Source organism: Metarhizium acridum, assembly GCF_019434415.1.
Source record: "Metarhizium acridum strain ARSEF 324 chromosome Unknown scaffold_356, whole genome shotgun sequence".
Classification (NCBI taxonomy): domain Eukaryota; kingdom Fungi; phylum Ascomycota; class Sordariomycetes; order Hypocreales; family Clavicipitaceae; genus Metarhizium; species Metarhizium acridum.
Genome location: NW_027094030.1, coordinates 625853 through 768198, shown reverse-complemented (window position 1 = coordinate 768198; position 142346 = coordinate 625853). Strand labels below are relative to the sequence as shown.

The window sequence follows — 142346 nt, the reverse complement described above, 5'->3', positions numbered from 1 at the left end:
AAACTATACTACATGTAGTTTTTTAGTGTAGTTTTTAGTGTAGTATATTTTTTATAGTTTTAATATAGTTTAACTATACTATAATTACATTTATAGTGTAATATATAATTATAGAGAGAAATTTTAATTATAAATATAACGTTAATTATAAGACTTATAAGGTTATAATTATTATACTTAAATAAAGCTAATTTAACTCTTTATAATACACTAGTTTTTATACGTATAGCTTATAAATTAAGCGAGTTATAATAGGTGAAATCTTAGCTAAAAATTAAGATTTACTTTTTTAAAATAAGAGATTAAAAGCTTAATATCTCGCTTAATATTTACATTTGAAGGTTAATTTTTAGAGATTTAAAATCACGTGATTCTTAGCTTTATTTTAATATATAATATACTTATATAAGATTTTTTTTAATAAAACTTTTTCGATAATAAAATTTAAAAATAAAAAAGTTAAGTAAGAAATATAAAATCTATTATAATATAAGAAATAATCTATATAAAAAGAAAGTATAAAATATTATTTTATATAAAAAATTTTAAGGTATACAAATATATTATTTATAACTTTAATATATTTCTTATAACTTTAATATTTAATATTTTATATTTAAGTTATAAGGTAATACTATAAATATTATTATTTTATAAGATATTTATATGTAAATAATAGAAATTTTTAAATTTATTATATTTAAAATATTTTACTTATAATAATAATATAGAATAATACTTACTTACTTAATATAAATTCCCTTATAATTCCCTTTTATTTTATTTTTATTTTATTTTTATTACTTTTTTAATCCCTATTTTTAGCTTATTTAAGCTAACTAATCCCTACTTACTAATACTAATATTAGTAAGTAAATTTAGCTCTATTTTAGCTTATTAATTATATTAGCTAATAATAGCTTATAAATTAATTAATATTATATATTACATTAATTTTTAAAATGTAATGTAATGTAATAAAATTACACTATACTATACTATACTAAAATTCACTAAAAACTATAAAACTATACTACTTTTAATACTCTGCTAGAACTAGAGCTCTTACAAATATAGTAAATACAAGTGTATTATGTATTGTATTTTGTATTGTATTGTATTTTCGTGTATTATATTTAAATACATTACATTACATTACTAAAATACCTATAAATGTATTATAAGTAAAAAAGACCCTTATTTTTTTAACTTAGGATTATAAGGCTAATTATAAGGGTTATAAGGAAAAATTTTATATTATTAAAAAGAGCTAAATTAGCTCTTTAAATTCTTTCACTTTTTACTATTATAAGTTATTATATTAAAAAGTTATAAGCAATTGAAAATTCGCCTCGCTTTACTTACTTTTTATTTTAAGACATAACTTTAAGGCTTAATATCTCGCTTTCAATCCACATTTTAAGGTTAATTTTTAAAGATTTCAAATCACGTGATTTCAAGCTTTATTTTAATATATAATATGCTTATATAAGCATTTATTTATATTATTAGATATTTTATAGCCTTATAATACATTTATAGGTATTCTTATCTTGTAATGTATTGTAATATATTACAATACAATACATTATAATACAGTATAGTAAAAAATACAAAAAATACAATACATTTAGAGGTCTGGCTGGAACGACGAAGGATTCCATTAACGACCTAAATAAGGGTCTACGCAACGCAAATATGCCGACAGGTTCTGTAACATTAGTAGTGGGCTACTACGAGACCTTGGTACCGTGTAAAAAATCTAGTATAATGCCGGCACTAAAAAAGCCTATAGCACGATGCTATAATTTTACACGGTAAAGGTATAGTGCTAGCTGGGTGCTAGTAATATACTAGCACGGTACTATAAGGTGTTATAAGGTGCTAAAAGCTGCTATATACACTAAAAAAAATGCACTTTATATTATATATTACTAATTTACATAATATTAATTAATAGCTTTTTATAGAGCTTTTTTTCATATAATATAAAAAGGGATTTATAGGGATTAAATTTATAACCTTATAAAGTATGAATTATACTAGTATTACATATAACTACTACGATAATTACAATTAACTAACTAAGGTACTTGTAATATATTATATAAAAGGTACTAGCCCTAAATTTCGGGCACCTTCTGGCACCTTCTAGCACCTTTTAGCACCGTGCTAGCACCAGCTTTTAGCACCTTTTAGCACCTTAGCACCCCCCCAGCACCTTTATTACGGTGCCAGCACGGTGCCCGCACCGCTACAGGTCCCTATAGAGCCCCACCACTAATAGAATTAGCATTAAACCTCTACCCCCCTCTCCACTGAGGGGTGCGCCTAAGTTGCTAAATTTCATCCTGTCAATTAACGAGCTGTAGCGCAATGAGCACACTAGTAGTGGGCCACTACGAGACCTTGGTACCGTGTAAAAAATCTAGTATAGTGCCGGCACCAAAAAAGCCTATAGTACGGTGCTATAATTTTACACGGTAGAGGTATGGTGCCGGCTGGGTGCTAGTAATATGCTAGCACGGTATTATAAGGTATTATAAGGTGCTAAAAGCCGCTATATATACTAAAAAAAAATGCACCTTATACTATATATTACTAATTTACATGATATTAATTAATAGCTTTTTATAGAGCTTTTTTTTACATGATATAAAAAGGGATTTACGGGGATTAAATTTATAACCTTATAGAGTATTAATTACGCTAGCATTACATATAACTACTACGGTAATTACGATTAACTAACTAAGGTGCTTGTAATATATTATATGAAAGGTACCGGCCCTAAATTTCGGGCACCTTCTAGCACCTTTTAGCACCTTTTAGCACCTTAGCACCCCCCCGGCACCTTTGTTACGGTGCCGGCACGGTGCCCGCACCGCTACAGGTCCCTATAGAGCCCCACCACTGACCTAAAATAGAGTTGCTGTGGGTAATGTGTGCCAGCAATCAGCAATCACTGCACACTTGTTACCAGCAGTCAGCTAATTGTAGCCGCCAAATGTTAATGACCCCTGAAAGAGAGTTACTAGTCGTTAGTAATCGCTCCACACTTGTTACCAGCACCTAGCTTACTATTGCCGCCAAAGCTGCTGGTAACCGCTGAAATGAAGTTTCTGGTAGGCGGAGTGCACCAGTAACTGCTGCCCGCTTGTTACCAGCGTCCACTAGCTACTAGTACCCTGCCCTCCTGGGTTACTGGCACCTTCAGGCGACCCATTCAGTGATGGTTGGGTACCAGCAGCAGAGGCTCCAAAGTTACTGGCAATGGCGAGTCCACCACACGCTGGTCAGGAGTTGGTGGTAACTCCAGGGTTTTAGTTGCTGGCACCAACGACAGGTTTTGTGGTGCCTGCGGCGCCGTCGGCGGCGCTAGGTACTGGTAACGCGACCACTGTGCAATTTTGATCAACTGCGTGTTGACGCCTGGTTGTTGGTACCTTCCACCGTCGTAAGATACCAGACCATCAATAGTCAAATGGCCAGCAGCAACCTCCCCAGGAGATTTGAGCTTAGAAGCTTATCGTCTACCCACGTGTCCTCTTTGGTCGGGCGACCATGCCAGTGTATAAGGCGTTGGCGATTTCCAGCTCTTAATCGGCTTCCCAAAACATCTACACCGGCGTCAAAACCTTGCCAGCTTGCCTCAAATTCACTGAGCATTCTTTTGTCTATAATGTGTTTTCTTGGCTCCCAGGTCATAGTGGCGTCAGACCATTTTACTAGGAAAGTGTGCCGCCTCCACCGAGCTGTTGCAACTGTATGTATTGTCCCGTTATGTGGGATGAAAAGTACAAGTTACACCGGTACACATTATAGGCGGTACGAGCCCTAATATACACCCCACCTATTAATCTAGTTAAAGTAATTATAATTAATTATGGAAATTAAACACCCCTTTTTAATGTAATTATAAAGGCTTATTTACTAAGATCTAGTATATATATTTTATTACTCTTATTAAAACCTTATAAAAAAAAGAGTAATAATTAATAACTATTAACGTAACGTTCTTTACTAGTATTATTCTTTTAAGTAATAGTTTTCTTCTTCTTTCTTTCTTTTACTTTAAGCTAATAAACTTAGCTTACTTCTTTAACTTTAATTATAATAGCGTTTTTATTCTTAAATTTATTAGGTTTTTCTTTTTAAAAGTTTAATTAACCTTTATTATATCTTCTTATATAAGCTCTTATATCTTATAGTATTAAATTTAAATATACTTAGTTTATTTATAAAATTTAGTGTTATTAGAGATTATTATAACCAGAGCTCTTACAAATATAGTAAATATAAGTGTATTGTATATTGTATTTTATATTGTATTATATTTTCGTGTATTATATTTAAATACAATATATTACATTCTTAAAATACCTATAAATGTATTATTAGGGAAAAACGCTAGCAAATTTTTTACTTGTATATATAAGGCTAATTATAAGGCTTATAAGAAATATTTTTATATAATTAAATAGAGCTATTTTAGTCCTTTGAAATGCATTAATTTATATTATTATAAGTTATATAATAAGAGAGTTATTTATATTCTTATTATTTAAAATATATTATTAAAAATTTAAAATATAAAGTTTAAACTTTAAATATATAAATTTTATAAAATTAAATACTTTAAAGCTATTAACGCGTTAATTAATTATATTACTTAATTATTATTATTTTTAAGTCCTTTTTTCTTGATTTATATAGTATTAAACTTAAATTTTTAAGCTTTATTATTTAATATCTTAATAATTATTAAAAATATAATAGTAAATAATATATTATTATAAACCTTAAAATTATATAATACTATTTTTTATATAATTAATTCTTAATAATATATTTAAAAATATACTATAAAAAGACTTAAGAGTAAATGTTAAATTTAAAAGAATATAAATGCAAGTAACTTTTTAAATATATAACTTATAATATTAATATAAATATCTTTATAAAGCTAAAGTTCTTATTATTATTATAAACTTTAAAAAAAATATTAAAAGCTTTATTTTATACTAATATAAAGCTATTATACATTATAAATATTACTATCTTCCTTTTCTTCCCTATTTTTAGTACTATTTACAAATTTAACTTTTTAAATAGCCTTATTACTACTAGAAAAAGCTAAATTTTCATTTAATTAAGATTTTTTTAAATTTCAGCTAAAATAAGAGAATAAATTATAATATTTCTTTATTTTAACTTATTTTTCCTTATTTTTAGCCTAGTTATTTAATAATAAAGTTTTTTAAATATTAGAATACATTAAAGAGGTTCTTCGCTTATTAATTACGTTACCTTCTTAGTTAAAATTCCCTTTTATAGCTTCTAAAGTAGCTAAAATAGCTAAATATTTTCGTGCTATTATTAAAAGAATTAGAAAAGCTTTAATAGAATTAGCCTACCAAATAAATATATCTTTCTATTAAGAGTTAGTATTTTTTTTAACATAATTAAGCTTATAAAGTTAGGGTTATTATAATAAAAGTTAGAAATACCTTATTATCTTTTAAATTAAGCTTATAATAACTAGAAATCTCGTTTTTTTTAGTTTCTTTAATAGCTTTATTTTTTTGCTTAGAAAATAAGTTATTAAAAAAATTAGGCTTTAATTTAAGCCTAGAATCTTTATAAGATATTACTTAGCTAGTTATTTTAAATCGATTATTACTCGATTATTTAAATTAAAACTAGAAGAAGAATCTTCTTCTATTTCTATATTTAAAATAAGCTTATTTTTAGGGTCTTTTATATATAATTTATATGTTCTAAGATATAATTAATTATAATATATTAAAAAAAAAAGTTATTTTTATACTTACTCTTAATATTCTATTTTTAAATTATTTAATAATAAATGTAAAGTAATTAAAATTATATTAAATCGGGTTTTAACCGTTTTAATATTAAATCTAAGGTCTAATATAATAGTAAATAAATAAGGCTTTTAAAAACTATAATTATTATTAATATCTTTTAAAAAATAGTAATTTAGTTTCTTTAAACCTATATTTAAAGCTAAAATAAAAGCTTTAGCTAACGAATTATAAGCGTTTTTCTATAAATAAGTTAAAATAGTTATTATAATTTATTTTAATATAAAAAGCTTAATATAAAAAGTTTAAAAATATAAAAACTTACGTTTTTAAGCTAACTTTCTTAATCTTTTAATATATTTTTAAGAAGAAAGTATATTTTAAAGATATAAAAAGATACTAAGCTTATAGTATTATAAGCCTAGCTTTATAATTTCTTTATAGGGTTATTAAAAACCTTTAAAATACTTAATAAAGTCTTTAAATTAAGCTATTCTTACGTTATTAAATTAGTATCTTTAAAAGCTACTATATTTGTAACGTTTTATAATAATATAATAGCTTTTTTAAGTATAATAGTTGTATTTATTATTCTAAAAGTTAAATTCTATCTTATTACATTTATTAAGTTAAGTAAAAATAGTTAGTAATAATTATTAATAGTTTTAAATAGATTTTTAAGGTTTTAATAGAAATAAAAGTAGTTTTAAATAGATTTTTAAGGTTTTAATAGAAATAAAAGCTATTAAATATATTATATAATTTACCTAATAGTATTTTTATAATATTATTATTTTTAGCTATAAAGCTCTTAGATTTAGCTTCTTTAAAAGCTTTAATTTATTAAGAAAAAAGTTATTAGTTATTTTTAAGAAGAAACTTTATTTTTTTCACTTTTCTAATAATTTTCATATAATAATTAGCTTAGAATATATATAAATATAATAGAAAAAACTTAAAATACCTAAAAGTAGATTAGAAAATTATTTTTATTTTTTAATAATAATTAATTAAATTCTTCTATTAAAAAGTATAAAAGCTCGCTATTTTTATATTTTTTAATATTTTTAAATGTTATTAATTTAGTAATAAACGTAAATATAATATCTTTAATAATAATATTTAAAATATAAGCTATATAATAAATATTAAAAGGTTTTAGGTTTTTTTCCGTATAAAAGTTTAAAAAAGAGGTAAGAAAAGTGTTATTATTAGAGCTATTATCTCTAATAAAACTATAATTTAAAATAAGTTAATAAGGTATTATAAAATAACCTTATAATTAATTTACCTTAATATTTTTTCTGGTTTTATATTATATTCTAATAATAATTAATTAAAATAAAAATTAATAGAACTTCTAGTGTAAGTACTAGGTAAATATTTAAATCCTAAATATAATTAGTTTAAAAAGTTAAATAATAATATAATATTATGTAATAAAAATAAGAAAAAATAATAAAAATAATTAACTAACTAATTAAATAATATTTTAAATTAAATTTAAAGTTTAGCTAATTAGCTATAACTTTTAAATAAGATTTAGAATTAATAGAAGTCTATATATTAAGTTAAATAAGTATATAGCTTAATTTATTAACTTAATTTTAAATTATATTAATTATATTCTTCTTTATCTTTAGATATAAAATATTTATATAAGAAAGTATATTCTAATAGTGAAAAAAGCTAGTATCTTGACTAAAATAAGTTAATATTAATATTATAATAAAATATATAATATAATATTTTAAACTTACTTATTATAATAGCTTATTAACTTTTTAAAGCTTTTACTAGTAATAGTAGTAAAAGATAGGTTATTTTGAAGCATAAACTTAATAGCTAGTATAAGAGTAATATCCTTAGAAAATTCACTAATAATAGTATTATTTCTAGGTCTTTTATTACCTCTTTTACTACTAGATATACTAGATTAAGCTAGTATTTCGGATAATAAAGGTGATTTCGTATAAATAGGCACTATATATTAATAAATTAGTAATTAATATCTTTAAAGTATTATAATATAATATTAATATTATATTAATATGTTAAAAGAATAGTTTAAAGATAATAAGTTAATAACTTACACGTTAATTTAGAATTTTCTTTGTTTTTTAAGGTTATAATAAAAGAATGTTTTTTTTTATAATGTGTAATACTATTAAAAGACTAAAAACGCTTTACTTTACTATAAAAAGTAAATAAATAGTCTTATTAAGTGTAAAAATAATAAATTAATCTTTCTTTATTAAAATTAATCTTTAATAATTAAAAATTAAAGAGATTATATTAAAAGATATATGATTTTAAATTAAATTAATAGCTCTTATTATTTTTAGGGTTATTTTAATCTTAATTTAGCGTTAAAAGACTTATAGTAGAGTTATTATTCGTAGATAAATTGGGTTTAAAATTAAAGGGATTTTTAGCTATTTTTAATGATAAATAAGATAGGGTTTTAAGGTAAAAAAAATAGTTACTATATACCCTAAAAATAGGGTTATTTAATGAAAAAAAAAGTTTTATTAAAAGTAAGATATTAATTAAGTTATAAGTGTTAAAGTGTTAGTATAAAAAAAGAGAATTTTAAACTTTAAAGAGGGATAATATAGTTAATATATAGAGTTTAAATATAATGAAAGATGTTATAAAAACCTTAAATTTCAGGCATTTTTTTAATGCTTAACTTACCCTTAAAACGTGTATATTTATATAAAAACCGGTGAAAAATTTACAAGATAAAATACAACTATTATAAAATAGTAGAATGTACTAGTATAATTATAATGTATAAAGGGCTTTCTATTATGTTACGTTAAGGCGTTTCTTCACCTAAAATATACATATATATACTATAAGAAGTATTTACATTTTTAAACTTTAAGTTAATATAACTTTTATAATATTAGACTTATAAAGATACACTTAGTATATAAAGATAAAGCTTTTTAAGAGCTATTAATTAGTTTTATTTTTATTTATTTTAGTCTATTATTAGTAGAGATATTTTAGTTTATATAATATAGCGTTTTTATTAAAGTAGGGTTACGTGGGGTAACTTAAATACTCTACTTTCTTTACACTACTAAATACCATATATAATATCTTTATGATTATTAATTTAAAATAAATAAAAATATTTTTTTTAAATAGCTAAGATTAGAAGCTTTTAAATAATATTAGTTTTATAATAAAATTCGTTTTTTTCATAGAGTTATAATAGATTAAATATATAGTATAATAAAAGTTATAGAATTTATTTTTAATATATATATATATATATATATTATAATATATATAAGTATATATAGATATTTTATAATTATAAAATATATGAATAAATATAAAAAAAGCTACAGAATTTTATAATATATAATTTATATATAATTTATATTATATTAATAAAAACATTTAAAATATAAAATATAATAAATAATTTAAATTAGTAATAAATAAAGAAAAAATAAAAGAAATATACATTATTAAGAATATATTATTATAAAATTATCTTATATTATATATATATTTTTATTTATTATTTAATAATATTTTTAAAATAATTAATATATATTATATAATTTTTAGTTTTTTATATATAATATAAGTAAATAAATTATTTAAAAAGTATTTACTTAATTCATATAATATAACGTCTTTATAAAGCTTAAAAAAAACCTTATTCTTTAATTTATTTTATATAAAAAGTTATATAATATTTTATATTTATTTCATTTTTAAAGTGAAATATTTTATTAATACGTAGACTTTTAAGTATAATTTTCATATTATTATAGTAAGAAAAAAATCTATTATTATTATATATTTTTTAAAATTTATTATTAAATATTCTAATAATACATTTATAGGTATTTTATTTATATATTATATTATATTATATTATAATATAATATAATACAATATAGTATAGTAAAAAATACAAAAAATACAATACATTTAGAGGTCTGATTATAACGCTATTATTATTAGTAAATAGTTATAATAGTATTTATTCTTCGTATATCTTCTTTATTAGACCTTTTAAATATATAGCTTTTAGTTCTATATTAAAGAGCTTAATATACTTAAATTTAGTACTTAACGTAGCTATTACACTTTATTTTTTACTCTTTTAACTAATAATAGCATTAACTAATAAAAAGATATAATAGTTTATAAATCTTAAGTTACTCTTATCTTATACTTACTTAACGTTAAAGTAGCTTATAATCTATTAATTATTATTATTATTAAATTATAATAGTAAATTAAGTGTATATTTAATATAATATAATACTTACTTTACTATAAATAAGTGTTTTATTAATAGGTTTATTATAAATCTATTAAGCTTTACTATTAAATAGGTTAAATTAACGCGAGTGTTAATTATCGCGAATATTAGCGTTTTAAGAATATATTAAAATAATTACTTATTATTTTTATTATATTTCTTACTCTCTTTATAGGGTGTTAATACTTTAAAAACGTTTATAAGCGTGTATTAAGGCTTTACGTTATTTATCTTTAATCGCTTAAGTAATCTTTTTAAGTATAATTATTATAATAATAAGAGGGTTCTCTTCTTATAATCTCTTATTATAATTATACCTAAAAAGAATATTATTATACCTAGGTTAATTATCTTAAACCTATTTAATAACTTACCCTTTACTTTTATAATAGCTTTCTTATTTAAATTAAAGAATAATAGGTTATTCACGTAAATATTAATACTAATATTATTCTTAATAAATATAGCCTTATTATATTTAAACTATTTAAACCTATAAAAGATTAATTTAATAAAGAGTATCTTAAACTACACTTTAAAAGCTTATTTTAAGCTATATAATATCTTCTTAAACTACTAGATCTTACTAGATTTCTTAAAACTATTTAAAAGTTTAACGTAAATTATTTTATTTATGTAATTATATAAGAAAGCTATCTTTACGTTTATTTATTTAATCTTTTAGTTTAAGAGTATAATTAAAGCGAATAATAAGTAGTAAGTTTTTTATTAAACTATTAAGATAAAGGTTTTATTATAATTAATACTATACTCCTATTTAAAGCCTTAAATTACGTATTAGGCCTTATAGCGTTTAATCTTACTAGTTAAACCTAGCTTAGCTTTAAATACTTACTTATTAATTAATACGTGTATATTATTTATTTTATTTACCTTATTATAGGTTTTATTTTCTTTTAAGGTATTAACTTTATTTATAATAATTATCTTTTATTTTAGCTAATTAATTAACCGTAAAGCCTTTATATAAGTCTTAGGCTTTTTATTCTTTATTACTTTATTTAGTATTATAAGATATATTATTAAAAGGGGTATAATATTCTTTAATACTAAGAGAAGTCTTTAAAGTTTATTTATAAAGGCGAACTCTTATAATAAAGTTTTTAGGTAAAGCGTTTAACTTAATACTTTTCGTTTTTATATTAATAGATTTATCGTATAATATACTATTAGGTTTTTTAGGGGCTTCTTAGTCGGTTTATTAGCGTAAATAGCTAGCTAGATTCTCTTTTAAACTTCTTACACTTGATAATTAGGTTAATTCCCCTTTTAAGTTCCCTTTTTAAACTAATTAATAAGAGCTTTTATAATTAACTTTACCTTAAAATTAATTAAAGAGACTTATTATAATTATTTAATTAAAAGAATCTCTTTTATATAAAGTAATATAAGTAAGTTTATACTTTATTAAGGGAGTTTAAATTTAATCTTTAAGTTAATTTACGTTTACTTATTAAAGGTAACCTTTTTAGCTTATTTAATTAGTCTAGTAATTAGATTTTATAGTTAATAAATATTATTAGCTTTATATTCTATAAGAAAGTATAAATATATTTAATTATTAAGCTTCTTTAAGAACTTAACCTTTAATATTAGCTTATACGCTTTATAACCTAGTTATTAAGGGTGTAATATATATAGTTTAATACTAGTTTAAGCTTTATAGAGTATTATACTACTTATTACATTATATAATAATCTTTTTTAGGTATAAATAACCGCTTATAATATCTTCCCTTAAAGCTTTTTAAGTAGTTTATTATTATAAAATATAGCTTTAACTTAATTTTATATTATTTAATAAGCTTACTTTATAAGGTTTTAATTTAATTAATATAATAAGGTTTACTTAAATATAATTCTCTTATACTTAAAGAAGTTTAAAAGAATTATATTCTTAAATTTACTACTATTATTTAACTTATACTATTAGATTATTTTATACGTTTATACTTTTATTATTATTACGTTTACTTAAATATATATAATAGCTTATAACTTCTCTTATAATAGGTAAACCTATAGCTTTTTAGTAAGGTTATTAATAATTAATAGGTAATAGGCTTCTCCTATTTAGAGCTCTTACGAATATAGTAAATACAAGTGTATTATATATTATATTTTATATTATATTATATTTTCGTGTATTATATTTAAATACAATACATTACATTCTTAAAATACCTATAAATGTATTATTAGGGAAAAACGCTAGTAAATTTTTTACTTATATATATAAGGCTAATTATAAGGCTTATAAGAAATATTTTTAAATAATGAAATAGAGTTATTTTAGTCCTTTAAAATGCATTAATTTATATTATTATAAGTTATATAATAAGAGAGGTATTTATATTTTTATTATTTAAAATATATTATTAAAAATTTAAAATATAAAGTTTAAACTTTAAATATATAAATTTTATAAAATTAAATACTTTAAAGCTATTAACGCGTTAATTAATTATATTACTTAATTATTATTATTCTTAAGTCCTTTTTTCTTAATTTATATAGTATTAAACTTAAATTTTTAAGCTTTATTATTTAATATCTTAATAATTATTAGAAATATAAAAGTAAATAATATATTATTATAAACCTTAAAATTATATTAATATAATAATATTTTTTATATAATTAATTCTTAATAATATATTTAAAAATATACTATAAAAAGACTTAAGAGTAAATATTAAATTTAAAAAATATAAATGTAAGTAACTTTTTAAATATATAACTTATAATATTAATATAAATATCTTTATAAAGTTAAAGTTCTTCTTATTATTATAAAATTTAAAAGAAATATTAAAAGCTTTATTTTATACTAATATAAAGCTACTATATTTATAAATATTACTATCTTTCTCTTCTTCCCTATTTTTAGTACTATTTATAAATTTAACTTTAAAAATAGCTTTATTACTACTAGAAAAAGCTGAATATTTTATTTAAGTTAAATTTTTCTAAATCTAAGCTAAAATAAGAGAATAAATTATAATATTTCTTTATTTTAACTTATTTTTCCTTATTTTTAGCCTAGTTTTTTAATAATAAAATTTTTTAAATATTAAAATATATTAAAGAGGTTCTTCGCTTATTAATTACGTTATCTTCCTAGTTAAAATTCCCTTTTATAGCTTCTAAAGTAGCTAAAATAGCTAAATATTTTCGTGCTATTATTAAAAGAATTAGAAAAGCTTTAATAGAATTAACCTACTAAATAAATATATTTTCCTATTAAAAGTTAGTATTTATTTTTATATAATTAAGCTTATAAATGTTAAAAATACCTTATTATCTTTTAATTTAAGCTTATAATAACTAGAAATCTCATTTTTTTTAGTTTCTTTAATAGCTTTATTTTTTTACTTAGAAAATAAGTTATTAAATAAACTAGGCTTTAATTTAAGCCTAGAATCTTTATAAGATATTAATTTCTTAGCTAGTTATTTTAAATTAATTATTACTCGATTATTTAAATTAAAACTAAAAGAAGAATCTTCTTCTATTTTTATATTTAAAATAAGCTTATTTTTAAGGTCTTTTATATATAATTTATATATTCTAAGATATAATTAGTTATAAAATATTAAAAAAAGGTTATTTTTAATAATTATTTATACTTACTCTTAATATTCCTTTTTTAAATTATTTAATAATAAATGTAAAGTAATTAAATTTATATTAAATTAAGTTTTAACCGTTTTAATATTGAATCTAGGGTCTAATATAATAGCAAATAAATAAGGCTTTTAAAAACTATTATTACTATTAATATCTTTTAGAAAATAATAATTTAATTTCTTTAAACCTATATTTAAAGCTAAAATAAAAGCTTTAGCTAACGAATTATAAGCATTTTTCTATAAATAAGTTAAAATAATTATTATAATTTATTTTAATATAAAAAGCTTAATATAAAAAGTTTAAAAATATAAAAACTTACGTTTTTAAGCTAACTTTCTTAATCTTTTAATATATTTTTAAGAAGAAAATATATTTTAAAGATATAAAAAGATACTAAGCTTATAGTATTATAAGCCTAGCTTTATAATTTCTTTATAGGCTTATTAAATACCTTTAAAATACTTAATAAAGTCTTTAAATTAAGCTATTCTTACGTTATTAAATTAGTATCTTTAAAAGCTACTATATTTATAATATTTTATAATAATATAATAGCTTTTTTAAGTATAATAGTTATATTTATTATTCTTAAAGTTAAGTTCTATCCTATTACGTTTACTAAGTTAAGTAAAAATAGTTAGTAATAATTATTAATAGTTTTAAATAGATTTTTAAGGTTCTAATAGAAATAAAAGTAGTTTTAAATAGATTTTTAAGGTTTTAATAGAAATAAAAGCTATTAAATATATTATATAACTTACCTAATGGTATTTTTATAATATTATTATTTTTAGCTATAAAGCCCTTAAATTTAGCTTCTTTTAAAGCTTTAATCTATTAAGAATAAAGTTATTAGTTATTTTTAAGAAGAATTATTACTTTTTTAACTTTTCTAATAATTCCTATATAATAATTAGCTTAAAATATATATAAATATAAAACAAAAATACTTAAAATACCTGAAAGTAAATTAGAAAATTGTTTTTATTTTTTAGAAGATAATTAGTTAAATTCTTTTATTAAAAAGTATAAAAGCTTGCTATTTTTATATTTCTTAATATTTTCGGATGTTATTAATTTGGTAATAAACGTAGATATAATATCTTTAGTAATAATATATAGAATATAAGCTATATAACGAATATTAAAAGGTTTTAGGTTTTTTTCCGTATAAAAGTTTAAAAAAGAGGTAAGAAAAGTGTTATTATTAGAGCTATTATCTCTAGTAAAACTATAATTTAAAATAAGTTAATAAAATATCATAAAATATCATAAAATAACCTTATAATTAACTTACCTTAATATTTTTTCTGGTTTTATATTATATTCTAATAATAATTAATTAAAATAAAGATTAATAGAACTTCTAGTGTAAGTATTAGGTAAATATTTAAATCCTAAATATAATTAGTTTAAAAAGTTAAATAATAATATAATATATAATAAAAATAATAAACTAACTAATTAAATAGTATTCTAAATTAAATTCAAAGTTTAGCTAATTAGCTATAACTCCTAAATAAGATTTAAAATTAATAGAAGTCTAAATATTAAGTTAAATAAATATATAACCTAATTTATTAACTTAATTTTAAATTATATTAATTATATTCTTCTTTATTTTTAAATATAAAATATTTATATGAGAAAGTATATTTTAATAGTGAAAAAAGCCCGTATCTTAACTAAATTAAGTTAATATTATTAAATATATAATATTATATTATTAAATATATAATATAATATTATAAACTTACTTATTATAATAGCTTATTAGCTTTTTAAAGCTTTTACTAGTAATAGTAGTAAAAGATAGGTTATTTTAAAGCATAAACTTAATAGCTAGCATAAGAGCAGTATCCTTAGAAAATTCACTAATAATAGTATTATTTTTAGGTCTTTTATTGCCTCTTTTACTGCTAGATATACTAGATTAAGCTGATATTTCGGATAATAAAGGTGATTCCGTAATAATAGGCACTATATATTAATAAATTAGTAATTAATATCTTTAAAGTATTATAATATTATATTAATATGTTAAAAGAATAGTTTAAAGATAATAACTTACACGTTAATTTAGAATTTTCTTCGTTTTTTAAGGTTATAATAGAAGAATAGTTTTTTTTATAGTGTGTAATACTATTAAAAGACTGAAAACGCTTTGCTTTACTATAAAAAGTAAATAAACAGTCTTATTAAGTGCAAAAACAATAAATTAATCTTTCTTTATTAAAATTAATCTCTAATAATCGAAAATAAAAGAGATTATATTAAAAGATATATAATTTTAAACTAAATTAATAGCTCTTATTATTTCTAGGGTTATTTTAATATTAATTTAGCGTTAAAAGACTCGTAATAGAGTTATTATTCGTAAATAAATCGGGTTTAAAATTAAAGGGATTTTCAGCTATTTTTAATAATAAATAAGATAGGGTTTTAAGGTAAGAAAAATAATTATTATATACCCTAAAAATAGGGTTATTTAGTGAAAAAAAAAGTTTTATTAAAAGTAAGATATTAGTTGAGTTATAAGTGTTAAAGTGTTAGTATAGAAAAAGAGAATTCTAAACTTTAAAGAGGGATAATATAATTAATATATAGAGTTTAGATATAATAAAAGATGTTATGAAAACCTTAAATTTCAGGCATTTTTTTAATGCTTAACTTACCCCTAAAACGTGTATATTCGTATAGAAACCGGTGAAAAATTTATAAGATAAAATACAACTATTATAAAATAGTAGAATATACTAGTGTAATTATAATATATAAAGGGCTTTCTATTATGTTACGTTAAGGCGTTTCTTCACCTAAAATATACATATATATACTATAAGAAGTATTTACATTTTTAAACTTTAAGTTAATATAACTTTCGTAATATTAGACTTATAAAGATACACCTAATATATAAAGATAAAGCTTTTTAAGAGCTATTAATTAGTTTTATTTTTATTTATTTTAGTCTATTATTAGTAGAGATATTCTAGTTTATATAATGTAGCGTTTTTACTAAAGCAGGGTTACGTAGGGTAACTTAAATACTCTACTTTCTTTACACCACTAAATACCGTATATAATATCTCTATAATTTTTAATTAAAAATAAATAAAAATATTATTTTTTAAATAGCTAAGATTATAAGCTTTTAAATAATATTAATTTTATAATAAAATTCGTTTTTTTCATAGAGTTATAATAGATTAAATATATAGTATAATAAAAGTTATAGAATTTATTTTTAATATATATATATATATATATATATTATAATATATATAAGTATATATAAATATTTTATAATTATAAAATATATGAATAAATATAAAAAAAGCTAAAGAATTTTATAATATATAATTTATACATAATTTATATTATATTAATAAAAATATTTAAAATATAAAATATAATAAATAATTTAAATTCATAATAAATAAAGGAAAAATGAAAAAAATATATATTATTAAGGATATATTATTATAAAATTATCTTATATTATATATATATTTTTATTTATTTTTTAATAATATTTTTAAAATAATTAATATATATTATATAATTTTTAGTTTTTTATATATAATATAAGTAAAAAAAATTTATTTAAAAAATATTTACTTAATTTATATAATATACCGTCTTTATAAAGCTTAAAAAAAACCTTATTCTTTAATTTATTTTATATAAAAAGTTATATAATATTTTATATTTATTTCATTTTTAAAGTGAAATATTTTATTAATACGTAGACTTTTAAGTATAATTTTTATATTATTATAATGAGAAAAAAATCTATTATTATTATACATTTTTTAAAATTTATGATTCAATATTCTAATAATACATTTATAGGTATTTTATTTATGTATTATATTATATTATATTACAATACAATATAATATAATATAGTATAGTAAAAAATACAAAAAATACAATACATTTAAAGGTCTGCTCTTACTTACGATATACTTAAACTTTACCGAGATATTTATATACGTATTTGTTAGTTTAAATAACTAGCGAATTAAGCTAATCTTCGTATAATAAGAGAAGCTTATTAGTAGAATTCCCACTTAAGAAACTTTCTTTAGCGGTTCTCTAAAGTATTCTAGTTAATCTATTAAATACTTACAGGTATATTTCTACTCGAACTAGAAGGGAGGCCGAGATAGGGAGGCCTTAGGATATCTTAATTGTACCGAATCTTAGAGTCTTAGACGTTACGTTAAGATTAATTTACTTTAGTTCTACTCTATTATACTCTTAGTTGCTACGAATTAACTTATTACTTTCGTTTATCTTATAATTAACCCTAAGTTAAATGCTATTTATATGAAATAATCTCTGGATCTTAAGTTACCGCTAAAAACTAGTTAGTCTTACACCTAAATATTTCACTCCTATACAGCACTAGTTTGTAACAGAGCTAAAACGCTAGGGTAATCTTTTAGTAATAAAGATCCTAGATCTTAAGATGTGTTATTTTATTATCCTAAACTATTCTGTAATAGTATTTACCTATTCCTAAGACGCTTATATCTGTTAAAGTTATTATACCTATTAGAGTATTAAAAGTAGTATAGTTTTATAGTTTTTAGAGAATTTTAATGTAGTATAATATAGTGTAGTTTTACTACACTATATTACATTTTAAAAATTAATATAATATATAATATTAATTAATTTATAGGCTATTATTAGCTAATATAATTATTAAGCTAAAGTAGAGCTAAATTTACTTATTAATATTAGTATTAGTAAGTAGGGATTAGCTAGCTTAAATAAGCTAAAAATAGGGATTAAAAAACTAATAAAAATATAAAAATAAGAGAAAGTATAAGGGAAATTTAAGGGATTTATATTAAATAAGTAGGTATTATTTTATATTATAATTATAATTATAATTTACTTAATTTAATAAAGGAAAAGAATCCTATTATTTATATATAAATATTTTATAAAAAAAGAGATTTAACTTATTACCCTATAACTTAAATATAAAAATATTAAATATAAATTTATATAAAATATAAATTTAAATAACTCTTTATATAATTAACTTTAAATATTACTTTTTAAACTTTTATAAAGCTAAAATTTCACTCTTTTATATAAAATAAAAAATAATAATAAAAAAACCCTTTTAATATTAAATTAAGTATTAGAATTATAAATATTTTCCTTCTCTTCTTCTTCTTTTATATTCTTACTAATATTTATATAATTAAACTTAGAAATATTCTTATTTTTATTAGAATTAGTTAAAACTTTATTTTAATATTCTTCTTTCTCTTCTTCTTCTTTTTCTTTTAAATTTCTACTAGAATATAAAAATAAATTATAATATCTCTTATTTTCCACCCTTTTATTCTTATTTTTAACCTAGTTTTTTAATAATAAAATAATTCAAATATTTTTATATAATAAAGTAGTTCTTCGCTTAGTAATAATATTAGTTCCCTAGTTAAAATTCCCTTTTATAGCTTTTAAAGTAGCTAGAATAGCTAAATATTTTTAAGCTATTATAAAAAGAATTAGGAAAGATTTAGTGGAATTAGCCTATTAAATAAATATATCTTACTATTAAAAGTTAGCTTATAATTATAAATGTATAAATAATATTATAAAGATAAAAAATACCGTATCTTCTTTAAAATTAAGCTTTAAATAACTAGAAATCTCATTTTTTTTAGTTTTTTTAATAGCTTTAGTTTTTTACTTTAAAAATAAGTTATTAAATAAGCTAGGCTTTTTTTAAAGCTTAATATTATTATAAGAAGCTAAATTAGCTAGTTATTATTAACTAACTTTAATTCGAGTATTATTTGTATTTTTAGTTAATTTTTTAGAATTAAAAGAAATTTCTTTTAATTTTATATAAGAAATTACTTTATTTTTAGGGTCTTTTATATATTTATAATAGGTTCTATTACATAATTAATTATTAAGAAATTTAAAATTTATATTATATATAATAAATTATAACTTACTCTTTATATTCGGCTTTTAAGTCTTTTAATAGTTAATTAATAGTATTAGAATTAATATTTAATTGATTTTTAATTCATTATAAACTAAGCCTAAGGTCTAATATAATAGCAAATAAATAAGGCTTTTAAAAATTATAATTACTATTAATATTCTTAAGAAAATAGTAATTTAATTTATATAAGCCTTTTTTTAAAGCTAAAATAAAGACCTTAGCTAATAGATTATAAGTATTTAACTATAAAATAATTAGTAATTTAAAATAAAATTATAAAATTATAAAACTTACATTTTTAAGCTAACTTTTTTAATCTTTTAATATATCTTAAAGTAAAGTATAAATTCTTATTAGAAAAAAACATACTAAACTTATAGTATTATAAGATTAGCTTTGTAATTGTGTTATAGGTAAAGCATTAACAAAAAAACTACACTACATGTAGTTTTTTAGTGTAGTTTCTAGTGTAATATAGTTTTTATAGTTTTAATATAATTTAACTATACTATAATTATATTTATAGTATAATGTGTAATTATAAAGGGAAATTTTAATTATAAATATAACGTGAATTATAAGACTTATAAGGTTATGATTATTATACTTAAATAAAGCTAATTTAGCTCTTTATAATACATTAGTTTTTATACGTATAGCTTATAAATTAAGCGAGTTATAATAGGTGAAATCTTAGCTAAGAATTAAGATTTACTTTTTTAAAATAAGAGATTAAAAGCTTAATATCTCGTTGAATATTTATATTTTAAGGTTAATTTTTAAGGATTTAAAATTACGTGATTTTTAGCTTTATTTTAATATATAATATACTTATATAAGCTTTTTTTTAGTAAAACCTTTTTTATAATAAAATTTAAAAATAAAAAAGTTAAGTAAGAAATACAAAATCTATTATAATATAAGAAATAATATATATAAAAAGAAAGTATAAAGGATTATTTTATATGAAAAATTTTAAGGTATTTAAATATATTATTTATAACTTTAATATATTTCTTATAACTTTAATATTTAATATTTTATATTTAAGTTATAAGGTAGTATTATAAATATTATTATTTTATAAGATATTTATATATAAATAATAGAAATTTTTAAATTTATTATATTTAAAATATTTTACTTATAATAATTATATGAAATAATACTTACTTACTTAATATAATTCCCTTATAATTCCCTTTTATTTTATTTTTATTTTATTTTTATTAGTTTTTTAATCCCTATTTTTAGCTTATTTAAGCTAGCTAATCTCTACTTATTAATACTAATATTCATAAATAAATTTAGCTTTATTTTAGCTTACTAATTATATTAGCTAATAATAGCTTATAAATTAATTAATACTATATATTACACTAATTTTTAAAATGTAATGTGTAGTAGTATTTATGCTTACAACTCGAAGGAAGTTAAATAGTGCATTTAATCGTAGCCACGTTATTAGTATAAGAGGAAAGGTACACGTATAAGTCTTTAATTTAATAAGTTTCGCCTTTATAATTAGTTTTATAAGGTCTTTTATTAATGTTTTATTAAGTCTTTTAATCGGCCTTATATAAGCTTATACTATATAGCTAAATCGTTTAAGTTATTTAAGTACTTATTTACACTTATAATAAGCTATAGCCTATAATACGTGTAATTAGAATTATTAGTATTTTAAAAGCATTTAATTACTTTATTTAAATTAATTTACTACTTATTTAAGGACCTTATTATTCTTAAGAAATAAGTTACAAGAATTAAAAAGTAATTAAATTATAATACCACGTATAAAGTTATAAGTGTATATATATACTACGTTTAAGCTAATAAAAATAATGGTTTTACTTAAGCGATATTTTTATTAAGAAAGAATTATTTAATCTCTTATAAAAGGTACTTTTTAGCTACTATAAGAATAAATTTAAATAGGTATAAAGGCCTAATAATATTTACGTTTAGGAGAATATAAAAGGATTATAATTATAATAAAATAAATTAAAACTAAGAAAGAAATTATAAGTAAATTATAAAGATAATTTAAACCATTTAATTAATTAAAGAGAGATTATAATAAGACAAAGATTATTATAATTAAGCTAAAAATAAAGAGTTATCTTAAAGGTCTTTAATTAAAATAAGAATATACTTACCCTTTAAATATTAGTAGACTTATAGTTAAAAAGGGGACTTCTATTAGAATAGCTTAAACTAGTTAAAAAAGAACTAAAAAGGGAAAGAATTAATTAATTAATTAAAAGAACATAATATTTCTTATAATATCCCTAGTAATTATAATCTTATAGCTAGTTATAAGAAATAGCGCTATAATATTTACTATCTTAGCTTATAAAATTATCTTTATAACGAAATTATCTTTAAAAGAGATATAAAAGGTTATTCTTAAGTTAAGTAAACTAATATAAATATCTCTTAAATATAATTAATTAAATAGTTAAAAAGAATTTAAAAGAAAAGATTTTATTAATTTATTTATTATTAATTAATAAGAAGTTATTAAGAAGAACTTATATTCTTATTAATAATACTCTCTTTAAGAATTTAACTTAAAGAAAGAAGAGCTTATAGCTAAAAAGCTAAATATTTTAAGATTAATTAATTTTATTATAACCTATAGTAAAAACTTATTTAAAGTTATAAGCTAATAAAATTCTACCTTATTTACTAATATAAGCTTTAACTTTAAGGGATTCGTTAAAATTCTTAGAAAAGCCTTAAGTAAATAGGGAATTCTATTTACGTTTTAAAAAGCCTTTAAAGTTAAACCCTTTAATAGGGAAAATATCTTTAACTTCTTAAAGAAATTTAAGAAGAAGATAATTACCTTAATTATTTTAAAGAAAAAGTAAATAAAGATATTAGAATATAATATTACTTCTCTTAAAAGAACGCGCGTTAAAACCCTTATAATTACTAGTAATTAAAATAAAGCTAAGAAGAAACTTCTCTTATAATATAATATAATTAACTAGAATTAAATAAAGATTATAATAAATAAGCTAGAAAGTCTTAATACCTAGTATTTAAGGGAGATTTTTAAGACTCTTTATTAGCTATATCTCTATTAAAGCTTATAAAGTAAAGCTAAACCTTTTACGTGGATAAAATTTATCTCTTAATTAAATACCTTATATAAAGCTTTACTTAACTATTTAATTATAAGCTTTATAAATAAGAAAGAGTATTTATAAAGTAAAATTATCTTAAAGAAGTATATTATACTTTAAAGTAAATTAAATAAGCACGTATAAGCTAAGCTTAAACTTATAAATTATAACTTAATTATATTAAAATTAAGGTACTTACTTTAAGATTAAAAGTATATCTTAAAGATTATTTATAAACTAATAAGAGGTATTTTTAAGAGTAACTTAAATAATTATAAGAAGTAAAGCTTATATTAAAATAAATCTATAATTAAAGGAGTAAATAAAAACTAAAAAGAGAGTAAAGAACCTAGCTTTATTATTAATTCTTCTTTTAATTAAATAAATAAAATTATAAAGTAGCTTAAAGAGATAAAAATCGCGTTAATTAAGTAAACTAAAAGGTAAATTAACCTAAAAGAATAACTTAAGTAACGTTAAAAGAACTTACCTTAAGAAAGTAAGAAGCTTAGCTAAAATAATTAAAAACTAATCTAGTTTAATTATATTTAATTTAAGAATAAAGAATTAAATAATAATAGCGTTAATAATTACTTTAAAACTAATTATACTCGTATAAAAGAACGTTAAGAGATTTAATACTATTACTATAATAATATAAGATATTTCCCTAAGAATACCCTTACTTAAAGCATAATTAAATGCTTAGCTTTACCTAACGTAAACGCGCGTATTCTTATAATTAATATTAAAGTATAGAAATATATTATACTACTATAACTCTTATTTTAGTTTCTTACTATTAAAAGCTACGTAAAAAGGCTTATTATACTTTAAGTTAAACTATTTTTAAATATATACATTTATATATACTTAAATTAAGTAAAATGCTTTAAAGATACTCTATTAAAGAAATAAAATACGCTATAAGAAGAGATTAAAATACTATAAAAGAAGTTAAAGTAAATTAATATATTTAAGTAAGCGCTAAAAAAGAGTAATTCTTATAATTTACCTTTAATTAAACTATTATTTATTATAATAATTATAATATTTAAAATATATATAATAAAAAGCGCTTAAACTTATAATTTTAAATTTAAAGTTAACCTTTTAATAAACGTAAATGCGTGTAAGTAAGCGAGGCTTAAAGATAACTTAAATAATACTAAGAATAAGAATAAGAAAAGTAAAGTTATAGCTTAAAATAATAAAGCTAAGCTAAAAACGGTTAAACTTATTAAAGATAAGGCTAATAGGTAAGCGTAAATAACGTAATTAAAGGGAAACCGTTTAATTAAAAGAATTATAATATAATTATATAAAGAAACGCTCTTTAAAAAGATTAACGTTTTATTAAGGGACTTATATTAGTTACTTTTAAGCCTTATAACTTTAATAAGAAATAAAATTAATAATCGCGTTAATAGTATTAATAACGTTAAGTAATATAATGGAAAATTAATAACCCTTTTAAAGAAACCTATTAAATTCGCGAATAAAAATACTTTAAGATTAAATTAAGTAATTCTAATATTTAATATAGTATTAATTATAAAGAATTACATTAAAAACGGTTAAAACGTAATAAGAACCTTAAATAAAGAAAATAATATACCTTTAATAGGTGTAAACGTGAAACTTTAAGCGCTAATTATAAAAAGGCTTTAAGATATACTTAGATTAATTAATCGTTAAATTAACTTTTAAGTAAACTTAATTCTATAACCTAAAGGGATTTCTAAGTATACGTAAAAATTACTATACCTATAAGTGTAACTTAGTTATAAGAGAGTACCTCTTATATATACCTTAATAAATAGTAGCTTATAGAGAAATATTATTAGTATAGAGTTTACCCTTTAAGTAAGTTTAAAGATATATACGCTTATAAAGAATATATTTATAACCTTATTTTCTAGAGAAATTATATATATATATATAGGGAGGTAAAAACTTGCCTTTACCTTAAAAATATATAAACTTTAATTTATTTATATATTACGTTAAATATTATTTATATTCTATTAATTTTAGGTATATTATTTATAAGACTCGCTTAAGTATTATTTAATTATAGTAAAGGGAGTAAAGAGTTACTTATTTAATGTAAATTTAATACTATACGTATTATATCTTAAGTAATAGAATTAATTATATAAGAAGTACTAGATATAGCTAATAAAATATAATTAAAGACTTACTTACTTATAATAGAAACACTAAAATTTTTTAAACTATTTAATTCTAGCAATTTAAAGGTATTAAGAAGGTAAGAAGATATACAAGTAAAAAACCGTTATTTACCTAGTATTAGAGTATTAAATAAGGTTAAACGTAATTAAACATTATAAATATTACGCTAAATATAAGAAATATATAACGAGACGTTAGCTTTATTTAATTTAAGTAAGTTAAACACGTTAAGATAAGTGCTAAATAGTAATTAAACAGCTATAATATAGGCTAAAATAAACCTAATAGTAGCTAAATACACTAAAGATAAGCTAACTTACTTAGCCCTTAATAGTTAGAATAGACCTAAGATATATAAAAAAGGGTTTATATTAATTAATTTATAAGCGAATAATACTATTACGTAAATTTTAAATAATAAGGTAAATTAATTCTTATATTTAAAACTTTATAAAAGTAAGGTTAAACTATTAAACGTATTTTACGGTTTTATACACGTAAATATACGAGTTAACTATGATAATTATAAACTTAATATTATTAAAATCTTAATTAATAACTTAATTAAAAAGATTAAAAAGGTAAAAATTTATAATAAAAGAAATAATATAATAATATTAAAGAAGATATTAAAGAAAAGAGAAGAGAGAGCTATTTACGCGTCTTTAACCTTTAATAAAAAATTTAATACTCGTAATAAATTTTATAAGCTATTAAGAGAAGAATTTAAAGAAGAGTTTATTTTCTTATTTATTAAGAAAGAGAAGAAAATACTAGCCTTAATAGTTAAGAAAGTATACTAAAAATAAAGTAAGTAAATAAAGGTAATAGTAAAGAAGCTTTAAAAAACGTAAGTAATTAATCTTTAAGTAAATATTATATATAAGAGAAAAGCTAATAAAGTGTAATTAAGAGATAATATTCTATTAAATAAGTTAACCTTAAAAGGTAATTTTAACTAAAAAACTAAGAAATAAGAATAAGTTAAAGATTAAGTTAAAAAAGATAATAAGTACTTAAAATATATTATAAGAAGGTTCTTTAAATAGTTAAGAGAATTTAAAGTAAGTTAAGAGATATTTAATTAAGTGCTTAAAGAGGTTAAGAACTTCTTATAGTTAAAGAAAGCTTATATTTTTAAGATTATTCTTAAAAACTATAAACTAGCTCTTACGTAAAACTTATTCTATTATAATAAAGTAAATTCTATTATTATACTTCTTTAAGTTATTAAGGTAATTAAATATAAAGTATAAAGGGTAAGATTAATTTTTATATTACTAAAACTTTAAGCTAAATTAGTTAAATTATTAAAGAAAAAGATAAAGTATAAGCATTTAAAAGAAAGCTATAAGTTATATTAAAACCCTTACTTTTTAATAAGAAAAAAGAATAAAGAAGTGCGTTTTATTCTCTTAGTAATTAACTATAATAAGGTTATAATATAAGATACTTATATTTTATTAAAAGTAAATAAATTTAGTAAAAGATTTAATATATATAAGATTCTCTTTATTATAAACTTACTTTTAAGCTATAATTAAGTAACTCTTATAAAAGTAAGTAAGAATATAACTATAATTTTTACGTTAATAGGTTTATTATAATTATATATACTATTATAAGAAGCTATAAACTTAATAGCTTAATTTCTAAGAATTATAGGAAGAATTCTATATAACCTTATATTAGATATATACGCCTCTTTTATAAATAATATGGTAGTTAAAGAACCTATTATTACCTATAATAATAAAAAGATACTATTAAAAGTAAGAAAATTTATGTTAAAATATTTAATTAACATTAATAAAGTACTTATAAACTTTAAGCTAATAGATTATATTATATTAATATTAAAATTAAAGTTCTATTATTAAATAGTTATTATAATAGAATTTATTTATAAAACGTATAAATAAAAGCCTATTAAAGCGAGAATACTTAAGATTTTAAAATAAAAAACGTGTAAAAATTAAAATAATATAAGATTCTTTTAGGGGTTAATAAACTATTATAAGGTATAAATTAAGGAATACGCTTAAATAATAAGCTTAATTATTAAATTATTAAGAAAGAATATAAAATAAAAATAAGGTAAAGCTTAATAAATAATAATAAAAACCCTAAAAATATAATAATAAAAGCCCTTATTTTTATAACACTTAATCTCTTAAAGAATTATAAAGAGATTATATTAATAATTAATACTAGTAATATAAGATAAGAATACGCTTTATTATAAATTATTAAAGGGAAACGTTATTTAATAAGGTATAAAAGTAAAATGTAAATAGAATTTAAAAAGAAGTATAATATTATAAAATAAGAGTATAAAGCTATTATTTATACTTTAAGAAGGCTTAAAATACATTTATATAATATTTACTTTATTTTAAAGATTAACTTTTAAGTTTTAGTCTATTAAATTAATAGAGTAATTAATAATATATTAAGCTTACTAATTATTAAATAAATTAGCTATATTTTATTATTTAATTTTACAGCTAAATATATTCTTAGAGCTACTAATAGAATTACAAATAGACTCTTAAGAAAAGAGCCTAGCCTATTAAATTAAATAAATTAAAAAGTTAAAGAAAATATAAAGGATTTTATTAACCTTTATTTAAACGTATTAACGTTTAAGTTAAAGGAGTATAAAAATTACTTATTAAAGTACCTTTAAATTATAAAATTTCTTTTAACCTTAAAAAGATTAATTAATCTTAAGAATAATAAATATAAAAAGCTAAAAATAAAAGCTAAGTAATTCTTTATAGAAAATAGTTAGCTTTAAAAGAGATTAATTAGAATAATAAAGGGACTAATATTAGTAATTAATAAAGTAAACTATTAACGATTAATAATTAAGAAAATCCATGAAACTATAGGTTATAAGAGCGCTAAGGTAATTTATTAAGTAGTTAAGTAATAGTATTAATAGTAAATAATATAGAATATAGTTAAAGAAATAATAGTATATTATAAGACTTACTAGTAATTCGTACTATAATAGCTATAAGAGATATTAATACTAGTAGCCTTTAAGAACCCTATAAGTAAAATATATATTAATACCTAATATTTACTATTAAATTATAGTTTTAGCTACTTACTTAAAGTTAAGTGTAATCTTATAAGCTAGGTTAAAGTAAAACCTATTTATAAAGTAAACGTATTAATAGTAAGAAAGTTCTTAAATAAAATACTTATTAGATTTAAAGTTTATAAGTATATTATTTATAATAATAGCCTAAAAATATAAGATAATTTAAGGGAAGCTCTTAAGAATATTAAGGCTTATAGAATTTAAATATTTAAATATAACTTAAAAGCTAACGTAATTATAAAAGCTAGGTATTAGTCTTTAGCTTTAATTATATTTAAGATAAGAGAATTAGCTGGGAAATAGCACTAATATTTAATAAGAGTATTATTAATAAATAGGATAATTATTTAAGTATTTTATAGGAAATTTACGTTTTATTTTATTTATAAATAAAAGCTTATATTACCTTTAAAAGTTAACTTTCTTACCTAAAAGCTAATTAAATAAAATAAAATAAAATTAAAATAAAATCTCTTTAAAGTAAGAGTATACTTATTATAATAAAAAGCGAAAGATATTATAAAAGCTAAGAAATAAGTGTATAAGTTTAAAAGAAAACTAATTAAATAAATTAACTACTTATAAGCTAGGTTAATTAAGAAAGATAAAGATTAATTAAATTTAAACAACCTTATACTTATTTATAACGTTTAAAGGAGTATTAATATATTTATAATTAAAAAGCTTATTATAAGATAAAATAGCCTATTTAAAATTATTAATCGCGTTATTATATTTAAAGCTTATTAAATTAAAACGTTATATAAGATTATATTAAGTAAAATAATCTTAGGTAACTATTTAAAGAAGTTTACGCCTAATAAAAACGGTTAATAGTTCTTTATAATAAATAATTAGCTATTAAAAGAATAAAAAGAGATAAACTTAAACGCTATAAAGAGTAATAAAGAGATTAAAAGACTTTACTTAAGCTAATTTACCTATAATATAAGTAATTAAATAATTAAGATTAAAGATAAAGTTAACCTAGCTAAGAATTAAGCTAAAAAGCTTAAAGATAAGAAGGTAAAAGTTACGCTTTTACTTAAATAATACTTATAATAGTACCTTAAAATTAAATTACCTCTTATTATAGCTAAGAAAAGAGATAAGTTTATCTTAATAAATATATTAATTAATTAAAGCTAAGAACGCTTATTTTAAAGATAAAACTATTATTTTCACTTATTTTATTTTAAGAAAAAAGCTATAATTAAAGTAAGAGATAAAAGTTAAAAGAAAAAAGATTAGTAAATATATTAATAATATTTAAGTACCCTTAAAAAGTAAGGAAACGTTAATTAAAGGAGAAATAAACGCTTAAAATAAGAGATAAGAGATAATACTTATATTAAATATAAGTAAGCTAATAAAAGGACTATTAAAATAGCTTAAAAACCTAAGAACTTACCTTTATTTTAACTTATATAAATTAATATTAAAAATTATAAAAGCTTAATAAGAAATATATAACTTTACTTTAAAAACTATATAATTATTATATAAGACTTATATAAGTATAACTTTAATATAAGCGGTTTTAATTCTTTATAATTAAATAAGGCTTAAAAGTATTAGGTTTTAGCTTAAAAATAAAAGCTATTTTATTATTATTTATAATTAATAGTATTAATTATTAATAGACTTAATCGTTTAATAATTAACCCTAATTATAAGTACTTAAAGCTAAAATAATTAAGAGTATAAAGAGATTAAATAATCTAGTATATTATAAGAATAATTATAGGCTAAGAAGGTAACTATTAAATTAATCTACTATATTAACTATAAAGAGCGAAGCGAATAAGCCTTATTACCTTAAGATAAAACTCCTTATTAAGAAGCTTAATATTACCTAAACCTTTTATAAATTATAACTAATAAGAGATACTATAAAGTAAATTAAGTAAGCTAAGAGAAGTAAAAGATATTAATATTAAGAAAAGATAATATAAGCATTTAAAAGAGAGATAAAAGTTAATAAAATAAGATATAAATTAATTAATTATATAAAGTAAAGCTAAAGTACTAGTAAAATATAACTTATTTTACTTATATCTTAAATTTAGCGTTCTTCTTTATCTTCTTATTAAGTTTCTTAATTATCTTATAAGTAATAGCTTTAATAAGTCTTATTATTATAAGAATAAGGGTAATTAATTATAATACGTAAAGCGTTCTTTAAAGTAATATAAGGTAAAATATTTAAATTAATATATACCTTAATAATTAAAGATAAGTAATTCTTTTTAAGAAAAAGCTTAAATAAAAAACTATAATTAAAATTATAAGGCTTATAAGCTAAATATAAATATTATTTATAGAAAGTAATATAAGAGCTATTTTAAATATAATTATTATAAGACTTATATAAATATATTCTAAAGAATATATAATTATAAAAAGAAGTTATAACGTATTCTTTAAATATAATAATAGTCTTCTTAAAGAAGTTAAAGTAATTAAAGTATGAAATATAATTTAATCTCTTATATAATAAAATAAGTAAAGTATAAACGCGCTTAAGGTAATTAATTATAATTAAGAGAAATTAATCATTTAAATAAGCTATTTTAATAGAAATAAGAACCGCATTATAAGGCTAATAGTAGAGTATTTTTTAGTATAAAAGATTATTATCTTTAAGCTTACTAAGAATAAACTAATAGAAATAATTAAAGGGCCTTATTTTACCTTAATAGCTAGCTTTATGTAAGGGAGTACCCTTTAAAGGCTTTATACGAATAGTTATCTTAGTATATATAAGAGCGTTATTTTATTTAAGGTTATATTTACTATAGATCTAAAAGTAAAAGGCGTATTTAAGTTAAAGAAGGTTAATATACGCTTAAAAGAAACCCTAATTAAATAAAAAGAAGTAAAGTACCTAGTAAATAATAAGAGAATTAGCTTAAAGCTTATTATTATAAGCTTATTAAATTTTAATAATAATAAAGAATATAAATTTATCTTTAAAGATTATCTTTAAGATAATTAAGATAACGTTTAAAAGGTTCTTATAAATATAATAAACTTAATTACTTATAATTAAATAATTAAGAGATAAAAAAGAGAGATATTAAAAGAAGAGAGTTATAAAAAAGAAAAACTAATAGCTAAGTAAAATTAGGTAAAAAACTATATAGTAATTTATTATAAAGTTTAAACGAAGCACTTAAGGCTATAACCTTATATACTATAAGTATAAAAAAGTACTCTTTATACCTCTTAAGAATTTAATCTTCTTACCTTTTATATATATTAATATCTTTTCTTCTCTTTAATATAATATAGCCTTTATATCTTCTCTTTTTAAAGCTTTATAACCCTTAATATTATTATTATTAAAAGTATTATAAAGCTTTCTTACTTATTATTTTATATAATATTAGGTTTAAGCTATTAAAGATTAAATATTTTAGCTTACTTACCCTTTAAATCCCGCTTATAAGATATAAGAAACCTTATAAGAAGATATTTAGGTATTAATTAAATTAAGTATTTAAGCTTTTTAAGCGTTCTTAATTAAGAAAGGTATCTTTAAGGAAATTAAACTTATAAAGCATTTAATTATAGCTACTTAAATGTAAGTATAAGCTAACGTTACTAAACTAGAAAAGAATTAAGTATACCTATTTTTAAAGATTAAGAACGTAATTATTATTATATATAAAAGAACGTACTTTATATATACTAGTAAGTTTTATATAAAAAGAAAGAAACCGCTTATTAAGTAAAATCTTATTAACCTTTACCTCTTTTAACTACTATTATATTAACCCTAAAAGTAATAGAATTATAAGCGTAAAGTTTATAAGAACTTAAAAATCCTTAATAAGTATTATAAAGAACTATTACTTATATTTATAATAATATTTAAGAAGTTATAGAATAATTACTTAATAGAAATTTATAAATTTATAGCTAAAAGTTATACTAAGAAAGGGTTAAACTATTAGCTAAATTAGTTTAAACTAATAATAATAGGTTATATTATAAGAAGAGAAATTAAAAAGGTTTTTAACGTTATATTACACTTATTTATTATATAAGCTAGGTAACTTATTAAGTAAGAATTATATAAATTAATTAATAATAAGGTTAAAAGACTTAATAATATCTTAATAAATATTATATATAGTATCTAATATAATTTATAAGATATTTATATATACTAAAAGAAAATACAATTCTTTATAAAGTTCGTATACTTTCTAGGCTATTAAATATACTCTATATTTAATTATAAGCGTAAGATATTATACGTATTTAACTCTCTTATAAGAGGTAAAAATTAACGTTTTAAGTAGTTTATTAAGGGATAATAATAAGTACTTTAATTACTAAATTACCCCTATAAGTTTAAGTATATTCTAATATTATATATACCTTAAATAAAAAACTAGAAATATAATTACACGTGCTTAATATTCTTAATTAATTACTTTAAAGAACTTATAAGCTATTACTTAAGTAAGATAATAGGATAATAAGCTAAATTAAAGAATATTTATACCTAAGAAATAATAATACTTAAAGAGAAAACCTTAGCTAAAAGTAATTATAAATTATATTTAAGAGATTAATTATATTTATTAAAGAAAAGCCGCGTTATAAATAATAAAAGAGTAAATAAGGTCTTATAAATTTTATGAGATATAGCTGTAAATAAGCTTAAAGTATACCTTAAAGTAATAAGAGAGAAAGATAATAACCTTAAATTCTTAGGTTAAAGTCTTTATAAAAGTAAAGGTAAATTATACGCGCTTATAATAAAGAAGAATACTATTATATTAATTAAAGGCTTTATTCTAAGAAACACTTATATTAGCTAATAAAAATACAATTATTTAAGGTTAATTAAATAAACTAGAATTAATAAGAATATAATTATATTTAGAATATAATATTATATAAAAAGAACGTAACCTAGAATTCTAAGAGAACACCTAATTACTTATAATAACCTATAGTAATTAGTTATTAGGCGTGAGATTAATATAATTATTAAATACTTTAAGGTTATAAGAGATTAAATAAATAAGAAAGTTATTAACCTTATAAAAGTTTTAAGAAAGGTTAAGAAGAATATTATTATACTAAACCTAAAAAAGATACCTTAATAGTAAAGTTTTAATAACTTTAATTAAGAGAGTAATAATAAAGAGAATAACATTTAAGATTTTATAACTTTAAAGCCTTTAAGATTAATATTAAGGAAATAAACGAATTAACTTTTATTATCTAATACTAGTTTATCTCTTTTTTTACTATTAATCTATAAAAGCTTTATTAAAGAAGAGAAAACAATAATATTAAATTAGCTTTTAACTATTAAATAACTCTTTAATTACTTAGAAGACCTTAAAGAAACTAAGAAAGCTAAGAAAGAAGTAAAAATTAATATTATATTATTAGCTATAAAAAATAAATACTTTAATTATAAAGAAAATATTTAAGAGGTAATTTTAAATATAATAACCTTTAATTAAAGTAAGGCTCTTATAGATTAAGTAAGATATTATTATCTCTCTTTAACTTAAAAGACTACGTGTAATATAATAGACCTTTTATAAGGGTACGTATAAGAATAATTAGTGTATAATAGATTACCTATAGGTATAAGCTTTATAAACTTAATTTTAAAAGAACTAATATAAAAAGAGTTCTAGTATAATATTATTAAACGCTATTAATTATTCTAAAAGGTAACCGTTAAATTTATAGAACGCTACTTTATAAGAGCTTTTAAGAGACTAAAACGTTTTAACGTTATAGAGAAAAAAGAAAAGGAGATTAAGCTAATAACGTTAAAGACTTTAAAGCTAAGTAAAGAAATAAGGGAGCTAGAACTATAATTAAATAATTAGTTTATAGGTTAAAGAATTATATAATAGATTTACTTAATTATTATTACTTATTATTAACTTATAAAAGCGGTAAGCTTTACTCGTTTAAGAAGGATTTATATAGTAGTATTTATGCTTATAAGTTAAAGAAAGTTAAATAGTATATTTAATTATAGCTATATTATTAGTATAAGAGAATAAGTACATGTATAAGTTTTTAATTTAATAAGTTTCGCCTTTATAATTAGTTTTATAATGTCTTTTACTAATATTTTTTTAAGTCTTTTAATTAGCCTTATATAAGCCTATACTACGTAGCCAGACCTCTAAATGTATTGTATTTTTTGTAGTTTTTACTATACTATATTGTATTGTATTGTATTGTAATATATTACAATACATTACAGGATACGAATACCTATAAATGTATTATAAGGCTATAAAATATCTAATATTATAAATAAATGCTTATATAAGCATATTATATATTAAAATAAAGCTAAAAATTACTTGATTTTAGATCTTTAAAAACTAACCTTCAAATGTGGATATTAAGCGAGATATTAAGCTTTAAAGTTATGTCTTAAAATAAAAAGTAAGTAAAGCGGGGCGAATTTTCAATTGCTTATAACTTTTTAAGATAATAACTTATAGTAGGAAAAAGTGGGGCATTTTAAAGAGCTAGTTTAGCTCTTTTTAATGATATAAAATTTTCCTTTATAACCCTTATAATTAGCCTTATAATCTTTAGTTTAAGAAAACAGGGGTTTTTTTTACTTATAATACATTTATAGGTATTTTAGTTATGTAATGTAATGTATTTAAATACAATACATGAAAATACAATACAATACAAAATACAATATACAATACACTTGTATTTACTATATTTGTAAGAGCTTTGTACGTAGCTAAATCGTTTAAGTTATTTAAGTACTCGTTTACACTTATAATAAGCTATAGCTTATAATACGTGTAATTAGAATTACTAGTATTTTAAAAGCATTTAATTACTCTATTTAAATTAATTTATTGCTTATTTAAGGACCTTATTATCCTTAAGAAGTGAGTTATAGGAATTAGAAAGTAACTAGATCGCGATACCGCGTATAGAGTTATAGGTGTGTGTGTGTATCGCGTTTAAGCTAATAAAGTAATATAGTATAGTAAAATTACACTATAATACACTACACTAAAATTCACTAGAAACTATAAAACTACACTACTTTTAATGCTCTGGTTATAGGCTAATTAAAAATCTCTAAAATACTTGTTAAAGTATTTAAATTAGCCTATTCTTACGTAGTTAAGCTAGTATCTTTAAAAGCTACTAAATTCGTTTTTTTTTGTAATATTTTAATAGGTTCTACTAATAAAATAGCTGTGTAAAGTATTTTATAGGTTGAATTCCATCTTATTGCGTTTGCTAATATAAGTAAAGTTAATTATTAATACTTATTATAACTTATTAATATTAATAATAATATTTATAAGCTTTAAAAGCTTTAAATAATATTTATAAGCTTTTAAAGCTTTAAATAATATTTATAATATAGAATTAATAACTTACTTAATAGTATTTTTATAAGATTACTATTTTTAGTAACAAATCCTTTATCTTTAGCTTCTTTTAAAGCTTTTAACTATTATAAATAAAGTTATTAGTTAATTTTAATAAGAATAGCTATTCTTTTAACTTTTCTAATAATTCCTATTTTATAATTAGCTTAAATTATATATAATAACTTAAAATAAGTAATATAAGTTATAATAAATACCTGAAATTAAATTATTAAATTTTATTCTTTTTTTAGCAGATAAATCGTTAAATTCTTCGGTAAAATAATGTAAGAATTCGCTATTTATATAATCTTTAATATTTTTAATATTTATTATTTTATTAATAAATATAAATATTATATCTTTAGCTATTATATTTAAAATATAGGCTATATATTAAATATTTAAAGGCTTTTTATACCTTTTAAAATATAAGTTTAAAAAAGAAGATAAAAAGGTATTATTATTAGAACTATTATCTTTAGTAAAGCTATAATTAAAAAGTTAGTAAATTAATATTATTTTATATATAATTATAAACTACTAACCTTATAATTTCTTTAGGGTTTATATTATATTTAGTTAATAATTCATTGAAAATTAAATTAATTAAATAGCTGGTATAACTAGTAGGTAAATATTTAAATCCTTAACATATAATTAGCTTTTAAATTATAATAATAATAATATAAATATAAGAATACTTACCAATTAAATAATATTCTAAGTTAAATTAGAGGTTTAACTAATTAGTTATAACCCTTAAATATAATTTAGAATTAATAGAAGTTTAAATATTAAGTTAAATAAATATAAAACCTATTTTATTAAGTTAATTTTAAATTTTATTTATTATATTCTTTTTTATATTAGAATGTAATATTTTCATGTAAGATATAAGGCCTTTATAATAAAAAAAGCTAATATTATAACTAAAATAACTTAATATTAGTATGATATATAATAATATAAGTTATATTATATATATTAATATAATAATATAAACTTACTTATAATAATAACTTAAAAGCTTTTTAAAGCTTTTAGTAGTTATAATAGTAAAAGATAGGTTATTTTAAAGCATAAATTTAAGAGCTAATATAAGAGTAATATCGTTAGAAAATCTATTACTACTACTAGTAATAGTATTATTTTTAGGTCTTTTATTACTTCTTAAAAAGCTAGAAAAGCTAGACTCAATTAAAAAGTCGGAAATTAAAGGTGATTCTATAATAACAGGGACTATTTATAAGTATATTAGTAAATTATAAGTTTATAATATTATAAATATATAAATTAATAATATAATAAGATATAAAATAATAAAAGAAGTAACTTACTAGTTATTTTATCGTTTTCTTCGGCTTTTAATACTATAATAGTAGAATGTTTTTTTCTATAATATATTAAACTATTAAAGGATTAAAAACAGCTAGTTAAGCAGGTAAAAGTAAAGTTACAGCTTAGCTAGCTGTAAAAAAAGGTGATTTCTCGTGGTTTTTTTAAATTAACTACTAAAACCTTATAAGAAAAAAGGTTATGTTAAATAATATATAGTTTTATGCGAAATTAATAGCTTTTATTATTTATATAGTCTTTTTTAGTTAAAGTTTACTAAGAAAAGCTTAAATTATTTGTAATAATAAGAGGTGTAATTCTAAGAGGATTTTAATCTATTATAAAGGTAAGTTTTAAATAATAAAAAGTTTTTATAAGATGGCTTAAATTTAAGGCTATTTAATAATAAAACAAGTTTAAATAAAAGTTAAGTATTCGTAAAGTTATAAGGGTAAGAAGATTAATGTAAAAAAAGAAAGGTTTTAAACTTTAAAGTAAGAGAATATAATTAATAAATAAAATAAATTTATAATATAAACGGTTTTAAAAACCTTAAAATTTAAGCATTTTTTTAATGCTTAACTTACCTCTTAAACATATATATTCGTGTAGGAAATAATAGAATAGTTTTACGAGAAAATGTAATTATAGTAAAATAGTTAAAAAAGCTAGTATACTTATAATATATTAAAGGCGTTATATTATATAATAATGTGCTATTTTATCACTTAAAACATGTATATATAGCTTATAGGAAATCTTTATATCTTAAAACTTTAACTAAATATAACTTCTAGAATACTAGACTTATAATTATATAACTAGTATTAAATTAAAGGGCTTTTTAAGGGCTATTAATTAATTATAAGCTTATAAATTTTAGTTAAGTATTCGTAGAGATATTAGGAAATAGAAATTATAGCGTTTTTTATTAAAGTAAGGTAAAATGCTATAACGTTTTACCCTAGTTAACTTACCCTATTAAATACCGCGGCTATTATCTTTATAACTAATAGGTGAAATTAAGTGGGGTTAATATTTTTAAATAGCTAAGATTATAAGCTTTAAAATAATACTACTCTTATTTTTAAACTTCTTTTTTTTATAAAGTTATAATAGTTTTAATATATAGAATTAAAAAAACTTAAGAATAAAGTTTTTAATATTTATGTTAATCTTTATATATATAAAATTAATTATATTAAATATATATCTAAGCTTATAAAATACTTTATGATATATGAATTAATAATATATATAATTTTACTTTAATATAAATAATATATATTAATTAAATTAAAAAACATATATAATTATATATAAAATAATTTATATAAATTTTATTAAATATATATCTAATAAAGTTATACGTTTTATATTAATAAGCTATTAAGATAACTTATATAAAATATAAAAATACTTATTACTTATTTTTATAGATTTATTTTAATTAAATAAAATATAAATAAAAACTAAAAATATTTTAAAATATTATTTACATATAATTAAAGTAAAAAAAAAATATTTTAAATTTTTATATTAATTACATATATTATATATATATAAATAACATTTAAAAAGCATTTATTTCTTATTAAATACTTAAAATAAATTAAGTTAATATCGTTATTTTTAGAATTCTTTAAACTTTAATATTTTACTTATTAATTAACTTATAAAGGATATTCTTATAGCATTATAATAAGCTAAAACTATAGTATTTTTTAGTTATTTCTATAAGCTTATAAGTCTACTTTTAAAGCTCTTATAATTATATATTACACTATAAATGTAATTATAGTATAGTTAAACTACATTAAAACTATAAAAACTACACTACATTAAAAACTACACTAAAAAACTACATGTAGTATAGTTTTTTTATTAATACTCTAATACCTATAAACTTAAAAGCATTAATAAAAAAACTATACTATATATAGTTTTTTAGTGTAGTTTGTAGTGTAGTGTAGTTTTTATAGTTTTAATGTAGTTTAATTACACTATAACTACATTTATAGTATAATATATAATTATAAAGGGAAATTTTAATTATAAATATAACGTTAATTATAAGACCTATAAGGTTATAATTATTATACTTAAATAAAGCTAATTTAGTTCTTTATAATGCATTAGTTTTTATATATATAGCTTATAAATTAAGCGAGTTATAATAGGTGAAATCTTAGCTAAAAATTAAGATTTACTTTTAAAAAATAAGAGATTAAAAGCTTAATATCTCGCTAAATATTTACATTTTAAGGTTAATTTTTAAAGATTTAAAATCACGTGATTTTTAGCTTTATTTTAATATATAATATACTTATATTAGCTTTTTTTTAATAAAACTTTTTTTATAATAAAATTTAAAAATAAAAAAGTTAAGTAAGAAATATAAAATTTATTATAATATAGGAAATAATATATATAAAAAGAAAGTATAAAATATTATTTTATATGAAAAATTTTAAGGTATTTAAATATATTATTTATAACTTCAATATATTTCTTATAACTTTAATATTTAATATTTTATATTTAAGTTATAGGGTAATATTATAAATATTATTATTTTATAAGATATTTATATGTAAATAATAGAAATTTTGAAATTTATTATACTTAAAATATTTTACTTATAATAATAATATAAAATAATACTTGCTTACTTAATATAATTCCCTTATAATTCCCTTATAATTCCCTTTTATTTTATTTTTATTAGTTTTTTAATCCCTGTTTTTAGCTTATCTAAGCTAGCTAATCCCTACTTATTAATACTAATATTAATAAGTAAATTTAGCTCTATTTTAGCTTATTAATTATATTAGCTAATAATAGCTTATAAATTAATTAATACTATATATTACACTAATTTTTAAAATGTAATATAGTGTAGTAAAACTACACTATACTATACTACACTAAAATTCACTAAAAACTACAAAACTACACTACTTCTAATACTCTAATAAACTCTTACTAAGTAAGCTTAAAAGGCTTAAAGCTTATAGAATAAAGCCTTCTTATCTTAGTATCTTAGCTTAAGGTATATTACCGCTAATTTATTAAGTCCTTTAAGGTGTTTAAATATTAAGTGGTCTCTTACTTAATAAGAAGAGTAAAATTTATTAAGCCTTTAGCTTATAAGCGTACACTTATTCTTAAAGTAAATAAAGTATTAGTTTATATTATAGCTTTAAGAAAACTTATTAGTTTATACTTTTACCTTAAACTTTACACGCTAGATTTTACGCTCTCTTTTAAGAAGTATTATTATATTTATAGTATAAATATAATGTTTTAGTTTTATTTTATCGTTTAAGTTACCTATATTAGCATATATAAGATTAATTAATAGTTAATACTGTTTTAAGTTATAAGAAGATTAAGGATTCTATACGTTAGGTTTAAGGTTAAGAAATAAATTAGTTTCGTTCTTAAGTTATAAATTTATTTTTATTATACTAATATTATTAAAAAAGTCTTTTGTGTTATTATCTTAGCTATCTTTCGTAAATATACTCTTATTAATCGTACCTTATTTTCCACGGTATAATATATTTAATAGAGTTTAATTTCACGTACTTTTACGTCTCTTATACTTCTAGACTTATAATAAACTTCTTAGCTTAAATTATCTTAAAGTTTAATAAGTTTTATTAGGGTAAAGTTAGTTTTAATATTCTTAACGTTTAAATAAGTAGTATTTATTAGAGCTTATAGATTTATATAATAGCTTATATAACCGGCTGCTTTTAATAAAGCCTTATTTAAAGAACGCCTAAGAAAAGCCGTAATAATATTACATTAAATCCGCTAGTTTATATATACCTAGTAAGTAGTTACATTTATATAGTATATAACTTATTAAAGTTATGCTTATATTATAACCGCTAAATAGAGTTAGTAAGCGAAATAGATAATAATTCTGTCTCTTCGTTAATACTAAAGTAGTGGTTATTAATAGCTTTTTTATTTAGCTTTTTATACGTAAAGACTCTTAAACGCGTTACTGTATATACCTATAAGAGAATTAGAAGTATTAGCTGTATTCTTTACCATTCGTTTAGAAAGATAAATGTATTATAAACCTAGTAATGATACTATACTAAATAAATATTATTAATATCTATTATAGGCTTTTTATTAATTAAAGTGTTAAGCTTATATTAAATTATAAGATAACTATTAATATACTATTTTACGCGTAAGTATACATTTTATAACGGTATTTAGCTGTTAAAGTGGTAGTGCTCTTACATCGTTAATCTCTTTATTTATCTAGGCGTTAAAGTTTATACTAATAGATTTTCGGTAAACTTAAAAAAGAATTCTTTTATATGTATTAACTATACTTCTTTTACGTATTTTACGATATGAATCTAGCATTTACTTTAAAAATGTTATAATATCTTCTTCAAAGGCATTTTTAAGGTAGTTAATATTACTAATAGACAAGTAGTTATAATGTCTAAGAGAATTAGATATCGCATCGTAATGCCACATTCTGCTATTAACCTTATCCACTTTATCTTCACACCATGCATGTTAACTTTGGTTGTATTGGCATAACGCTTTTAAACAACGCTATATCTGGCAAGTCGCGTCCGCTTTAATCGATAGTATTCAGGGGGGTGTTGAGCGCGCGAGGATTTGTTTTTTATGGCTATAGTTGCAATGCTCTGTCAAGATGGAGAAGAATGCCCAATAGCTCATGGGAACAGCAGGCAAAGTGGTTGCCTTCTGGTCATATACTATTCAGCGCAAGCGCCGGGCTTATGGGTCCCGGGCGGAGTGGCGCTGACATGATGGGGTGGGGCCGGCTTAATTAAGCCCGGCGACTTCGCAAATTGTCCTCCAAAAGCGGCACCCCCATCCTCCAAAACCTGACACCACGACCTCCATAAATGGAGGCATATTTGCGGTGAACCTGTACTTTTGTCGTAAAGTAAGTACTTGTAATATTAAATTACTATACGAGTGATGAAGTAGACATAATTTTATCTCATAGTAGTAATCTTTTTATAAAAATACTCGCTTCTATTTAGCACTTATTACTGGACAACTAAATTAATTGATTACTATTCTCAAAGAGAACTAAGTATATTAGTAGTAATATACATCAATGACCTGAGCTTTTGGCGACAAGACTCATCAGCCTCTCGGCGATATCGACTGCGAAATCGTCATCGTTAATCTCGCGAGCATCTTCAACTACCCGAATACCGCTGCCTTTTAATCCAAACTTTAACGTCTCAAATAGAACGCTATCGGCACGGGAGTCTGCAAACGGTCCTGGTGGAATTGAAATGCTGCTCACAGCACCCATTGGACGCTAAACTTCCACCATGGAGACATCCTTGGCGAATTGGCGGAGTTCACTCACAATAAACATGGTCACATCAGCACATTCGGTGTCTGAGGTTCGCATGAGAGTAACGGCGGGGTTGTTTGTACAGTTTCCGGTGTTTGTAACATGGTGAAACCGTCTCGAGTGGCCCAAAGTTCACCATATCCGCAGCGCCAACGGATATAATGTTGGGTACGCCCCTTTTCAATGCGGCTTCCAAGCGATTGGGGTCGGCGCGCATGTTCCCACCAGCAAGAAGATCGCATATCTCTGTCGTGGTGAGGTCCAGAATAGCATCGAGCCTGCCTTCTTCCACTAGCCGTTCCATCGATTTCCCTCCATGTCTAGTGGCGTGGAAAACATATATCTCCACGTCATAGTGACTCTCTAGATGACGCCTGACATTATCCACGCATGAGGTCGTGACTCCAAACATTGTTATGCCAATTCTAGTTCTCCCCCTTCCGGTCGTCATCGTTCGTGGGTTTTCTCGTGCCAGTCTCCGTTCGTAGGAAAAGGCCATGCCAGCAATCGCGCCTGCTGCGTTCGAGAGAATCTCACATAGCAACTGATTTGTGCCGGCAATATCGACAACAGAGTACATGAGAGACATGTCTGTTTCCCCGACCACTGGGCCGGTACCACCCGATGCAACGGTACTGACAATGAGTTTGGAAAGGCCAAGAGGGACTGCGTCTCTCATTATGGCGGAGACAATGCTCGTACCTCCGGAACCGCCGGCTCCGATGATTGCGTGTATTTTGTCTATATGTAACAGGTCGCAAATGTATTTAGACACGCAGGGAATCACCTCATCAATTGCTTCGGCCCGGGGCCCGGGCAGAACATGACTGCCAGCTTCAGAATATTATTCCAGCAGTTGGGAACGTGATGTGCTGATGGCACAATCTGTCACATGCTCTCTACCACAGTCAACGAGTGTAATATGTGTTGGGGAAGGGAGACATTGAGATATGCTGGCGATGCCCTCACGAAGATACATGAACTCGTCCTCCTTAGTATCCAGCGTTCCAATTATGACAATGTGAGGCATTTTGAAATGAAATTGAGAAAGAGGTAGATGCGGGGGTGGTGTATGTTGTGGCCATGATTGCCGAAGCCACCAAAATGGGCTTGGTCACCACGCCTTACCGGTTCAATGCCGACGACGCCATCGCCATGACCCAGACGGGAGCGGATACTCTCGTCGCGTACATGGAATTAACGACCTCAGGAAAGATTGGGGCGAGAACAGCAAAGACTCTCGAGGCATGCGTTGACGAGATTCAAGAGATACGGGACGCGGCGGTTGCAATCAGAGAGGACGTCATCGTCTTGTGCCATGGTGGTCCCATCGCCAGGCCGAGGATGCGCAGTACATTCTCAAAAGCGTAAAGAGCCTTCATGGTCTCTATGGTGCTAGTTCCATCGAAAGGCTGCCGGTCGAGGTAGCTATACAGCGGGTTACTCAGAAATTCAAGGGGGTCAACTTATAATTGGTCAAATAGTAGACGAGCAGGCCGTTTTTGCAGAAGCGCGAGGAGGAAAGTTGAATAGATGTAATAAATCTAGGTGCCGCTCGCGAAACGTTTTACTATTTTGCTTTCAGGCCTTAGTTTGCTACTTCTAACCCTAAGTAAAATTATGATAGTACTCCTATCCTACTTCTTCAATACTAGACTACCTTCTATGCTTTAGTGCGTAAAGTCTGCTTAGTACTACTATCGCGAGTGGCAGATGCTCTCAAGACATCTTGGGAGACGAGGCCACACCAGTTGAATACACATACATACACATACACATACTTACTATAATTCATCTTGCTAGAATATACCAAGTAATTAGATATCGTTGCTAATTATGCGATGAGGCTTATGTCGCCTCCCATCAATTCTCCGGCCGTATGGCAGAGTTGGAGTGTGACCCGATGAATAGGCACCGGATTGATTAGACTCTGAGGCTCCAGAAGAAAGAGTCGTGAGGGTCCCATAAGACACGGCCCTCGCAAATCAAATACCAATGGAAAGAGACAATGGTGTTTCAATGGGCGGGTAAAGCTCGGCCTTGAAGTTTGTCTGCGGCAATTCTCACGCAGAATGGTCTTCAACAAGAAACGGCTCATGTCGCATTGTAGCCTAGCGGAGTGGAGGGCAATGGAGGGAAGATGACAATACACACACCTGCACAACCTTTGCATCTAGCTGACTGACCTATCCCAGATACCACTGGTGATTTCTCGTTGGCCCCTAAGACGGGACTAAGAGCCGTGTTCCTGATCAAAAATCATCCCCTCGGCGGATGGATACATGAGGAACATGAGTTAGCAAAGGGTCGCAACACCATAACCTCCTCGCTCGTATCATGATTACAAAAGTTGAGGATGAGGAGCGCTTAGACCCATTTCCAGCTAGAATGAACCAGACCCCACCATTTCTGTCGTGTTGGGTCGTAATTCAAGAAACCTTGGGAGTACATCTTGCCACGCCTTTGTCTTTTTGTTCCTAGCTAAGCAGATGTGTATTTCTAATAACAAGAATGCCAACCTGTAAACTCTCAGTCCACGATACACTTTATCACTACGCACTAATATCTTGAATGGATTGAGATCGCCACGAGTAAACACGGGCACACCCCAGTCACTATCCTGATGAGAGACCATGTTTCTAATCCCTTTCCAATTTTGATTGTCTTGGCGGTCTGGGTGATGGTCCGGTTGCAACCCTTCGCGGAGCCAACAGTGAAACTCCCAACTTGATGCACAAGGTCCAAGCCTGGGGTTTGTTTGGGGAATCCTAGAATCGCGCAATGTCCCGCCTGTACAGCTCTGGTTTCATGCCCGGGGGGGTTGAGAGCGCGAAGCTCTTTGATAGTTCGTCCAAGCTGCGTGAGGACGTTGCCAGGCTCCTCATCGGATAGTCTGCAAAGCGCCGCTGCGAGGGATTCGCCACGCATTTGTTGCACCCAGAAAGCTGGTATCATCCGGACGACCTGTATAGCCATGTCCAAAGGAAAATGTGTGGTTAATTAGCAAGGATCATAGTACAATGATAACCCCGGCAGAGAATACCAGAATCACGGAAAGATATCACCTGGAGCTAGACCGCTAGGAGGCAGAGTAAATACATATATGCTACAAGTAAACTCAACAGACATAATTCGATACAAGACAGATACTCGATACAAATATGAATCTTTCGTGTACGTTCTCTTCTCTGCACACTGCGTCAAGCACGTCCATTGACATGCTATTTTTCCAACTTGGTCTGCAGCGGAGATAAAGTGCTTCATTGACAAGCGGCTCGACGATCATCCAGCGTCTTGAATTTGGCGATGACGTGTCGGTGTTGTTTCTCTGACGCCTCTGAATAATACATCTGATTGAAGTCTTCAATCAGATTCTGATAATTTTGCACGTTTTTACTTTGAGAATTTCGCGCAGTCGTCTTCCAATCTACCGACTGCCAAGTTTTACGTGCTATGGATATCGGGCTGACGCCTAGATTCTTCCTTATCATCTGGATGCCGTGGGGTCCCAGTTGCCTGCGCGCTTCGGGTGCTAAGAATTTGCCGGCATCACCCGCTCTTGCTGTCCGGATTTGGCTCAAGGTATCGTAAGATCGTTAAACACATCTTTGTTGTTGATCTTATCTGATTGGGTTATTTTGATTCTTCCATTGTCAGCCGTTATCCCCAATTTCAGGACCGTTTCTGGATATTTCGCACTGCCATCCTCGAGGATATTTTGTCTGAAGTAGTCTTTCACCTTACTAAGAGATGACTGTGGGCGCGACATGTAGGATATGTGACAATCGACGGTTCCTTGAGTGACAAGCTTCCCGTTCTTTCAAACAACCCAGGCGTGGGGTACGTGCTGCTGGATCCATGCTTTACGAGTTCTGCGAACTTGCATCTGCCTCCATTCGCACCACGGCATGCCTGCCAATTATTTTTCTGCATAAGCTCTGACTTTTGTCCCAGCCACAGACCTGAAACCAACTGTTTGACCCGCATTTGGCTTCAGTGAGTCGACCTCGTAGGCTTGGAAAGCTCCCACTGTTTCCGGGCATCCCGCATATCCCCCGGCAAGGGCAGAGGCAGCAAGATAGCCAATAAGTATGAATAAAGTAGTTTGCATTGTTAAAATTGAGTTAAATTATATCCGATTGGGGGCTCTTAACTAAAGTAGAAGCAACGCAAAGACGGCATTTAGTTGCGAATCTTGTTAAAAGTCTGCGGACCAATATTACCAGGTCTTCCATCTACGCGGCCATTTTTTTCGTTCCATAACGCACTTACCAAAGCAAACCAGTCTGCTCCTTGCATTCGAGAACCTACCATCCAACCCTGTCCGATTACCACCCGTGACCTAACAAGCTTGATAGAGTAGGGTCCCCTTGTTCTATCAGCGATCCAAGCATTCTACGAGAGTTATTGTTAATAGATTATAAAGGTGTTAGCGAGGGGTAAAGAATATGAACTTCTGTATTTCTCCTCTTGGGAAATCAGGTACCTACTCCCCCAACATCTTTGCAACTCATACTGTATTGGTTGTTTGACCCCCCTGTGAAGTCACGGGTGGTTAATCAAACAGGGGCCGGAGTGTACATCGGAATGTGAAAATGCAACATTGAAACTATTGTGGGCTGAAACCACTTCTTTTCCGGTCAAATAATACTTCAATGTACGCTGGGCGGATTGGGGAGAGGGGCCGGACGCCAAGCATGCGGCCCAAGGGCTCAAATGTCTGGTTCTCTTTCTGACGGTACTTTTAGTTATAAGTCCCCAGACAAGAGTCCATCACCCAGTTCTTAAGCCGGTTGCTGGATCTATTGCCCTAGCTGTGCACCAGCACAAAAGAGGTTGCGCATTCAGGATACCAAGAACGAGGAACCGGTCTCCTTTCTCTTGCAATGACAACTTTAGACCTAGTTCTGGCTTCACGGCTATCTTCCCCTTACTTCTCAGGTTATTATCTCTCTCTCTCTCTTTTTCGACTCGCACGCTTTGACCGGCATTTTGCGTGAGCCAGTAAGGTCATTATATGGCTAGCAATACTCGTCCTCATTCTATCATTTTCCCGGCCAGTCTTGGGCAATGGGCATGCTCAGCCAGACGGTCCAACAGGGCTCTTAGAGCGGAGTGGCGAGAGTGTAGAGCTGTGCAAATGGCTTGAGGCCAATCAGCGACTGGAACCTGCGCTCAAGGCGTGCCCTGGCGTGCCCTTTGATGTGCTCAGATGCATTGAATGACAACACTGGCGCTGGATGGCTCTTGTCGTCTGATCCATCCCGACTCAAATGATGCAATGAGACGAAGCTACTTGACTTTTTCGTTAAAACCCGGGGTGTCGGGGATCATTGAGACGCAAAAATCGGCATCCGAACTTGCACTGCTGACTATGGCATAGACAAGTCTGCAGATCGGGGCGCAGGGATTTGTCCAAAACCGAACCATGTAATTGTTCAATCCACCGTTTCGTTGTCTCATTCTACACTCGGACAGAGCGCTAAAGTAAATAATTTAATTAACAAAGCTTCTATTATTTAAAATAATACAAGTTCTTACTACTTTAAGTTGTATTTATTTTTGAAACAAGTTAATATCATAGATCCGAGCTTAAAGCTCAGGTTTATATCATTAACCGGCGGGCTCATACCGGACCCGTGACAGATACGTTTTAGATAAAAGGGGATTTACTCTAGGAGAGCAGAGGGTAGATCTGCCCTTTTCCTTATTTGTTCTTGAATTTACTATTACTTTTAGTGACGCTTACGCGCAGGCGCACAATTCTTGGCGAGGAGGAGGACCAGCCAACCATGATGGAATGGATACATTATTCGTGGGAGCCGGCCCTAAGCGACGGGCCGAACGTTCCACGACTCTCCGTCTTACCCCAGCCTCGCTTCGTCCCGTGCCGGACTAGGCCAAATCTGGGCATCACGGCGTTCAAGTACAATGTACCCCAGCTCTCGGCCAAGCAACAACCGCCTCGAAGTTGCCCATGTGGAGGCGACTGAGGGGCCGCTTATGGCCTACAGAGCATCTACATCCCGGTTGGCTCTTATGACAGCGGTGCAGCCCAGCTCGAGACCAGAAAACAGCGTCTATTATTGGACGTGACTAACGACATTGAAAGTTGGTACGTATTCTGTACGGAGTACTCCGTACCACAACCCGACTTCTTTGTGTCCCGCCCCAGCCCAAAGCCTACTGATTGCGCCTTGCCGACAGTTCAGCTCGTTCGATATGCTCCTGCCATTGCCACTGCTGCTGTCGGAACAAGGCTCAAGTCTCGTGCATTGCCTTGCCGGAAATACGACCTCGTAGTGTACCATCCTGCGGTGGGATCTACATGACCTGAACCGACTTAAGTTTCAATGACGGCTCACTGCGATGCTGATGTGTTTCTTCATCAGATGGTCGCCGGCCGTAACATTGAAGAGTGTGCCGTCTCTGCATGGCCGTTCCTCCCACTTGATGCTCGTCCGTCCTGCAAAAAAGCACCTCTTCTTTTCCACTTTGCATCCCTCTTCCACCGAGATGACACTCCAGCGCAGAGGCCCCGGACAAACACTCGAGAAAAGAACAGCCTAACACGCAGCTCAGAACCCCCCCTTCGTCCAACAGAGGTAGGAGACGAACATGGCTCACTACCGCGATAGCCTCGTCGCCTGCACCGTCATCCTCCTCGTCTTCAACAGCGTTGCCGTGGCGGCCCGGTTGTACTCGCGGCTGCGCATCACGGAATCGTTTGGCGCCGACGACGTGATGCTGTGTTTGACTTATGTGAGGATTCGTGACGCCCCAGTTTGACCAAGCTAGTGCAAAGGACCTTTGCTCGGGCGGCTACATTCCCTCCGACATGACGGTCGTACTGATATCCGGCCTCTTGATTTAGTTGGGCTACATTGTCCTGTGCGGCCTCAGCTTCACGGCCTTGCACTACGGCTATGCGGCCGAGGACGACAAGCCGTACTCGACGCTGCAACCGTACTATAGTCCCGACAAGGCAAAGCAGGTTCGCAGCTCTCCACCATGGCAGACGTGCCGTTGCAAGCCTGCCCTCTGTCGCACCCAGACCTAGTCCGTTGACTGTCTACAGTTCTACTTCGCCAACCAGCTCGTCATCTACATCGACTCCGGTCTGATCAAGCTCGCTGTGGCGCTCGTGCTAATGCGCATCGCCACCACGAGGGCCGTACGATGGCTCCTCATCGGGTCCATGGGTGTCGTGGTCGTTTGGACCACCGTCATGACCATCTACTCGTCCCATCTCTGTGCCAAGGCCGGCACGAGCAACTACGCCGGGTCCAAGACGTGCAACATTGTTGGGTATTTCCGCACAACTACAAACATTGTCATTGATTATTTCTACGCGCTGCTGCCGGTGTATATCCTCTGGAATGTCAAGATGCGGTTGGTTTTGAAGCTGAGCGTCGTGTTTCTGCTGGGGCTGGGCATTTTGTGAGTCGCATGCCGCCGTGTACCCCTACCGGGTTGGCGTGTATAGCAGAGCCAACTCTCTTCGCTCGAGGCTGTTGAAAGTCGCCCACCAACTAACATGCCGTCCCTGCTCAAGTGCCAGCGCTTCCACCATTGTCAAGCTCGTCATCATCATCCGCCTCAACCACGCCGTGGGCGACGAGGCCCAGCACCTGCATTACCAGCTCCTCCTCTGGGCCGACGCCGAGCTGGGGCTGGCCATCTTGGCCGCCTCGCTGGCCGCCGTGCGCCCGCTGCTGGCCAGGCTTCACGTCCCCGGCCTGAACAAACACAGCGCGGACCGGTCGTCGTCGGCCCGCAAACCGGTCAGCAGCAGCGAGGCGATGGGCCCGTACAGGGAGATTCACGACGCGAATCCAGTAGTGAAGGGCGGAACGAATGCGAGCAAGAGCTGTGTCCAGCACCAAGTGGTGACTGACATTGAGAGTCACGAGATGGGGCCCTTGGAGCCGGGCAGCATGAGAGTAGGGGCTGAGCAATGACGGGTTCGTGGGCAGGGCTCCGATGAGCGTCACCGCGTTCGAAGCACCGACGTTGGTCAATACAGTTGATCCATGGTCGTCGCACGCGCATCAATGACAGTGGACACCAGACCTCTGCTTGGTTGTACTGTGCTGATGTAGATTTAGTGTATTCAAAGTAGAGCCTTGCCAGCCGGTGACAGTCTCATCCGACTACGTGGCTGCATCTTGCTGCAATACAAGCAAGCCGTCGGTTCCTTATGCCGACCGCAAGACCGTGTAACAAAAGCGTCGCTGATCTTTGGTCAGCAGAGGAACACAAATTAAATTCTATCGTGGATAAGATCAAGGAGAAAGAAAGAGTTGCATCTCAGAGAGACTATAACATGGATGATGCTATACTGCGCACGTCACGTCGCACAAACACATGCGACTTCATGTACGACGCGGCACGACTCATGTCAACCTCTCCACCTCCAACGCCGCCAAAATAAAAGCCGATTCCCCCAGCAAACTGTTCGGCAAGATCGGCCGCGTGGTGTAATACTCAAACGAGGCAGTCGAGTTCAAGCTACATACAGAAACCGTCTTATCAAACCCAATGGTGCCGTTGCCTGTATCCGTAATAAACCGGCGCAAAGTATACTCGTACGCCTTTAGCGCAGCCTTTTTATAGTCGGGCTGGTGTGATGCGGAAAGAAGCCCAATGCGTAGCGCTTTAAGCAAGGAGAATATAAAGAGGGCCGTGCTCGAGCTCTCGAGATAGTTTCCCTTTTTACCAGGCAGCGTAACGATTTGCCACCACGCGCCGGTCTCGGGGTCAGCGTGCTGGACGAGAGAATGGGATAGCTGGAGGGTAATGTCTTTGGTTAAGTTGCACAGCGGGACGAGTTGGGCACGTTGGACGGTCTGGCAGGATAGTTTATCCCAGGTTTGGACGAGAGAGGCGAGGAACCAGCCTAGGGAGCGCCCCCAGACGTATGGGCTTGCACCGGTGATCGCGTCTGCCCAGACGGCACGGCGGGAGTAGTCGTAGCCGTGGAATAAGAGTGACGTGTTTTTTTGGGTGCAGTGGTCGCGGAGTAGGTTCATTTGGAGAAGCATGTCTGTATGGTTCCTATGCGGGAGGGCAGACATGAATGGTAAGAGGGAGAACATGCCGTCTAGGTAGCTCCATTCTGGGTAGACGTAGTACCATAGCCCTCCATCGGGGTTTCTGGCCTGTAGTGCCAGGGAGGCATGAATTGCCTGGTAGGCTTTTTGGGATCGCGCAGTAATGGGAGAGATTTTTGATGTGAGTGCGGTGTGGATGGCTGTTGCGAGAGAGAATCGATCAAGTGGTTTCGTGGCAGCGATGGTGGCATTGGTTAGATTTGCCGAGGCAGTGTCTAGAACCAAGGAGAGGTAGTGGTTATAGTGGCATTTGGTATTTGGGTACAGAGTAATAATGTCCTCGATTGCCTGGGCGAGGATGCCACTCTCAAGAGTGCTGCTCGCTGCGCCCGAGTCGACGACGCCTTGTTTACGGGCGACGATGCTGTCGAGCATGAGGGTTGACATGCGTCGTTGCGACGCAGCGGCGGTTATGGCGAGGAGCCATGCTGTGCGAAGGAGATGCATTGGGATTCGAAATTGGGTTATGCGAGGGTTGGCTGAGGCTGGTGTGACTGTGCGAATCTACAATCTTTTTATATTGACATGAGAAGACGGAGTCAAAGGGCCAATATGCGTGGGGGTCAACTGGTATGGAGGAAACATACGGAGTAAATCAATGATGGTAAAGGGCTCTGGGGCTGAGCACTGCGCTGGGATCAATTATGGGCTCTGCACATGCTGTAGACACGTCTACAGTGGTGTCAAGTACATTCAATGTTGAACCAGCACAGACCCAGCCATCAATACCAGACTTGACTTGACTGCATGCTGTCAAGTGTCAACTGGTCAGTGCTCCCAGGTGCCATGTTAGTGCGTGCTGGTGCTAGTTGGCAGCCATTGTAGTGGAGCAGCCCAGCAGCCCAGGCCGACAGAGACTCAGCCCGTCTGGTCGACTCAACTCTCAAGTGCTCATCTGGTGGCCTCCTCGAGTGCCGGGCCCCTGATGCACCACCACGGCCGCCAGAGCGTCAAACCGCCAAATCAAACCAACGCCTCCCTATTCTTACCAGGCATATGAGACGTTGACCCGATATACCAAGAGGGTGTTTTCCGGTGCAACACCCGCTGGTACACGGCGTTTGTCGCGTCGCTCCAACGCGCAGCAGCCTCTGCCGTCGGCTCCGTCGTGTCCACGACCTCTTGTCACGGGTCAATCATCTCGTAATAGTCCATCTCCAAGCTCGGTCGCTTAGTTACAATCCAGTGAGGCTGTTCAGCGGCGCTGTCAAGTCTCTCTTGACGGGGTCGGTGATTCGGGCGCGGACCTTGTTTGCCCAAAAAAATGATAGAGCTCGGCGTTGGCAACCTTGTCGCCCGCAAAGTCCGGGAAGTTGCTGTTGGAAATGACAAACCTGCCCCTTGTCCAGAGGCGTTCGCAATGCGCTCGTCTCTCTGCTGGGCTGGGGTCCTCGAAGTTGTAGGGAACCCCTGTTTGGCTGTTTGTTATATTTGCCCTTTTCAAATAGCGCTTGGTGCGTGTTCTTCTTCTCCTCGCCCTCGTCGTCGGAGAAATCCCTCTTGCGCATCGGCACGGCCACACTTGGATTGCGTACGAATACCGTTAGCTGGCGTGCAGTCTTGCTTGGCTAGGTCCAGGAGCATCTGAAGCCCCGAAGCGCCTTGGCCGATGAATGCCACCTTTTTGCCCCTGACGCCGAATTCCTTGGGCCAGTTGGCGGGATGGATGCCAACTTGAGGCCCTTGGCCTGATTGGTTCCGGGGAATTCGGGAACATACACCTTGTTTGAAGTTCTCGTTGCCAAGGTTACATGACGCGCGGTTGCTTTGTGGCCTGCGTTGGTCATGAGAGTCTATTGATTTGAGCTGCCGTCATACTTGGCTTCAAGCACTTTGGCGTTGAAAATTGCGTCTCTGTGCAATTTTAGTCCCTCTACCAGGTGCTGAAAGGAGCTTTTGAGCTGCTCATGTCTGGAGTGCTTTTGTCAAAAACCGAACGAATTCCACACCTGCAGTACTCCGTAGGTCGAGTTGGTAAAAGGGAGTTTCCGAGTCCACGCGAGCGCCGGGGTAGCTGTTGAAGTGCCACACTCCTCCGAAATCACTTCCGACCTCGAATAGTTTAACTGAGCATCCTTCGCTTCGTGCTTTATGGAGCGCGTAGCACCCCCCGAATCCAGCACCAACCACGATTACGTCGCTCTCCGCGATCTGTTGTGCAGCCTGCGCATTGGGACCGACGGACCGTTGACAGGATGCTTCTCCATGACCAGAGACTTGGGATTCGACAAATGAACATCTTTGGAATAGAGGCTAGTAATGATTCAGCTTCTATTAGTTGTTGTGGCAACGTTGTTAGAATGAAGACTAATCAATACCGTTGCCGTAAAGATGCGAATAGAATTGACACTTGATATAGCAATCAACTGGGAATGAAACGCTAGAAAGACTAATACGAGAATATATCTTATTCTCGATGGATTTTATATTTGTCTCAATGCGGACACTCCCCGATTAGGATAACGGACTTTCATATTCGACGTAACCGCCGGCACGGCCCGGCAAAAGCCTGAAGCAAGCACAAGTCTCTTTGTTGCTTCCGGATTCATTCAAGTCCCAACACAGTCCTGTCAAGACACTGGGGTGAGTGGGTAATAAATCATATGACCTGAAGCCGCGGCTTCCACGGTGTTTCTCAAAGTTTATAAATGACTTTGCATCGGTATTTGAAAGGTAAATTGCATAGGGACAAAATAAATCTCAGTTTTAGCTTTCCATTCCGAGTGTTGCAGTAAAAGTGCCACTGAGACCCTATTAGACTTGTACAATGGGCCTTCGAATGGATAAAGAATTCGCTGCTACACTTACACCACTCGTGCCAACTCTCGAGACTTTGCCAACGGTTCGTGTGCACGATATCCAGGCGAGGCGAGAGCTTCTTGCAAGCTTCAAGGGCGAGACAGACATACAACCAGGCGTTTCCCAACCCATCCACCATGTAAGAACACCAAACGGCTACTCGCTGCTAATCTGGCACTTATCCGCCCAAAAAAAATAAAAATAAAAATAATAAAAATAAAAATTGAACAAAGCTCGACAAAGAAAACCTGGCATATGTTGGAAAGTTTCTAGCCGCAAATGTGGACAAAATTCCATATCTACCCGGGATTTCCTCATGGCTTTGAGGGTCTAGCACCGGGCCATTCAGTTGAGAGAGATAAAAGAGAAGCGTGTCCAGCATCTTAGAAAGCTTTGAGAAGCGTCAAAACAGGTGGACTGTACATATTGGTAGAATCATGGAGCTGGGCTGTATTCTGAAACGTCCCAGCTGGAGGACTTTCATTGATCTACTCATCAATTCTTTGCACCTTGCGCATGCCGTAATCGCTGATCCTTGGCTAGCTTATAGAAGATCCATGCCCCCCAGAGCTGGGCCGCAGAAAATAAAAAGTGCAGAAAGGGCGTAACAATCTTGAGCGATAAGCTCCATTTGTCCCAAAGGCTTCCAAATAGCCACATGACAACAACGGTCTCGACTGTAGTTTCAACAAGCTCCAGCGTCATGGTAGTATAAAATAGTCGAGAGAGCAGTACATGCTTCGAGTTGTGAGTGCGGTAAATGATCATGGCGATGTGAGGCCAGAGTTCAGCCAAAACATCAAAAGCGCCTGTGTTTGCGTTAATGGGCCTTGTCGGCAGCGAAACCAAGGGAGACGATGACGAAAGAATCATACCCCAGATGAAGCAGAGAATGAACTCGTACACGGCATCGCTTTGGTGATCAAAGTCGATGCTCATGGCAATGGCCGACTGCGCAATAATGATTGCGCCAACATGGTGAGCGAAACTGATGGGCGAGATATTATCGCGGTAAAAGAGCTCGAAAATATACATGACGGTAAAGATTTGCGACGAGACAATCAACACGTCTCCAAGAGTCGTCGATGATCCTGGAGAGAAAGGCGTGTGCGGTGTTCCGTAGCCGACGAGGATAGCAAGCAGTGGGTAGGCCGTCACCATGACGAGCAAGATCTTGGATCCGGCAGCTACGTGATGGTTCACGAAGCTCCGTCGTTGAGCATCAGTAAGGTTCTTCAGGACTCGAGGCGAGTAGAGCTTGGGAATTATGACGAGGTCGAGGAGGTAGATGCGGATGGCGGCGAGAATGCAGGCAGCAATCGTCAGGATGAGGCCCGAGTAGGGCGCAATCTGTGAAACGAGCTGGTTGACCAGCTGTGCGAGATGCGGACCATGACTACCGGAGTGCTGATGCATTTTAGGGAGGAGCGTGTTAGGAAATGCAGCCGGTATCGAGATGACGACGACATGAGAGAAAAAAAGGCAGACATGGGGATACTGGGAATGGAGAGAGGCCCCTGGCGCGTGTGCCTTGTACCCCAAGCTGATCTGCGTGACGATATTCGGATGTGACATGCCGAAGCCCCATTTTTTGTGCCTGTACCCCTTTTTCTCGAGACTAGGGTCGTCAAGCGGGGATGCAAGCTATTGGAGGCAGAAGAAATTTGGCATGCGGAGTACTCCGTAGATGGTGATGAAAGGGTTTGGGTGACGACTGGTGATGGCTTCAATGTTAGGAAACAATTGTCCGATGTCTCTGTGGTGTTCGCTTCCTTTCCACGAGTCGACGTGCCAAGACAGCCAAGCTTTTTGTTCCTGACCAACGGCCGCGATCACCAGTACTGCCCCATAATAAGTGGAGCGAATCGTCCCTTAGCAGTTACCCAAAGAGGCTGAGTGTGGCGCAAGCGGCTGGTAACTTCGAATTCGTACGGAGTACTCCGTAGTAGGTCAACATTACGCCGCAGCTTGAGACTTGAGAGTTATCACATGATAGCAGGCACCGTATCGAGTAGCTAGCTGGTAAAACTGAATGCTCATACAAGCCAGGCACTACATTAAGTAAGGCCCAATGAATTCACACCATGTGTCTGGCCCACCCAAACCAGAAAACGGTTATATACCGCGTCATTTGATTCATATTTCATAGTATATCCATAACTTGCCAGTCTAGGTCACCTTTATCTCAGGATATTACGCTTGTCAATTATCTAGACATACTTTTAGAACCACTCGACCATCTCGGCCGGCTTGTCAGCAAAATAATTCTAACCATCGAACCGCCTAGTCGTGTCTTCGATCCAAATCAACTTCTTGCCCTTACTACCAAGGTGTTACACGGAAATGGCTGGTTACACAAGGGCTACGGTCACGAGACCTAGGGCAAAGTCCCTCACCGACTTCTTGTATTTATAGACACCTTTGGTCCCTCAAGGCCTTGAGGAAAACCAAGGACCTTTGATACCAAAGACTGTTATTAGATGAATTGAGCTATTAGCTCCAAGCCCTCCTTGAGCCCTTGTCACACAAGGGCATTAAAAATCTCCTGGCTATCTTTCGTATCGATTAGAGCGTTCTTGCGAACCTGCACAAAGAGAGTCGGGACGGAAACATTCTTGGCCAGCGGGACAAGGCTCAGCTCTTTCAAGCGGAAGCCAGTCAGTTCGTGGATTCGCTTATCAAAAGCCTGGACGGTTGTGGCAACATCAAGGTTGGCGTTGATGGCGCCCTTCTCCACGAAGGCGTGTCCAGAGACTGCTTGCAGCAGGATCAGAGCCTGGATGTCCGTAAAGTACTTGGGGAAATGCGCCATGGCATGGATGGTGGAGTTGCTGCCCATGCACCGGCTCAAAAGACCATTGCTGTTGTCTCTAGTCTCCGGATGCGAGCGAGCGTACTGAAAAGAGCCAACGACATCGCGAGCCTCGTAACATCCGAGCGCGCCACAGACGGCGCCGGAGCCCTGATCGCTAATGCTGTGGTTGCGAAGGTCATAACAAATAATGTGAAAACCAGCATCGTGGAGAGCCTTGTAGTCCGGCAAGAAGTTTACTTGGGAGTCCCCAAGCCCCCCGTAACCCTCTAAATGGCCCGGATATCCGTAGCGGTTGCACGTCATGGGGTGGTTGGCAATGATGAGCTTCTTGGAGTTGGCGGCGGGGATGAACCAGCCCTGCAGGATAGTGCCGTCGAGCCAAGGGAGGAAGATGTCCTTGTATCCATGCCCGTACTCGCTTGGTCGGCGAAGGATAGGGGAACGCTGACCATTTTTGAACAGCTGGGCGTAGGTTTCAACGAGCTGGCTCACGGCTTCTGGAATTGGGTTGGCGCTGACGGTTGGCAGCGCAGCCCAGGCTACAGCGGCCACAAGGAGATTGCCGTCACATGGTATGACAAGGATATAATAAAGAGTGTAGGAATGCGGGAGCGAATGCTTAACGAGAGGATTGCTGCTGTTCAAGAGCCCGTAGCAACCAGTCAAGCGGACGATGTCGGGAATTAAATGCAACTTCGAGTCTAACTGCCATCTATAAAAGGACCCCTATACTTGGCATAAAAGAATATTGTTACGAAACCATCCATTTCCTTGTCTTTCTGCATGGGAACAGGCCGAGCTGTGCTAATATAATCTTGACTCCCCCCTTTTCCTTTTTTTCTCCTTTTTTTTTTTCACGTGCCTTGTACCAGAAAATGCACTGTAATCTGTCCAGAGTCATTCAACGTACATCAACTCATAGTATACCAGACGTATTGCAGAATCGCCTCGTAGTTTGCGGTCCATGCAGCTCCATATTATGTTTCTACCCATTGTCGCGACTCATGCCCGAGAATTCAGTAATGGCGCGCGGCCTTGAAGCAGTTTTCTCACATATTGTCAGGCCAAATAGTAATGGCTGCCGAAAATCCATTTTTCTTATTCGAAACACCAACAACTGCATGGGGCCGGACCGCAATTCATCGTGCCAAGCATTGCCTCTGTATTGCTATTATTCATCGAGAACCAGCGAAGCGGGAAAGCAAGCTCTGTAAAGTACAATTATCGTACACAGATTGATAATTCAATCCAGAACCATCTAATGGCGCAATGACGTACTACGTGGCCGATATGCAAATGCTTCGAGTAAGCCAAATAAGAATTAATCTAGCTGCAAACGCCATGATAAGCCAAGTCTGTAGGCCGGGTCTGTTAGGACTGTGCTAGAGATGAATTCATGCTAGTAGCAAATGTCTTGTTCGGATACAAAGCTCAAGACTAGACCGGAACCACGGAGTCATGCTAGATTCGTCAGTCAGTCTCAGTGTGTCAACGGAATATAAGGGGATATAATTGCTGTTCAATTAGAGCGCGTTCTTTTAATGACACACAGTCTTGCGAATGGGCCTAGCATGTCAACTACTTGTCTATTTTAAAGTTGGGGCTGTCCAGCAGCACACGCGCCTTTGAGCCCTACTCTCCGAGAACATTACTGAGTTGGGCCGAAGTCTCACCGTACCCCTATAATTAGGCAGTCCTTACAACGGCATTCTTGACTATTAGCCAGGTGCTAGCGGCGCAGAAATATAGGGCTTATAGCATCTCGCAATGTGCTCTGTTCAAAGCGGGCCAGCCATACATGCCAGTCATGTGCAACTATCGCCAACTGGCAGTCTTGAAGGGTGGATAACGCTGACTTCTGGTTAGGGTTGGGCAATCTCAACCGGCTCGTCATAATCAAGGAGCCTGATAACCCCCTCGGTACGATGGGCGAATTCCTCGGAATGCTCCCACTGACTCTTCAACCAGCCCTTGAAAGCTGCTGGTCGTGAACGATGCGGTTGGGGGACCCAAGAGAGAAACTCGTTTGGACATGGGCCCCAAAAGTGATACCGCGGGCTAATAGGGCGTGTCGTTTCTTGCCTTTTATATCGGCAGTTGGGTCGGCCGAAGACGACGGAATGATTGAAGTCAATCAATAGAACTCGAGGACTTTCGACATCCGCGGTCGTTGATTCCAAAAGAATGTTTCTAGGGGCAAAGTCGTTATGCCGCACACCATGAAACGCGATCTTGCATTCAGCTTCCATGGCCCTAGCGAGCACGGAAAGGCGTTGCTCAGGAGAAAAGCAATTGAGCTGGTGGCTCTCAATTAAAGCATGCATGCTGACGCCTTGAATCCATTCCATCAGAATCATCCGGACAGATCGCACATCCTGAGAAGGTTGAAGAGCCATATCAAACGTCCAAGACCCGTAATATTTAGGCACGAGGAGGCCATCAACTGCGGCTTCGCTTAGACACTCGTACGCAGCAGCTTCGCGGCTAGTATATTGAGTATTAAAAAGGGGTGACCTTAACGATGGATTATTCACTTGCTGCATTTTTTGATAGTTTGCAACTGAAGTAAACCTAATATTGTAATGTTAACATACATCCCGGACTGTTTTACCCGGACGTTACTACCGTCTCGGACACCAACTCGGATACCAACACTATCCTCGGTCTCATCGATTCAGATGGATCATGCAGTTCCCTCACAGTGAAGCATCGGGCGGTATTAGTACAAGTGTTGTGCTTATTTTGTCAGGGAATTGCTACCAAGGTTCTTACAGAACCCTATCGGTCATAGAATTGGGAAAAGTTCCCCTGGATTTAAGTATACTAGTCCGCAAATGATGTACCATTGCAGGAAGTCCTAGATTTTCGCGGCCCTATAAATCAAGTTAGAAAAGTTAGAAATATAATTACAAATAGTACTTCCATCATTAGGTTCGAGCCTTTGTTCCCGTCACAAGGTAGCAGTCACCTTGGCCGGATGATATGAGAAATATGAATTGATACAAGTCCTTAATAAAGTCACAACGGAGGGCATTATCATCCCCCAATAAAAGGGGCGCTTGGCTTTCACACGATGTTGTTATTCGTACTATCTGATCCCGCGCTCTTTTCGCTACGCAGTTCAATCCCTTCATGAAGGCTGCATTACTGTAACTGTAACTGCTGCAGACTTACTATCCGATTCATACCAGTCCACATTGGGGGCCAAAAATGGCAAACACAACTGGATATTTCGGCAGACGAGTCGGGGAATGGACAAACAGAAGCCGACAGGACCGCATTCTCGAGAACTCACCATTGTCTACGTAAGAATGACGCAACGGTAAGCCGTTGGTAGGCAGGTAAGCAGGTTGGTGAGATAACTCACATACAAACCCAGTGATGCGCCCGTATTGGGCGCCTGTTCTGAGTACGAGTTCACCTCTGCCCATCAACTTGGATCGCATCTGTACACACCACATAAGCCGCATGGTCGCCTTGCAGACCAAATTCTTTCACAGCGGATGGGTGATTGGATTGGACTGCCAAATCACGCCGCCTTCGTCACATCGACGGCGACGGCGATGGCCGAGGAGTCTGTCTATAAATCAGTTTTCCGGTTTCCCAGACCTGCAGCCACAAGTCCTCTCTAATCCGAGACAATCCAGCTCTAGACCCTGTGCTAATGTACGAAGTACCTACCTGGTAGTTAACCATCAAGGTGCCGGCCGTCCCTATCAACCCGAGAGCGTATGGAGTATGAAGTACTCGAACGTTGACGCCTTGGTCGCTCTGTCCTATGGGTGGATAATTGGCCTGATGCAGTTAAAGACAAGGAGATATAACCGGGCACCTGGGGTTACGAGCTTGCCACAAGCGCCAGGCCTGACCTGCACGTCATTACTGCTCTCTTGGTATCTGCTTAGCTTACATACATATACTCTGGGCCGTATGCTGCTGACCAAACTTGGTGATAACTGTCCAACATTCCCTTTCCGCTACTTGGCTTGCGTAGAGTCAACAACGCGCAATCACGGAAACTCCCCAAGTTGACGTCTCCAAAGGTCGGAATGGCCAATTGCCGGGAACCCATTCGTTTCGAATTGGGAGTTGTGCGCACGCTTGCTACCCTCCAGACTGTCTCAGATAACCCTTTGCCGTTCACCACGGCCTCCCCGCATGCTGCATTGTAAGCAAAATGGCACAAACCCCGAGGTGTGGCACACCTTGGCCCCCTACGGCTGTGATCTCTCCAAACATTTTCTAGGGTTGACGTACGGGAGTACCTAGCCATCAATAAACTCGTTGAATTCCAGGGCGGTGGTCCCGTGGGACGAAGAGCCTCACGAAGGCCCATATTGTTTTGTCGCTTGTCTAGACGGATGGGATCTCCTCAGTCTCCTTCGGCCAGCGTGCTGCTGAGACCTGGGTCCTAGTGAACTACTTCGAGGCTTCCTGTTCCTTCTCTTTCCCCCGTAGTATGATCATATCCCGGGAGCACCAATCTTTACAGCCGATTACCAATGTCTTGCCCAGAGAAGCCCAAAATAAATCTCCGTACTACGTCACCCTGACAGTTGTCAGGGAGTCGTCGACCAAATACACAGTCGTCGTCCTCGGCACCGTCTCAGACAAGCCGCCCAGAGTTCTCCCTACTGCAACACTGACACCGACACCGACACCGCAGACCCCTACGAGCAACGGCGATGACGACAGCAGCTACAATGACTCCTCCCGGACCGCTCTCATCATCGTCGGCGTGCTTCTTGGCCTCTTGATCCTGGGCTTATTGTGGTGTTGCTGCTACGGTCCCAGCTGCACCAGCGAGAAGGAAGTGGTCGGAGGGGGCTGCTACGAGACACGTAGCAGACGTAGACAAGAACGAGGCGGAAGAGATGGCAGGGATGGAAGAGATGGTCGCGATGGTCGCGATGGACGTGATGGACGAGACGGACGAAACGGACGAGATGGCCGAGACGGAAGAGATGGGAGAGATGGGAGAGATGGGAGAGACGGGCATCATGATCGAGACGACCTGCCTACCCCGCCGATTTCGCCGGATGTGCCTTACGATGCCGGTATGGTAATGGCTGATGATCGAGCAGAAGCAAGCCGGCGCGGGTCTCGTCTCGGCCACGGTCGTCAATGGTAACTCCTGATTACAAGTAACACAATCTCCGATGCGGATCTGGTTACGGTGGCTCGCATATAGGTACTGTGTATTCATGCTACGATTGGCGTCCATCTCCGTACAATTGCATGTGTGGCGCCATTAACCTATGTCGAACGTCGAACCATTATACCTCCATGTCCCTCTCTAGATCCTTAATTGTCTTTGCCCAAACCCTCCGTAGCTTACTGGGAATCTGAGTCTTCGCTGTCCTTTGGTGACGAGGACGAGGAGGAGGAGTCCTCCTCGCCCTCTTCCACCGTCACCACCGCTGGAGACTTCCGGCCCGGTTCGCGGACTAAATAATGCTTCTGGTCTATTGACCCTTCAGCGACCTCCGGCGGTGTCTTCGATCCTTTACCGGAGCGGATTTTCGTTGTCACGTCTTCATGACCCTGGCTTTTGTCTGATGTACTCCTTGCTTTCGAGCTCCCATCTTTGCGTTTCTCCCGCTTGGAGCCTTTCTTTTGTTTCGACCCGCTACTTCCATCGTCGGGGCTTCTTTTCCCGTCTTTACGCCCTGCTCGCTTCGTTCGACCGCCGGCCTTGCTGCTCCGCTTGGTATCTTGGCCCACAACGCGCGAACTGTCGGCCGTGCCTGAGCCTTGGAACGTGCTGTTACTTAATAAATTGGGACTAGATCCGGCGCGGGGTCGTTGCGGAGGTCTCTCATCTTCCCTCGGACTACATGGTAGAAAAGCCAACGGTTGGCTTTCTTGCGCAACCCATGAGGAGTATCGTCGAAAGCTCTGCGGATAGTCGGTCCAGGACGGGGTTCCATAGGGACCCAGCGGCGTGCTCTGCATAAAATTGGACCTTCGGACATTCTCACCATCGTAGACATCATAGACTATGACTGTAGGCTTGGAAATGTTGACAGTGGCATTGTTGTCAGTGACGTGTCGATCTAGCCCGGGATAAAGACAAAGAAGCGCACCCTCGCTGTCTTCCTTGCCGGAGAGGAGTAGCCACTGCGTGAGATTCATCAGGTCCCAATGCGAGACGTCGTCTGGAAGACTGCCGCGAACGAGGTTTCTCGGGTATACCATCTCAAACCTATCCTTGGAGCATCTCAGGTCGCGATGCAAGTCGGCCGCCAGTTTCACCAGCTCTTTCAGACTCTGATAGTGCGTCGATCTTGTCGAGAAGGGCCGCAACGGCCACACCTCGAGCTGACTCCGCATCTCGTTCGATATCAACTCCATCTGCGCGGCCCTACCCTTTTTAAATATGGCGGTTTTTGCCAGTGCTGTCATGGTCTGCGACATCCATCTCTGGGCCCTCTCTGGCAAATATTTCGTCAAGTCAGCATGCACCATGTGTGCGAATTGCAGGACCACTAACCCTTGTCCATCGTCTTGATCACCTCTAAAAACATTTGCTCGGAACGTTCGTCGATGCCGATTGGAAACGATCTGCGCAAGATGTATTTCTGGAGACCCGACCAAACGCCCAGGAAGAGGACGACATGTAGGGCTGTGGGATGAAGCCCGAGCCAGTGAGCCCATACAATGTCGTCGGGAGTAAATGCAGTGCTCGCGTCATCAGTTTCCGCTGTCTTTCCATTTACAGAGAGGAGGTACATTAGTTTTCTCATTCCGGGACGATCGTAACCGCCGTCCACGGCCTGCCGCACCACATCCTGATGACCGTTCCTCAATAGATCGTGGCGAACCTTGTTAACCCAGGTTCTAATGGCTTGTTGTAGCCCCTGGAATCTGCGCCTGGCTTGACTGTCCGTGATCTCATCTTTTTCTCTTTGTCCTTGGAGAATCATCAGTTTACTCACAAGACGGTTATACCTTTCCTCTAGTTCATCGACCCCATCAGCTCCTTGCTGTTGAGGCCAAAAGTCCGCTCCTTCCTCGTCGTTCATCTTTGAGCGTGATCCCTCCGCATGTAGTTGGGGATCCGAGGAACCGTTAAAGGAGAGGCTATAATGCTTTTTGTTAATGCTTCAAGATTCATTCATAAATATTTTCTGACTGTGAGAAGATATCGGCCCAACACTGGTCAGGTTCCTTGGGTGATTTCCTGGCAAAGCGTGAGAGCCCAATGCAGGCTTGAAGTCGTTGTCACGCAGCCGGGGAACGGCCGGTACAATAGGAGGAGGGAAAGCCACAAAAGCCCCCTAGCCAGTTGTAGCAAAGCCCTCGCTCCCTATGCAAGAAGCCTAAACCGGTATTATCCCCGAGGTGGTGTGGGCATGGGTGTGTGTGACCTCGACATGACCTTGGTCGTCTCCATGCTACGAGGCAGCAGAGGGTTGGCTATGTGACACAGCTGCAGTCATGCGGAGACTCAGCACTCCCATTTCTAATTCGTTGCCTCGTCTGTCTGAGGTCCCCCATGCTGACGGGCACTCATATTGAAAATCTTTTGCGAAGTAGGCCGTAGCACGAAGTAGTCATCATACAGGCGCTGACGCCGGCCGTAGCTAGGCAGACACCAGACCGTGCGGTTTAAAATACCGCCGGTTAACCCACAGCCTCATGGATTATCACTTTATAAGCCCTCCTCATCACTTCTGTCATCGGAATTTCTACCGCTGCCTCTTGACCTCCAGCCCGCACAAAGGCAGACTTCGTACTAGGCAAGATGCCAGCCCAATCAGTTTGGCCTGTCTCCAATTCGTCGTCGTCCAGGACGAAGAATTTCAACAGGAGGGTATCAGCTACACCCTCCGTGAAGTTCCTCGTCGCAATTGATTTTGGTAATATTTGTTCCTTGCATATCTTATTCAGCTTTATCACGCTTGACGCCGGTTCTGATAAAATCCATGTCCACAGGAACGACGCTCTCCTATGTGGCTTATATGAACATCGCAGACGTAGGTAAACGTAAATAATAGAGAACCATGATATTTGTCTCTAATACAAAAGGTCATACTATAGCCCAGCAACGAAAACATCGTCTGAAAGTGGGACAACGTTCAAGAAAAACACGTACCAACGTATGTTCTTGTTCGGTTCAGGAGTCGTGAAGGGTAGGCTAACCTTGATAAAAGTGTCTTGAAGTATGATAACGGTGGAACCAGCGGCTTGTTCAAATGGGGCCACGGGGCATTAAAGTCGCTTAAGCCCGGCGAAAGGCTTCACGAATGGTTCAAGTTGGGGTTACATCGCGAGGTTCAAGAAAATCTTGCCGCGGAATCCGACTTCATCCACATGTTCCCGAGCTCGACCGCTCTGCCTCCCGTCAAGGGAGACGATTGTGAGAGACTCGTCATCCACTACCTCAAAAGTCTCAACACTGCCATCCACAAGTATCTCACGGAGAATCTCTTCCTAGGAGAAAACGTGCCTATCCAGAAAGAATACATCATGACTATACCCGCCATGTGGAGCGACAGCGCAAAACAAACAACAGCAAGGTGTGCCCAGAGAGCACTCAACTTCATCGGAGACGACGAGCAAAAGCTTCAAGTTATCGCAGAACCTCAAGCCGCAGGCATATACGCACTGACCAACATGCGCAACACTGGGTTGCGCGAAGGTCACACATGCATCATCTGCGACGCTGGTGGAGGGTATGTTTTTCTGTCCCATGGAATAACCCTTCGATCGTTACATCTTAGCAGAAAAGCCACAACTGAAGTCTGACAACCTTGCGTGAGAATAACAGGACAGTCGACCTCTCGTCATATCGAGTCCAATCTCTGAAACCATCCGTCTCATTGCTGCAAGTGGCAAAAGCTTCGGGCGGGCTTTGCGGAAGTAGCTTTTTGAACAGAATCTTCGAAGACTACCTAAAGAATAGGCTACATGGTCATGTCAAGAGATGGGGTGAGCGGGAAACGCGATGGTTGAAGTCGGCGGTGAATAAATGGTTTGAGCAAGACGTCAAACCTCATTTCTCTGGTAAAGACGACGAGAATGCTTACTATGAAACCTACGGGCTGGGCGATAATATAGGTATTCCAAATGATATTCTTGAAATATCTGGTAAAGATATCCGGGAGAAGATCTTTGATCCTGTCATCAGGAGAATTCAGATCCTCGTTCGAGACCAAATCACCGTCACTGTCAACGAGGGTGAGAAAGTGACAGCTGTCTTGCTTGCTGGTGGGTTTGGAAATAATGCCTACCTAAGGACCAGTCTTGAAAGCATCTGTAGAGACAGATCAGTGGTTGTTCATGCTATCCATGAGAGGTAGGCAGTGGCTCTTATTAAAGACGTTTTTCCCCTCAGAGCTAACATGCCCAGCGAGCTCGCAATCGTGAGAGGCGCGTTGATATATGGTCGCGCAAAAGCGTTTATGCAGAGGCGTGCAGAGGCAATGGCGTCAGGGTCAATCAATGAAGAAACTGAATATAAGGACGAACTCGATCCCGGCATCATCATGTCAGACGTCCCCGCAATGCGTTCACCCGCGCACGTCGGTGTTGTCCGATACGAGAAATATGACCCCAACAAACACTTGGGCGATTATGACCTGTCTACATTGTAGGTCTCTGTCCTTCCGCAACTTGAAACTATCAGCTAAGCGTAACTAGAAAAAGAGACTCATCTGGTGCCCCGAGGGTCGAAGTGATGGAATGGTTCGTCCATAAGGTGTGTATCCCCTTTTGACTCGGATACGTGTTAACGGCGCAATGCTAATCAATTACTGATGATGTGAAGGGGGATGAATTGAGAGAAGATGAACCAAAGACCTATCCTTTACGTTGGGAGAGGGAAGCCAAAAATGGTGACGGAGAGCGTCTCGAGATCATTAGCAAGGTCTTTTCCTACGAAGGCAAGACACCTCCGAAGTACCCGGACTCGCCCGTTCACCCCAATCCCGGTATGTGTCTCTACAGCCCCAAATCTAAAAAACCAACTGTCAGCCGCGTTCTTCTGACGGTTCTTAAAGATATGACGAATCCTTTAGCAACCCTCAAGATCGTATTCAAGAATGGGCTGCCTAAGCATCCGCGGAACAACCGCTTTTGGTATGATGAGAGGTTTGTGGTCAACATGGTACAAGGCTCAGCCAAAACCATCTTCTTCCTTGTTCATGATGGAAAGAAGCATGATATTCAGGAAGTCATGTTTTCTAAATGAGGGAGCTGTACGAGGGATGGACATCCTCAGCGCCTGATTACAAGTATGGTGCTGATGGGCGTGCTAATCGATTGCATCCCCAACTCGATTAGCTGGTGGAAGTGATTTGACTAGTTAAAACGCTTGAATTGTCATATCTCGGTAGTAACCTGTTGTTTGAATAGCAGATGTCGATAAATGCTCTATTGTGCGCATAGGTGCTAGAGTGGTTGCATTATTCATGCAAATTAAGTAACACCATATATGTATGCCCTTTCCAAAGACTTTTTAGAAAAGACGTCGCATTGTTCTCGGCATATCAATCACTAATTCGGTATATATAAACCGAAGCATTTGGCACTAATAATGACTTGGCCGCGATATCACACAGCAGTTTAGAGCCGGTATCTAGGTAATGTAGCATCCAATGTTTCCGGGAATAGATCTCGGAGTTTATTAATTTCAGTTGCAGCCGTTATTGTATACGAAATTTGAGTCATGATACCTCGAGATCTGGTCCAGTGGACGGGGAAGATTGTGCCAGGCCTAGGTGCGGGTGTCCCTCCTCCCACTTCCACGCGTAATACAGCCCTAAGCACCGGAAAATACAACATGAGTATTAGAAGAAAGGACGCCAACAAGAGGAACGTGTTTTGATTCTAAGTAAATACTACCACTGATATTCGTTCACAAAAAAAACCATAATGGTAAAGTTCTTGCAAAGAGACCTCTTTCTAATGATGAAGAGTGCAGGCAAAAGCTTAATCTATCGCCGTCTAAACCACCCGATTCATAAGGTAGAATAAAATCCAATAGTCTATTCCAGGTGTCAACCACATGAGCTCGTCGCTCCGACTCCAACTATCGGATAACCCTTTCTATATAGGAGAATTGGCCCAGCAGGGAGCCAGATTTAGTATCCTTCTTGTTGTTGTTACTTGCTGAAAGATAGCATGTGGCCCTCGTCATTTTCCCATACAAATCCTCTTCAAGAGTATCAATATCATCGGCGCCGATAGACCGTCCTCAATACAACTGAATGGTAGAGGCGAGCCCGGCAAACTGGGAGTAGGCCGTTCATTTCCTGTCTCTATTCAATCAATGGGTAAGCGAGGCGAACTTGGCACAACAGGAGTAAGCCGCTTATTTCTCGTCACTGTTCCATTGCCGTTATTACCCCCAGTTTCGCCTTTTTCTAGCTGGTCAGCCGCTTCCTCTAATTGCTTCGCGTAGTCCATTATTTGCTTCGCCTGGTCTCGATATATCTGGGCTTGTTGCTGGGCGGCACTTTTCTCCCCTACGGGGGTTCTCTTGGCAATCTTGACTTCAGCGCCACCTCCAGTATTGGGCACCGCAAAGGTAGAAGTGGCAACTTAAAGAGAGTCTAGTTAGCAGTTGGTTCCAGTCCTGCGTCGCAATACGGTGGTGCATCCAAAGCACACAAAAGGATTACGAGAGCTTAGAAACAACGATATACGTACGTGCCATAAGTGTCATAACAGCGATGCGAACCATTTTAAATGGCTTTTTAGGGTCCCTCAAACTTGTATAAAAGGGAGAGGGAATGAGATTACGGGGTAGGAAGCACGATTATAAGAGAGACCAAAGAATTAGTGACTGGTTAGGTAAAGAGACCAAGCTATGACAGCATGGGGGAGGTAAAGCGTTCATTTCTAGTAGATTTGGCTGGCCTTTTATACTCCGCCTACTGGCCTTTAACTCTATGGCCGTAAGGCTTATGGAGACCTGACCCATCGTCATTCTCTGCATAAATTGTAATGCCGCGCGGTACAAGTGACGGTGATGGGTCAGTATAATGTATATTAGCAGTCTCATGCATACCGTACGACTCAAGTTGAGGCTCAGCTCGCTAGTGCACCGCGAACGTTAATGCAGGTATAGAAACAAGGAGCGGCAGAGTTTCACGAGCCGCAAAGGTCCTGGGTCTTACAAAGTCTGAAACAGGACGACCCACTCACTTGCTTACCAAGTCGAATACGTGGTGCCCCGGCTGAAGATGGTGTGCTGGTGTTGCCGGTGAGGTGGATACAAGAGCTTATGCGTTTCCATCAATCGAGACAGCTCTTTCTAACAATCAGGGTGTTCTAAGCTCTAGGTGTTATTAGGAGGAAGTAGTGGTAGTAGTCTAGCAAACGGTATACTTGTTTACAGTTAGGATGCAGTCTATCCTTATAGAAAAGGAAATGTTGAGCTAGTAATACGACATGTCATATAATACATATTCTATATCCGACTCTTCTCAAAGGGGCTCTAACTAGGTAATGTCATGATAGCAAAGTATGAAGGTAATTCAAAATGTCCCGTTGTCGCCTGACACGCGTGGGATAATGTGAAACACAATTCCATTTATAATTGGATCTTGCCTACTTGTGGCATGACGCATTGCCGTAACACAGCCGCAACATAAGCCAATAGGTTATACGCATTTCCACCAGACTGCCTGACATGACTTGTGCCTGTATGCCTTATGCTGAGCCTGTGTTGGCTTGTTTACCAGTTCATGCCACTATCGTGCAGCGACAGACGGCACACCGCAATGGTTTGATGTTACTCTGGCAAACTTTAACCCGCTGTATCCTACTTCTTCAGCATAGGCACACATTGAACTCCGACTGGGTTTTTATTTCGGTGTTAAGTTACTTGAACAAAGCCGCTTCCTCGCCAACACCCAGCATCGGTATATCCATATCCGCCAAGCTTATCCTCCACTTGAGAGCTCTTGGATTCTCCTCAATTCTGAAACAACACACTCAGCTTCGGAATCAAATAATCAGTTTTATTAGTAGCTATTATTTTACTCTCACTAGCTGCTAGATGTAAATTTCCCTTGACCTCGTCCCAAATATACTATAATTAACGTGCTCACTAAAGCCCCATGAATCAAAGTAGACTTCTTAGGCCATCATTCCTGAATATCCCTGTTAAACCACAGGAAAGCCTAAATATTATAACCCCGCTTGACTCGCATCCGATGACAATGGTAGATCCCGATACCGCCCAGTAGTAAGGGCGAAATTCCACTGGCAGCCGGAGCATATTTTCTCCATTGAACGTGATCCAGAATTTATCTTGGCTAATGCTATAGGCGGCGTAATATTCAGGTGAAGAAGGATTCCGACCATCTATAGGAGACACAGAAGGCGTACCACGTATAGTACAAAAGCTGTGAGTAATTAGTAAACGCGCATTGTCTGCTTCAGATGACGAAATATTTGTTTTGATGCCAACGCTGATTTCCTCCACGAATTCCCCGGTCTCCACGCTCCAGATCCGGCTCATCTTATTGTTAGAGGCTGAGGCTATAAGTGTTTGATCGCACGAGAAGGCTGCCGAGATTACCCAGCTACGATAGCCTGTGAGAGTTTGCTTACACTTGCCCGTATCTACACACTAGACTTGTACTATCCCTTTATTAGAGCCTGAGACGACGAGAGTTGATGTCACACGGTTACACGAGAGCTACGATCACGGGACCTACGGCAAAGACCCTCACTGACTTCTGTATTTATAGAGAGACCTTTGGTCCCTCAAGGACTTGAAAAACGAAGGACCTTTGATACCAAAGACTGTTATTAGATGAATAGAGCTATTCCTTCAAGCCCTCCTTGAGCCCTTGTGACAGCTGAGTCGTGTGAGAAGGCTGTTGTGTTCACTGCACTGCTCTGGCCCTCAGGGCTTTCAAGGGTCTGCGTGTGCTCGCCCGTCGCGCTGAAAGCGGGCTCGCCATCCGAACCAGTAACTCAATGGTCGATTGGTCAGGCCAGGATTCTCGTAACTTTCCATCCTCCCGAACCGAAGCATTGTATTCGTCTCGGGCGTTTGCAAGCTCGTGCTATAGAAAATGCTGATATATCGTGCTCAAATATGGTTTCAGGTATTTGATGGAGTACCAGGTCCTGATGTGTTCCCCCGATCCTACTAACTCCAAGACGAATTGGCAGTTCTGGTGGGCTAATTAAGAAAATTCCTAGGCCCGCGGTCTCCAACATATTAGTACGAGAGAAAAGATGAATCAAAACCTTGATATCATCCTGTCGTTTGCACTCTAGTGCGTCAACAATGACAATGGTGGAATCGTTCCTGATCTCTGGCGCGATCATTGATAAAGGTCCCAAGATAAACCTGTCGAACTGCTCTCGCATTACCTTCCTCAGGGTGGCTGGTCGGTATCAATAGCATTCTTCATGTGGAGAGAGATAGCTGGCTTCCTCGCTATGAGATCCACCGCAATTGTTGAGAAGAACTTGCTCAGAACCCCTCTATCAGCTTCCCCCTCTAAAACTCTTAGTGGAGAAGCTGGCCCCAAGGCGATGGCCTTTGTTGAAGTTGTGGGCAACCGTACGGGCTATGGTTGACTTCCCAGTCCCTGCCATGCCGTTAAGCCAGAAGATTGTTAATCCTCTGGGGTCGACAGCCCATGCTGAAATTTAGTGGAGATCTACCTGGGTATTTTGTAGGCAAATCTGGTCATGTTCTTCCTCGTGGGAGTCAAAGGAGGCTCCTTTGGCATTGGGAGGCGGTCGAGGTCCGAGGACAATCTTTCGATCAGTTTCGAGGAGATTGTTGCTGCCACCAGTCAATTAGTGCTTACCCTTGGCAGTATTACTATGGAAAGGTCTCGTAGTACGTTTGGTCAACTTTCAAAACTAAATGCATGGTTCGTGTACACCCTTCAAGATCTCGGACGATATGCTCGACTTCCTTGCTTTGGAATGGTCATTTCAAGAAGTCAAGTTTGCAGGTAAATTCTATCCTTCGCATTTTAATTCCATTTTAATCTGTCTTGATGAAAGTACGCTACACAATATGGGATCTCGTAATATTTCAGCTTTGCTTGTGTTGTAATGTATGTGCCGCGTACGGCAGATCTGCAACAGAGAGGGAGGATACATTAATAATTTGATTGAAGTCGTCATGTGACCACAGCAACACGAGCTACGATGGTTCAAAACCATTTCATCTTCCGTAGTATAGTGGTCAGTATGCAAGCTTGTCACGCTTGAGACCCGGGTTCAATTCCCGGCGGGAGAGACCATTTCACACATATTTTTTTAATAATTATAAAATGGCGCATCCTCTCAAGAGCCATGTAATCTTGAACGAAACACCTTTTTTTTTGCCTCCTTAAAGGAGTGCAGCTGGTAGTCATGGCGATGATAAAATTTAGCACTCAATTGGCAGGCGCCCTGAAGGTCGATATGGCATCATTCCAAGTTACATGTATCTCCAAGTTTGAATCGCGAGGTGATTCCACAGCATTGGAACTGTAACGGATGTACTACCAGCATATTATCACTGCAGTCGACCTGCAAAGGTTAAGTGTTCGTTTTCGCGTGGCCCGTCTGCTCGTACGCTTCATCGGCGGTCAGCCCCAGATCTGTTCAGCCAAATGTTCACTTACCCTAAGGCTCAGCGCATCACTGTGCACGAGGCAATTGATGTGATATAACTTTTGAAAACTTTTCTCCCGGCAAGCGTCCTGACCACTCTTATCCTATCTTGGGAGGTCGGTTTCGGGACTAACCCGATGGATCCACGATTCTGAATGAGCACAATTGGATTCGTCTGGGATTTGAGACATTGAAAATCATGCAGACATGGTTTTGAAGTCAAGCCGTGGATCAACGCCTGACGATCAAACTACACCGACACATCACAGCTAAATAAGCCACTTGAGTGCAGAAATAACCTCCGTACCAATTAACATTAACAGTGGGCGGCGCGAACCATACCATACGATACTGGCGGTTGGACTTGGGGCAAGCAGTGAAGCAGCGGCATACACACGATAAGTGGGACATGAGTAAGTTATATGTTCTGTCGGCATGAGATGACCTGCACTTTGAAGGCGTGCTTTTTGCGTCGAGCTATCCTGCAATCACAAGCATGCATTTCCCAAGCCGTCAATTCAGAACGGACAGATGAATAGAATAGCTTTCCTTCATCTCTCGCCGGAAATGGGCACTCTTGCACCGGTGTGCCCTCTGTTGTCAACACAGGTTATTATCGCCTACCTAACTAAACTGAGGTATGAGAAGACGTGTGTTTTGTTAGGCCGACTGTGGTATGCTGAAGGACCACCATGGGCCCAGAACAACACAACCACCCGTTGCGATTAGAGATGGCTACAAATCCCCAGACCTTAATGTCTCTAGTGGCCAGAATGACCAGATCTGGTTTTGACCAGTCCGAGGTAGCAAAAGCCGTTATCCGTGCGCGTGGGTAGCTGTATCGGAGGCTCCGTATAGCTCAAGTCTCTCGAGTTAGACTTTATCTGAAACAGAAAAACTTTGCATCTTAAAATTACCGAGTCTTGAAACTGGCCAAGGTGAAAAGAATTCGACTTGGTCCTGCGACCTCTTCTTGGTCTCCTTTTTGGATGCGGTCGGCCTGTCCCGTGCGCAGGGTCGTTCCGATGCATGTGGTCAAATCAACCCGAATTACGGCTTTGGGAACCAAAAAGGGCGCAGTGCAGAATGGGTCAACTTGAGAGCCATCTTTTCCAGCGGAATAATCATAATAAACAAGCCGTTTCGCCCGTAGTGCGGCATCGCACCCCAACGGACTCCGTACTGGTGGACCAGCCCTTCGCCCTGCAAGGCGATAATAAATATTGCTCCACGGTATGCATTCTCGCTTCACGGCATGTTGTGCCTCTGCCAAGTACAACGTGAGGTGGCTGCCGCCAAGCGATGGCCCTTATCACAAATTCACAATACGACAACTGTACTCCGCACATACATACGAAGTATTGCCGACGATTGGACTGTGGGGGCATGGGACAAGAAATAGCACTATGTAACTATTACATCCTCCACCGATAGCCTGTTCCGTTCCACGGCGTACCTGCAGCCATGACCCATGAGGGTGTCAATTACGCATCCTTGCCATCGGCGAAAGGCTGCGCGTTCAAGCGTTGGTCGAATTTGCACTTTGCTCTCGAATGCCAACAGTGTGGTTGGTCTTGGGCTCGTGATAGTGGTCGAAGGTGGAGGCAGGGTTCATGGGCGTTTGATTGACAGAAACGATGAAACAATGAATCCGTTGGATGCTCATCAACGAATAGATCCAACAAATTCTGTACCTTCTCCTCCGAACTGTCAACAAGGGAGACGCAACCACCACCAACAAGTGAAGTATCCTCCGTGAGGCCCGCGGGGTGGTCAGAGCTAATGATGGACGCGCCAACAGGGGTTGGCTCTCGGCAAGTGACAGCCATGACACACAACACTCTGCCTGTCGAGCCAGGAATGGCACCAAAGAGCCAGGGATAGGAGATGCATTTTTGATGGCGAGAGGATGGTTGAACTGGCGCGTCGTGACATCGGGACATGTGGGCATCTCGAGTTTATGTGCATGTGGGCTGTGGAAGGCGGAAAGAGCGACCGAGTAACTTCCCATCCGCATCGCCCTCTCCGCATCGCTCACCAAGACATGGCACCACATTCCTGAGCCCGCCTCTGTGCTTCCGACGAACTGCTCCTCGCCGCAGCCCTTGCCCATGATAACTTCCTCCTACCCCCAGTCACTCTTGTCCGTGTTTGGCCTTCTCGCAGAGTCCTCTCCTGCCTCTCCTGCGCCGCTGCCCACCATCTTTTCCTGGCCCTTTTCCCAATTGCGTGAAGCCCACCGCTCGATCGAGGTCTGGAAGCCAGGAGCCGCCCCTTGTCATTTACAAGGTTCAGAGAGCAGCGCCGTTTCTGCACTCCACAAGAGGGCCTAATTTAGCAATTTATGTATTGGCTTGTAATAGCAACGGCGCTTCCACCTAGGCCAGGGGTCTCGCTGCCCTTCCTCCCGGTTGGTGGCGAGCGGCGGGGGGCCGGAAAGCCTCGACAGAAATGCCACGGGAATGCTCAAATGTTCCATGCTCGTGGACAAGTACCTAGGTACGTAAGTTGACTATTGGGCGCTCGAGCGAGGACGTCGAGGGGTCCCCTGTTCGTTATGTGCCTCTCTCATGCGCCCATCGTCGCCCTCCTCGCTCCGTGCTTCGACCAGGTATCCCGTTCTTTGTCCGCGTTTGCTTGCCTTCCGTCATAGTTCTGCTACTAATAGTCGATAACCTTCACAGGTTGAAAGGGTTTTTGTCCTCCTTTCGTACGGTGTCGCCCCTGTCACCCTGGTAGTTTGGCTCACCAACATCGCATGGGGGGTGGAAGCTGAATCAGCACCACTTCTCGGGCCCTGCCGCTTATCCCACCCGCCGTTGTCTCACTCCTTTCACAATCTCTCAATCGCAAGAGAGGCATATTGCTGCAGCTCTCTCCCACTTTCGAAGCTCGAGCCCTGTTTGCCCACCAAACGCCTTTTCGCTGTCGACGGATGACAACGCGTCTGCCGAAGTGGCTCGATCAAGGAGGATGGCATTTCGCCCCCCTTTCCTCTGAGATTAGTCCTCTACATGTAGCTGTTGCGTCACCCACGGCTGCGAGAGTGTAGCTTGCGAATTCAGTCCCGGGTCCGGATAAAACAGACTGCCTTGACGTACTCCCGAGGAAACGGCTGGTCCCGTCAAATGATTTCTTGATGAGCTCCTTATCTAGTCATACCATGACGAGTACGCAGCTACCGCCGCTCAATTTCGGAGCAGGTGGTCTTCGCATTTCCCTATTCTCACCTACGGTGCCCGAGCCTTTTGTCGAAACCGAAGCGCCTCATCCGGACCAGGAGATGTCGGAAAAATTAGACGAACTAGAACAAAATGCCACCGATTTGACACAACCACCCCTGACTCCTCATACTATACCCATCCATCCGATCCCAGCTCTCCAAGAGGCATTCTCGGAGTCGCTAGATGAAGCGACAAACGGGGTCCCGGGAGACAAGCCAAAGCTTAGAGAGTTGGATGCCCGAGGACGTCGAGAGGCCCTCATCGCCCAGGATCGAGGCGACGATCCATTCGACGCGAAATGGCGCCTTCGACCTGGCCAAAATCAACATGAGCTGATCAAGCTGATTGCGCAAATATCCTTTGGCGTGTATCTCCTGCTCAATGGAATGGCCAACAGCAATGCTCAAGTCGTCAGTATTCTACAAGGTCATATTGACGAAGTCGATGAGTTTTTAGAAGTTGCGCTTGAGGACCTTGCGCAGGCGATCGATGATCTGAATGAGCGCATAGAACACTTGAAACTCCCACTGGCCAATGTTCGGGTGTTTGAACAGCTCCTTGAAGATCGAAATTTCCGGCTTGAAATTATTGAGGGCAATGAAAAAATTGACCACGTGCTTTCCAGAACAAATGCGGCTCTGAAGCAGTGGGATGAGGATATCGAGGCTGGATTACAATCAACCGCCGCATTTACTAGCTGGCTGAACGACGAAGAAGATGCAAACTGGAGAATGGAGCGCCCCGACGTGGCCGATATATTCGACGCTATGAAGGGCAATACGGAGGGTTGGTTAAGTGCCTTCGACGACATGAGTGATCGTGTACAAGAAGCTAGCAATGTCATTGTGCGACTCTCAACCATTATTAGCGAGATGGAGAAGAAGGCTGGAGAAGTCAGCCGTAGGACTTGGGTAAGTTGGTCGCAAAAAGAACTCGCAGAGACGAGGCGCTACTGCTAACGGTGGTCTCTAGGCAAATATCCAGCCTTTTTCCGTTCCCTCTTCTAGTTCTCAAGGACTAAACGACATGTCAACCAAGTCTGTATCTTCATCCAGGCAGTCCCGCAACTTACCCCTTCGGCAACACCAGCATCAGTCCAGTGTTCAAAGTGTTGCGACCTCGACGAGAAGCGTGAGCACCATCGGCCTTGACTTGGGGGAAGAATTCCCTCTTCCCGGTGGACTCCCTCTACTACCTCCTCAGCGCTCCTTTCTCCGTCACGCCCCTGGCAACAATTTTCGTACCCAGACATCTATACAGCCTGCTCCTCAGTCAAGAGCTGCGAGCAAACGAGCGGACGCATCAAGCCCGATCCCATCGGCGAGCGAGGAACCGCTATATGTACTCCAGCCTCGCACATATACCCCCCAACCGCAGGAACCTTCACCATCCCCTGCGTTGAAGCCGGCTGGGACTTCTTCACCAAAACCTCAAGACCCAATACAACCCCAAAATAATGCCCTTGGTATCGACGGCCAGGGGACTCCGCAGCCTAGGTCCTCCATTGTTCCCCAAGTATTCCAAAAGGCCAACCCCCCAGACGCGTTACAGATTCCGCCGAGGCCTGTTCGGCCGCCATCACCCGGCCTTGGAACACCTCGAACTACCCATTCGAACGCCTTGGATTCAGCGTACGGCTCGGACTCTGAATCCATCACCCAACGGGCGGCATCGCGGGCTGGCTCAGATGTTGGAAGATCGTCTCCTGCCCGGCCACATATTACGCACTCGCCTCGATCAGACAACCAGCAGTACTATCGTCCTGTGCGTGCATCACCGCATTCAGCACTGCAACAGCGGCCTCACACTTCTGTCGGGTCTCGTGGGTCTTACCTGCATCTGCGTAGTCAGCCGTCCGCTATTGGTGGCATGAGCACTCTGAGCAACGTAACAAATGCAGTATATGACGATGATGACAGAACTCAGTCCTCAGGCTCACATACGACCGGACCAAGGCTCCGGAAGAAGAAGAGTGCATTTGGCTGGTTTAAGAAAGCATTCAGCTTGGATGAAGAGGAAAGGGCAGCATTTGAAGCACGCAAGGCAATGCAATATCGGGATCGCTATCATGATCCAAACAGCCCCAAATTCATCGACGGGCGAAGAATAAGGTAGCTTGACTGTCCTTGTCTGAATACGCCTATACAGACCTACCTCAGGACGGGGTCTCGACTTCTTTCCATTAATTTTTTTTTTTTTTTCACTTGCAAACCACAACACATTTATTGGATACATTTAGCGAACTCGCAGAAAGCGACTTAACGACGATACCATCTAGCAGCTCATACTACGGACATAATGTTGATAAGCGCTCGAAATGGCGCTATTGGCTGGCTATTTCTCATTTACAATTTTTTTTTGTTTTGGTTTCCTAACAAGACGACAATTTTGGGATGTCATTTACATATATCTACGACAGGGTAGGATTGGGCGGTAAAAATGCGCTTGGTTCCTGCGATTTGAAATATATAATTGGGGATTTCAATTCAGTGTATATACTTATGTCAGATGACGTGACAATAACAGGCTCCCCCCTTTCATTTCTTACAGTCTGGCATATAATATTTCATCACTAAATGGTAATTGAATGTAACACGGCTAAACTGTACTCATATCTTGGCGCGTCCGTGTCCTCCATCCGTCGTCGACCCCAGGGGAGGGTGCAAATCACTCGCCCACGCCGTAACTGCGTACTCGGCTAAAGAAGAATGCTTTGTCATGCTTGAGGGTAAACTCGGCCCAATCGTCCGTCAGTCTATTATAGCTAAAGAAGCTCCTCCACACAAGCTTATTGTTCCGCGCGGCCTTGCCCGCCGTGCGAAGCGACAGGTCCATCCTGAACATGTACTTGGGGTCAACGCCCTCCGTCTCAACCGTCACATCGCCCTCCTGCAGCAGCTCATCCTCCCCGCGGGGGGGGCCGGCCTGCGAGGCGTCGTCGTCCTCCGCGCCGAGAGACAGCCTCCACCGTCCCTTGTAGGCGCGCTGCATGGCCGCCGACGGCAGGTACGCGTGGGCGTTGTCCCGGTGCAGGTGCAGCAGGTCCCTGGTCAGGTGGTGCACGACGTGGGTGGGCTCCAGCGTCGTCAGCAGGCTGATGGAGGTGCCGTCGCGGAAGAAGCGCAGGTACCGGTAGTACGTGACGATGTGAATCGGCGCGCCGCCCCAGGTGGCCTGGTTGGTGGACGCCTGCCCCGAACGGACGTAGTTGACGGTGCTGATGTAGCACCCGTTGAAGCGGACCCGGGGCCGCCTGCGAAACATGGCCCCCCAGGAGGCGTAGGGATCGGGCACGAGGGACGCGGTGACGGCTGCCTCCTCGGTCGTGCCGACGAGCCCGTCGCCGTCGCCGTCGCCGTCGTCCTCCTCTAGGGCTTCCCATTCCACCGTCTTGTTCCAGCGGCGGTGCATCCCTGCGAAGCCGAACCGCTCGCCGAGGCAGACTTGTCGCCAGATGCGCTGCTCGGTGGCGACCAGGTACGCGAGGGGTTTGCAGACGAGCGACAGGCGCGCAAAGTCGCCCACGTCGAGGGCCGCCACGTCCTGCATGATGTGGACGAGGAGCTCGCTGGGGAGGGAGGAGAGGGGGCAGGGCGCGGGTGGTGTGCCGTCTGTGTCGGCGGGTGCTGCTTCGATTTGGAGGCCGGCAAAGCTGGCGATGCGGTCCTTGATGGGGAGTAAGACGGGTGCGTCTCCTCCTGCGGGCGTGGCGTCTGTTGGTGCCGTGATTTGCGCTGGTGCGCTTTGAGGTTGCTGTTTATGCTGGGGGAAGTGCTTCTCGCGGTATCGGCGATGCACGCCGTGGTCCATCTACGTTTGTCAGGTCCACGTACCGTGATGCGCTTTCTTTTGGACTTACTCTGTAAGCTTTCCGGTACAGTTTCAGACTATCGCCCATGTTGCCTAGGGCTTCCTTTTCCATGGCCTCCTCGTAATGATCCAGCGCCGAAACGAGCTCCTTCTGAGGCGGCATCCGAACTGACCCGTCAATGGTGTTGCCCGAGGGTTCGGGGCCATCGTCAAAGGATCGGCCATGGAGGTACTCGTCTTCCTCTTCAACTGCCAGAGGCGCCTTTCTACTCTTTGCGGGAGAGGGTCGACGCGCCACGGACTTCCTTGGGGGAGGGGATGCCGGGGATATTGCCGGTGCAGTCGAGGCTGAAGGGACGGAGTTGCGTGGCGGGGGTTGAGCGCTTTGCTCGCCCTTTTTGGTGCGCACTTCGGACAGCCATTGCCGCCTAAAGGACTCGAGCTCTGAGCCTAGCCCGTTTGATTCTTCCATGTTGTTTGTGAGATGGTGCGGCAGGTTGTCAACTTGAACGTCTGGCTCCAAAGTCCGGTAAAGGCGAGTGAGGGAGACCTGGGTTATCGCAGTGTGGTTGTGATACGGAGTAAAGAAAATGAGACAGTTGAGGGATCAACGGTCTTGGGGACTAGGAGTACAGGAGTGCTTTTCTGAGGCGGGCCATGATGTAGGCTCATGTCACTATATTTTGATGAGGTTGAGTTGCGGTGATGCAATGTATTACTTCCGCTCCGTGATGACTACGGTCGGTCATGGTCGCTTCCTGATTGGGTGAGCGTTTTGTCCTTACCACGGTGGGTTGGTGGCCGAATTACCAACGATTGAACGATTGACTATATACCTACTTAGGTACTCTTACCGGGTGCTAGCAATACAGGGCAGACAGACGAAGCACGAATAGTTTGAGGCTGGATAGTCATTTTGGTTGCCCGTCGGGTGCAAATGTATATTTGTATTGCATTATTGGTCCAGTGCTGGGTTCGTACTCGATGAATAAACTCGGCTGGGTCCTCAAGCATCGGCCCGGCTGCGAATATCCTTCTTGTACGATTTTCATAGATACATTGGCCTCGTCATGCCATTTGTTACTTTTCACCTTGCCAACAGCATGTGCACCGATAGAAAGGCATCTGGGTGCTGTGCGCATTTTGCGTAGCGCTTGGTAGGTAAGCTGGGTGTACCAATGTTATAGCATCTATTTTGAACACCGATCCCAAAACGCCAAGTAGAAAAAAATGCTCCGCGGTAGGCCGCGACAAGTCAAACGAGGCGCAGTGAATGCCCCAAGCACGCCAGATCTCGTGGGGGTTTGTACAGATGCCCAAATACCACACAACTAACCCGAGCAGAGCAGCGACATGCAATTTTAACCAACCTTCACATTGCCTCCCCAGGACTTAATCTATATCCATCTCATTGTCCCCATCACCCTCAACACCACCGTCAACCCGTACCCTGAGCCTCTTCTTCTCACCGCCAAACAACTTGTTGTCGTGCTTGGCGTTTTGCAAGTGCTCGGCAGCCAACTCCTCCACATCGAGACCCTGCTCGGCAGCCAGTTCCTCGAGACGGCGTTTCTCGCTGCCGCGCATCCGGGGCAGCAGGTGTTCGTTCTTGGCGACGAGCTCTCGGGCGGCGGTGAGTTCGCGCTCGCGCTTGCCAGCCATGCGCTTCTTGTAGAACACACGTTCGCGACGGGCACGAATCTCGCTGATGCGCTGCATGGCTCCCAGGGTCTTCTGGACGAGGTCGCGGTTGTAGCGGACGGGTTCGTTGCGGCGAGCGCCGAAGAGGAGCGTGCTGTCGACAACCATTTCCTTGCCGGCGTTCTTGCGGTAGGCTTTTGTCCACTTGAGCTTGCGGGGGTTACGCTTCATCTTGAAGTTTTTGTGGCATTTTGACCTTGGGTTTTGTCAGTAAGGAAAAGAAGCGGTGACTCGATGCACTGGCAATAAGGGCACTCACCTGCAGAAGCGAAATGCTTTGGCTGAAGGGTACTCGAGCGTTAGCGAACACGGCCATGTAACCCCCCTCTGCAAAAAAGGCCTGTAAGGCAAAACTTACAGTCACTTCTTATAAATGTTATCCCCTTGCTGGGATAGCTAGGTCTGCCGCAGAAATAACAAGGCTCAATACTGTGCGTGGGTTAGAATCGAGTGCAATTCGTCTGCGCTTCATGACAGCAAGCGAGTCTTACCGCATTGTGAAGGACTTCAGGTAGGATGCAGGCCTGTGTGTTGGTACTTGGTGTTTGCCACTGGCAATCTCTTTTTTTCTGGTAGCCTTCCACTTGCAAACGCACTTGCTGGATCGTTTGCGGCGATGACCTTTACCCCGAGATGGTCGAGGCTCGCTACAACGATCGCTATGAGGCACGTATCGGTCAAACTCGAGTTGACCATGGAACTTTTTTGTTTCTGGCTTAGTCAGTGTCTAGGGCCCCGCCTCCGATTTTTTTGCTGAGATAATCTTATCGATGCGTTAAGGCTCTCAATGTTGCCCTGTGGAGAATCGAGTCATAGATTCTATAGGCTGGCCAATCACGACTAGCCGTGACCATTGACAGGACAGGAACCTGCGGCATGTGCCATCGACTTGCCGGCTACGGGGGCAAAATCCCCCAAGTTCTGGTCTCCTGTGGAAGCCGTCTTTGTTGGATGGTACGTTCCTAGGTACTTCATTCAATTGTCTTCCCCATTCCCCCCTCACCCAACTTCTGACCTCATTTTCAAATATTCCCTCTTCTTCTGAAAGAGAGGGCTATATTTCAAATTAGTGCTGTTTGCAAGGAACCGGTTTTGCTCTAATTGCCGAGCCTGTGGCCTTTGCAGCAGCGCTTGATTTTCTCCGAGTTTACCGGGCGATAGCCCGAGAGCCCGCCATGGCTTCAATCACGACTTTTGATTCTGGCGGCCAAAACTACGACAGACTTCTCGAGGCGGACAGTGTGAACATGCAGACCCGAGGCTCCGGTGTAGGCTCACCGAACGGCGGCGATGGCCTGGATCCTGTCCCAGACATCACCGCGTCGCAGAAGATGATCTCAGCCATGTCCGGGAGCTTACTCACGTCGCTGCTTGGTGAGCCCGAGAGCTACTCCGACACAGTCTGTTGATTCCCGCATGCTAACTATCAACAGTTACCCCTCTTGATGTTGTTCGAGTTCGCCTGCAATCACAACGGACACCAACTTCAGCCGTCGATTTTTCAAAACTCGCGCTACGGACGACCTCCCTCACACCTGCACAGACCGCGGAGCTCGGAGTTACGGCATGCTGTCGCGAAGTCTTTTTCCAAGGTAATTCTGCAGAGCTGTGCATCGCAGTTCCGAGAGGCGAAGGGATTATGGAGTCAGCCACATCGTCAGCAGCTTCTAGTGCTGACTGTGCTGTCCACGAGGTTCAAAAGAAGACGTATAACTCAACCATTGATGGCCTGCGTAAGATTGCCCGTAACGAAGGCTTCACGACGCTTTGGAGGGGACTATCGCCGACGTTACTTATGACCATTCCCGCCAACATAATTTACTTCACCGGCTATGACTGGCTTCGATACAATCCAGTCAGCCCGCTTTCCAGGCTTTCCAGCGACAACGCTCCTCTGGTTGCAGGATCAACGGCCCGTATTCTTGCTGCTACCGCTGTTGGGCCCATCGAACTGTTTCGAACGCGAATGCAAGCGGCCCATGGAACATCAACGACGAATCACTTGATGGAAACGTTTCAGGGTGTGCGGGACATGGTGGCTACACACGGCTATGTGTCTCTGTGGAGAGGACTGACGTTGACACTTTGGCGAGATGTTCCTTTCTCTGGCCTTTACTGGTGGGGTTACGAAACTATTCGCTCTCGGTTAACGGATATGCGGGAGGGCAATCGGGGACGACCTTTTAACCGAGCAGAATCCCTTCAAAATGCTCGACGGCGCTCCCAGAGCCAGGAGAATCACATGGAGACGTTTGTTGACTCTTTCACAGCTGGGGCTCTGTCCGGGACCTTTGCTTCGATTGTAACAACACCGTTTGATGTCGGAAAGACGCGAACTCAAGTTTATAGAGACGCCCCTAGCGGACTCGCAGGCAAAGCTCACGTACCCGAGGAAAAGAACATGATGCGCCTTTTGTGGCATATTTTCAAGACAGAAGGCGCTCCAGGATTATGGAAAGGTTGGGCCCCTCGTGTTCTTAAAGTTGCACCGGCATGTGCCATCATGATTAGCAGCTACGAGGTTGGAAAGAGGGCGTTTCGCAGCGTCAACGAGCGATCCATGAGCGAGCGGGAGGAAGACAATTAAGGCGTTAATTTCACATAAACGGGGCAGCGGTGGCAATTTTGAGAGACACCAAAATATTTGCATTTTTAAGGCGTTGACCGGCAATAAGCGGGTGGTTTGCGGCCAATCTCTCTTGTACGGCTTCTCAGATCATCTCCGGTTGAGTTTCTGAGTGAGAATACGACAGTGTACAATATTAGTAGCGTGGACATTGATATATAGACATAATGGGGGTCGAACACGACTTTTAAAAAGCATTTCATTCCTAAAAAAAATGTACTTGATGCCTCTTTCGTGTTGTGAAGTACATGCTCTGGTCAGTGACATGGCGAGTGAGGTCTCCTCCGTGGGTCTGCAAATCTTTATCCACCGACGCTTCGATGTCTACTGACGACCAGACACTTGGAACCACATGGCAAGGCCGTCCGTGAAGCACATAACGGCGTATTAAATGCGCTTTTGATTCTAAACCAGGCATTTGTGCCTGGTTCACACTTGTGAATACACACAAACACACCGTTTCTTGTCTCCCGTGCCCTGGTGCGCAAAAAACCCCGCCTGCTCAACTCTCACGTCGCAAACTTTCACAAATCACCCACCATGTACACGCTCACCAACGTCGCGACGCACCGCTTCTCCAGCCCCGAAGAAACATACGTCCTCGACGTGGACCGCACAGAAGCCGGACTCGTCACAATCTCCTCAGATCAGCACCTCTCGCTGCTAAGCCCGGCACGACTCGCCGCCGGCCCCCTGGCCTCGTGGAAGACGCAGCACGGCAACCTGGCCAGCCTGCGCGTGTTCGACGGGAGCAGCTCGCTGGTGTGCACGGCAGGCGAGGACGGGACGGTGGCCGTGTGGGATCTCAGACTACGCGGGGACCAAGCCCGCGTCGCCCGGTTCAACGGTAAGACACCAGACACCTGCAGTAGTTTGAGACCGGCAGCTGACGAGGTGCAACAGCCGCGCCGTCGCCTATCCTGTCCATGGCCTGCTCGCCGTCCACGCAGACCATCGCCGTGGGCACCGAGCTGCAGGACCACATGGCGAGCATCTTCACCTGGGACGTGAGGTCTAGCCCTTCCCCCCGCGCGCACTACCAGGAAGTCCATAGCGACGACGTGACGGAGCTGGCCTTCCACCCTGACCAGCCGGCTATTCTGCTGAGCGGGTCGACGGACGGCCTGGTCAACGTTTATGATACGAGGGTCGCAGACGAGGACGACGTCACGCTGCAGACGTTTAACCACGGCGCGTCTATTCACCACGCTAGGTTCCTTACGGGGACGGAGGTCGTGGCGCTGTCGCATGACGAGCAGTTCGCGCTGTATGACATGGATGAGCGGACGGAGAGGGGTGACGCCGCGCAGAACTGGGGCGACTTGAGGAGCGTGCTGGGGTGTCAGTACGTCGCGGACGTGATGAGCAAGACGGATGGTAGCGGCGCGATTATCGGCGCCGGCGCCCAGGAGTAAGTCTCTGGTTGAGGGGGATGAAGCCGTATGCTGACGTTAGATTAGGAAGCAGAGTTTCGAACTTGTGTTCCTGGCGAGGAATCAGGGCCACAGGCCAAAGTGGGTGTTTGACAGGGAGAACAGCGTGGGACTGGCCGGGGCGCATGGGGAGGATATCGTGCGCGCGTTTTGCTTCTTTGATGATGCGCAGGTTGTGTTTACGGCGGGCGAGGATGGGAACGTCAAGGCTTGGAGGGGGAGTTAGGGACCAATTGTGGTGGTGTGCTCATGATATCCCTGGCGTTGAGTCTTGAGTGGCCCTTACTCTGCAATATTTTGTCTTGGTTGTGTATTACGCTACGTGCTAGAAGTACGTTGTTTGTGCACCGCGGCATGTCGATGTATATACAGTTACCGATGGCATGGAGCTCCGTTTAAGGGAGCCAGCCAAATGCCCGCAGTCAAAACACGTTGAACTCGCCATGATGCCATGCGAGGCTCGGAACTGCTCCTGTGGACCATCTTGCGCCGGCTAGCTGAAGCATACGTGGACGACCTGTCAAGGTGGTCGACGTGAGCTCCTCATCCAAACTTGTCATGGCGATTCTTCACCTTCAAGTCCAACAGACGCTCATGATAATCGCCCTCCCTCCTTGCCCTCTTCAGCACCTTCACCTCGTTCTCATCCAGCCTCCTGCCCACAGCCTCCTCCAACTCGCGCCTACTAATCTTCGACAAGGCCTTTTCCTCCTTGGACGCCTTGAGCTTGGGCTTGAACCGGGCCTGCATACGTATGCGCATGGTCGTATTGAACGTGATTTTGTCCTCGTCGCCGCGTACCTCTGCGGGAGAAGTCGATTTAGACGACGTGTTGGGCTTGACAGTGACGAATGTCTCGCGGAGGGTTTGTAGCTGAAAAGTGCTGGGGGTGTCGGCTGTGGCGATGACGTTGAAGCACTCGAGGGGGGAAATGGCCTCCGACGTGGCGGATAGGAAGCCTATCTTGTCACAGGCCAGGTATCTATGATGATTTTTCCGTGTTGGCATCAGCGTCAGGCGAGTTGCGTTAGCTCGCGATGGCAGGTAGCTTACCGTCCGTGATGGCCCTTGAAGCGAAAGTTGTCCGTGCCGGATACCTTGTTCGCAACCCACACCATGCGAACATCATGCGGCTCCGCGCTCGTGGGGTTTCCGTCGACGATGTTCTCAATGGGCATCGCAAACACCTTGCCGTTGGGGTCGCACGCCAGCGCAGACGGCTTCTCGGTGGGCAACACAATCATGACAGGCCCAACCACGTCCGTCGCAGCGTCTGCAGAAACCCAGCTGTCATCGTCCGCGGCGGCGTCGTCGTCGTTGACCTTTTGCACCCGCGAAGGGCCGGCTTCACCATCATCTCGGTCGGCATCAGCAGTGCGCTTCCGCTTCTTGGGCTTCTTGTCGCCCTTGAAGCTCAACGGCTTGACCATTCTGCGGGATGGGGCAGTCTGAGAAGGCGCGGTTGGCGTCGGTGAGCGATGAGCATGCGACCGGGAGGCGGCGAGCTCCATCACACTGTAGGCTGCTGGAACCTCAAAAGGGCATCTGTGATTATATAAGCGGACTTTCTCATGCGACGAGCGGTAGGACTACTAACCTGGTACCTTTGATTTTTATTATTTCAATAGAAGAAGTTTTATTTAAAGCTAATTAATAGTCCTTTAGGTATTAAGATTAAATATAAAGAATATAATTATTTTTCAAAAAAGGATATTTATATTCTCTTAGCTTCTTTAATATTATTACTTTTTAATATATTTTAATAAACTTATTAATTACTTAAAATACTCTTTTTATTTTACTTTAAGCGCTTAATACTTAATTATATTCTATTTTAATTTAATAACTTTAATATCAAGTTCTATAATGTATTTTTAATATAAATACATAATAATAAATACTTTCAATTAAATATGGTTGCTAGCACGACCAGACCGCACTCGCCGAGAAAAGTCCGATTGAAGACGTGAGGTTGGACTCCTGGGTGTATGATCGCTTAGGAAGCCTTCAAAGCCCCATTCTGAGGGCACATCACTATTTCTCAAAGCCGCATTCTCATGTTGGGCTCCTCGTATAGAAACATGCTCAGTGAGCAGAGCGGGTTGATGTCCCAGTGCACTCAGAACAAGATGTCGTGGGTGCTCAATCTCAGTGGGAAAGAGGATGTCGCTGGCATCAGGAGAAGACATCATTTCAACTGGCAGATGAGATGGGTGATGGGAATACCAGGTGATGGAGGGATTTGACCATTGGAAACGGGGGAGGAAGTGCGAACTTATATCAGCAGCGTCCAGATGCGTCAACCACACCTCGCAGGCCTCCCACCACATAAACCGTGGATGCTCCAGGGGCTACTCGCTTGAGGACAGCTGGGTAAGCAGGAGGTGAAGCGGATGTGGTAGCCTGAGCGCGGATACACCCAAGTCCGAAGTCCCAAGATCAAGGACGCCTCCCTGACATCGGCAAGCGCGCAGCCCTCCACAACATGACGACATTTCGACGCGAAGGGATTGACGCATAAAGGAACTCTACAAGAGGGATTCATAGGACTCCAGAAGTGGAAACGTTCTTCGGTCATACGGCTTGTCTGCCCTCGCTTGTGCGCGTTCAATCCTCCTGGACACGATGTTAATAGTACTATCGCCACCATAGGACTCCACCCAATGCAGCCCTTAGATGCCTCCAGATGCCTTGTCGCAGGTCCTTAGAGAGCTTGAAGCGACCATCTCCTATCCGGACGATGTAACTCCACCCTCTTCGTTGCATGCTCAGCGATGTCTCTTTGGCAATGCGGTCACTCCTGGACCTGGAATCTGCCTCGTCTATGCGTGCTCGATTCGGCAGATGGCACAATCAACGAGACCCCTGTTGACATTGTTGAGGCATTTCGCCAAGTTGAAGGATCTCATCATGAGCATCCATCCTGAGGAGGGCTTGGGGCAAGACGGATGAGTGTCTCCCCACTGCTTTAGTGGATATAAAAGTCCCTTGAAGGCCATTGATTCGAATTTTCCTTTCAATCTAGTGCAAGCATCGATCAAAAGCTCTCCGGCATGAGCGACTTATCTTCTCGAGGAGGTTCGACTCTTAAACCATGGCCGCCCCACAAAGCTGACCGTGGTCCGGGAAGCGCAGGTCTACATCATGCAGCCAGTCTAGGACAAGGTGAAGTCGTTAGAATGCTGTTTGCTCCCCGCGACGTTCCGCGGAGGCACATCTCCTGATCCTGTCGGCACTTTGTCGTTGGATGGGGGTGTGGTCGTTCTCTTCGTCGCAGTCGAGATTGTTATGGGCTCTCCTTTCGAAAAAAAAATCGCTCGCGTCCCGTATCAAGCAATCAGAACAGTCATCATGGGACTTGTTTTACTTTCTCGATGGCTCTAACGGCACACTCCTTGGGCAAGGTTCGTCAGGCGCCGTCATAGCATCGCACTTGAGAGGAGAGACTTGACGGAACACAAGTCGGAGCACTGGCGGATCAGTCCTACCACTCGCAGAACGAAATTGGGGCCTGTAAACTTAACTTCCGGCCCCAACGGCGGAGATCAACCTGATAACGGGGCATGTCTGCTCAATCTTAACACGTCATACGAGTTGATGCTAGATAGCGACGGGTGGGCGAGCTGTCGATGGTCTGAAGGTTGAGTTCTACGCCGTTGGAGCAAAGCTGATCATCGCCGACCCACGCGCGAATGGGGAGACTTGTCTCAAGAAATTGATGCCTAGGTTTTGAATCCATTTGCCGAGAGGAGATGGTGCCTCGGCAGTGCTTGCACCATCTACCGACGTGGTTGGTTGATCTGTCCTCGCGCCTGTGGTCACTCTTTTGGGAACCCTTCTACCTTGACGTCCATCGGAGGCTTGTGAGTTAACCATGGATACAGTATTTGGACCCTGCTGACGTTAGCAGAAAGGCACTGATTATTGACCACGCGCCAATAGCAGCTACGCTGTCTAATGGGAGATCGAATACCATTACGGATAGACATTCGGTATCGAATACACGCAGGATGTGCTGCAAAGAATCCACTGAGCAAGTCAATCTCCAAACCGGTTCACCCCATCACGACCAACATACACCTGCCCGATCTACTTGTCACTTTGTTTGGCTAGTTTTAGCTATATTTGGAGTGAACCAACTGCGAGAACGCTGTAGTGTGAAGCAGGAGAAATCCCGAACAGGCGCCCTCAATTTTCATCGTCAGAATCCTCAAGCCAGGTGACTTTACCGTCGGAATGCTTATGGAAGTATTGGCCCCTTTTTGCGTCCCATTTCCAATACTCTTGAGCCTTGCTTTTTGATTTGGATGATCCGTGAGGTCTTTGCGATGACGAAGCCTTCCGTTTGTGGCCACTGCTACAGGAGACGTAGTCATACACAGGTGGGGCCGACTTGGATGACAAGACAGAGCTTGACGCCGCTGGAGTGGGCTGGCAGGGTTGCTCAACCACTACGTACCCAGTTTCGTCTGCGTTCGTCTCCCTAAAAGTGCTATCAGCAACAGACGGGGAAGCTCTTTCGGCAATTGGGTGGAGAGCACTGCTCCGCTGCTTCCAGTGCTCCTTTAGCTGATCCCTCATGGCATACGACTGTTTCCTCGCATAGTCCTGTTCATTCCTAAGCCCTCTTCGGCCGTCTTTAAGCCCTTGGTGAGAGTCTATGAGATTTATTGACTTAATGGGATACTGGTGGTATTCAAGCGTGCCGTCCGGCAATGGGGCAGCATAATGTGCATACAGGTTAAGATTAGTACCATCCGTGGTGAAGGTAGTGACTTTTGCATGGCCTAGCGGATCAGGTTTTCCGATATAAGAAAGGGCCTGGTTCCTCGCATAAACAAGAGCCGCTCCGTCATAGGCACTCTGTAGCTTCGCTTCTGCCATATCCTTTCCAGTGCACTCCCCGACCAAATGTGGTAGTGTTAAAGATTGCGGGCTATCCTTATAAAAAACGGCCCCGCTGACATGCTCATCAACCGGGAACGGGCGGAACTCTCGCATCCCAAGCCCCTCAATAAAGTCAGGCTGCGGAACAGACAAGCCATTATTAAAGCCAACGTCTTTTGGAAAGCCCGTGAATGCCTGGTTAAATACTTGGTGGTATCCTTCGTCATCATACTTCTTCAGGAGCTGCCCGCTGACCTCAACAACCATTGTGGCTTCGTTAGGGGCTACCTCGACTCTGTTCACATAGCGCCTGTAATCTGACTCAGTGGGCGAAGCGGTTGCACGGGATCTAACGGCTCGCTCGCGGATATCCTCAAGGTTCTCAGGCGGCTTGGAGCTAACGGGGTCAAGGATGCCATTCTTATAGGCATGGATAGCAAAGCCAGACGTTGTTGATGAAGTAGTCTTTGTTGTCGTCTTTATTGATGTTGATGCGACAGTGGATTCCGGGGCAGTAGGGGCTAACGTCTTATTGGCTCCCTTCTTTACCATATTGTCCAACTCGGCTAAGTTTTCCCTTGTTAATCGCGCCCGCTTTAGCTGTTGTTCGTTGCCGCCGCCTTCGCTGTCGATCTGCTGTTTCCGCAATAGCGTGGCTGATGAGACTCGCCCCTGTTCCTCGACTCTGGCTTTGAGAAGCGAGTTGGATGGTCGCCTGGGGGTCTTTGGCTGCTGCGCAGTCTACACGGGCTGTCAGTAGTTGGCATACATCAATAAGCGTGGTCCTACCTCGATGGTCTGCTCTAATTGCTCGTCCTCCGCTTGGGTTTGTGGATTCCTTCTCGTCGATCCCGGTCGCTTCAACGATGACGTCCCAACACCTGCTTCGATTTGCCGTCCGAAAGAAGCTCTCGATGGCGGAACAGAATTCCCACTGCTGGCTGGTTGCTGTCCTTGAAGTCTTGCACTACGCCTCGGGGGTCCTGTAACCGTCACGTTGACATATTTTTCCCACCTGTTGTCGGTGTGGCGGGATGCCTACCTCTATGTATGTCCGTCCGCGTCAACCGCGCTCTCTTTGCAGGCGAGGAATCGTTCGTAGATGCTGGGTCCAGTGGCCGTTTGGACTGCAAGAGCGTCGTGTCTTGCGCGACACCTCCACCCGCTGGAGAACGACCTCCGCGGCCCGGTGGAAGCTCTGCACCACGGATTAGTATGTGTTCCAACTTCCGGGAACAGAGGCTCCTCGACATTCATACCTAGAGTCCTGCTTGCAATAGTGTCCAGCCGCTTCTTTTGCGGTGCCTTGGGCAGTTTGAGATGAGAGCGGCAGGCCCGCGGCTTGGGAACTCGTCCCTTCATAATGAGAGATGGGCGGTGTGAAAAAGAAGGACGGTTCTTGTGCCATTATTCAGGCTGGCCGACATACGGAGTAAAGGACTGCAGAGACCAGATGGCCGGCACGGGGGTTGCCAAGTCTGTGGTCTTCCAACCTGGCCAATTTAATCTAAGGCGCGTAAGGCATCGGAAAGTGGCAGCGGGTAAAATTGATTGGCCACCTGCCCTTGCTAAGATGCGAGTTCGTGTGACTCCATGTCACCTTTTTGCAGTGGGCAATTTTTAGCCTTCTACAATTCGCTGGTGACCGCTAGCGTGTCCTGTGAGCAAGCGCGACGTGAAGCCTTGGGAGTTGTTCACACCCAGTAGATTTGCACTGGTTCGCAGAGTATCTCCCATGATGCGGCTCTGATCTGCCTTCGCGGTGGTTTGCTGGCTAGAGATCTGGGGCTATGGCCCATGCAACAACAGACCATAACGTGGACGTTGCGCTCTCCAACCAAACGACCAAACGAACCGAAACGACAATTATCTTCCAGGTGAGGCGCGACCGGAAGAGCGCGACTTCGCAAGATGGGCCATAGTGTTGATGCGGCACCTCACGTCCTGCATCCTGCACAGGGATAGAATTGAATATGCTTGTCGTATATCCTTGTCGTATACTCACCATATCACGATGCTGAAGTATCAATAGCACCTACGTTAGCGTAACGAAACACCTCCCCCCGTGCGTACGCAACCGACGCGATTCACTGCGTTCCTCGTCATATTGAGGCTATGAGCGTGGGAGCCTCGAGCGGAACCGACATGGGATGCTGTTTAAATAGCGGTCCGTCAATCACAATAAGCACACCTGATGCCCCCGTGGTTTTCCTCTGCCTCATGATTGCGGCCTCGTCAAGATCCAGATTCCCAGGCAAGGAATCCAAGAGATAAGATCAAAGGGCTTTGGTGGCTGCCTGCGCCAGATCATGCTATGCCACCTGCAGCAACGCGGTTTCATGGGCTCCCCTCCCTAATGTGGTGAGCGATTGGATTAAAAGGGCTCTGTTATGTGGCAGGATGCCAATTCATCGGGGGATTCTTTGGGGGCTGAGTGAAACATCATACCACGAAAGAATTACCGCTGACCTCTCAGTGGTCCTACACCAGGCTCTTGTCTCTCACCGTCCGACGACCATCCCCTCTATCCAGCCATTGGCCCTCGATCGGCCACGCTGACTTTGCTCAAGTGGTGTCAATATTCAAGGCTTGCGTTCGGTGATGCGGGGGCAGCAATACTCCGTAGATGACCTGTCATCGCCCCAACCGCGTACACTCTTCCTGATACGAATGCTCTACTGTTTTCCCACCTCCCCGAGAGTGTTAGTTGTAATGACCGTGCCGTGTGGTGGGAGCATGCGCTGTGACAGACTCACATAACTAGGGGGAACGGCTTGCTGGTCTGAGGTGCGCATCTCTGGAGCTCACTTTGGCCCCCATCTCTGAGTCACACGCACGTCTGGCTGCATGATAGCTGGCTCGAGGCTATCGTCACGGCAGACATATAATTGGCTGTGAGATCAAGATGCTTCCTGAAGCTCTTGGTTGTAGCCTACAGGCGCCATCTTCACGAAAGTCGGGGCAGCAGCCCGGCTCAGGAGACACTCGAAATATCCTCGAACCTCAGCCAATGGGATTGGGGAGACGATGCGTGGTCATGGACTGACGTGTCCGCGAAGCAACACCAAAGGTAGCGGTCTACTTGAGGCCGACCTGTCTAGGCCTACACAAATCCCACGTCGGTGACTAAGGGTCGAATGCCAGCTTCCCCAATTAACATGGATTCACTAATCGTCGCCATATTTTTAGGCGAAAGCGTAAGCCCTCGTCTGCGAGATATCCAATTATTAACCTGCCACCCAATCAAAACGGGATATTACCTCGAGCATGCTATTTATAACGTGGCCGATTAGCTTTAGTGTGGTACTAGCAATAGGACGGAAGCAGGAGACTTATTAACACCTCTTAGCCACTTATAAGGATGCGTGAATCAGTTATACATGAGAAAATAATAGTTTAAATGTCTTTAATGTACCGCGCGTGTCGTGAAAAGCCCGCCTTTAGCTCACCGAGGAACTTGTCGCTTTGATACTCTGTTGAGCGACTTGCATGTTGGACGTGGGCCGCATAATTATTCACTCACCTTAACTCACCATCACTATATTCGAGGAACTGCAAGACCACTGCCGCTAGGTGTGCTATAGGCTAGCTAGACTAAACATAAAGGGCCATCATTCTAGGTTAAGTTCTTCCTAGTCTTGAGCTATCTTTTACGCTTAATACCATTATCTTCCCCCATGTCTCACCTCGCCCTTAATTTAATACTGCCTGTAAACGTCTATGATAGTCTGGTAATTAGCTATAAGGCAACCAGGCTTGTAAACCTTCTTGAGCTAAGGCGTAACCACCTCCCGGCCCTGTTCGCAATTGCCGCCGCGCATAGCGTCGCTAACCCCATCGAGCCGCATCCCCCACACCATCACCCCACCCCCCGAGATAGAGAAACCTTGGGGCACAGAACGCTCGAGATCTCTGGATCTAAAGATGTTGCAAGCATTTCTGTCAATATCGTAAAGGTGGTTAGCTATCCCGAACCCATTGAGTTCTCTCTAGTTCCGCTCATGTGGATGGCTTCCTCTAACGGGAGCCTTATCGCATACGAATATGGACTGCGAGAATGCGCGAAATCGTCCAAGGCTTTGGCGATCAACATCTCACCTGGAACATGGGACTCGTTCGCGCAAGAGTTCTCTGACTACGCACGCTCTGCAGGAATCACAGAGATTGTTTCCTCGAAGGATAAAGGCTGCGTCAATGGTGGAGAGTATGGTGCCTAGCATGCGGGTACTGTTCAGGGTGCCAATGGGGATAGTCAACCTCCAGCCAGCAAGTGAGATGCTCGAATCTGGCTGGGAATTTGAAGCCAAACCGGGACAAGATCCAGGCACTCCAGAATGCACCGATGGACCGTTGACATGTCACAAAGACTCGGCAGACCTCCGGAGAAACTGTTGCCCACTACCACGTAGCAACCGAAGACGGGATGAATGCCTTTAACCCGAAAGAGGTCCCGCTCCAGTACACTAATGTCATGTGGGCTGCTGCGAAGTCAGAGGATTTCTGTGGTTTAGGTAAGATCGTTGATGTCGCAGCTTGAACCGGTGCCCAACGGTCGCTGCCTTGTTTGTCGAACAACGTGTAGCTAGGATGTAGTAGATCAGGTCACCCAACAGATTGAACTTGGTGGGAAGCGAAATGACGGCTCAAGATTACCTAGGTAGGCAAACCGCCACGTGCTTTTGCGTACCCAGCCGCACCGACTTTTCTCTGGTTTTCAAGACTAGGATTCCAAATTCCCATCTAACCCGATCCTAACAGGTAAAAAATACCTCCTTCGGAGTCTCATCGTCGACCATGTCTGGAGAACTCGCTACGCAAGATGAAGCAGTATCTGCTCTTTGAGCCTTCATGTTCTCTGGCGCACTCGGGTCTCCCAAGGGGAAAGCCGTAGGCTATGCGCTGATTGAAGCAACGTCTACCACCTTCTCTTGGTCGGCAGCTTTGGAGGACGATGATGGGCCCCCAGTGCCCATTGATCGATACCTGATTAAATTCGATAGGGCTTCGAGAAAGATATCCCCTCCGGAACCCATCGTACTCTCCGAGACAGAACTTGCGGAGGCAATTTTCGCAGCAACGGGTCAACACTTGGCTTCGTCGACAAGGTTCACCGACGGCGCTCTAAGTATCTCGTACAAAGTCACGGTCCAGGAGAGCTTGGATATCGCATATGTAGTTCAGCTACGCCATCACGGCCGTGTCTCGTCCATGGATTCGATCATGACCTTGATCTCGAGGACGGTTGACCATCGGATCTTGCCTGTGCCTCCTGTGTATCCAATACCAGGAGAATGGAGACGGCAAGAGACCACGGGAATGGGCAGGCAAATAACTCGGCTTATACCAGGCGTTATGGCATCCTCAGTCTACCCTCAATTATCACACAACGAGAAACTCGTTTTTGTGCAGAAGATGGCTGTCGCGTTTCAGGCTTGTTGGCAAATCCAGCTCCCGGAGGATCATCTGATCGGTGAGCTTACTGCCGCTACGATTGACGGTCGAGTCGTCCTCAAGATCGAGCCCGATCGACACTGCAGCCTCGGCGGCCCGTTTGCTTCTGTACGCGAGTATCTCCGAGCGTACATCAGGTTCTCACTCGCTGCCCTCGAAAAACAACAAGGTATTGAGGATTATAAGGAGCAGTTTCTAGAGCGCATAAGGGATATTGTGGACAACCACCTGCACGAAATTCCTGCCATTGTCGAAGATATTCCAATCGTCGCCATGCACGCGGACATGGGCCTTCACAACATCATAGTGTCTGCTCAGAGTCCCACCGAGATACAAGCCGTCATTGACTGGGAGTTCGTATCCAGCGCACCATATGCCTCACTCTACCGGATCATTGAGATGCTTTTCCGCGAGCCTGCTCTCAATGAGTTCGGCCCGGAGTACGATCGTGCGGATGAACTCCGCAAGGCATTCTGGGCCGCCATCCACGACTGGGAGCAGTGGAATCAGAGCGAGGCGACACAGGCATTCCTGGAGTGGTTCAGGTTCGGCCTCTTCATGAAGCCTGAATGGCGACCCAAAGACTTGTCCCCTGATGAGAAAAGAGACTTTTGGCAAGAAAACATTCGAGTTGTTGAGCGCATTTTGAGCAAGCACTTGACTGATGGTGAGCCAGCATAGTCTTCTTCAAACCCCTTACCGGGTCGCCTCTCCGGTGGATCTCACGGGGTTGTCAGCCAGACCTCAGGGAACATGCTCTGCGAGTGGGAGCAAACCCTATCCGACAGTGACGGGCAACCGACAAGGGACCCCAGCAAAGGAAGTGGGAGGATGAACGGGCCCTGAAGAATATGGCCTACTAGATATGGGATGAGCCGGAGGGTCGTATTTTCTAGACTGGCACGGCGAACTTGGAGGACAAAGGATCACGAGCAATAAACCTGAAGATGTACGGGACACCGGGGTGCTTCAAGCGCACCTCCACAACTTTTGAGGGGCTAAGCTTGTCCAGCAAATAGAGCGGCTGATCACCAGCGGAAGCGGCCGCCGTCTGGACAAGGGTCCGGCCTGGAGCCACGGTCCGTGACGGTTAAACACGCGTTGACCTAGGATGAGATGGGAGGCAGTTAGCATCTTGTACAAGCTGATCAAGGGCGTCTGGTTTGTTGAAGCGCGAAATGCATTGAGGCCTCTATATGAATACATCTGATGATCGCTCGCACCCTTCTGGCGCACCATTAAGTAGACAGACCAATCACGATTTCCTACGTCCAGACGGGTCATTCTTGGACCGCATGTGACCATCCCTTACACTCTTCCTCACGGGCCTGCCGACAGGGTGAACTTTTACGCCTCCCCTGATAGGCGAGGTTGATCATTTCTCGCTTCTACGTCGTCATAATAGAGAAGGAGTTTTTCTGTGCCAGACCACTAGGACCACACGAGAGTCGAAAAGCGCAGCACTGAGAGAACTCAGTGTTATGCCACCCCCGCCTCTTACACGGTGGCCCTACCCCTCGCCTGCTCATACCCCTCCCCCGCAGGTAACCATTGACGTAAGCCTGTCATGTCAATTGGTTTAAATGTATTTTGCTTCCACGGATCCCTCCGATATTGGCAGATCCGAATTCTGCGTCACCTTCCTCGAGAGTCCGGAAAACTACCTGATGTGCAACGCAGAATGGTGGCGCAAGCACAGCCCGTAACAGTGTCCCTGAGGGACCTAACTGATGGTACGGCTGGCGCATATTGAAGATGCATCACGGGCGCAGCACGGCAAACTTACACGCAACAGGCAACGTCTCTTTCGAAACCCTACAGCACGCCTTTGGGCCCGATTCCCTAGGAATCTTGGTCGTCAAAGACGTGCCCCAAGAATTCCCGCAGTTGCGCCGCCTGGCGCTCTCCTACGCCTCGTACCTGGGAAACCTCCCTGCCGAGGAACTAGGTACGGCCAAAGCACCATGACCGCTCACCACGGCGGTTGCTCCCAGCTCTACATACATACTTGCAACGCACTAGCGCTGACGCGGTTGTAGAAAAACTGGAAAACGCAAAGGCCAAGTACCTGACGGGCTGGTCGCTGGGCAAAGAAGCGCTCAAAAACGGGCAGGCGGACACCTTCAAGGGCTCGTACTACGCCAACTGCGCATTCTACGTCGATCCGGCCCTCGAGTGTGCCGAGCCCACTGACGAGTTCTCGCCCGAGACATTCCCCGAGTACCTGTCTCCCAACGTGTGGCCGCCGGAAAATGTACTACCCGGCTTCAAACCCGCCGTCACGGAGCTGTGCAGGCTCGTCATCGACGTTGCCGCGCTGGTTGCGCGAGCGTGTGATGGCTTCGCGGAGAGGGAGATTGAGGGATATCCAAAGGGCTACCTGGAGCACGTGGTGAGCACCTCGAGCACCACCAAGGCCAGATTGCTGCACTACTTCCCGCAGGACGTGCACGACAATGACGGAACAGGCGAGGACGACTGGTGCGCTACGCATCTCGACCACGGGTGTCTTACGGGGTTGACGTCGGCCATGTTTATTGACGAGCACAAAGTTAGTCCTGCTGTGCCTGAGCACGTTGAGCTGACTGGCGCGTCTTTGCCGCCGCTGGAGGAACTTCCGGCGTCGCCCGATTCTTCAGCGGGGCTGTACATCTTGTCTCGCGCGGGAGAGACGTATCAGGTCAAGATTCCGCGGGACTGTATTGCTTTCCAGACTGGCGAGGCCCTGGAGCGTATTACGGCGGGCAAGTTCAAGGCTGTGCCGCATTATGTCAGGGGCGTGAGGGCGGCTGTGAGCGGTGGTGCTATTGCCAGGAATACGCTGGCCGTGTTTACGCAACCCAACTTGGGTGATGAGGTGGATCTTGAGTCACATTTGACGTTTGGCGAGTTTGCGAGAGGCGTGGTGGCGAAAAATACTGCATCATAATGCACAATACATACCTGGATACATGATGCATATGCCAATGACTTGTCCGTCATTAACGGTGGAGGCGACTTGTCAGAATTACCAGGGCGGATTCGTTGTAAACGAGTGTATATTGTCCAAAGGAAGGTTCTAGCTATCCCCAAGTTATCTGTAAAATGCCATCGGCAAGATCGTCAAAATATAGTATGACCATGGTGGCCACAAAGAAAGTAAGTCAAACGACCCCTAGATTTTCAAGGCGCATTCTCACCAATGCGCACTTGATGTGGCGTATTTCGACGCTCTCTCAACACTCTCTTAGTAACTCCTATTCGTGCACACTTAAGCCCAGGCGCCAACCAGGCTCATGCCAAATGCACCAAAGAAGACCAGCAGGCAGGCAATTATGCGATTTTTTCCTCGGAGGTGACGCCAACTCTCGTCGCTCAGAAAATCTTCAGAAAGGAGCTCCACAAGGGATGCAAACGTAAGCAGACCGGCAGAAATGGCATTCATGACTCCGACGAGGATGAGACCGACTTCGGAATCGGGGCTGTAGAGCATATGCGTAGCGAGGCCGATGGCCTGACCGATCGGTGTGCTATCTTTTGTCAAACACATTACCAAGAGGGAGGAAGTGACGTGGTGGTATACGTACGTGAAACCGTATGCCAACGCCATGAGCCATGGCTGCCATGTCTCGTCACCCCATTCGATAACAGAGATTCTTGAGCCAAGTGCCAGACCCTCAAAGGTTTCTAATACAGCATGAGTATGTTTTATAGGGCATGCGCTGGTGTTCAACTTACGGTGAAAAACGATGGCAATTAACAAGACGATGAAGTCATTCCCGATACTGACACTCAGAGCCATGCCAATAAACACACTGTGGAATAGAATGCCCATTTCGAGTAGGATACACTGCAATCGGTCTTTTTTACGCTTCTGCTCTGGTGTCAAGACGGTCTGTTCACATTCGCCCTGTTCCGTGGCATCGTGACAATCGTTGGACACTGACTTGGCAATTGCAGAATCAGCAACAGGCTCCTTTGCCGATATCTCTTCGGATGGGGCAGCTTGGTTCAGCTGAGAGAGACCCTGCGCCATGCTGCTAGATCGGCCACGAAGAGGTCCCATATCACGGATCGGGTGACCATCCGAATCAGTAGTCTCGAGCTCTTCCTGCTCTTTGGCCCGAGGTTTCGCAACAATATCGGCGGGCGGGACGTGTCTGGACGGATGAAACACCATTTCAATAATGGTCACGAGGAAAATCGCAGCAAGAGCAATAGCCCCGGGCATTGCATTGTAGTCTTCGGTCCAAAACGTCCCAAGGCAAGGATTCCCGAGGGACACAAAGGCCGTGGGAAGCAAATGCACAAAGGCGGTTGCAATCAAAACTCCAGTTCCGAAGTGGCGCACAGCAAAGAAGAAACGTCGTGGAATTCGCAAACCGGGAAACTTGGCAGCCATAATGGGAAATGCGCATCCTAGTGTCGAGACGAACCATATGATGAAGAGTGCCGCGACATGAAGCCCAGTATTATACTGGTCCTTATTTACGCCACCAGATGCACAAGAAGATCGCTTCTTGAGGCCATGAGATTCCTGGCGGAATGAAGGCTCCGGCATTTCAAAAGCATCGGCAAGGGTAGACGAATTGGTTGCTGTCGATTCAATATTGGACAAGAGTTTCTCATTTCCGGTCCGGTAGGTCGACATGCGCAAATTAGAAATCAAATAAGAGAAGAAGAGAACGGATAAAATCCAGGTCAACCAGCTCCAAAGGCGCTCCAGGCACCGCGCGGAATGTACCCAGACAAGGCGATTCTGGCCATTGAAGCCAGCGAACGCCTTGAACCGCAAGAACGGACCTAAGCAAGTTGAATCAGTATTGTGAGAAGAGCAGAAAGAGGCGGTCCAATGCATACCACCAACCCATCGTCTTGCGTCCGGCACCTGAGCCAAAAGATGTGGCTCTCCTTCGCGGCGCAACTTGTCGTTCAATGGTGTTTCGCCTAGCATTCCACCGGTCTCTCCCCCAGACGCATCATCTTGGTTGGCTGCAACATACTCGCGCAGATTCGATATGCCATTCAGATCCTGGCGAGTAGTTTGGTTTGCTGCAAGAGCAGGCGGGCTCTGATTGTAGGTGAGGTGGCGAAAACTACCCTCGTCAGCTTTGTTGAGACAGATCATGCTGGACAAGCACCTAGACGTTCGTTTCACAGCTGTCTTGGTGGTCGAGATTGATCTTGTGGGATATAATAAAACAGAAGAGGATCAAGGGAAAAGTCGAAGGCAACCGTCGAACCTCAATGGCCATGCCAAGATTCGTTTTGGACCCCACAACGTCCGTTGCGAATCGCAAATGACATGGCGGCTTGGAGGCGGAGTGGGGGGCCGATGGCGAAGGCGCAGCACCATGAACATAAGCTTGATTGCCATGCTAATTGGTCTGCGATCCATGAGGATGGGGAATATCGACGATTTACGACAGCTGCAAGGGGTAGTGGAGATTTGATTCAATGAGACGTAGCGCGGGACGCACGCCTTTTGAGTTTGTCAAAACTCCCAAGTTGAAGACGGGACGCTGGAGACGAGAAATAGTCGAGGTCCGGTTGTTGTGGTAAGGTTACCTGGGTAGGCGGTTATGCCTATTGTCGGGGAAGGCGCGATGGCGGGTGGCTGCCCTCGGCAGAGTTCAGCTGTAAATTCAGCTGACAACATTGAACTTACAAGTGCCGGGCCAATGTTAGCCAGTGGCTCCTTCCGGGCGTTTGCGGAGGCTCAGGGACCAGAATCGTTCGTTCCTTTTCGTTTCGCCAGGTCCGCGACATCTGCATCATGGACAAGTTGACCTCTGTCTTCCTTCTCGACAATCCTGCACCGCGCTGCAGCGTATAATGGGCCTTCACTACCCGAGCTTTGAGCACCAAGCCGACCAACCTGCATTTGTTCAAGATTGCCATGAACAAGTCCGTGGCTGGTGTTTTTTCCCATCGACTGCTCCATACGGAGTACCCTGGCTGATATCCCCGGCAGACAAATCGCTGGGGTCGCCTCCAAGTAGCCTTCTATCTTGTCGCCCACTGCAGGGCAAAGCGCTGATCTTGGAGGCTAGCAATTTGGAAGCCTTTCCTCTGAGACGTTGAACTGGCAAGCAGTCCTGCTCAACTTGGGTGCAACAGCAGATTGAGGCCGCCAATGCCTACACGCTCATCAAATTTTGTTCAAGTTAGGGAAAGTTAGTCTGTTGGCGAGGACAAACTTTACATATCTAATGATATATGAGCGATACGCTTGAGTATTCATGTCACGAGTTTAACTAGGCTAGGCGAAAGAGAAATGCCTTCCTCAAGTTCCCTTAATGCTGGATCTTTATAACCCCTTGCCTGTGTATCAAGCTAGATTTTAGGACATTAAGATACTGTTGCCATTCATTCTACTATTATCTACACAGGCAACTACCGACATGCTAATCCAGGTTCAATTAAGCCCCTATAATTACATATGCATATTGTAACCAGCCAGTCCAACCCCCTCATCTACTTATCCCAATGGTTCCTCCGCTTAATACACCAGCGCGGCATTGTGTCCCGAGCATTCCATCTTGTCTGCTTTCTTTGTACAAGACCCCAATTGGAGCACATCTCACGGTGCATGGACCAAAAGAACCAATAGCATTCTCGACTCCTCGTCCACGGTTCACAAGAGAGAGGCTTCCAATCACTGCTTGATGGCGTCAAGATAGGTAGCCACTTCTTTCCGCAGAAATCCCGTCCTTGAAAAGTTGGTCGGCAGATTCAACAATCCATGTTTGGCAGTTTCGTTGCACGATTTTTTGGCCGGCGTTGGTCTGAAAAATACCGAACCAGTTGAGCGTCTCGAAAATTTGGATACAAGTCTGGACTGAAGTCTGGCATGTGGGTAATACATAATCTCCAGAAAGCATTTAATACAGAAGTATATGGGAACTTGCGTTATCGGTAGCTGAAGTCAAAGTTTTCCGAGGCTGTTTTACCTTGTCTGAGCTGAACTCGAAGCTACACAGAGGTCTTTGATTTTCTCCGTTGAACATTGCCTTCTCGTCAAAGAATTTGGAATCAATCCATTGAATTCGATTCTTTCCATGGGTATGGTAAAGGTAGCTCGGAAGTCATAGTTGCGTTTGATCTCGAACTTGAAGCCATTCCTAACGTCGCCGGTTGCGTGAAGCAAAAGACCAAGGCAATGATTTTTCTTCGCGCTCACCCAGTAGGCCCAGTGATCCTTGAAGGGTGAGCTATTATGGACCACCAACTCAAGTATAAAAGCCCCAGCATGCCCGGTTGGGGGAAACAAGAGGTGTGGTTTTGGAGTTGAAGCCGAAATTGGAGTTGTTGCGGCAGCCGGGACTAACGACGACGGCGGCGGCGGCGGCGGAGGATGGGGAGCTGCACGGCCTTCGCCCCTTTGTGGGCTCTCAGAATCTGTACGATAGTTGGAATGCATGATAAGACAACGCCCCCGGGGGATCCTTGTGCAAGTAGGTAACCTAGATTTCGGTAGAGCTTGAGGCTAGATAAAAACAAGAGTAAAGACGCCTTAGAGAGATCATTATCAACTTGATAGGCATCAGAGGTATATAAACTTCAACCATACACCACTTTCTCATGGTCCACCGTTCACGATCGAGCCACTGTTCATAAGGGTGGCGCCATTTCTCGCGATGTTGGCGGTTAATTGTGGCATGAATATTCAACGTCGTAAGATCGGTTGGAGCTCAGTCTCCTGTCGCCTCCCGCAATAAGCGCGCGGTTAGCTCTCGCGCCGTGAGCTTCTATCCTGGGATGATGGGTTTCAAGTTAGCCTCGTGTAACCTAGCCACTGGAAAAGGAAATTCACAACATGCATACAGCGCCCGTCCCCACAAGGACATCGGGAGGGTTGAGAGCTGTCGGGTCAACTGAACGGGCGAAGTAAAGAGCATGAGGGCTCCATCTCTCTCCAGTACGGGATCTCACGACCAACAGGAACCCCATATATTGTTATATACCTTTAGACAAGACAAAGTACAGCCACGGATGATAATATGTTGGCTCATCAACGGGATCAATACTCATTGGGAGATATTTTGTCCTCCATTCGTCTTGGGTAGCTTCATCAAACTCTTCAGGATCTAGCGTTATCCATCGCGCTTTGCAATACTCCCAGTAAAAGGGATACCACCCCGACTGAGCCCAGTCAATAATTGCTGCCACTTTTGGATTCGAACCCGGTGATAATAGGATATTTACTGCGACCAGATCGTCATGTGCAAAAACAATAGGTACCTCGCCATCAATATCAATCCCACAGCCATGGTGAAATCGTTGGGTTGCATCCGCTCCTTGGAATGGTCCAGCTAGGTCTAAATGATCGGCAAGAGATATTTCGTTTAGCGGCTGATTGTATAAGCCTCCTGTGAATCGCTTTAGTTTTACTCGAACATTCATGTTCGATAGTACTTGCTTACCTATATAGGGGCCATCCTCTTCGTGCTTTAATCCTCTCCATGCTTGTACCATTTCCCTGAGGTCCTGACAGATGGCTATTCTCTCGCTCTCTTCTAGATCTCTCCACCTGTTTTGAAGGGTGTCGCCCTCAATAAGGGACATGTAAATAAACGTCTGCCCCTTGTCTTCAATCCATCCAAATACTTCAGGAACGGGCACTCTACCGTGTAGCTGTTGGCGCACCCACACTTGGGTTAAAGCTTCAATAATTTTTACATCGGCGCCGTACTTGACTAGTAGTTGCAGTGACGGGATCCTGACAGGCGGCGCGCGGTAGAAATTCGCGTCCCACAAATCGTCTGGCTCCTCGTTCATGCCCCGGATTTCGTCTGGGGATGGAAGTACTAGTGCGCGTCTTTCCTGGAAAAAGCTAGATTCGGGAAAGATCTTCATTGGCACGAGAGGTGCGGTGTTATTAGAAGGCCTTTTTGGTGAAGTGATGATGTTTTCATCGTCCGAATGCATCGTGGGAGGGGGTTGCTGGGTATCACAGGCTCATCAATGGAGAATACTTTGAGAAGAGACCAAAATAATAAAGAGTCTTGCTGGCTCTGAAGGTGCATAAAACGGGAATTAACTAATGCATTCATTTGTGATTATGTATTGCCTCAATCAAGTTAAAGCTTGCAAGTTCAATTCGGTCAGGTGGTACGGTCGCGCATTAGCTAAGCTCCGCAAAATCCTGCTAAATTAATTTTTACTACCCGTTAGCGACTAAGTGGACGATCCACTTAGTCAGCCATAAAAATATGGGACAGCTATAAAATACTAGGATAACTATTACCTACTTTTATTCTTTTTACTATTAATTTACCTATTAAATATAATTATTAACTAATATATAACCGTTTAAAATCGCTCTTTTTTATTATGCTTAACCTATTTAAAGGTAGCTTTTTACTTCTAGTAATAAAAGCTATTAATTTAGTAATATAATTAAGAGCGCTTAAGTAGCCTTATTATATAATAATAATACTATAATAATAACCTTAAATATTTATATAAAAAGCTATTAAACGCTTTAAAGTTAGTAAATTATTTATTTAATAAGCTATTAATACTCTTTTTATATCTTCTTAAGCGATTTTTAGCTATTTATAAGCTATTAATAATAATAAAAATAAAGCTCTTATTACGTATATTATTTAAATGTAAAGAGGTGGTTTTTTAGCTATAAAATAATAAATTAAAGATACTATAAATGCTTTATAAAGATAGTAAAACCCTTTAAGCCTTTTATTATTTAAGATATAGTATTTTAAATAAATTATAACCTATTTAAAGCTCTTAAAAACCTTAATTAAAGCTATTAATAAGGCTAAAAGGTTATTTAAAATAATTAATATTAAAATTAATAGCTTCTTTTATTACCTTTATAATATAATAAATAAATATAATATTAGTTTATTAGAGATTTAAAATAAGAATAAAAGTAGCCTTTAAATTAGCTACCTTTATAAGTAGGTTTATATTATTATAATTACTATAATTAAAAGATATTATAAGAAAGTTTTAAATCTAGTAAATAAAGAGTTAATTACCCTTATAAGCTCTATTAATACTATTAGTAATTAAATTTCTTCTTAACTAGTATTTAAGACCTTTTTAACTAAGTCTTAGGCCAAAATTAAAGGGAATAATAATATTCGCTTCGCAAAATTTAAATTAAGCTTTAATAATAGCGATATTATATACGATTAAATACATGAATTTAATAGGAGCTTATAAAAGCATTTAATAAAGGCCTAATAAAGTAAAATAACTCTATTATAATAGTTTAGTTATAATAAGTAGCTTTATAACCTTATAAGGCCTTAGATTTATTACGAAAAGCCTTTTTAAGCTTATAAATAAAGAATATATGAACTATTAGTTATTAATAGCTTTATAGAGTATACTTAGCTTAATTTTATTAAATATTATATCTTATTTAATATTATTCTTATTATATTCCCATTATATTTAACACATATTATTTAACCGTTAAATATAAGCGTTTTTAGCCTATAAAAGATACCTATTAAAAAGTAATTTAATTATTATTATAAGGAAATTTAGCCTTTTCTTACTAGGTATTTATTATAGCTTTTAATAAGATATTTATAAAAGGCTTCTTAAAGTATAATATTATATTAGGCTTTACGAAAAGTAGTATTTTTCCCTTAAACCTTAAGCCTATTATTATTAAAATCCTTTAAAAGTAATAGAAACTTTAAGACTTAATAAATTCTACCCTATTAAGCCTACTACTAAATAAATAATAATTCTAGATAGCTATTAATATTATATAATTAATTTAGAACTATTATATTAATATTTTATTATTCTTAACCTATAAGAGACTTTAATAAGCTAGCTAGATTATAATTAAAGCTTATATACTAGAATTATAAGTAAAAAGCTTTATTTATAATAGAAATAAACGTATTAAACGCCTTATAAATTATTACTATTATAAAAAATAGGTTAAACCTTTAGGTTAATTTATTATAAGCGTTAACCTTAAAGATATTTAAAAATAATAAGCTAAAACTATTATAATAAAAATAAAGAAGAAAAGCTAGCGTTAATTATAGCTTACCTAATTAATATTAAGGTAAGAGATAAAAAAGGTTAAAAATAAATAATAGCTTAATAAAAAACACACTATTAATAAGCGTAAGAAAACCTTAACCTTTAAGTAATAGCTTTAATATACTAACTATTAGCTTAAATACTTGTCTTTAAAGGCTTAAAATAAAACCTTTCTTAAATTATTAAATTATAAGAAAGATAGCTTTATAATTAATATATAACACCTTCTTAAGGTTTAAGAAGCTATTTAAAAAGCTTAATAATAATAAGATCGCTTAATTCTATTAATAATAGACTAAATCTTTTTAAAGTATCTTAATAATAATAATATTATTTAATTTAACCTTAAAGCCTTTAATAATAACGATAATAATGATATTTATAATAAATTTAACACTTAAATCACTTAAGAAGCTACTTAATTGTAACGGTGGCTTAGGTTCTAAGGCACAGTAGGTCTGTTTCTTAGGAAGTAAGTCAGGTTGAATGCTACAGAGTAGCTTTTGAGCAGTATCACAATAAGGCCGTTAAGAGTATAACTCTCAATAGTAAAACTATTGCTTAGATTGATCAATAGAGATCTAGACTATCTGACTATGGGAATACCTCCTCCTTAAGTACTCGTCTATCTCTCTATTGTAGTCCTGGATCAGATAGATCCCATCTGATCCCCCGTGCTGGATCAGGTTGATCCCCTCTGATCCATTGAGTTGGATCAGACTGATCCCATCTGATCCCCTCACGTGACCTGCGATCCCGTCGGGCCCCATTCTTGTCTGCATGCTGGCGGCCCATGACGCCGGCCAACTGCTTCAGGTACCCTTGGTTCGTAACATAATACTCCTCCCCCATTGGTCTTGTCCTCAAGGCCATTTCGTTTCGTCCGGTAAGTATTCTCTTCCTTCCCCTCTTTCCCTTTTTTCTTTCTTCGTCATTCTTTTCACAATGTCTTCTGACCGTGTTTCGAAACAGCGATCTCGCCCTAACCAGAAGATTGATCGCAAACGTCTTTCCGAGTTCATATCTGCCTTTGGCTTCGTCATGCCTTCCTGCGATTCGTGTCGAAAAAACAATCGAGAGTGCATTGTCGCTGAAGGGAAAGACAGGTGCAGCGAATGTGCTTTGCGTGGTTACACCAGCTGCAATCCGGGCGGAACGTCTTCGGATGCTTATAATCGTGTCCTTCGCGAAAAGGATCGTCTCGACAGAGAACGTGCTTCGGCCGAGGAGGATTTGGAGCGGGCGATGGCTCGTTTGCAAAGGATTCGTCGTCAGGAGAAATTTTTGCGACAAAAGGCTGCGGAGATGATTGCTCGTGGTGTGGAGAGTCTGGACGAGTTAGAGGCCCAGGAGCGTCTGGAGTTGGAGTCCAACATGCTTAATCAGACACCCGAGTTTCTAGCAGACTTGGGTTTCCCTATTCCTGATGAGTTTTTATTCTCTGGTGGAACTGTTCAAGCGACGTCGAGCAGTTCGTGAGATTCTTGGCTGGTTCCCAGGTGTTTTCGGAGTTTGGATATCCCTTCCATTTAACGAGATAATGACGATTCTTTGTATCTCCCCGTGCTTTGAGTATCCGTTCGACTTCGTATTCGTTGGTATCTTCCGTTGTGATGTTGGTAGCGATTGTAGATTCATCTGGTGCTTTCTCTAGTAGCGATATATGAAATATGGGATGGATTTTCATTCCATCTGGTAATGATAGTTCGTAGTTGGTATTCGAGATTTTCCGTTTGATAAGGAATGGTCCGATCTTCTTCCAGTCGAGTTTGTCGCTGGGTCGCTTAGTTTTGATGTTTTTGCGAATGAGGTATACTTTATGTCCCTCCTCTAGGATTGGCGCTGGCAATCTCTTTCTGTCCGCGTAGTGTTTCATTCGGTTCTGCAAAAATATCCATTCCTGTTGCAAGTGTTTCTGTATTTCTGTCATGGTTGCTGCATGCGTTGTAGCTGCTGGCGCGTTCACATTCTGTGTCGCATGTGTCTCGATGATAGGGTCAAATCCGTAATTTGCCCTGAACGGTGACATCTTCATGTTGTCAATTTCGGAGCTATTGTAAGCCCATTGTGCTAGTGGTAGCCATTCTACCCAATCATTCTGTTGGTAGTTGACATAGCTTCGCAGATATTGTTCGAGTATTTGGTTCAAGATTTCTGTTTGTCCATCTGATTGTGGGTGGAATGCCGTTGATAAGCTTTGTTTGATCTTCATGGTTTCCATGAGGCATTTCCAAAAGTTTGAGGTGAACAATTTGTCGCGATCCGATATAAGCTTTGTTGGTAATCCATGTTGTGCAATGACTGTTTTGAAGAACATATACGCTAAGTCCTTGGTGTTGCTCGATTCCTTGTATGGAATGTAGTAGGCGTATTTTGTGAGTTTGTCCACAATAACTAGGATGCTGTCGTAAGCTACTCCTGTCATGGGTTCTTTTGACTTCGGTAGTTTGACGATGAAGTCCATTGTAACAGTTTGCCATGCTCTCTCAGGTGGCGATATCGGTTGTAATTCTCCGTATGGTGCGTGTCGCGCTGATTTTGCTTTGTTGCACGTGTCGCATTTCTTGATGACTTCTTGTACCATTTTTCTGCTTTCTGGGAAGTCGTACGATCTTCTTAGCCTGCTGATCGTTTTCCCTACACCCTGATGTCCGTGTAGTGGGTGCTCGTGTATTTCCTTGACAAGCTGTTCTTGAAGTGTACTGGGAACATACTGCCGTTCATTGTACAAGAAGGTCTTGCCTTCCTTGGACAGATGCGTTTTCGTTTCCCAATTGTCCAGATAGCTGTCATTCTTAATGCATGATGCGATCCGATGCATCCATGTTTCATCTGGCTTGACTTGCCATGTCATGTTGATTTCTCGGGTGCCTAGCACAAGGTTCCCATCCTTGGTGGCGCGTAGCAAGGGTGCATTACTCACTTGCTCATCCGATTTCAAATCCTCTCTTCGGCTGAGCGCGTCTGCTCTTCCGTTTTCGGATCCTTTACGGTATATGATTTCGAAGTCATAATCCGTGAGGGTTTCATACCATCTGATCTGTCGTTTGTTCAGATCCTTTGTGGTCAAGAACGATGTGAGATTCTTGTGATCGGTATAGACCTTGATTTGATGCTTTGCTCCTATGAGATAGTGTCTCCATTCTTTGAAGCACTCAATGATAGCCATGAGTTCTTTGTCGTGGATCCCATAGTTGAGTTCGGGTCCGTGGAGTTTCTTCGAGAAGAATGCAACTGGGTGCAATCTTCCTTGATCATCTCGTTGTCCAAGCTGTCCGCCTAGTGCAAAGTCTGAGGCGTCCGTTTCAAGCTCATAAGGTTTGTCCTGATCAGGTGCTTTCAACACAGGTTCTGACGTAACTAAATCTTTCATTTTCTGGAATGCCGTGGCTTCTGGTTCGTTCCATTGGAAGCCGACTTCTTTCTTTGTTAGGTTTGTAAGAGGTCGTGAGATGTCTCCATATCCGCTCAAGAACTTGCGGTAGAAGTTCACGAATGCTGTGAATCCTCTAACTTCCTTCAGATTCTTTGGTGTAGGCCATTCCTTGATGGTTTTGATCTTATCCGGGCTCATTCGTATTTCTCCGTATGTGAGCACGTACCCTAGAAAGTGCACAGTGTTCTGGTGGAACTGGCATTTCGAGGCTTCGACTAAGAGTTTGTTGTCCTGTAGAGTTTGTAGTACCTCATGTACATGTCGTTTGTGTTCCTCAAGGGTATCTGAATAAATGAGGATATCGTCGAGGTATACAACCACAAACACTCCTAGTTGTTTCCGTAAGATTGTATCGATCATTCTTTGAAAGGTTGCTGGTGCGTTGGTAAGCCCGAAAGGCATCACTAGATATTCGTAGTGTCCTCTGCTGGTTCGAAATGCTGTCATCCACTCGTGGCCTTCTTTCATCCGTATAAGGTTATAGGCTCCTTTTAAGTCGAGTGTGGTGAACCATTTGGCTTTTCCAACTTTGTCTCTGATTTCCGTCATAAGCGGTAACGGGTATCGATTCTTGATTGTGATCTTATTCAAGTGTCGGTAATCGATGCATGGTCGTAGTTTCCCGTTCTTCTTTGGTACCCACAGGATTGGGTATCCTGCTGGGGACTCTGATGGTCGTATGTATCCTTTTTGTAGCATGTCCTCCAGATACTCCTTGAGCGCCTTGTCCTGCTCAGGGTTCTGAGGATAAATTTTGTTGAACGTTGGTTCAGTACCGGGCTGGAGTCTGATCTCGTGGTCCCAGCGTGAATGCTCCGGTAGTCCTGTTTCTAGCTCTCCGCTGAACAGCTTGCTGTACTGTGAGTATTCCTCGGGAATCTCCGTTGTCTCAGCTTTTGGCTCTCTGGCGATCACATATATTCCTAGAGGCCTGTCGTAGTTCGAATGAGGTGCCCTTCGTAGGCCGCTCTCTGCTTCGTAACCGCATCCTGGTAAATCCCATTGAAGTTGGCCGGTTCTCCAATTGACTCGTGGATTGCTCGCCCGCAACCAGGGTATCCCTAATATAACATCGTGTTTTGAGATCACTGTGATATCTAGTGTAACTCGGTGTTTCGTGCCTTGTATGTCGACTAGAAGCTGCGCAACTTCCATGTCAACTACTCCTTGGCTATACTTCACCGCAGTTCCTTCCACAGTCGTGAGTCGGTAGGGCTCGTCTTTGGGTGTCCAAGGCAATCGTAATCTGTTGACGAGATTCGGCGAGATAAAATTTCCTTGTGCTCCGCTATCAATCATTGCCTGGATCCTTTGTCCCATTATAGTCATGTCGATCATGAGGTGTGCTGTGCTGCCGATGTTTGCAGTACATAGAGACCTGTCAGATCTCCGTCGAGGAATCGGTCTTAATTGCGACGACGGCTGTCGTTTCCCGATTTGTTGATCCTGTCCTCATGTCGTTCTCTAGCGCGTTGTTCTAGGCGCTGTCGTCGGCGGTTGTCTTCCGACGCATTGTTGGAGCTTCCTTGGTGATCGCTTGATCTACCATCTGTGTTAATCGAACTCGGGCTAAGCGAGTTGCTCACAGTCACACAGTTCCCTTCCTCCTTGCATTGTGGGGTTATGGCTTGGGTAGTGTGTGCGTTATCCTTAGCACAGTATAACTTTCCGTTCAATATCTTTGAATCGGTTCGTCGTAATTTCGGTTGTATCGTAAGGGTTGTTCTCCTTCCCTTTCGTTCTCGTGGAAACCATCCGCTACCTTGCTTGCTGCTAAGGTGCGTGTAGCAATTGTCATCGTAACAGAAGGTCCAATTAAGGAGTCTGTGTTCGATTTCAGGTTCGTCTTTCTCAGTTGGATGATTCTCTTCTTCTTGGATCTGTTCCAGTGAAGGTTCACTTTTTGGTGAGGGTGTCCAGTGTTCCCAAAAGTCGTCGGGTACTGGTTGGGTTCCGAATTCCCAATCTTCATCCGAACTGATGTTGTTTGCTAACGTGGGGCTTCCTTCATTGCTTGCCATACTAAGATTTCGCGTGGGCAAGTCTTCTCGATTTGCGGCATGGAGCTTCTTGCCTTCAGGGATTGGCTTCCATGGCTTTTTCGGGGCTCTGCATTTATTCGCAAAGTGTCCAGTCTTGCCACAATTGTAACAAGTCTTCCCCTTTTCCTTATTCGCGGCGTCAAGTTCCATAGGTCCGGCGTGGTACCCGTATGCTGTCGATGTTCGGCGTGGCTTGCTACTATTAGGTTTATTGAACCTAGCATATGTTCCGAATTTCCTGTGACTTTTTTCGTGACGTCGCTCGTATAGACGGTTGTCTGCCTTGATGACCATTTCGACGAAGTCGTCAAATAACTCAGGACGATCTTCTCGATAAATGTCATCCTTCACTTCTTCTTTGAGTCCTTGATAGAAGACTTCCATTTTGGGTTCGGTATTCCAGTTGAGTTTTGCTGCGATGCGTTTGAATTCCCTAGCGTAATGAGCTGCAGATCCGGTCTGCTTGAGTCGAGTAAGTTGTCGTGTAGCTTCCTTATGCTCATCGGGATTTCCAAATGCAGCGAGAAGTCGTTCTTCGAAGGTTTCGTAATCAGAGAAGATGTGGACAACTTCCGCTCCGGCTTCGGCACCGTGCTTAAGATGTGCGCGGAGGGTTGGCTCCCACCATTCCATTGCTTTCCCAGTCAAGAGGTTGCCAATGCAAAGAATCTGTGACTCAGGTGTCGTGTAGATTTTTTCGTTGACTCGTAGGTAAGCTTGGGCTTGTGTGAGAAAGTTCCTCACATCACCCTTGTAGCCATCGTATGATTCAGGCTTGGGGAATTTTGGCATGTTGTTGTTGTTGATAGAGGATGCAGGTGTGAGATTTTGAACTGCTGCAAGTTCCTCTTCTCGTGCCTCAAGTTTTTCGTAGAGATCATTCTGTCGGTCGAGAAGCTGTCGATTCTGCTTCTCGAGCTCGGTGATCTTGTCATGAAGGTACTTCATCATCTCCCCGGGGTTGGTGGTCTTTCCGCTTGAAGTAGACATCTTGGAAGTCGTTACTGCTCAAAGTTTCAAGGTAACTTACTGAACAGGATTGATCAAAATGTAACGGTGGCTTAGGTTCTAAGGCACAGTAGGTCTGTTTCTTAGGAAGTAAGTCAGGTTGAATGCTACAGAGTAGCTTTTGAGCAGTATCACAATAAGGCCGTTAAGAGTATAACTCTCAATAGTAAAACTATTGCTTAGATTGATCAATAGAGATCTAGACTATCTGACTATGGGAATACCTCCTCCTTAAGTACTCGTCTATCTCTCTATTGTAGTCCTGGATCAGATAGATCCCATCTGATCCCCCGTGCTGGATCAGGTTGATCCCCTCTGATCCATTGAGTTGGATCAGACTGATCCCATCTGATCCCCTCACGTGACCTGCGATCCCGTCGGGCCCCATTCTTGTCTGCATGCTGGCGGCCCATGACGCCGGCCAACTGCTTCAGGTACCCTTGGTTCGTAACATTAATACACTAAAAATACCCTTATAAAGCCTAATTAGCTACTATAATTATTATTACTAGGCTTACTATACCGTTAATAGCACGTATTAATTAAAGAAGCTTATATAAGGCCTTATAATTAAATTTAATAGTATATTAAAGAGTATTAAGCTAATAAAGTAGCTATAAATAAATAGAATTTTTAGTTATTTTTATAAAAGCTTATTAAATATTACGGGTACTTATAAGTAGCTTTTATAGCTAAGCTTAATTTAACTAACCTCTTTATAGCTTAAAAGAGCTTAAATCTATTATTTTTTATATTTTTATTAAATATATACACACTTAAAGGCCTTTTAATAGCTAAAATTAAATATATTTACCTTTATAAAGCTATATAACATGAAAAAAATCATGCTTTTATACCCGTATAAGCAATTTACATGTAAAGGTCTAGGTAGGGACTATTCTAGTATTTTATAGCTGTCCTGGAATTTTATAGCTAACTAAGTGGCTAGCCTACTTAGTTGCTAACGGGTACTTAAAATTTACTTAAAAAAATATAAGATAATTTTAAATAGTTCTCTTAAAATCATATAATATATAATTTTTATTATAAAATTTGATAATTATTTTATTTTAATTTTTTAGAATATTTTTACTATTAAAAATTATATATTAGGGTTAGGGTTATTTTAGGGTTATTTTTAAAAAAAAACTTAAAAAATAAAAAAAATAATAAAAAATAAAATCAATTATTAAACTTATAAATATATTTAAAAATATTAAAACTTAATTTTTTATGATTTTTATAAGATTTATTTTAATAAAAAGAGTAATAACCCTAAAGTGTAAAAATGAATTTAGCGGGATTTTGCGGAGTTAATCTAATGTGCGACCGTACAGGTAGGTCTCTAAACACCCCACGTGATACAGATAAAAAATTCAAAAATGTTCGATTTTCACAACCAATTACAGTTACTTTAGCTGGATTAGTAGGTGGGGTGTATATTAGGGCTTATACCGCTTATAATATGTATTAGTATAACTTATACTTTACATTCTATATAATAGAATAATATATATAATTATAATAGGTTATAAGCTTATTAGCTTTAAAGCTTTTATTATTACTTTTAACTTCTTTTAAGTTTATAAAAAGCTCTCTTAATAGATATCTTAAAGATAAAACCTTCTTCTTTAAATATAATTCTCTTTTCTTTATATTAAATATAATTATTATTTAATAAATACTACTCTGTTAAATCCACTATTATTTATTATAGGTAAGGGTAAGTTTAAGGTAAGGTAACCTTAAATCTTAGATTAAAATAGCGTTAAATTTACTGCTATTAATATTACTATTATTATTATAAAAACTTAATATAACTCTAAGAATTTAAATTAATAGGTAAGTAATTTATTATTTATCTTAAATAAAAAGTATAATAAGCCTACTAATATTTTAATAACTAATATTAACCTTAAACTTAAGTAAGTTATACGTAAAGAGAATACTAATATAAGTGATTATTAATACTAGTAAATACCCTCTAATATAATTAAGAAAAGTAATATTTTAAGCGCGGGTAATTCTCGCTTAATAATACCTTTTAGGTAAAAGTTAAAGGTAAATTAATATTTTTAAGCCTTTAAAGATATTCTCTTAATAAGTATTAATTTTAAATTAAAATATTTACCTATAACTTATACGTAAAACTAATAAGATACCTTTATTAATAAGTATCTTATCTTTAAAAGTAAGCTTTAAGTAATATATTAAGGTATTCCCTCTTTTAGTTTAAAAGAGATTAAAAGTAAAACTTACACCTTATAAGTATATATAATTACTTAAAATATTTAATATCTTTTAAATACTTAAATAAACTAAAAATCTAGTTATACTAAATAATTTAATAACCTTTAAGCCTTTAAGCTACTATTAGCTTTTATTCCCTTAAAATACTAATATATACTAAGACTATTAAGTTAATACTCTAATAATATATCACGTATAATAGCTTCTTAATAACGTAATAATATTATACTCTTTAAACTAATATTAAATAAAGAACTTAAAGTTAACGTTAATAACTTTAATATATAAAGCTTAATAATTAAAGCTATTAATAATAATAATAATTACTTAATTATACTTAAACTTAAGAACTTTATTAATTAAGGTAAGTAAGATAAAGTATTAAAGAACGTTATTATAATTAAATTTATTACACTTATTCTTTAAGAACTCTTATAATTTACTCCTTTAATAGAGCTTTATTTAAATAAAATTTAAAATAAGCACGTATAGTAACTTATATTTTAAGAATAATATAACTATAATTTACTTATAAGTGTTTATAGATTATACTTTACCTATATAATAGAAAAGATTAAAGCTAAAATAAACGCGTATAAGGTTTACTTAATATTATAAAAACTTAATTAATAACGTAAAGCTAATATTCTTAATAAAGTTATTATTAAACTTATTATTAATACCCTATAAAAATATAGTAACGTATAAAAATTCACCTAAGTATTTAAGAAAAAGCTATATAAACTTAAACGTATATAACTAAATTAAATAATACCTAAGAAGCTTTATTAGCTATAATTTCTTATTAACCTAAGGGATACCTTTAATATTTTTCGTTTATAAGTCTATTAATAATACTAGGTAGTTAGTATTAGTAATAGTATAAATATTACCTTAAACTTACTAATAAACCTCGCTTAAAATAAGTATTAACGCTTAAAAATAAAAAAGAAGCTTATTAATTAAAGTAATAAAAGCCTTATTAATCTCTTTACTTATTACACTAATAATAATACTAATAATAAGTATAAAAGAGATATAATAGGGTTAAACTAGCTCTTATAAAAGCGAATAAAAGCCTTAAAGCCTAATAATTATTAAGGGCCCTTTTAAAAGATTTATAGTATACATAAATAGCTAAATACCCTAGGTAACTATAATAATAGTAAGTATATAATTTAGAATAGATAGCGTACTAGTAAGAATACTATAAATAAACGCCTAGTAGTATATAATATAAATACTAATATACCCTAAAATATAAAAGCATTTCTAGCGTAGTTATAAAACCTAGGTAACTTCTTTATAGTAATAATTAATAAGAATAAGGTTACTAATATAATAGCTAAAGGTTATAAAGTAAACGTAAGAAGCCTTAATTAAATATTTAATAACGCTATAAAGTATTATATTTACTATAACTAATATATATTTAATAATTATAAGGCATTTAATAAATTAATCCCTATAAATAAAGTAAGTAATAATACCTAAGCACTTAATAATAGTATAGTTTCTCTAATAGTTTAAAGGGTTAATAATATTAAGCTTATTAAGCTCTAATAAGTGCTATATATTTTAATATTACTAGTAAATTTATTAGCCTTAAAAGCGTTTATTAAAAAGCTACGCTTTAAGTATATATAAAACTACTACAAAGAGCGCGTAATATATAATAAGAAACATTTTATTATTTAAGGTATAACGTATAAATAGTTTAATTACTTAAATTACTTATATACGTAAACTATAAAGTATTAGAATGCTCTTAAAGTTATTAATAACCTAATAGCTTTCTTTATAAATAACACCTTATAGTGTGTAGAGCATTTATGCTCACAAGTTAGAGAAAGTCGGATAGTGCATTTAATTGTAGCCACGTTATTAGTATAAGAGAATAGGCACACGTATAAGTCTTTAATTTAATAAGTTTTACCTTTATAATTAAGTTTATAAGATCTTTTACTAATGTTTTACTAAGTTATTTAATTAGCCTTATACGAGCCCACGCTACACAGCTAAATTGTCTAAGTTATCTAATTACCTATTTGCCTTTATAATAGGCTATAGCCTATAATACGTGTCATTAAAACTACGAATATTTTAAAAGCATTTAATCACTCTATTTAGATTAATTTACTGCTTATTTAAGGACCTTACTAGCCTTAAGGAGTGAGTTACGAGAATTAAGAAGTAACTAGAGCGCGATACCGCGTATAGAGTTACTAGCGTGTGTGTGTCGCGTTTAGGCCAACAAAATAGTTTATCTCTTTATAGGTATTACACCTTAGAATAGGCTACCTTAATTATATAAACTATATTAAGTTAGTAACGGATTGAAGTATTTAGGTAATAAATAAGAGTATAAGGCCTTATAAAGCTTATATTATAGGAAAAGGTAAGGCTAAAAACGCTTAAAGCGTAACTTATAAGGTACTTAATTAAAGCTAAAGATAAATAGCTAATCTTAAAGGTTCTATTAGCCTATTAACTCTAATAGGGGAAGCCTATTACCTACTAATAATTAATAACCTTACTAAAAAGCTATAGGTTTACCTATTATAAGAGAAGTTATAAGCTATTATATATATTTAAGTAAATGTAATAATAGTAGAAGTATAAACGTATAAAATAATTTAATAGTATAGGTTAAATAATAATAGCGAATTTAAGAATATAATTCTTTTAAACTTCTTTAAGTATAAGAGAATTATACCTAAGTAAACCTTACTATATTAATTAAATTAAAACCCTATAAAGTAAGCTTATTAAATAATATAAAATTAAGTTAAAGCTATATTTTATAATAATAAATTACCTAAGAAGCTTTAAGGGAAAATACTATAAGCGGTTATTTATACCTAAAAAAGATTATTATATAACGCGATAGATAATATAATACCCTATAAAGCTTAAACTAATATTAAATTATATATATTATATCTTCAATAACTAAGCTATAAAGTATATAAGCTAATATTAAAGGTTAAGTTCTTAAAGAAGCTTAATAATTAAATATATTTATACTTTCTTATAAAATATAAAGCTAATAATATTTATTAACTATAAAATCCAATTATTAGACTAGTTAAATAAGCTAAAAAGGTTAACTTTAATAAGTAAACGTAAATTAACCTAAAGGTTTAATTTAAACTTCTTTAATAAAGTATAAACTTACCTATATTACCTTATATAAAAGAGATTCTCCTAATTAAACAGCTATAATAATACTCTTTAATTAATTCTAAGGTAAAGTTAATTATAAAAGCCCTTATTAATTAGTTTAAGAAGGGGACTTAAAAGGGAAATTAACCTAACTATTAAGTGTAAGAAGTTTAAGAGGGAATTTAATTAGCTATTTACGCTAATAAATTAACTAATAAGCCCTTAAAAAACCTAATAATATATTATATAATTAACCTATTAATATAAAAATAAAAAGTATTAAGTTAAATACCTCACCTAAAAACTTTACTATAAGAGTTTACCTTTATAAATAAACTTTAAGGACTTCTCTTAATATTAAAGAATATTATATCTCTTTTAATAATATATCTTATAATATTAAGTAAAGTAATAAAGAATAAGAAGCTTAAGACCTACGTAAAGGCCTTATAGTTAATTAATTAATTAAAATAAAAGATAGCTATTATAAATAAAGTTAACGTCTTAAAAGAAAATAAAACCTATAATAAGGTAAATAAGATAAATAATATACACGTATTAACTAATAAGTAAGTATTTAAAGCTAAGCTAGATTTAACTGATAAAATTAAATACTATAAGGCCTAATACGTGGTTTAAGGCTTTAAATAAGAGTATAATATTAATTATAATAAGACCTTTACCTTAATAGTTTAATAAAAGACTTACTACTTATTATTCGCTTTAATTATACCTTAAATTAAGAGATTAAATAAATAAACGTAAAGATAACCTTTTTATATAATTATATAAATGAAATAATTTACGTTAAACTTTTAAATAGCTTTAAGAAATCTAATAAGATCTAATAGTTAAAGAAGGTATTATATAGCTTAAAATAAGCCCTTAAAGTATAGTTTAAAACACTCTTTATTAAATTAATCTCTTATAGGTTTAAATAATTTAAATATAATAAGGTTATATTTATTAAGAATAATATTATTATTAATATTTACGTAAATAACCTATTATTCTTTAGCTTAAATAAGAAAGCTATTATAAAAGTAAAGGGTAAGTTATTAAATAAGTTTAAGATAATTAATTTAAGTATAATAACGTTCTTTTTAAGTATAATTATAATAAGGGATTATAAGAAGAGAACTCTCTTATTATTGTAATAATTATATCTAAAAAGATTACTTAAGTAATTAAAAATAAATAATATAAAGCCCTAATTAGAGCATTAATAAGAAAACTACATTTTCATTTTTTCAAAAAGCTTAAATAATTAATAATAAATCTAATAAAATACTTAGATTATAATAATAAATACATAAAATAGCTAATATTATAACCAATCAGCTTATTTAAAAAAGTGGGTCCTTCCAGCTTATTATAAGCTTAAAAACTAGATTATGTAATTTTTTTAAAACACACTACACTACACTACACTATAAAAACTACAAAATGTAGTTTTTGAAGTTTTAAGCTTATAATAGTATATAAGGACCCACTTTTTCTGATATTAGCTTATAATATAGAACTTATACTAGTTATCCGTAAAATTTATAATCTTATAAGTACTTTATTAGATTTAATATAATTTTTTATATTCGAAACTACAAAAACTACAAAACTACAAAACTACACTACTTCTAATGCTCTGGCCCTAATATACGCTTATAAACGTCTTTAAAGTATTAGAACCCTATAAAGAGAGTAAGAAATATAATAAGAATAATAAGTAGCTTTTTTAATATATTCTTAAAACGCTAATATTCGTAATAATTAACACTTATATTAATTTAACCTACCTAATAGTAAAGCTTAATAGATTTATAATAAACCTATTAATAAAACACTTATTTATAGTAAAGTAAGTATTATATTACATTAAATATACACTTAATTTACTATTATAATTTAATAATAATAATAATTAATAAATTATAGGTTACTTTAACGTTAAGTAAATATAAGATAAAAGTAACTTAAGATTTATAAACTATTATATCTTTCTATCAATTAATACTATTATTAGCTAAAAGAGTAAGAAATAAAGTATAATAGCTACGTTAAGTATTAAATCCAAGTATATTAAACTCTTTAATATAAGATTAAAAGCTATATATTTAAAAGGCTTAATAAAGAAGATATATAAAGAGTAAATACTATTATAATTATTTATTAATAATAATAGTATTATAATAATCTCTAATAATATTAAATTTTATAAATAAACTAAGTATATTTAAATCTAATATTATAAGATATAAGAGCTTATATAAGAAGATATAATAAAGGTTAATTAAACTCTTAAAGAGAAAAACCTAGTGGATTTAAGAATAAAGGTATTATTATAGCTAAAGTTAAAGAAGTAAGCTAAGTTTATTAACTTAAGGTAAAAGAAAGAGAAGAAGAAAACTATTACTTAAAAGAATAATACTAGTAAAGAATATTACGTTAATAGTTATTAATTACTACTCTTTTTCTTATAAGGTTTTAATAAGGGTAACGGGATATATATACTAGCTTTTAGCAAATAAGCCTTTATAATTATATTAAGAAGGGGTATTTAATTTTCATAACTAATTACAATTACTTTAACTAGATTAGTAGATAGGGTGTATATTAAGGCTCGTACCGCCCACAATATGTACCGGTGTAACTTGTACTTTACATCCCACATAATGGGACAATACATACAGTTGCAACAAAAAATGCGAGGGCGTTTGTTTTGCCGGGAAAATTGAGTGACTTTAGCTGGAATTATTTCTGTGTTCATAGCGAAACTTGTGGAATCGCCAATAATTTGTCTCAACAAGGTGTCTTCTTCATGACCGACCGGGCATTACTCCCTATAACAAAGATTAATTAATGCCTTTCTAAGCGGCACCCGATCCCGCCATACCCGTCTTTTCCGTCGACCCTCGGCACCGCTGCGAATCGGCGGCATGGACTAATCGGAATCGGCCTATTGGCATTACCGTCTGACATGGTGGCTGATGGCTAACGGAGAGCATTCGTAGCGGGTGGAATATCTTTCAGCACCGTCCATGTTGTTTTGTCCAAAATGAGTGTCGGATGTTTAATTGTCTAGCCTTCTCACACGATTGTCATGACTGTAGGTTATAACCGCGCCGGTTCACGGTCCCCGGGGAAATGACTACCTATTACAGATGTTGATAGCCTTCGTTCACTCTTCCGGCGACCTACATATGCACACATAACACGATCATCTGGTCAGCCGGACGTGGCTTCGGCTCTGACCCCGCCGCTATTACAAATGTCCAGCCACCCGCGCCAACTACTTGACAATCGCCATTGTCCAGTCCAAGAAGCGGTCTATTATGCCACGCGCGTTCTTAAGAAGCCTTCAAGCAATGGCATGTCCGGCAAGAACCTATCCCCTCCGACAACCGCCAAACCACAAGCCTCCCATCCCCAGGTGGCAATTGATTTGGGGCGAGAATATCAGTCGCGTCTTCACAGCGTATATTGGCATCCAGCCCCTCGGCGCTCCAAAGGCAGCGGTAGACAAGGCAGTGAAAGACATACAAAGCTGGTTAGATGAGTCGAGCGCCTTCAAGCCCCAGGCCTTTGAGAGCTTTGGAGTTATAAACGGAGACGACACCCAAGATGCCAAAGTGTGGGCATGCTATTGGGACAACGAAGCCCGCGGAAAGGAGGGCTTACACCGACTCAACTTGCCATCCATTTACTCAACCTTGCCCTCAAGTGAGCGGTCGGCCATTGGACTTTGGAGCGAGAGCTTCTCGACTTCGGTTTCCCGATTAGAAACCAATTACACCGGTCTTGACTACCTGCCGGGCATAGCGAAGCTCCCAGGCACTACTACAGAGCAACATGACTTGACAGCATACTGGGGCGCAGCACGAGACCGCATTCCCGACTCCGCCCACGATCTCTTTGAGGACGAAGATGCGGTTGATACCAAGCCCGAATTAGCTCAGGATCCCACTGGAAAACGCTTACTTGGCACCAACTACAACAACATGGTCCACATTCGCTCTGGACAATACTGGGAAACCTGCGGCCCGGAAGAAACCGCCTCGTACGAAAATAATCTCGAGCCAACGTTGAACAATGGGCTCCAGTATCTCTGGGACAACCGCGACGTCAGCGGAGCCATGGGATTACGCTACCTCCGCAACACGGACGGATCAGACAAGGTGCTGAAAGAGACGTGTGCCGCGGGCTTCTTTTGTAATTTGCGAAATCTAGAGGAGTGGGCGAAAAGCCATCCCTCGCATCTGGCCATCTACACTGGTGCTATTAGACATGCGAAAAAGTTTGGAGACGAGCGCAAGTTTAGAACCTGGCACGAGGTATCGGTTCTCAAGAAAGGCGAGGCCAGTTTTGAGTATGTGAATTGTTTGCCTGTCACGGGTGTCATTCCCTTTTTGGGTCTACAGGAAGCTCCCTTGTAAACGAAATGGTACGAGTTGAAACACCATGTGCAATCTTAAACTTGTCATAAAACACGGTGTCTGAATTAAGCAACTTATTCCCTATACGCGATGACGCGTGAAGGGCGTCAACGGTGATTGCAGCAACATTAAATTCTGCATACCCCGAGACTTGGAGCAGACGAATCTTATTAATCCCGACTGGGTCTGCGCCTCCTCACTTCCAGTAACGATCTCCTAATTTCTTCATACCACCCGTCTCATCTCTCGTTACCAATAAACTGCGGTCGGGCTTACCAGCCAACACAAACGACCCTGAAAAAAGCACTCATAATGAAACTCATAAGGCTGTCCACCGAAGTTCTCTCCATTATCGCCGGTTCTTCATCTCGCCGAAGATCGAGACCAGCGCGCGATCCGCCAGGGTCTTCATCGTCTTACTATCACTTGCCGTCTGTCTTGGTCGACCCCCCGTATGAAATTCTTCAAGCAATGTTTGGGCAAGCTCGTACTGAGGGATATGTATCGTTGAAATACTGCAATTATCCAGTTTTAAGATAGTTGGCGAATGGTTGTCACTAATTTAAGGCTGTGGCGGCCTGCTAGTTGGGGATCTTTACGTACCAATGTCATGTAGTAATCGTAATAAGCCATGTGCTGTTTGAGCCGGCCCTAGGAGTATATTCGCCAACGACTCTGCAGGCCATAAAGCAGGTCCGCCACGGATAGTCGTGGTTTGGTAAAAAGTAACGTGAGTGTACTACTCAAGGCTGGATACCCAGGGGCCAGTGACACCTGCAATCCCCATAAACACCACTATCTCGGCCATGAGTCCAATAGTGTGCTTCATGGGATTCACCACGGCATTTTGCGTTGGAGCAGCATTCGGGACACAATAAAAAATCGCCGTCATAGCAAACTGTGCATTGTATCACGTCTCCCATAGGCAATCGGCGAGCGCAGACGTCACAGGCACGCTTCCATTGCCGCCCATGAGCTTCTTGCGTCTATTGGGTCTTCGAGGCCAGCAAGCTCAATATGCCGCCTTAGAAAGACTCGATTAGTCCTGCGTCGATACATAGTAGTTGCCTAACTACGTCGACGTGCCCATTTCTGGCAGCAGCGAAGATGGGTGTTGTACCGACGTGGTCGGCTATGCGATGGTCTGCCCCGCGAGCTAGGAATTGTTCAACTATCTTGGGCTTTCCTTGTCTTTCAGCAATGAATAGCACCGTTCGACCAGCGTAATCCCGAGTATTGATTGATCCAGCTCTGGCTACACCCGCTTCAAGGTGCAATACAACTAGTGGAGTTGACGCGCCGTGACGCATTGCACTAAATAAGGTTTGCATGCTGGCTCCATGATTCGTTGTCGTCTGGATGAGGAGGCATGCAGCAGCTATTTTGCCACGACAAATTGCAAGTTGGAGGGGAGTTTGTCCATTAGCCGTTGTAACAGATGGGTCGGCGCCATGGTCTAGCAATACTTTCAAAACGTCAACGTACCCATATCTTGCTGCTTCATGTAGCAGGGTCTCGCTATCGTTACTTTGATTGTGCATATTTGCGCCATGCTCTAGCAGCATATTTGTAATTTTGGAATTGCCTGTCCTCACTGCCGCGTTCAAAAGCGTTTGCAAGCCTATTACCGCGGAAGGATCCGCGCCTTTATCTAATAATAGTTGCACATATTCGATGCTTTGACTGTCAATAACTTCTTTCAAGCAGATATTAAGACGTTCCAGGTCGAGGGAGGCGCCAAAATCATTGAACAGATGGCTCAATATGTCAAAATGTTTGATTGTGGCACGCTGCCAGGACCAACATTGTCCATTCTCCAGCGTCGAACGGCTCCTCGCCGCGACTTTCAGCGATAAAGTCCAAGACTTGCATATGCCGACAAGAAACAGCAATAAGGGCTAGCTCAAAAACTCCCACAGAGACGCCACTCTGGGCCGCTCTGCGAAGAATATCGAGTCGTCCCTCGCGTGAAGCCCTGTGTATGATACCCTGACGTGGTTTATTCTTTGCATTTAGTCTGAATAAGCGAGGGATGGCAATTTGGCTAAATGGGCGATTCGTCTGACCAAGGTGGAACAAGTCGACCTCGGACACGAGGTCATCGGCAATGATGCATAGGATTTCGTTCGGAAAAACCCTGCTGATATCCATGGTTCTGCCGCAGGAGTAGAAATGCAGATTAAACTGCGGGCGATGTCGATTTAAAGGTTAGCAGGCGTCTAAGGCTAACTGAAGACTTGGCATGAATAAAAGATACAAAGAATTTGCAGAGTCTGAGTTGTGTGAGTGTATCGGACCTTGCAGTGGGCTGAGAAGGCAAGTTGGTGGCCCCCTCGAACGCACCCCGAGCAATTCACACGAACGCCTCAGCGAATATCAAGACAATAAGCATTTTGAATCATGGCCTTGAACCCGTTTGATGTCAACTGGTTGCCTGAGTCGCACAGACGACGTTAGCCGGGTGACGACACTTGATCCGTTCGTAAATGTGAACAGCTTCTGAAAGTACAAACGGTCGTCTGGTTGGGTTGGCGCTCAACTTGGCGAGTGCCAACCTGAATGTTTTCCACGGAGAAGACAAAAAGGCTTTAGCCAAACCATAACATGGCGTGCCTAAAATATCCACGTACTCCAGTCACTGACTCCTTTTCATTCTACTGGGTATTTTGAACAGTTCTGTGACATGGACGATATAAAGGGGGCAGAAATGTGAAGCCCTAGGAAGCTTCGGTGCTCACGGGATTGTATTTGAGATTGGCATGTTACAACCCGTGGTAGTTGTTGCTGCGATTGGCTTTCTAGGGGCCTGTGGTGACGGCGACTCACGTGGACGTACGCGTGTTGGTGAGAACTGCACTTGACATCGCCCTGACCACGGCTCAGAAAATCGGGCCTGTTCCATTGCCGAACCAGACATGCCTCTAGGCTCTCATCCTCGGCCCCGTGTTCTCCGCAAAAGCCTTAAGCGAGGTTATACAAGCTCTCTATTCAACTTTATATATATATAGCTTGAAATAAGCTGCAATATCCGTACCAAAAGTTCCGACTCGCCAGCAGAGATCTGACTGAGGAGGGAAGGCAATGAAAAAGGGGTAAGTCTGGAAGAAAGTCACGATGGCCTGTACTTGTCCAGAGTCAGAAACTTCAGCGCTACTACCCCTTGTTCTTTCTCATTGAGGCTGATTTGCACTCCTCACCACGACACCGAGGCTTCCCGAAGAGTAGAAGTGACATTACTCTCTACGTCCTGGATCGCTCAGAGACCATACTCAACGAGCCTACCGGCACCTAACCTCAGTCCGCCCCTTGGCTATTCTCTGAATTTAAGCAGCCCATCTAGCTAACATCAGAGAACTAGGCATAAAGTCTCTTAGAGCAGCTATGGAACAGACATATTTTCACGAATCCCTTCTCCGAAACGTCGTCCAAGCAATCCATCACGAAAGTGCTGAGCCGTACGTCTCTAAAAAGCCAAGAACTAAATGTCAACAAGTGGAAGAAACTGACATCACTCTTCTGTCTTTTTCCGGATTCAGCGGGTCCTTAATGAGGTCAATATTTTCACGTCTACGTCAGACTCAAGTATAGCTACAAATTTTAGGAGTCAGTCTTCGGCGGTCTAGAGTGCCAAAGTATCTACCATGAATGACCAAACTAGTGATACCATTTCCAAGCCACGTCGTGGTAGGATACCAGACGCAGAAGGAGCTGAACTAGTGAACATGCCCAAATTGGAAGGCACAATTCCTTCCATCACGCCGCAAAAGCGCCAAGGGTACGCCAAAGGTAACCATGTTCTGCAAGCTTACTTCAGCTGTTGCAAGCATTTTCCTTCCAGCACTGCTCCTAGAGTATGCAAAGAGCAGTTGAGGTATAGAGAAAACTTGGTAGGTCGAGTGTAACCCACCCCGCTCGGGTTGATGTACAAATAGGAAGGCCGATAACGCAGCATCTGCCACGTTGTATTTTTAGTACAAGGTGACTCTTATCGTTGTGGGAAACGGAGATTGCGTTGTGATAGAAATCAAGAGCGCCCTCTCCTTTATGTAATAGTCACCGGATTGATAACTGCGCCAAGCTGCTACTAGAAAGAGTCCAACTCCATCATCGGTCTACTTGGAATACACTATACCATAACTGACTTCAAAAAATAGGGTCTTTGCAATGCGAGGCTTTATACTATTCAGTCTGCTTTCCGTGGTGACGACGGGCTCCAGTGTCGGGCGAGATAACTTGGCACCATTATTCAAATCGAAAACCAGTGTTCCCGATAGCTACATTATCAAGCTCAAGGACGGCATTTCCTCAACCAGCTTTGAAAGCACCCTAGCGCCCTTCACCGACAACAGCCACCACGTCTACGAAGCTGCGTTCAAAGGCTTCTCGGCAACCCTCGATACCGCGGCAATTCGCCATCTAAGACGCCATCCTGACGTACGTTTATCCGAGTCATAAAATGAAGACGCCGCTACCTAACACCTGCAGGTCGAGCTCATTGAACAAGATGCTATTTTCACCATAAACGGTTTCGTAGAACAGAAGACCGCTCCCTGGAATCTAGCCCGCATCTCACGCCGCAAGCGAGGTTCAACATCGTACGTATACGACGATAGCGCCGGCGAAGGAACATGCTCATACATCATTGACACTGGCATCGACGCCTCACACCCCGTAAGCCCCCCCCTCTTTCAATATCGCACCGTTATGCCGAGTCCCGCAGCAATTCGGCGGCCGCGCCCAAAACATCAAGACGTTCGTCAACCAAACCACCGACGGCAACGGCCACGGCACTCACCTCGCCGGCATCGTAGGTAGCGTCATCTACGGCGTGGCAAAGAAGACGAAACTCTACGGCGTCAAGTGTCTCGACGACCAAGGCTCAGGCACGATATCCAATGTCATCGCCGCAATGGACTTTGTTGCCAAAGACGCCAAGACGCGCAAATGCCCCAAGGGGGCAATGGCCAATATGAGCTTGGGAGGTGGTTACTCTGCGGCGGTGAACAAAGCTGCCGCTTCTCTTGTTGCCTCTGGCGTGTTTGTCTCGGTGGCAGGGGGTGGTTCGAATACAGACGCCAAGAACACGTCGCCTGCGTCTGAGCCAACTGTTTGTACGGTGGGTGCTAGCACAGAGAAGGACGAGCGTGCTACTTATTCCAACTATGGGGCTGTTGTTGATATTTTTGCGCCGGGCGGGAGTATCTTGTCCACGTGGCTGAACGGCACGACGGTAGGTTGCTTATTTGTTGTCTGTTGTCGTTGACTAATGCGAGGGATGCAGAATACCATCTCGGGATCGTCCATGTCGGCTGCACATATTACCGGGCTGGGGGCTTATATTGCTGCGCTGGAGGGTTCCCCTGGTGGAGAGAAATTGTGCAAGAGATTGCAGGAACTGGCTACCAAAGGTGTGTTGACGAATGTGCCACCGGGGACACCGAATCTTTTGGCTTTTAACGGCAACCCCTCTGGATAGGTGCGGCATTTGATGGCATGCAGTTGTTGATCAACAGCGGGGGTGTTGGGTGTAGTTGATGCTCGGTGCCATGTCGTTTGGAAATCACCAAAATATCGCAGATATATGAGCTTGTGAAATTCGAGGTGCAGACATTGGTTTATGTTTTCAGTTTGTCCAGCCTACACCGCGTGTGTGTAGTTGTATGCAGCCGGAACCCCAGCTACACTTGTCCCGTTTGACAGTCCATCTCGCGAGGAATCGAGTGTTTCCAAGTTGAACGCTGCGGATCGCTTGTCAAGGTTGGAACCTTGATCCCACCTGGTCGACTGCTCCATAATATGCGGCTAGATGGAGCTCAAGGGTGGTTGACAAGACATGGGTGATGGCGCGAGCTCAATGACGCCTTCTTGGTTGAGATGACGGTGAGCCAGGCATTTATCAATCTCCAAGCTGCCCCTCATTCCCAAACGTCACTTCCTTCCTCACCTCGGCACCACCTCACCCGTCCCGTCCCAACAAAACACCCGTCCAAAACCCCCAGCGCCTCAATACGCTCTAATCTCATCTACCCGCACATTTCTACATCAACCGCCATGGCCGTCCCCCCCAAATTCGCGGGCCACAAGCTCGAATTCGCGCCCTCCGCATCGACCTCGTCCGCTCCCCATTCCAAGCACACGTTTGAGCTGTACGTCGACTACTGCTGCCCCTTCTCGGCCAAGCTCTTCCGCACATTCAGCAAAGAAGTCATCCCCGCCATCCGCGACAACAAGTCCTGGGCCTCCAACCTCACCCTCATCTTCCGCCAGCAAGTCCAGCCATGGCACCCCTCGTCGACGCTGACGCACGAAGCGGGGCTCGCGGTGCTTCGGCTCGCCCCCGACAAGTTCTGGGAATTCAGCAGCCAGCTGTTCGAGGAGCAAAAGGACTTTTTCGACGTCAACGTGGTCAACGAGACGAGAAACGCCACGTATAAGCGGTTGGCAAAGATTGCTGGCAAGGTCGGCGTCGACGAGGCCCAGGTCTACCAGCTGCTCGAGGTTGGAGACAAGCCCGGCGAAAATGGGTCGCTGAATAGCGGGAACCAGGTCACCAACGACCTGAAGGTTGTCACCAAGATGAACAGATTGGTTGGGGTCCATGTCACCCCGACGGTGGTGTTTGACGGGGTCGTGCAGGATACGAGCTCCGGGTGGACTTTGGATCAGTGGAAAGAGTGGCTGTCTAAGAACGTTGTTTGAGCGGGATATAAGTATGTTGTCTGGTGTCATAATTCAAGCCTTATGAAAAGATTGAGATGCAACTTTTAATCGAATTTGTATACTCTCTTTCCATCTGTGAACTGATTGAACCAGGCAGACAAATATCTTGTTGATTGGATGTGTAAGCATGCTACTTGCTCATGTGCGTGGATTTCACGGATGTGGCATCCGCCAGGAATTGAAGCCCTTGTCCTTGGTATCGCGGATATGTTACGTGAAAAGGCTGTACATGTAGTTTCCTTCCGTTCACCAAAGCCAAAAGTGCCCCGTAAAACAGCGAATCATTTTGGCCAAACGGGCCATTGCTCGAAACGTCCAATGACGAACTCGGGAAGGTACTCGTTATACCTGCCGAGTGAGATCACAATTAGTGTAAAAGCTTTTAAGTCTCATTTTGACGACTTTGCAGTAGCTTTCATCGTAAACACCGAGGCCATGACGGCCAAATATAGCCTTCTCAAAGTGCTGGACTTGCAGTGCTGGAACAATTGATCAAAACTGGCTTCATGTCCACAGCCAGCGGGAGGCCAAGTTTAGAGCCGCCGAGACTTTGACCCTCTGTAGCGTTAGCAACGCACATGCATAGTGAGTCAAGTCACCAACAAGTGCCTGAACCATTTGACCCTTTCTTGTGCGGCTTGGCGCCTTGCAGACACCGCCCAATGGCCTCAGATTGGGCGTGATGTGTCCTCACCCTTCAACATGCATACCAGGCAGAGACACCATGGCTACTTTGGTGTGACTGAAAACCTTGTCATTTAATTCTCCAGCAGTAACAGACTGCTCGATGAGAGTTACAAAGCCAGACTAGTGCAAGAATCTAACACTGAGATGGGCCGTCATGTCACGGCACTCGCTGGCATTTCTTTCTCGATAACAGGTCGATTTGGTGGACTTGTTTCATCGCAAACCAGTTTATTAACGTAAAGCATCTAACTAAAACCTTTTTTCTCCCTTGGCCATGATACCCTAGATTGCGTCCAACGAGCAATTCAATAAGTCGTCTGCCAATGCTCCACAGGATTTATCCATCCGATGTAGCCCTTGCGGCTCTCAATACCATCATCTCATCGAAACTGTTGGGAAATCTCATTACCACATCACCATTCTGTGAACAACATTCAGCTTGCCCCTTTCGTCCTTTCTGCCACTTGCTCACGCCACTCATTGGCTTGCACTGTTAATGGCCAGTCGTACCTTAAACACTGTGTCTCTGCAATCCGTACTGATAAAAAAAATCCTAGGGAAAAAGGGCGAGATCGGCTAGTCCACGCTGTTTGAGCCTAACGTACTGTTACGAACGTCACTGCACGAGACGCGGGAAGCTGGGCCGCACTGGCAAGGGTAGGCACAGCTGCTGACTAACAAGGACATTAAGTCACGTGATGGCTCATTGGATCATGTAGATGATCCAACGAGACGGGATCATTAGGATTATTAGGCGATCCAAATGATCCGGGTCTACAATAGAGAGATAGACGGGTACTTAAGGAGGAGGTATTCCTATAGTTAGATAGTCTAGATCTCTATTAATTAATCTAAGCAATAGTTTTACTATTAAGAGTTATACTCTTAATGGCCTTATTGTGATACTGCTTAAAAGCTACTCTATAGCATTTAACCTGACTTACTTCCTAAGAAACAGACCTACTATGCCTTAGAACCTAAGCCACCGTTACATTTTAATTAATCCTGTTTAGTAAGTTACCTTAAAACTTTAAGTAGTAACGACTTCTAAGATGTTTACTTTAAGCGGAAAGACTACTAACCCCAGGGAGATAATAAAGTACCTTTATGATAAGATTACCAAGCTCGAGAAGCAGAATCGATAGCTTCTTAACCGACAGAATAATCTCTACGAAAAACTTAAGGCACGAGAAGAGGAACTTGCAGCAGTTTAAAATCTCACACCTGTATCCTCTATTAATAATAATAACATGCTAAAATTCCCTAAGCCTAAATTATACGATGGTTATAAGGGTAATATGAGGAACTTTCTTACACAAGCCTAAGCTTACCTACGAGTTAACGAAAAAATCTATACGACACCTAAGTTATAGATTCTTTGCATTAGTAACCTCTTAATTAGGAAAGTAATGGAATAGTGGGAGCTAACCCTCCGTGCACATCTTAAGCACGGCGCTAAAGCTAGAGTAGAAGTTATCTACATCTTCTCTAATTACGAAACCTTTAAAGAACGACTTCTCGCTACATTTAAAAACCCTAATAAGTATAAAGAAGCTACACGATAGCTTACTCGACTTAAGCAGACCGAATTTGCAGCTTATTACGCTAGGGAGTTTAAACGCATTATAGTAAAACTCAACTAGAATACTAAACCTAAAATGGAAGTCTTCTATTAAGGACTTAAAGAAGAAGTAAAGGATAACATTTATTGAGAAGATCATCCTGAGCTATTTAACGACTTCGTTGAAATGGTTATTAAGGCAGACAACCGTTTATACGAGCAACGTTACGAAAAAAGTTATAGGAAATTCGGATTATATGTTAGGTTTAATAAACCTAATAGTAGTAAGCTACGCTAAATATCGACAGTATACGGGTACCACGCTAGACTTATGGAACTTAACGCCGCGAATAAGGAAAAGGGGAAGACTTATTACAATTATGGTAAGACTAGATACTTTGCGAATAAATGCAGAGCCCCAAAGAAGCTATAAAAGCTAATTCCTAAAGGCAGAAAGCTTTATACTGTAAACCGAGAAAACTTACCCACGCGAAATCTTAGTGTGGCAAGCAATAAAGGAAGCCCCACGTTAGCAAATAATATTAGTTCGGATAAAGATTAGGAATTCAAAACCCAACTAGTACCCGATAACTTTTAGGAATACTAGACACCCTCACTAAAAAGTGAACCTTTACTGGAACGAATCCAAGAAGAAGAGAATTATTTAACTGAGAAAGACGAACCTGAAATTGAACACAGACTCCTTAATTAGACCTTCTATTATAATAACAATTGCTATACGCACCTTAGTAGTAAGCAAGGTAGCGGATAGTTTCCACGAGAATAAAAGGGAAGGAGAATAACCCTCACAATACAACTAAAATTACGACGAACCGATTTAAAGATATTAAACGGAAAGTTATACTATGCTAAGGATAACGCATATACTACCCAAGCTATAACCCCATAATGTAAGGAGAAAGGGAACTGTGTAACTACAAGCAACTCGCTTAGCCCGAGTTCGATTAACACAAATAGTAGATTAAGCGATCACCAAGGAAGCTCTAATAATACGTTGGAAGACAACCGCCGATAATAGCGCCTAGAATAACGCGCTAGAGAACAACATGAGGATAGGATTAATAAATCGGGAAACGATAGCTGTTATCGTAATTAAGACTAATTCCTTAACGGAGATCTAACAGGTCTCTATATACTATAAATATTAGCAGCACAGCACACCTTATAATCGACATAACTATAATGGGACGAAAGATCCAGGTAATAATTAATAGCGGAGTATAAGGAAATTTTATCTCGCCGAATCTCGTTAACAGATTATAATTGCCTTAAACACCCAAAGACAAGCCCTACTAACTTACGACTATGGAAGGAACTACGGTAAAGTATAGCTACGGAGTAGTTAATATGGAGATCGCGTAGCTTCTTATCGATATATAAGGCACGAAACACTAAGTTACACTAGATATTATAGTGATCTTAAAACACGATGTTATATTAGGGATACCCTAGTTGCGAGCGAGCAATCCACGAGTTAATTGGAGAACCGGCTAACTTTAATGGGATTTACTAGGATGCGGTTATAAAGCAGAGAGCGGCCTACGAAGGGCACCTTATTTGGACTACGATAGGCCTCTAGGAATATATGTAATCGCTAGAGAGCTAAAAGCTGAGATAACGGAGATTCCTAAGGAATGCTTAAAGTACAGCAAGCTGTTTAGCGAAGAGCTAGAAATAGGACTACCGGAGCATTCACGCTAGGACCACGAGATCAGACTCTAGCTTAGTACTAAACTAACGTTTAATAAGATTTATTCTTAGAACCCTAAGCAAGATAAGGCGCTTAAGGAGTATTTGGAGGACATGTTATAGAAGGGATATATAAGACTATTAGAGTTTCTAGTAGAATACCTAATCCTATGGGTACTAAAGAAGAACGGGAAACTACAACCATGCATTAATTACTAACACTTGAATAAGATTACAATTAAGAATTAATACCCGTTACCGCTTATAACGGAAATTAGAGATAAAGTTAAAAAAGCTAAATGGTTTACTACACTTAACTTAAAAGGAGCCTATAACCTTATACGAATAAAAGAAGGCTACGAGTGGATAATAGCATTTTAAACTAGCAGAGAACACTACGAATATTTAGTGATGCCTTTTGGGCTTACTAACGCACTAGTAACCTTTTAAAGAATAATCGATATAATCTTACGGAAATAACTAGGAGTGTTTGTGGTTGTATACCTCAACGATATCCTCATTTATTTAGATACCCTTAAGGAACATAAACGACATGTATATAAGGTACTATAAACTCTACAGGATAATAAACTCTTAGTTGAAGCCTTAAAATGCTAGTTCCACCAGAACACTATACACTTTCTAGGGTACGTACTCATATACAGAGAAATACAAATAAGCCCGGATAAGATTAAAACTATTAAGGAATAGCCTACACTAAAGAATCTAAAAGAAGTTAAAGGATTTATAGTATTCGTGAACTTCTACCGTAAGTTCTTAAGCGAATATAGAGACATTTCACGACCTCTTATAAACCTAATAAAGAAAGAAGTTGGCTTTTAATGGAACGAACTAAAAGCCACGGCATTCTAGAAGATAAAAGATTTAGTTACGTTAAAACCTGTATTAAAAGCACCTAATTAGGACAAACCTTATGAGCTTGAAACGAACGCCTTAGACTTTGCACTAGGCGGATAGCTTAGACAACGAGATAATTAAGGAAGATTGCACCTAGTTGCATTCTTCTTAAAGAAACTCCACGAACCCGAACTCAATTATAGGATCCACGATAAAGAACTCATAGCTATTATTAAGTGCTTTAAAGAATAGAGACACTATCTCATAGAAGCAAAGCATTAAATTAAGGTCTATACTAACTACAAGAATCTCACATTATTCTTAACTATAAAGGATCTGAATAAACGATAGATTAGATGGTATGAAACCCTTACGGATTATAACTTTAAAATTATATACCGTAAAGGATCTAAAAACGGAAGAGTAGACGCGCTTAGCTAAAGAGAGGACTTAAAATCGGATGAGCAAGTGAGTAATACACCCTTACTACGCGCTACTAAGGATAAGAACCTTGTGCTAGGCACCCGAGAAATTAACATAACCTGGTAAGTTAAGCTAAATGAAACATGAATGCATTGGATCGTATCATGCATTAATAATAACAGCTATCTAGACAATTGGGAAACGAAAACGCATCTGTCTAAGAAAGGTAAGACCTTCTTATATAATAAACGGTAGTATGTTCCTAGTACACTTTAAGAACAGCTTATTAAGGAAATACACGAGCACCCACTACACGGACATTAGGGTGTAGGGAAAACGATTAGTAGGCTAAGAAGATCGTACGACTTCTTAAAAAGCAGAAAAATGGTATAAGAAGTTATTAAGAAATGCGACACGTATAACAAAGCAAAATTAGCGCGATACGCACTATACGGAGAATTATAACCGATATTACTACCTGAAAGAGCATGGCAAACTATTACAATGGACTTTATCGTTAAACTACCGAAGTCAAAAGAACCTATAACAGGAGTAGCTTATAATAGTATTCTAGTTATTGTGGATAAACTCATGAAATACGCCTACTATATTCCATATAAGGAATTAAGCAATACTAAGGACTTAGCGTATATGTTCTTTAAAACAGTTATTACATAACATGAATTACTAACAAAGCTTATATCAGATCACAATAAATTATTCACCTTAAACTTTTGGAAATGCCTTATAAAAACTATAAAGATTAAACAAAGCTTATCAACGGCATTCCACCCATAATTAGATGGACAAACAGAAATCTTGAACCAAATACTCGAATAATATCTGCGAAGCTATATTAACTACCAACAGAATAATTAGGTAGAATAGCTACCACTAGCATAATGGGCTTACAATAGCTCTAAGATTGATAACATGAAGATGTTACCATTTAGGGCAAATTACGGATTTAACCCTATTATCGAAACATATGCGACATAGAATGTGAACGCGCTAGCAGCTATAACGCATGCAGTAACTATAATAGAAATACAGAAACACTTACAACAGGAATAGATATTTTTGCAGAACCGAATAAAACACTACGCGGATAGAAAGAGATTACTAGCGCTAATCCTAGAGGAGGGATATAAAGTATACCTTATTCGCAAAAACATTAAAACTAAGCGACCTAGCGATAAACTTAACTGGAAGAAGATCGGACCATTCCTTATTAAATGAAAAATCTCGAATACCAACTACAAACTATTATTACTAGATGGAATAAGAATCCATCCTATATTTCATATATTGCTACTAGAGAAAGCACTAGATGAATCTACAATCGCTATAAATATTATAACAGAAGATACTAACGAATACGAAGTTAAACGAATACTTAAAGCACGGGGAGACACAAAGAATCGTTATTATCTCGTTAAATAGAAAGGATATTTAAACTCTAAAAACACCTAGAAACCAGCCAAAAATCTTACGAACTACTCGACGTTACTTGAACAGTTTCATTTCTAAGAAACGCATCCCAATTAATCTCCTAAGCACTACCCAATAACTCGATATTAAACTTGGTATTTAAGGAACGAACCAAAGCAGGATTCAGATCCTTAGAAGGAGTAGGAAGAACCCCTATAGTCTTTTAAAGCTGTTCCGCTTCCTCACGTTTTACACGTTTCAACTCTTCAACGTTGTCAATACCACGCGCAACCGCACGCATTATTTTCTTAAACCATAATTTCTTTTGTTTTCGTAAGCGATGCACCTTAGCGCTCGCCTTTTCGAGTTCTTCCTCGGCAGCTTCCAACTTAGACTTAGCTTTCTAGTGTTAGGTACCAATACGACGTAACTACTGCGGGGTAAGAGGATTCATATCGCAGTAAGACCTGTTTAAACGAATGCACTTATAACAACGGGACGAGTCCACGTCAGACGCCTTGCAATTCTAGAGGCCTTAATCTCGGCAAAAGGAACAAGCGGGCATATCAACTAGATTCCCGATTATTAACTTAAGAAGGGCGTTTCGCTCATTTGTCTTGCGAGAAGGTTTACGGGATTAGACGGAAGGTCTTAAGACACGATTAGTCGACATGATAATACACGAGGAGAATGAAGAAGGGAAAATTACCCAAGCCCCTAGCCGGCCTATTTCAATGGCCTTGAGGACAAGACCAATGGAGAAGGGGTATTATGTTACGAACGTCACTGCACGAGACGCGGGAAGCTAGGCCGCACTAGCAAGGGTAGGCACAGCTGCTAACTAACAAGGACATCAAGTCACGTGATGGCTCATTGGATCATGTAAATAATCCAACGAGACGGGATCATTAGGATCATTAGGCGATCTAAATGATCCGGGTCTACAATAGAGAGATAGACGGGTACTTAAGGAGGAGGTATTCCCATAGTCAGATAGTCTAGATCTCTATTAATTAATCTAAGCAATAGTTTTACTATTAAGAGTTATACTCTTAACGGCCTTATTGTGATACTGCTTAAAAGCTACTCTATAGCATTCAACCTAACTTACTTCCTAAGAAATAGACCTACTGTGCCTTAGAACCTAAGCCACCGTTACACGTACGTCTCACGCCAGGGAGGACTATATGTTACACGGATTAGGTTAAGCAAGGATTAGAAGCCCTTTATTACATAAAGAGATTACGAGAACTATAAGGTATACTAGGCACGGGTTATTTCTTTTATATATATAAGATAATCTTCTCTTATCTTTTAACTTAAAGAAACTAAAAACCTTTAATATTTTATAAGATTATTATTAAATTAAGCTCTTTTACTTTAAGCTCTTTATTAAGCTCTTATTATATATAATCTTATATCTTTAAAGATAAGCCTTTTATCTATAATTACTTAACTTACTTTATAATATCTTTTAACCTTTTATTATTAATCTCTCTCTTATAAGTAAAGCTTTAAAGAAAGCTTTATAAAAATTATTATTAAAAGAATTATTATTATTCTTATCTTTAAAATACTTTAATATTATAAAAGCTTTTACTTAATTATCTTATACTCTTTAAAAAGTTTATAATAGCTTATTTTATAAAAGTATAAGTATTTATTACTTCTTAAATTACTTCTTTACTTTCTTTTTAATTAATATTATTATTAATTAAAATACTTATTATACTTTTAATAATAATAATAAGAATTATAATTTTAAGTTAAGAGATTATTACTTTATATCTCTTAAACTTACTTAATTATTATTATTAAAAGCACTTAACTTACTTATATTATTCTTCTCTTAAAATAAAGAAAAATATTTTACTTTAAAATCTTAAGTTAAGCTTTATCTTAAAGTTATAATATTTATTAATTTAAGTTAAATAATTATTTATAACTCTTTTAACTTTAAGGTAATTATAAGAGAAGCCTTTAACTTAACTTAAAATATTAAATTAATTAATTAATTTATAATAATATATAATAATATTATTAATTTAAATATTTAATTAACTTAAGCTTATAAAGCTTTATAATTATAAGCTTAATATATTAAAGCCTTTAACTATTATAATCTTTTAATTATTTAATGCTATTAAAAGGTTTATAATAAATATTAAAAGGTTATTACCCTTATAAAGTAAAGTATTATAATAAAAAGAGATAAGTTCGCTTAGTTTTAATATACTATAAAAGATATTACTTATTAGTTTATTAATAATATATATAATTAAATTATTAAGTATACTTAAAATAATATTAATAAGAAAACTATTATTATTAAAATATAAGAAATATAAGCTTAAAACTTAATAAAAGTTTAAGTACTTTATTAAAAACTAATAAGAACTTAATATAATATTAAGGGTTAAGTTATAAATAAAGATTAAGTTATTATTAACCTTTTAACTTAATAATATATTAGCTCTTAAAACCTTAACGTTTACGCTTAAGTATAACTTTAAAATATTTATATTTTAATTAAATTTATTATTAAGAATACTTTTAAGAAGTTTAAAATAAGTTAATTTATTAATATTAAAAGAATATTAGGTAAAATTAAGTAAAAAGCTATCTTAAACTACTTAACTTAATTACCTATTATTCTTATTTTATAAAGTATTAAAAGAAGTACTTTTATCTTATTTTATTATAATAAAGATATACTTTATATAATATATATAAGAAATTTATAAGATAATTAATATTACTCTTACTTTTTAAGACCTTTTATTTATAAGGCCTTTATAAACTTTAGCTACTTAAGTAACTTATTTAATAGCAAAGATAATTATTAAAATAAAAGGCTTAATAAACCTCTTTTAAGTCTCTTAAAACCCTTAAATTTAAGCTTAAAACCCTTTAATTAACCTAAATAAATAAACTCTTTAACTTATCTTATTAATTAAACTTATATTATAAAGAGAAATAACTTATTAAAGATCTTTAAGTTAACTCTCTTTAATAAAAGATTTCTTATAAAGTTTCACTTTTAATAAATTAATATTATTATATATATTAACTTTTATACGTGTAATTTACTCTTTAATTAACTTAAAATTAATTAAGTAAAATTATTATTAGCTAATAAAGTAAAGACCTAATATTAATAAAAAGCCTAATAATTATAAAGTCTTTAAGTAATAAACTATTAAAACGCGTATATTATTATTATTTAAAAGAGATTTAAAGACGTTTTAAAAGTAACTACTAACTAATAACCTTAAAAAGCTTTTAAAGATTGAATACTTTAAGAATATCTTATAATTTCTTATAAATATAATAGACTTAAATAAAATAATCTATTAAATTAGCTTTACTCTTTGAATATATATTATTAAAGTATTATTGAATAAGATAATTAAGCTAATTTACTTAAGAAAAGATAATATATTACTCTTAAATAAAAAATACTTTAATACTATTATTAAAGTAAATTGAATTTATAAGAATATATTAATAGACCTTAACTTAATTAAATTTATAAGAAAAGATACGCTTAATTTAACTTAAAAGCCCTTAAAATTAAGCTAATTTAAAATTAATAGCTCTTATAAACCTTTAAGATTATTAAAGGAATTCTTAAAGAACTAAACTAAAAATAATAAGCCTAATAAAGAAGAGAGATAAAAGTCTTTTTAAAAAGCTTTTAAAGGGATTAATAAGGCTCTTATTAAGAAAAGAAAGAAAGCTAATAACTACTATTAGTATTATAAACGAGATAACTACTCTTTCACTTAATACTTTATATAGGGAAGAACCACACATAAGATATCGGTTAAAATATCAGTTAAAAATATCGGTTAAAATATTAGTTAAAATATCAGTTAAAATATCAGTGAATATAATAGCTACGAGGGCTAAGAAGGTTAAGGTTCTATTTTTCTAGGAAGGCTCTAAAAAGCTAGTTATATAATTGTGTGGCACGTGACATATCACGTGTACACGTGACTAGAGGCCACGTTACTAGCTAAGTTAAGCTATAATGTGCGGCCGAATTAAGCTACGATATGCGGCCGAATTCCTCTATATAATACTATACTAGTTAGAGCTCTTACGAATATAGTAAATACAAGTGTATTGTGTATTGTATTTTATATTATATTGTATTCTCGTGTATTGTATTTAAATACAATACATTACATTCTTAAAATACCTATAAATGTATTATTAGGGAAAAATACTAGTAAATTTTTTACTTATATATATAAGGCTAATTATAAGGCTTATAAGAAATATTTCTATATAGTTAAATACAGCTATTTTAGTACTTTAAAATGCATTAATTTATATTATTATAAGTTATATAATAAGAGAGTTATTTATATTTTTATTATTTAAAATATATTATTAAAAATTTAAAATATAAAGTTTAAACTTTAAATATATAAATTTTATAAAATTAAATACTTTAAAGTTATTAACGCGTTAATGAATTATATTACTTAATTATTATTATTTTTAAGTCCTTTTTTCTTAATTTATATAGTATTAAACTTAAATTTTTAAGCTTTATTATTTAATATCTTAATAATTATTAAAAATATAATAGTAAATAATATATTATTATAAACCTTCAAATTATATTAACATAATACTATTTTTTATATAATTAATTCGTAATAATATATCTAAAAATATACTATAAAAAGACTTAAGAGTAAATATTAAATTTAAAAAAATATAAATGCAAGTAACTTTTTTAATATATAACTTATAATATTAATATAAATATCTTTATAAAGTCAAAGCTCTTCTTATTATTATAAAATGTAAAAAAAATATTAAAAGCTTTATTTTATACTAATATAAAGCTATTATACATTATAAATATTACTATCTTTCTCTTCTTCTTTATTTTTAGTACTATTTATAAATTTAACTTTAAAAATAGCCTTATTACTACTAAAAAAAGCTGAATCTTCATTTAATTTAGATTTCTCTAAATTTAAGCTAAAATAAGAGAATAAATTATAATACTTCTTTATTTTAACTCGTTTTTCCTTATTTTTAGCCTAGTTTTTTAATAATAAAATTTTTTAAATATTAGAATGTATTAAAGAGGCTCTTCGCTTACTAATCACGTTACCTTCTTAGTTAAAATTCCCTTCTATAGCTCTTAAAGTAGTTAAAATAGCTAAATATTTTCGTGCTATTATTAAAAGGATTAAAAAAGCTTTAATAGAATTAGCCTACTAAATAAATATATCTTTCTATTAAAAGTTAGTATATTTTTATATAATTAAGCTTATAAATGTTAAAAATACCTTATTATCTTCTAAATTAAGCTTATAATAATTAAAAATCTCGTTTTTTTTAGTTTCTTTAATAGCTTTATTTTTTTACTTAAAAAATAAGTTATTAAATAAACTAAGCTTTAATTTAAGCCTAGAATCTTTATAAGATATTAATTTCTTAGCTGGTTATTATAAATCGATTATTACTTAATTATTTAAATTAGAATTAGAAGAAGAATCTTCTTTTATTCTTATATTTAAAATAAGCTTATTTTTAGGGTCTTTTATATAAAATTCATATATTCTAAGATATAATTAGTTATAAAATATTAAAAAAAAAGGTTATTTTTAATAATTATTTATACTTACTCTTAATATTCTATTTTTAAATTATTTAATAATAAATGTAAGGTAATTAAATTTATATTAAATTAAGTTTTAACCGTTTTAATATTAAATCTAGGGTCTAATATAATAGCAAATAAATAAGGCTTTTAAAAACTATAATTACTATTAATATCTTTTAGAAAATAGTAATTTAGT

The 142346-nt window shown here is 37.5% G+C and overlaps 25 protein-coding genes and 1 non-coding gene across 26 annotated transcripts; 12 read left to right on the top strand and 14 right to left on the bottom strand.

The window, feature by feature from the left end:
* Nucleotides 1-42082: 42082 nt before the first annotated feature.
* On the bottom strand, nucleotides 42083-42289 carry J3458_015596 (uncharacterized protein; the record flags this gene model as incomplete). Its single annotated transcript, XM_066120844.1, has 1 exon — nucleotides 42083-42289. The coding sequence occupies one exon, from the start codon at nucleotides 42287-42289 to the stop codon at nucleotides 42083-42085; it is 207 nt and encodes a 68-aa protein (XP_065974172.1).
* A 73-nt stretch (nucleotides 42290-42362) lies between these two features.
* On the bottom strand, nucleotides 42363-43013 carry J3458_015595 (uncharacterized protein; the record flags this gene model as incomplete). Its single annotated transcript, XM_007808312.1, has 1 exon — nucleotides 42363-43013. One exon carries the CDS (start codon nucleotides 43011-43013, stop codon nucleotides 42363-42365), a length of 651 nt encoding a protein of 216 aa, XP_007806503.1.
* A 5939-nt stretch (nucleotides 43014-48952) lies between these two features.
* On the top strand, nucleotides 48953-50295 carry J3458_015594 (uncharacterized protein; the record flags this gene model as incomplete). Its single annotated transcript, XM_007808310.1, has 4 exons — nucleotides 48953-49096; nucleotides 49209-49328; nucleotides 49413-49774; nucleotides 49890-50295. 4 exons carry the CDS (start codon nucleotides 48953-48955, stop codon nucleotides 50293-50295), a joined length of 1032 nt encoding a protein of 343 aa, XP_007806501.1.
* Nucleotides 50296-50730: 435 nt separating this feature from the next.
* J3458_015593 (uncharacterized protein) lies at nucleotides 50731-51894 on the bottom strand (the record flags this gene model as incomplete). The annotated part of the gene is made up of 1 exon (XM_007808309.1): nucleotides 50731-51894. The coding sequence occupies one exon, from the start codon at nucleotides 51892-51894 to the stop codon at nucleotides 50731-50733; it is 1164 nt and encodes a 387-aa protein (XP_007806500.1).
* Nucleotides 51895-54148: 2254 nt separating this feature from the next.
* Nucleotides 54149-55946, bottom strand: J3458_015592 (uncharacterized protein). Its single transcript, XM_066120843.1, has 2 exons — nucleotides 55122-55946; nucleotides 54149-55055 (listed from the first exon to the last, which is right to left on the bottom strand). Exons 1-2 carry the CDS (start codon nucleotides 55819-55821, stop codon nucleotides 54742-54744), a joined length of 1014 nt encoding a protein of 337 aa, XP_065974171.1. The 5' UTR covers nucleotides 55822-55946; the 3' UTR covers nucleotides 54149-54741.
* Nucleotides 55947-56767: 821 nt separating this feature from the next.
* J3458_015591 (uncharacterized protein) lies at nucleotides 56768-58054 on the bottom strand (the record flags this gene model as incomplete). The annotated part of the gene is made up of 2 exons (XM_066120842.1): nucleotides 56768-57773; nucleotides 57972-58054. The coding sequence occupies 2 exons, from the start codon at nucleotides 58052-58054 to the stop codon at nucleotides 56768-56770; spliced, it is 1089 nt and encodes a 362-aa protein (XP_065974170.1).
* Nucleotides 58055-62257: 4203 nt separating this feature from the next.
* Nucleotides 62258-64086, bottom strand: J3458_015590 (uncharacterized protein; the record flags this gene model as incomplete). The annotated part of the gene is made up of 2 exons (XM_066120841.1): nucleotides 62258-63495; nucleotides 63555-64086. 2 exons carry the CDS (start codon nucleotides 64084-64086, stop codon nucleotides 62396-62398), a joined length of 1632 nt encoding a protein of 543 aa, XP_065974169.1. The 3' UTR covers nucleotides 62258-62395.
* Nucleotides 64087-65377: 1291 nt separating this feature from the next.
* J3458_015589 (uncharacterized protein) lies at nucleotides 65378-67423 on the top strand (the record flags this gene model as incomplete). The annotated part of the gene is made up of 6 exons (XM_066120840.1): nucleotides 65378-65739; nucleotides 65835-66362; nucleotides 66417-66656; nucleotides 66707-66764; nucleotides 66834-66996; nucleotides 67066-67423. 6 exons carry the CDS (start codon nucleotides 65378-65380, stop codon nucleotides 67254-67256), a joined length of 1542 nt encoding a protein of 513 aa, XP_065974168.1. The 3' UTR covers nucleotides 67257-67423.
* Nucleotides 67424-68329: 906 nt separating this feature from the next.
* J3458_015588 (uncharacterized protein) lies at nucleotides 68330-68750 on the bottom strand (the record flags this gene model as incomplete). The annotated part of the gene is made up of 2 exons (XM_066120839.1): nucleotides 68330-68607; nucleotides 68717-68750. The coding sequence occupies 2 exons, from the start codon at nucleotides 68748-68750 to the stop codon at nucleotides 68330-68332; spliced, it is 312 nt and encodes a 103-aa protein (XP_065974167.1).
* A 3465-nt stretch (nucleotides 68751-72215) lies between these two features.
* Nucleotides 72216-72287, top strand: J3458_015587. The gene has a single exon. It is a non-coding gene; the product is annotated as a tRNA-Asp (tRNA).
* Nucleotides 72288-75809: 3522 nt separating this feature from the next.
* On the top strand, nucleotides 75810-78696 carry J3458_015586 (uncharacterized protein; the record flags this gene model as incomplete). The annotated part of the gene is made up of 2 exons (XM_007808732.2): nucleotides 75810-76781; nucleotides 76843-78696. The coding sequence occupies 2 exons, from the start codon at nucleotides 75810-75812 to the stop codon at nucleotides 77983-77985; spliced, it is 2115 nt and encodes a 704-aa protein (XP_007806923.2). The 3' UTR covers nucleotides 77986-78696.
* J3458_015585 (uncharacterized protein) lies at nucleotides 78538-80152 on the bottom strand (the record flags this gene model as incomplete). Its single annotated transcript, XM_007808731.2, has 2 exons — nucleotides 78538-79680; nucleotides 79730-80152. 2 exons carry the CDS (start codon nucleotides 80150-80152, stop codon nucleotides 78538-78540), a joined length of 1566 nt encoding a protein of 521 aa, XP_007806922.2.
* A 228-nt stretch (nucleotides 80153-80380) lies between these two features.
* Nucleotides 80381-82088, bottom strand: RLP24_1 (ATPase-activating ribosome biosynthesis protein). Its single transcript, XM_066120838.1, has 4 exons — nucleotides 81873-82088; nucleotides 81740-81810; nucleotides 81641-81662; nucleotides 80381-81577 (listed from the first exon to the last, which is right to left on the bottom strand). Exons 1-4 carry the CDS (start codon nucleotides 81875-81877, stop codon nucleotides 81073-81075), a joined length of 603 nt encoding a protein of 200 aa, XP_065974166.1. The 5' UTR covers nucleotides 81878-82088; the 3' UTR covers nucleotides 80381-81072.
* A 251-nt stretch (nucleotides 82089-82339) lies between these two features.
* On the top strand, nucleotides 82340-84190 carry MTM1_1 (Carrier protein, mitochondrial). The gene has a single exon (XM_066120837.1). The coding sequence runs from the start codon at nucleotides 83021-83023 to the stop codon at nucleotides 83966-83968; it is 948 nt and encodes a 315-aa protein (XP_065974165.1). The 5' UTR covers nucleotides 82340-83020; the 3' UTR covers nucleotides 83969-84190.
* Nucleotides 84191-84547: 357 nt separating this feature from the next.
* Nucleotides 84548-85666, top strand: J3458_015582 (uncharacterized protein; the record flags this gene model as incomplete). Its single annotated transcript, XM_007808728.1, has 3 exons — nucleotides 84548-84854; nucleotides 84911-85418; nucleotides 85468-85666. The coding sequence occupies 3 exons, from the start codon at nucleotides 84548-84550 to the stop codon at nucleotides 85664-85666; spliced, it is 1014 nt and encodes a 337-aa protein (XP_007806919.1).
* Nucleotides 85667-85722: 56 nt separating this feature from the next.
* J3458_015581 (uncharacterized protein) lies at nucleotides 85723-86983 on the bottom strand. Its single transcript, XM_007808727.2, has 2 exons — nucleotides 86494-86983; nucleotides 85723-86422 (listed from the first exon to the last, which is right to left on the bottom strand). Exons 1-2 carry the CDS (start codon nucleotides 86949-86951, stop codon nucleotides 85984-85986), a joined length of 897 nt encoding a protein of 298 aa, XP_007806918.1. The 5' UTR covers nucleotides 86952-86983; the 3' UTR covers nucleotides 85723-85983.
* A 2645-nt stretch (nucleotides 86984-89628) lies between these two features.
* Nucleotides 89629-91689, bottom strand: J3458_015580 (uncharacterized protein; the record flags this gene model as incomplete). The annotated part of the gene is made up of 4 exons (XM_007808726.2): nucleotides 89629-91068; nucleotides 91117-91310; nucleotides 91370-91525; nucleotides 91587-91689. The coding sequence occupies 4 exons, from the start codon at nucleotides 91687-91689 to the stop codon at nucleotides 89629-89631; spliced, it is 1893 nt and encodes a 630-aa protein (XP_007806917.2).
* Nucleotides 91690-94328: 2639 nt separating this feature from the next.
* Nucleotides 94329-94544, top strand: J3458_015579 (uncharacterized protein; the record flags this gene model as incomplete). Its single annotated transcript, XM_066120836.1, has 1 exon — nucleotides 94329-94544. The coding sequence occupies one exon, from the start codon at nucleotides 94329-94331 to the stop codon at nucleotides 94542-94544; it is 216 nt and encodes a 71-aa protein (XP_065974164.1).
* Nucleotides 94545-95175: 631 nt separating this feature from the next.
* On the top strand, nucleotides 95176-96459 carry J3458_015578 (uncharacterized protein; the record flags this gene model as incomplete). Its single annotated transcript, XM_007808725.2, has 1 exon — nucleotides 95176-96459. One exon carries the CDS (start codon nucleotides 95176-95178, stop codon nucleotides 96457-96459), a length of 1284 nt encoding a protein of 427 aa, XP_007806916.2.
* Nucleotides 96460-97085: 626 nt separating this feature from the next.
* J3458_015576 (uncharacterized protein) lies at nucleotides 97086-100940 on the bottom strand. Its single transcript, XM_007808723.2, has 3 exons — nucleotides 100618-100940; nucleotides 99496-100560; nucleotides 97086-99444 (listed from the first exon to the last, which is right to left on the bottom strand). The coding sequence occupies exons 1-3, from the start codon at nucleotides 100883-100885 to the stop codon at nucleotides 99029-99031; spliced, it is 1749 nt and encodes a 582-aa protein (XP_007806914.2). The 5' UTR covers nucleotides 100886-100940; the 3' UTR covers nucleotides 97086-99028.
* J3458_015577 (uncharacterized protein) lies at nucleotides 97460-98707 on the top strand (the record flags this gene model as incomplete). The annotated part of the gene is made up of 3 exons (XM_007808724.2): nucleotides 97460-97511; nucleotides 97574-97726; nucleotides 97818-98707. The coding sequence occupies 3 exons, from the start codon at nucleotides 97460-97462 to the stop codon at nucleotides 98705-98707; spliced, it is 1095 nt and encodes a 364-aa protein (XP_007806915.2).
* Nucleotides 100941-102706: 1766 nt separating the features above from the next.
* Nucleotides 102707-103180, bottom strand: J3458_015575 (uncharacterized protein; the record flags this gene model as incomplete). Its single annotated transcript, XM_066120835.1, has 1 exon — nucleotides 102707-103180. One exon carries the CDS (start codon nucleotides 103178-103180, stop codon nucleotides 102707-102709), a length of 474 nt encoding a protein of 157 aa, XP_065974163.1.
* A 328-nt stretch (nucleotides 103181-103508) lies between these two features.
* J3458_015574 (uncharacterized protein) lies at nucleotides 103509-104688 on the bottom strand (the record flags this gene model as incomplete). Its single annotated transcript, XM_066120834.1, has 3 exons — nucleotides 103509-103513; nucleotides 103725-104129; nucleotides 104184-104688. 3 exons carry the CDS (start codon nucleotides 104686-104688, stop codon nucleotides 103509-103511), a joined length of 915 nt encoding a protein of 304 aa, XP_065974162.1.
* A 16511-nt stretch (nucleotides 104689-121199) lies between these two features.
* On the top strand, nucleotides 121200-123812 carry J3458_015573 (uncharacterized protein). The gene is made up of 2 exons (XM_007817155.2): nucleotides 121200-121801; nucleotides 121857-123812. Exon 2 carries the CDS (start codon nucleotides 122028-122030, stop codon nucleotides 123126-123128), a length of 1101 nt encoding a protein of 366 aa, XP_007815346.2. The 5' UTR covers nucleotides 121200-121801; nucleotides 121857-122027; the 3' UTR covers nucleotides 123129-123812.
* A 3471-nt stretch (nucleotides 123813-127283) lies between these two features.
* Nucleotides 127284-128604, top strand: J3458_015572 (uncharacterized protein; the record flags this gene model as incomplete). The annotated part of the gene is made up of 4 exons (XM_007817154.2): nucleotides 127284-127562; nucleotides 127614-127799; nucleotides 127849-128358; nucleotides 128410-128604. Exons 1-4 carry the CDS (start codon nucleotides 127293-127295, stop codon nucleotides 128602-128604), a joined length of 1161 nt encoding a protein of 386 aa, XP_007815345.2. The 5' UTR covers nucleotides 127284-127292.
* A 403-nt stretch (nucleotides 128605-129007) lies between these two features.
* Nucleotides 129008-130045, top strand: J3458_015571 (uncharacterized protein). The gene has a single exon (XM_007817153.2). The coding sequence runs from the start codon at nucleotides 129180-129182 to the stop codon at nucleotides 129825-129827; it is 648 nt and encodes a 215-aa protein (XP_007815344.2). The 5' UTR covers nucleotides 129008-129179; the 3' UTR covers nucleotides 129828-130045.
* Nucleotides 130046-142346: the final 12301 nt, after the last annotated feature.

Coding starts and splice junctions, on each gene's coding strand:
- J3458_015592 (XM_066120843.1), bottom strand. CDS start 55,821: ATGTCACATCCGAATATCGTCACGCAGATCAGCTTGGGGTACAAGGCA. Junction 55,056..55,121: donor CATTCTCTGCTTCATCTGGG/GTATGATTCTTT, acceptor ACGCAAACACAG/GCGCTTTTGATGTTTTGGCT.
- RLP24_1 (XM_066120838.1), bottom strand. Junction 81,663..81,739: donor AACATTTATAAGAAGTGACT/GTAAGTTTTGCC, acceptor AGTACCCTTCAG/CCAAAGCATTTCGCTTCTGC. Junction 81,578..81,640: donor AAAGCATTTCGCTTCTGCAG/GTGAGTGCCCTT, acceptor ACAAAACCCAAG/GTCAAAATGCCACAAAAACT.
- MTM1_1 (XM_066120837.1), top strand. CDS start 83,021: ATGGAGTCAGCCACATCGTCAGCAGCTTCTAGTGCTGACTGTGCTGTC.
- J3458_015581 (XM_007808727.2), bottom strand. CDS start 86,951: ATGGAGCTCGCCGCCTCCCGGTCGCATGCTCATCGCTCACCGACGCCA. Junction 86,423..86,493: donor TTCAAGGGCCATCACGGACG/GTAAGCTACCTG, acceptor AAATCATCATAG/ATACCTGGCCTGTGACAAGA.
- J3458_015576 (XM_007808723.2), bottom strand. CDS start 100,885: ATGATCTGTCTCAACAAAGCTGACGAGGGTAGTTTTCGCCACCTCACC. Junction 100,561..100,617: donor CGCAAGACGATGGGTTGGTG/GTATGCATTGGA, acceptor CAACTTGCTTAG/GTCCGTTCTTGCGGTTCAAG. Junction 99,445..99,495: donor AATTGCCATCGTTTTTCACC/GTAAGTTGAACA, acceptor ATGCTGTATTAG/AAACCTTTGAGGGTCTGGCA.
- J3458_015573 (XM_007817155.2), top strand. CDS start 122,028: ATGCCACGCGCGTTCTTAAGAAGCCTTCAAGCAATGGCATGTCCGGCA.
- J3458_015571 (XM_007817153.2), top strand. CDS start 129,180: ATGGCCGTCCCCCCCAAATTCGCGGGCCACAAGCTCGAATTCGCGCCC.